General features: G+C 38.7%; 1 long non-coding RNA gene and 1 other non-coding gene across 3 annotated transcripts; one reads left to right on the forward strand and one right to left on the reverse strand.

The window, feature by feature from the left end:
• Window positions 1–27,585: 27,585 nt before the first annotated feature.
• LOC118239597 lies at window positions 27,586–93,494 on the forward strand. 2 transcript variants are annotated; one of them, XR_004772166.1, is made up of 3 exons: window positions 27,586–27,902; window positions 28,200–28,293; window positions 92,563–93,494. It is a non-coding gene; the product is annotated as an uncharacterized LOC118239597 (long non-coding RNA). The 2 variants fall into 2 exon arrangements; XR_004772167.1 differs by lacking the exon at window positions 92,563–93,494 and adding an exon at window positions 68,809–69,023.
• Window positions 93,495–136,781: 43,287 nt separating this feature from the next.
• Window positions 136,782–136,888, reverse strand: LOC113833132. The gene has a single exon (XR_003480686.1). It is a non-coding gene; the product is annotated as a U6 spliceosomal RNA (small nuclear RNA).
• Between the last annotated feature and the right edge of the window lie 7,291 nt (window positions 136,889–144,179).

The raw sequence follows: 144,179 nt of genomic DNA on the forward strand, positions 1-144,179 counted from the left end.
CAGCCAGCAAATAAAATATGTACAAGTAGGCTGGAGGACAATGTACTGCTGAAGGAATAAATATCGTTGTCATTTAATTTTTCGTCGATAATATTAATACATGAAACACTTAAAAATTTTTAGGTTACATGTATATTTCATCTATTTTTAATTTGAAAACAAGTTTGTCAAAATTAATTCATTGGCTAGCAACTAAACTAGTTTGTTTCTCTATCTCCATAATATTTTACTTAGTAATTATTTCTAAAGAAATAACTCTGAGCTGGGCGATAGTTGCACACGCCTTTAATCCCAGTACTCCGGAGGCAGAGGCAGGCGGATCTCTGTGAGTTAGAGGCCAGCCTGGTCTCCAGAGCGAGTGCCAGGATAGGCTCCGAAGCTACACAGAGAAACCCTGTCTCAAAAAACAAAAACAAAAACAAAAACAAAAAAACTCTGAAAGGTAGATTTAATAAATCAGCATATAGAAAATTTAAATGTACATAAAAATAAATGCAACTTTTGTAAGAAAAATGTTTCTAAATAATATTTTCAATGATCCTTTTTAAAAGCTCAGTTTACATCTTTCAACTTGTTCCTGTTTGCTAAATTTGGTTTGCTTAATTGTGTTGTTTTTAACTATTTTTAAGTGGGGCCAGGCATGGTGGAACTTACCAATAATCCTGGCATTTGGGAGTCAGGTGCAGCCACATTTCTGTGAGTTCAAGGCCAAACTATTCAACAGAGAAAATTCTAGGCCAGCCAGAGCTACATAGTGAGACCCTGCCTCAAATTAAATAAACAACGCATATCTTAAAGTAAATAAAAAGCTAGAGAAATGGCTCAGTAGCTGAGAGCAGTGGCTGTTCTTCCAGAGGTCCTGAGTTCAATTCCATGCACCCACATGGCTTCTCACAACGTCTATACCTCTAGTCCAATGAATTGCAATGCCCCCTTGTGGTGTGCAGATGTACATGCAGACAAAGCACCCATATACATAAAGAAATCTTAACTATTTTAAGTGAATTTTTGTACAAGAAAAAGATTTTCTAATCTCACCAGTTACTGTTAACTTTTCTAACCCATATTTTACTAACAAATATGATTTTGTTAAACCCCTGTGCTCTCAGCACATTTTTCTCATATGGGAAGAACTAAATTTTGGACAATTTTGAGATCTTATGTTCATGCAAAAGTAAGAGCTGTGTTCATTTTTTATCCATTTATCTGATAAAATTTTAATTTAGTCAGGACTTATGGTTAGAAAAATTACAAAAACATCAGTGAAGGGGCTGGAGAAATGGATCAATGGTGAAGAGAGCATCCTGCTCTTCCAGGGGATCCTAGTTTGGTTACCAGCACCTACATCAAGCAGTTCACAACCACCTGTAACTCTGACTACAAGGGATACAACAGCTTCTATGGGCCTCCATTGATAGTGGCATGCATTTACACACACACACACACACACACACACACACACACACACACACACACACAGAGTCTTCAAGTCTTTAAAATTTCCAAATTATCAGTCTTCACTTGAATGAAGATCTTATTTTCCTATAGAATGCATCTGATTATTTTTGTTACTGGTTAAAATGTGCTTGTGGTGTGTATTCAGCTTGTACTCCTTGTTGAGCTTGCTGTGTGTTCCGGAGTGTGTGTGTGTGTGTGTGTGTGTGTGTGTGTGTGAGCAGAGTGGAGGGTAAGAAGACCCCTCTATATGACAAAGCAATTGAGATGGGACTCTTCTTCAACAGTATCTTATCTTCCCACAGCAGGAACCTATCTGTGGTCCTGTGGTTTGTGCTGCAGGTTAGAGATAGATAAAAGTAAAAAAAAAAGGAGCAAGGGTCTGTGCTTACAGTCATCATGGGATAATAACTACAGCAGCCTCTGGGCACTGGATAGTGAGCTGTACATGAATCCCCGTGGCTGTTGATGGATGAAGGCTGGGTTCAGATACAAGTACCCTGACAGCTGTGGAGTTCTGGGGGCGAGTGCCCTGCTGCAGAGATGGCACTCACTAAGGGGTCGTCAGAGTCTTGAGGAGAGCCAGCAGCTACAGTAAACTATAGTGATTTAAGTGTAATTTTTCATATATCCAGAAAAAGTTAACATCACTACTTTGAAAAAAATGTCAACATGTAAAAAAAAATGAATTCACTTTTGTCAACCTTAACCTTACAAGTAAATAATGCCTTGATGTTGTGAAAAAAGGGTTCTGCATGGTTGCCTGATATCACTGAGGACTGCTGGAAGCATCAGCTTCACAGTCACCGCCTCATGCAATAAATACTTATGCAGGACATCTAGCCAGAACCTGCCTGTTCAGACTGGAGATGACACCACTCTTTTTATTAATCAGACTGAAGATTATTGTTTCAAAATACCCCATTTTGATCCTTTGCCCCAATGTCCTTGTCTATGCCCATATTTACTATAATGGAATGCTCCTATGGCAATGTTCTGCTATTGCCAAACAATTTCCTTTTTGTTTTTAAAGAATCTCACTGTTTTAAAAAATTCAAGTTGTCAAGTATAACTATGCACCATTGCATTTTATAGAGATAGCTGAATTATTATATAGCAAGAGAAACATGATTATTTATTCTAAAACAGAACTCATCATCTTGAACAAACTGTCTTTGTTGTTAGGTTAATGTCCTAAGTTATTGGTCACTATAGCATTCTAGTTCTGGGTGGATACAACAACTATTGCTAACTATGCTGGATCTGGTATAATTATTTCTACTTTACTAATGTTATTTATTTTAACCTTCATCTACCCTTGGGAAATACCTACTTTTTTGTATATTCACATTTTGTAGGTGAGAAAATGAAAGCCTAGAATACTTAATTATTTTTCCCGGGGATATTTATTTCAGTGATTAATGACTACAGACAAAATTGGATCCAGTTAGACTAACCTAGAATAGGTGCTCTTAACTAACAATCTAATAGACAACATGCCCCTCCCGTGGGGGTGGCAGTCCACACCCTAATCCTTAGCACCTGGGAAATATATTACCTTATTTTTTAATCAATTAGATTAGTGATTTCAAAATATAGGAAATATCCTTAATGGCTCTGGAGGAACCAATGTAGTCACAAGAGCTTTTATAAGAGAACTGTGGGAGGGTGTCAGATGTAGCGACAGTGGAAGCAGAGGTTGGAGTGAGGCAAGGCCATAGTCAGGGGATTTTATCAGCTTTTGTGGATTTTCCTTTCTATCCCTCAGACTTGTGATCCTGCCAACCCATTCTAGAGAAAACAACTAACAGACAAAAGACATTATTCACCCCATATCTGCTTGTTGAGCCAATGGGTTTATTAGGTTTACTTGCAGGAGCATGTGTGACTCCAGCAAATACATCACTAAAATGTGCACTCCAGCATGAACAGTGGTGTACAAAAGCTGGACCACTACAGTTCCCTACATAAATTGCAAGTAGCTACATCAGAGGGGTTTTAGTCCTCTTCCGGCAATTGTCTGCTACTTGTATGGTATTTAGGAGGGGTTTCATGGGTTGTAATTTCCTTGTAAGTCTATAGCCTTCCCCCACCCTCTACTTGGGAATGATTCCATGTGGAGAGAGGTTAAACAACTTCTTGTTTTGTAAATGTGCATAGTTTGTAAATAACTGTGTTTTAACGTGCTATGGAGCACAAGAAGTTATGTCACTCCCATGGTATATTTGCTTTAATATACCTGATTTTTTTTTTTAATTTTAACTTTTTTATTTTAGAAACAATCATATTTTACATATCAATCCCCCATTCCCTCGACCTCCCATGCACCCCACTGACCCCCCAACCCACCCCCACCCACTCCCCAAGGATAGTGAGGCCCTCCACAGGGGCCATCAAAGTCCATCACATCATTTGGGGGAGGGTCTAGGCCCTCTTTCGTGTATCTGGGCTGCAATAGTATCTCTCGATAGGGAATGGGCTCCCAAAGTCCATTTGTGCACTAAGGTTAAACACTGGCTCCACTGTTAGAGCTCCCATAGACTGTCCAGGCCTCCTAGCTGGCACCTACATTCAGAGGGTTTGGTTCCATCCAATGCTGGTTTCCCAACTTTACACTACGGTCTCCATGCTCTCACTAGGTCAGGTGAACTGTTTATGCAGGTTTCTCCAGCCCCATCTTGGGTCCTTTGTTCATCCCTCCTCCCTCTCCACAACTGGATTCCAGGCCTATGGCTCAGTGTTTAGCTGTGGGTGCCTGCTTCTGGAGGCAAATGGATGGAACTTGAAGAAAACATCATGAGTGAGGTAACCCAATCACAGAAAGACATGCAGGAGACTTCATCCAGTAGCTGATCAAAGCATATACCTGACTTTTAAATCAAGACCCTGTGCTTATAATGGAAAAATTAAGTATAAGTCATGTTGTTTTTATATTAGTAGGCCTCGTTTCTGTTGGTATGTGTTATACATAGTGGGAAGGCAAGAGCAGTTATGAACCATGCACTTTAAATTTTAGTCTATAGGGAAAATGGAAGAAGTTATGACTGGATTGTTTCAAATAAGGGTAATTTTAACTATCAAAGGTGAGATGAGCTGGGGTCCAAGAGAAGAGCCAGTAAAGAAGTTGGAAGAATGACATTACCCTGGAAGTTATGGCATTAGCTCAGGGCAGATGTAATATGAACAAAATATCAGACAGTGGCAGTGAAAATGAGAGAATAAAAAGAGCCTAAGCAGTTGTAGCTGAAAATTCTACTAAAGATGTGTGTGCTAGGCCAAAGAGAAACAGCAGTATGTTGTGTCCACACTTGCTGAGTCCGATGACTTTGGCATATGAGGGTTGGGGTGTGAGACCAAGATAATGAAAACAGAGAACACAGAATAGGGTGGGAAGTTGAACCCCTGGGAAAAATCAACTGGGCAGGTGGCAGGTAGCACAGAATGGCAAGTATCTGCTGCAGAAATATAGAGTGAACCCCAAGAGGAGAATGGTTTTCCAATAAGGGTGTGGCCAATATTGCCCACTGACCAGAGGATAGAGAAGATCACAGGACAGCATCATGTCCAGGTGAGCACTGCTGGCTTCAGAGGGAGGAATGGTAGAGATGCACCCGCCCACATTCAATTAGTCCCAACTTGGTTTTCATTGCCATCAAGGTGGCAGCTTTAAATCAGCTACAACAGAAGGATTTTAAGTTGGCAGATGCCACAATGCTATAAATCTAGACTTCTTCTATCTACCACTTCCATCCAGGAGTCAACAAACTTTTACTTGGTAAGAAAGAAGGTGAAGGTTACAGGAGAATCGGGAATCAGGAGGCAAGAGGTACAAAAGGTCCCTGGTATTTGTTCCTGAAGTTAATGGTGAAGGAAAGAATGAAGTTCCACAACACTTAGTGGCACAGTTAGGTTCAACAAACTGTCCCGGGAAATGTTTCAGGCAACACTGTGAAGTTTTGAGGAATCTTCATTTGAATAAATTCTCATGTTTGCAAACCTGCATTAATGTTGTGTGAGATGCTGATCCACTGTTTTATTTCTTTGCTGATCCCCAAATACACACAGCATCTGCATGCATTCATTCTCCTGCATGGAGTTCCCCAAGGCACCAGCCTTTCTCTAGTTGCTTAGTGCCTTTCTGCTCCGTGCACCTTCCCTTTAAGTCATATTTGGTTGTAAGACAAAAAGCAGTGCCTACTCATTTGTATCTCTACTTATTTTTTTTAATTTTCTGCATTTTAAAGTGTATTTTGAATTTTCTATGGAAATAAAATCCAGTTTTGAAGAAAGCCTGAGACAATGCCAAAGGGGAGCTTTGTAAAAGATCAATATTTTCATGACATTCATGGTATGTCCAGAGGCCAAATATAGATTCATGGGATAAAATGACTCACTTAGTACATTCATAGAAGCCAATTTTCATTTTGCATTGCTCTGAGAAACTATCTAGAAGGGAAGAGAAACCTGCTGGCATGCACTTCTTACAAAGCTCCAGAAGATGGCAGCAAAGGATTTGCAGCCAGGTAGACAGCAAGACTTACGACTACTTGGAATTAAAATGATTAAGCTTTTAAAGATTTCAACGTAAAACGCCATATACTTTAAATAATTTCATGATGCTTTTTACAGGATCAGATTTTTCTTCATATTATAAAGTTAAATGCTGTTACATGACAAGAAAACATTTTAAATTCTTTTTGAAGTTTCGCATCGGCAGCTTACCCAAGTTGACTCCCTACTACCCTAAACAAAACTATAATCAGTGTTAATAGTTACAATTATTTTCCATAAATTTTGAAGAATACAAACATTTACATGCTATTCTTAACCTGATCATGCCATTCAAATATCCTTACATGTTAATTAAAATTTTATTTGTACCTTTTTCAATAGTTCTACAATTACATGCATTTCTGGATCATTATTGATTACCCTTGGATAGTTTTGAGAGTTCATGAGAATTTTTAACTAAATAAAAAGTACTTAGTTATAAATTTTGAATAAAATTCTATACACAGAATCAGTGGAGCAATCATTGTCTGCCATTAGACTTATTACCGCAAATGCTTTCCAAACATTTATAATCTTATACATTATTTAGAATACCATAAGAATAGTGTTTATGTAAGTTTACCAATTTGTTAGGTACCTTTATTGTACCTTAATTGATGCAATTTCTTTCCTAAACTTTTATTCTCATTTTTATGCAACTCAATGTTCCCCATCAGAAATAATGCCACGGATATCCATAAATTAAAAGATAGATATCAAATAAAGACCTAAATGTAATACTATTTCCTTCAATTTCTAAAATTAAACACTAAAAGGCAAAGGGAAGAAAGTTGTTGAAATGTGGCTGGAAAAGTCTCATCTGTAGGTAAAGAAACAATATTTTGAATTTACTTTCTTCTGTAACAATTACAAGAATCACTGAATATAGTTCTGTTGAGGAAATTCTCTAGGTCATGGGAACTAAAAATAGCATAAATTAAAGTGCTTCATGTTTAGAACAAGTCATGAAGAATGTTGAGGAACCACCAAATAGTTTATGTTACTTCAAAGACATTAGCTGCCTAATCATCCGTTCAATTTAGATATTTTATACATACGTGCTGTGTAGCCAGCCCTAGAGTAAACTTTGATAAAAGTTTTCTATTATGGGAGCTACTTAGCCTCAGAATGAACTTTTTTGGACCTTCAGTAAATATTTTAAGGTGAGGCTTTTAATCTTTGGATTTGCTCCAGATGTCAACTACACTTTTCTTTGAATAGCTTGTAAGCAATTCACAGTTGGCTACGTTTTTCTGTTACAGGCAGGGTGAAAAGAATGCTCCCTGTAAAACTGTCTGTAGACTTTCCACTCCACTATATGTTGCAGTGTCTACCTTTCCACAAAGATGACTTTACTCTTTGAATATAAGCATTTTCTGTTTACCAAGATGTTTCCTCTGCTAATTGTCAGCCACACTTCACAAACCAAAGTATTTTATGTCTTTTATATCTATTGTGGGTTTTTTGTTTTGTTTTGTTTTGAATCTTGGAATAATGTATCTTGAATTTATAGGAGTCGAATCCAAAGTAGCTATATTTGAAAATGTATGGACAATTCAAAACGATTGTACAGGACTTGATTTCAATACCTAAGTCTAGGAGAAGTTTGGGTCCAGTGTGAAAAAGTGAAATGGCACCATTTCATCTAAAGCTAGGTAACATGTTAATAAAATGATGCTTTGCAACCGCCTTCCAGCATCTGTCTGAAGGTTTGCAGTCAGTGTGGTTTCAATAATTTCTAGACAAAATCAAGAGCATTCAGCTCCTTTTAAAGAGTTATATTAGCGGGTTGAAATAAATAACCTTATTGTATTTTCACTATGCAGGTAAACTAGCATACCATGGCTGTAATGTGATTTGATAGAAGAATCTTTTCAGAAGTAGCATGAAAAAGAATCTGCTTGAGTACATTGGGTGATACAGCATGCCTTCATCACACAGTGCAAGAATCTCATTGCTGGGCAGCTCTACACAGGTTTTTTTTTTTCCTCCACATTTAGCTAAGATGTGTTCCGTCTTCTATATACTGATAGTAGCTCTCTTCTACAGTCCCAGGAAATAAGACTAAGCTTCCTATTGCTTAACAAACCTATCCCTTTTAAAATCTGTCCACATTCTGGCTACGCTTTTCTTAGATGATCTAAGTTAACTCTGTCTCACCAGAGTTGTTTCTAAAGGTGAACAGCATAGCAGAGAATGTCCAATCTGTATAGAGTATATAATCTCTTTGTGAAATCTGCACTCACCCCCTAACATAGCCTGAGCTCAAACCAGCATTACTTTTTCTGTCGGATAGGTTTTGCTACTAGCTTGAGCTGTGAATTTGTAGATTATCCAATTATCATATGATTCAACAGATTTTTTGGAATTAAATGTAATGTGCTTTAATTTGATTTGGGGCATCCACTTCAATCTTTTCATCTTCATCTAGTTTTTTAATTCTATAAATATACTATTTCTTTTTAGTTTGGTATTATCTTGCAATTTAACAGATGTATGTAAGGAAAGAGTTCATGTTAAGTCATTACTCAAAACTAATTATTATATTTAATTCATTGCCACTCATTGGTTTTCTATAGCCAGTATTAATGCAAGACAATCTTGACATTTCTCCTGGTGCAGTGCCTTAACTTTAGAAAGCAGAACCCATTTGTGGGCCATCTTCTTGCTTCTTTGCAAAGAAGCAGCAGCAGCAGCAGGAGTTGGAGGTAGGAGGAGGAGGAGGAGGAGGAGGAGGAAGAAGAGGAGGAAGAAGAGGAGGAGGAGGAGGAAGAGGAGGAAGAAGAGGAGGAGGAGGAGGAGGAGGAGGAATCAGCATTTAGATTTGGTTCTTTTGCCCTTCAGCAGTTATAATGAAACACAGTCATACTACTTATGAGATGAGGTAGTTATTCTTTAAAGATTTGTCTATTTATGTATACTTTTCTGTGTGTGCAGGTGTTGGCAGAGGTCAGAAGAAGAAGGTATTGAATCTTTTAGAACTGTAGCTACAGGTGGTCAGGAGTCACCTCTTACGGTGCTGGGAACTTACCTTGGGTTCTAGGCAAGAACAGTATAAACTGTAATCACCAAGACACATCTCCAGCCCTACGTTTTTGTTTGTTTGTTTGTTTGTTTGTTTGTTTTGGTTGTTGGTTTTCCCTCCTCCTGTTTTTTTTAAAAACATAATCACTATTCTCTTAATATAATAGGAGAATACAACGATGTACAAAGAAACAGTAAATGCACAAGGCATATTAGTTGTATGTACTGCAATAGAAACCAATGAAACATGTGTTTTACTTTATTTGGCAATTAATTATTGCTACCTTTTCCGATTTACCAAAACTTAAGTTCTTTTTCTAAATATTCCTTTCTTATATTAAAAATCTTAAAATTGTATTGAGGTGATTTCTGAGAAGTGGAATCACGAGACTGAAGACAATCCAGTGATAATGAACTGGTGAAAAGCCTGGTGGATTCCTCCTAGGACAGGAAGAATGTGGACACAGAATCAAAAAGGAGAAGGAGAAAGCCCCAAGAGTTTTGAGATAGATTTGGAGAGGTGGCATAAGTGGGTTAAGTTTCATGAAATTTAACCATTCCTTTTTGAGTGCAAAATAATGATTTAATCTAAAATCCTAAGAAGAGCTAAGTTTTTACTAAAGGAGACCCCAACTGATATGTTCATATCTCTTTTTAATGTAAAACAGTCAAGCTGATAATAAAATATTTGCCTTCGATTTATGGTTACACTGTTGTTAAACAGAAACAAGCTACTTATCTAGACAGATTAAGTGTTTTTCATAGGTTTCCAATTCTCATTGAATGAGGTCTTTTGTCACTTTGGGCATTTCCCCCTATAATTACATCCTCCTATGTTTCTATCATACTATGATCGTTGTATTTGTTTCTGTAATATCTCGGCTATATATTTTTGCCTAAAACAATAAGAATTAAGGCTAAATCTTTTCTGATGAGTGCGTTAATGTTTTCTGATGCTTTTAGTATGAATTGTATATACAACAAACCCAAAATGTATTCACTTCTACTTTCTAGAAACTCATAGTAGGGTCAGAAGAAAACAATACACAAAAATTCATAACTACTTCAAACATTAAAGAAGTGAATCAACGGTGAAATAAATATGTATGCTTTTAAAAATGTACACCCTGTGGTTGATCCATGAGTGGGTAGCAAGATCACTGAAGAGTGACAGATAAAAGAGGGGGGCACATGGCCACCTTATTGCAAGGAATATGTATTAGAACATTCTAGAAAGAAAATATCAGGAACAATAAGGTTAGAAATTAGTGTCAGAAGATAAAATTTAAACCAATTAACAATAACATCATCAAGATTTCAATCACACCTAATGAGGCTCATGCCATTCAATGTTTCATTTTTAAATTAAAAGGCAAATGTCGGAAATTTTTCTCAAAGTGACACAAAATCTGACAAATGCTATCTATTCATTCAAAGAATAGGTTCTGAGATTTCAAGGCCATGTTTGTGCTGTAACTCCTTTATTGATGCTAACACTTCGATAATTTTAAATCTTTGTCTCTTATTTTTGGTATTTTCTTTCACAAATTTCTTCTGTAATGTAATGTTCGTTTCATATTTCTGCTTTATATTTTCAATTTAAAATGTATTATTTCATCTGTGATTTATTCTTTATTATTTGTGGGTACAGGCCGTATAAACAGAGGTCAGAAGCCGATGTGGAACAGATTCAGCAGCAAGTACCTTTACCTGCTGAGCCATTTCCTGGCCTTACATCTTCAATGTCAAAGTAAAAATTTATTTATTTTTGTTTGGTATTGCCATCTAATTTTTACCATAGATTGTTTAGCTCTTATAAAACTTTGGATTAGACCTCTATCTGTAAATTCTTGCTTGTTTACTTAGCAATTGAGTTGGCATGTTACACAAAATGAAAATGGTAAGATCAACATCTGGTAACTATTGAGAAAACTAATAAAGATAAACATGTAACACACAGACTGAAATAGACCTAACATAAAGTCATTAGACATCAGCGGCCTTTGAGCATCATGTTGTATGTGATATACCTACAGGATTAATGTTCTGCATTTTATCTTCTACTATATGTCATATTGTTAGAGGAGAAAAAGTTCTCCTTCTGATCAATCAAATACATTTTGACCAGGGTGGAGACCTAACATTCCAGTTGGTCTGGTTGAATCAACTGGCTAGGAGACCACCTTTAGGAAGGTAGGTTTGACTTAAACCATATTGAAGAGTTGGGGGAGTAATTATTCCTTTGATGAAATACTGTACTTTCCTTCTCAGAAGCTCTGTCCCCAGCAGCAGGTTATTGCTCACAGCAATGCATCTCTGCCACTTTGCACCTTTTCCCCCCTTTTTATTTTATACCATTTTTATTTAAATTAGAAAGAAGCCTGTTCCCAATCTCAGCTCCCTCTCCAGCCCCTCCTCCCCTCCCCACCAACCCCCACCCCATCCCCCCTCTACTCCCCAGGGAGGGGTGGGGCCTTCCATGGGGGATTCCCCAAAGTCTGTCATATCATCCTGGGCAGGGCCTAGCCCCCACCCCCCCATGTGTCCAGGCTGAGAGAGCATCCCTCCATGTGGAAAGGGCTCCCAAAGTCCATTCCTACACCAGGGATACATTCTGATCTACTACCGGAGGCCCCATATTGTCAGTGGTTCTGAATCAGTCCCATGCTGGCTTCCCAGTCATCAGTCTGGGGTCCATGAGCTCCCCCTTGTTCAGATCAGCTGTTTCTGTGGGTTTCACCAGCCTGGTCTTGACCCCTTTGCTCTTCACTCCTCCCTCTTTGTAATTGAGTTCCAGTTGTTCAGTTCAGTGTTTTGCTGTGTCTGCCTCTGCTTCCATCAGCCACTGGATGAAGGCTGTGGGATGGCATATAAGGTAGTCATCAATCTCATTATCGGAGGATGGCATTTAACATTGCCTCTCCACTCTTGCTTAGATTGCCAGTTGATGTCATCTCTGGTAATCTCCCTAGTGCCAGATCCCTCCTCAAATCTATAATGGCTCCCTCTATTATGGTATCTCTCATCCTGCTCTCCTCTATTCTTCCCCCGGCTCAACTTTCCTGCTCCCCTGTTTCCTCTTCTCTCCTCTTCTTCCCCCCTCTCTTTCTCCCAGCTCCCACTCCCCTCCCTCCATGCTCCCAATCCACTCATGAGATCCTGTTGCCTTCCCCTTCTCCAGGTTAACATGCATGTCTCTCTTAAGGTATTGCCTGTTTCTCAGCCTCTCTGGTGGTATGGATTGTAGACTGGCCATCCCCTGCTCCATGTCTAAAATCCATATATGAGTGAGTGCATACCATGTCTGTCTTTTTTGTGACTGGCTTACCTCTCACTCAGGATGGTTTCTTCTAGTGCAATCCATTTGCCTGTGAATTTCAAGATTCCATTGTTCTCAGTGGAAAATAAAAACTTTGCACCCTTTTAGAGTGAGAAAGTTATTTCAGAAAAGTAACTTCTCTGCACATTGACTTTTCTCCCAAATCTTGGGCTTCCTTCCACTTTCTCTAAGGCCTCCTACCCTGTCATGTGGCTTCTTGTCTGTCGAGTGTCTAGCCTTCATGTCTACTAAAGTGGCATGACACTTTTCCTTCTTTCCTTCGTTGTCTTCCTCTGGGCAGCTGCCAAGTTTGCAGCTTGCCTGCCCAGGGAATGTTTTCTTTTAAATTCGGATAAAATTGTCCTTGAGCTTCTTTTTGAGCTCATTCTTAAGTTCTCTTATTAATGAGACTAGTCACTCCATTTCCCCTGTATGAACGTTACACATACTCTATGTTCCACATAAATCCCTCCCTGTCTCTGGTGGATAAAACAAACTCATTATTGCCACAGAAATTAGGATCAATTGCTCCAATGCTTGTCCAGTAGCAAGAAGTGTTCATCACGGTCTCTTGCTTGATGGAAACCTTGTTTTATCTCCAGATGAAAGCATTATCCCTTAACAAACAAGACCTTCAGACAAAAGGGGAATCTAACATTTCAGGGGCAAGAAACACATGTGTTAAATAATTCATTAAGAATAGCAGTGAGAGAAGACTGTTCTCCTTTGGTCCTTTGTGGGGCTTGTGTCCCTCTGGAGAAAAAACCACAATGATTGGCACTGCTCCAGTGCTAAACATCTCAAATCACTTTCTTTTCACCAGTTAAGTATTCCTATCTTCACATAAACAAACCTTAAGGTACCTGTTTCTTTCCAGTCACCACAGGTGGTTGATTACTGAGGACAGTCATTGTAAAGTGAGAACCTTTTAAATAAAGGAATAGTAAAAAGTTACATTGAATCTGTTCTGTGAGTCTCTGAGTCTGGGGTGGGGGGATGTGGGTACCTCTGGGGTGCTGTTGGTGTTGTCATCATCAGGGAATCTTTGGTAGTTTTCCACCTCCAGCTCTGTGGCTAATGATTGGTAGTCCTGTAACAACAGCTAACAAGCTGTTTGAGATTTTGTGTAATGTGTCTTTGGAGACACATAGAGAAGAAACTAATGAAGCTGGGTTTGATTAGTAGAGACAGGAAAATGGGGAGAGGGGTCAAGAAGGAAAGAATCCACTTCCATTTGCGATTCTCAGTCCAGTAGAGTTGAGCACAGCTGTGGGGTAAAGCCTCATTCTTGGTGTCCTCTGAAACTTAAGGGAACAAGGTCCTATTGTGGTTGATGTGTACAAAGGAAAATTGTTTTGAGATGGAAAGTAAAAGGCTTGAGGTTGGATAAGTGAATCCAATGAGGGAGACCCTCAAGCTTAGCAGCTGTGGGGAGTTAAAAGAACAACCTTGAAAGGGCAATTTAGGGGGAAGGGGTGAGGGACATTGGTCTGGAGAAGAGACAAGGACCTGATCTTCAATTTTAACTGGGGATGAACAGGGGTTGGCACATAGTCGGTAAAGTTCCATAGAGAGAGCAGGGATGACAGAATAAGGGAGTAAGTAGGTAATCAGGGAGAGGTGAGGATTCGGCTGGGAGACTTGGGGGGTTAGAGCTAGACACCCACACATGAACTCAAAAGGTGAGATGGAAAGAGGTTGCTTAGGGAAAGCCCAGAACCTCAGAGGAGCCAGAGGCAGGAAGCTTACCCAATCGAGGTCAAGTTTCTGTGACATTTTGACAATGGTGCTTTTATGAAGCAGTTAGTTTATTCTGTCTTTCCTGAGGACTGGGGATGGTATGGGATATGGGCTGCAGGTGGGCCTTAACAAAGTGAGACAGGGCTTATGATGAAAGAGCCAGTGTAGATAGGACAGAATTCGTTGAGTGTCAAGTGGGGATGAGGGTTGAAGTGTAAGGATTCCCTGCTGTGGGTGAGCTGAGGCTGGGCCTTGGAAGGCTGCAGGTCTAGCTGCCTCATTAGCTCAGTTATTTTCCTTAGAGATGATGGAATTGTCAGCCAGGTGGGGCTAACAATGTTCAAACCCTGTAACTGGGGGAGATGGGAGGCTTTTAGCACGGCCATAGTTTGACCTGAGTTGGTTATGGATCCTCCTTTTGTTGTAAGTAGTTCACACTCTTTCCAGAAGGCAGGTTGGAACAGGAGAATATGAAAGGCATAAGCCATGGGGGAGAGTTTTTAGTTCAGCCTGTTGATTAATAATGTGGGCAGTGAAGGCCTGTGCCTCAAACACTTCAATATCTGACACTATGGAATAGTCTCCTTTTCAGGCCCCCTCATGTAAAAAGGAGCTGCCATCTGTGTACCTGGTATAAAGGGCCTGAGGCATGTGCCCTCCTGTATGTGTGAGGGATGGGGCTGTAGTTCCTCTAGGGTTTCAATGAAAGAATGAGATGGGGGGGGTAGTTGTTGTTTGGTCAGGGAATAAGATATGAGCTGTTGAGAGATGGGTAGGCAAGATTGGAAAGTAAGTGTGGCATCTGGAGAGAAAAACCTGGGAAGCAGCTGTAGTTTGTAAGCCATTATACATTAAGAGGTGGGACAGGTTGTAGGAGGAGATGATAGTGGTGGGTGACACAAAGGTTAGTTTTGTTTGTTTGTTTGTTTGTGTGTGTGTGTGTGTGTGTGTGTGTGTGTGTGTGAAAGAGGAACTCAGCAGCTGCTAAAGCACATATGCAGGGTGCCCATCCCTGGGTGGTAAAGTCTAATTTTTTTTTATCAGGTACACTACAGGTGCAAAGGAAGGTTCCAGTTGGTGGCCCAGTACCCCACAGGCATAGCCCTCTTTTTCTGTTACTTAGAGGGAGAAGGAACAGGTTAGGTCTGGGAGATGTAGTGCTGGGACTTGTAGGAGGGCCTGTTGGAAATTCTGAAAGGGCTTAGTAATGGGAGTGTGAAGGCGTTCATGTGAGGGGCCAAGGGCCTGCCTCGTATAAGGAGTTGGCAAGGAGGGGAAAAGGAGGGATCCAGTAATGTGAGAAGCCAGCTATCCTTAGGAATGATAAAATCTCTTTAGTAGAGGGTACTGCATGGGACTGGATTAGGTTTTTTCTATCCATGGTAATGTCTTTGTGGGTTGGGGTAACGGTTAGTCCCAAGTAGGTGACCTGAGGAGTGGACAATTGGATCTTAGAAGGTAAGATGTTATAGCCTCAGCTGGACAGGAAATTGAGAAGAGCAGAGGTGTTAGTTTGGCCAATTTGTAGGAACAGACTGCGGAGAAGAGGGTCACAACATACTGTATGAGTTTAGATTTGGGGAGAGACAAAGACAAAGAGAGTAGATCAGAAGCAGACCCTGACCAAATAGGGGTGGGCTGTCCTGGAATCCCCAGTGTAGTATGATCCTAGTGAGCTGAATAGAGGTGGGTGTCAGGTCAGCCCAGGTGAAAGTAAAGATGTTTTGTGACTGGGAGCTGATAGGCATAGAGAAGAAAACGTTCCTGAGGTCAAGGACTGAGAAATGGGAGGTCACTGAGGCTACAGTGGAAAGGAGTGTATAAGGGAGGTACAACAGGGTAGAGCAGGACCACTGCAGAATTAATGACCCAGAAGTCTTGAACCAGGCAGTAGGTCCCATTGGGCTTTATAACAGCAACTGTAGGGGTGTTAAAGAGAGATGTGGAACAAAGTATTTTTTTTCCCTTAGGAGGTAGTGATGGTAAGTTTATGTCCTCGGAGGCTCTGGAGTGAGAGTGGGTACTTGGCTTGGGTAATGTACCAGGTAAGATAATTGGACAATGATGGGGGAATGGTGTCTATTAACACCATTTTGGTTTTGGATATCTCAGACTTAGGGGTCCACCTGGGAGGCTGGAAGAGGAAATGACATGTTGGAATCAGTAGGTTGGGTGGTAAGAAGGAGGAGAGGGTCTGCTTATGAGTCAGGGGTTAGGTAAATGGGGCGCAAAAGAAAAAGAAGTTCCCACTTGGCTAAAATATCCTTCCTGGTGAATTGGGATAGATGGATCGCCGTCCCTGTTATTCAACCAGGAATGAAGAAGATGAACTGCCTTGTAGCTTCATGTTGCCCTGTTTCTTTCTTCCTTTTCTTATTTTCCTTCATAGTTTATAAGAAATTTCCAATGAAGTCATTGCTGAAGTTGATGGAGTGAACAGCAATTGGAGTGAGTGCCATGGAAATTTGAGACACCTAATTGTGTAACTCTGCATTGTTTTCAGGGTTTATGTGAACCTAGCATTGCACAATTGTTTTGATAATAGAGTACTGCTTTGTCTCCCCAATTTAACGGCTTGGCAGCTTCCACAGCAGACAGTAGCACACCAGGGATGCTTTCATAAAGGGATTAGCTATTTTTACAAGTAAACAAGACTAGTATATTATGGGGTTTCTTGTGGAGGATTGAGGGTTTTCAGAGCACTATACAATATGTTCATGGACCACAGGCTTTAGGCAAAGGTACATGGCTTACTGAAGCATGATAAATGGGACGTTGAAACAAGGCTTAAATTTTAAGGAGATAATAATGTCTAAAACTGGTTAGTATCTGAGAATAGATATGTAAAAGCAAATCCTTGGACTTAGGTCTGGGAATCTCAACCTTTGGTGATTCTGTAAATGACACCGGGGGAAGGTTAAAATGCAGTTGCTGACACACTAGGTATGAGGTAGAATCTGGGCTCCCAGGTTTCTAAGAGCCATGAAGTTAACACAAACACCAGTCTTAATCGTGTTTCCTGAGAATGACTCAATACATGTGACCTTGTAGATTATAGATAACAAATACCTGTGTATAGAGCAGGGGTTAAAACAGTCTCTCCAATGGAATGTGAATGAGCAAGCCTGTTCTTGCTCCTCATGGATGACTTGTCCCTGTTGTCCCCCCATTTCTCACGTAGATAACAAGAATATTCTCCCAGAAACTGAAATTGTGTGAGTACAGAGAGAACAATAGCTATGTCCTTTCTTCCTTCTTTACATAAATCACGGCTCGTTCCCACCTACTTTCCAGTCCATGTCATCCTGCCTTTTCTTTTTCTTTCCTCCTCTCCCCTCACACCCTCTTCTTTGTCGAACTCTTTTATAGTGAATGGAATATGAGAGAAGAGAGTAAATAATAAACAAAGACTCATTATACTGCTGAGGACAATTTGACAGGTAGACAAAGCCGGAACCTGGCAGATCCAGTCCATTTCTTCACTTTAAAACTGTACTTTTCAATATTGTTCAGAAATATTTTACCTAGGCATCCTGTTTATATGAAGGCACCTATTTTTGTTACAGGGATCCCACCAGAGATGACCACTCCAATTTCAGCTGGGTGAAACTACACTTGGGTATTTGGGATCCAAGTGTAGGACCCAGTGTTTAGAGTAAGGATTTTGAAAAGTTGAAAACCACACCCTGGTGTCTAATCCAGCAGATGCAGAGGGAGGTTTTGTGCAAACAGGCAGTTGAATAGAAGCTGGGACATCTTGACCTCCGGTTCCTAGAATAGAAATGGGTAATCTTTCACGGGGCTTTGGATCAAGGAGATCAAATTGTAGTTAAACATAAAATGGCCCCAGCAGGGCTGTGATATGGAAGAACTGCTGCCCTGACTTCCCCTGTTATACTTTTAAAATGCTACATTGAATTAATTTTGTTCTCTTAGCTTTTATCAGAACAGCTCAATGTTGCCATTATGTTTTCCAACACACAGGATAGAGACAATGTAGAACAGTAAAAATGGGAGGCAAAAACAAAGCTTCATGGCCCCATTCTTCCATGTTATTTATTTAACTGTGGGGATAGCCCTAACTTAAACACATTCCAGTATCTATGCCTCTTGCTATCCACACCCTTCTTTCCTAAAAGGTGGGATCCATTCCTTTGCTTCTTGATTTGGGGTTCTGCCAATTGGCTTGTTTTACATACTAGGATGTTAGCACATTTGACATGATATATTTGTTGCATTTTCATGGGTTCTGGGGAATTGAACTCAGGTCCTCCTGCTTAGGCAGCAAGTACTTTCCCCACTGAACCATATCCTAGGCCCTAGAGTAATTCTTTAGTAGAACTCTTGCCCATAAAGCTATCTCAGAGTTCGCTTTGGAGGAAATGAACCGACAACTTAACTGGAGGTTGTTTATCATCTTCATATGCCATTTTCCATTGTGATTCAGCTCCTGTGACAGTTGAGCTGCCATCCTTGACACCAATTACAGGTATCTCGAAAGCAGACCTTCTCACTTCCATAAAGATGATGATGAATGAACTGGTCTAATCAGTTGCTTGCTCCTGTTGGGATCAATTTAGATATCAAATTCAAGGACAGCCCATCAGAGTGCAGATTCTTTACTCTTAAGTTAGGTCACAAGTCTTTCTTAATCAACAGTGACCAAGGGGATTGAGAATAAGGATTTTGTAGTAGAACTATATTTGTTTAACTTTTAAGCCAATATAGTAGATATAAAAATGGCCTACCCAATTAGTGAAGCTTCCAGTGGCATTTAGCATATTTCTGCTGCAATTTGGAATATTGGAATTTTTAACAGCTTACAGATATAGGAAGTATTCCAGTTGTTTATACTTTCTTTCATCGCTGAAGTTTTTTTCTTTTAATGGAGAAAAAACCAATGCTTTGTGGTGTTAGGTACCACTGAACCTCTCCACTAAACTATCTTCACTGTAAATGTTGAAAGAAGAAACACATTCCCCTTTTTTGCCATTAGAGAAGGTATTTAAGAATTCAGACAGGGTAAAACTTTTGAAAAATATCATTTCATTAATTACTACATATTTTGAACATTGCACAGTCAAGCAATTCATTATGATGAACAGCTCATGAATATTGTGCAATAAAAGCTTTTAAATCTATCTGACAATATTTCATGATTTCTCTAAAAACACTATAGTTTTGAAATGATATTTCACAGCTATGAAACTTGCTTTTTTATAGCATCTGCAATTTGCCTGAATCTATTCATAAGAGAAACACAAATTACCTTATTATACTGAGAGTTGTTCAAGTATGTCCAATTTGCATTCCCATATTTGAATTTTACATATTCAATTTAAGTTTCCTTTCATTGATCTCTCTAGCTTCCTTAAAAAGATGAAAAATGACATGTATATTTTTGGATGATTCTTAGCTACACTTCCCAGAAAATTTGCCTAATTTGGAAGATTTCATTATCTTTCCTTTTAAACACATATACATCCAGTAGAATGTCTAAAGATTTAACATCCTAAGTATTTTTTTAATCTATTCCAAAGCTTCTTGCTTAAAGAAATAGCTGTATCTATTTTCCTAATACGGGAATGTTTCCCCTATCTTCAGTATAGGGAATAAAGGGCCTATTAATTTAAAGCACTTGTTAGTATTTAGTATTTTATTTGAACATTAATAAAATTCTTGGATAGTCCTTCATAATCCTCTGTAGGCAGCCCTGTGTGAGGAAAACATTTATTTTGATTAATAGGAACTCTTTGAAATACACCATTTACTATAAGAATACAGATAATATAATTGAGAGTACTGGGCTTTCTTTCTATACTTTGAACAAATTACAGTGTGCCATGAGAATGGATCTTCCATATGACTAGAGATGGGTGCAGTCTCTGGAAAACGATGAAGGCTTGATACAAACACTATTACATTGATCCTTCTTAATTGTCACAAATAAAGATTTTCCCTGGAAACTCAACTTTTACTAGGAATTTCCTATCTTGAAGTTTCCTTCTCCAGGGGTGGAAGTGGGCTCTTGTCCACTTTGTGTCTTTTGAGAATGTGATTTTCCACAAACTCTCCTTAGTGTATAGATTTTAATAACTCACTTTAGGATTGTATAAGGACTTGTAGAACCAGCTGAAAAATCTGGCTACATCATAATTCTGTTTCTTTTCTTCGTCACCATTTATGTATTCCAGCCCTGTTATTAAAACAGAGTATAAGCCAGCAGAACACTGGATAGAAGACTGGATAATTCATTACTGATTCAGAGAACCCCTGAGAGCTGCTGTTGTAATCTTCCTCTGACCTTGCTCTTGTATTACCCAGATCAGAGCTCAGCACTGCTGCTGGCCTGCAGCAGGCATTCATTAAGTAGAAGCCTGAACTTGCTTTCATTTCCTGTCTTAATGGTGACTGTTGAGTTAGTTTTTGTTATGATGTTTTATAGACTTTCCTTTTTAATATACCTTCACAATCTGACCATTTCACAACCTCCTCACTTGCACCATGTGGTCTATGCCATTATTATGTTTCTAGATTCTTGCAGCAGCCTAGCTCTCAACATGCTGGTCTATTGGCATCCCCATGCAGACTGATTGCCTCAGTTCCTTGAGCTCTTTGTACTTGGCTTGTTCATCATGTCTTCCATATCTTTAATTATCATTTCTTCCCCAACATATTGTACCCTGTTTGCCAATTTCAGATTCCTAGGGGACACACACTACTTCTGCTGTTTCTTTCTCAGGGACAGATATTGGGGTTCAAACTGAAAATCAGAAAAGCAAAGCAGCCAACTTGTAGCTCTTAACTCTATCAAGACTGAAATGGAGATTCTGTCTTCCCTGTGACTGGAAACTGAATGTCTCCTGTCTTCACCATGGCTGGAGACTAATTCCTAGCTCTGGTACCCAGTTCCTATCTTATGTATCTCTCTATTGCTGGGGTTAAAGGCTTTAACTCTGTTTAGACTGATTCACTCTCCTGTAGCTCAAGGTGGCCTTGAACTCACAGAGATCCACCTGCCTCTGCCTCCTGAGTCCTGGGATTAAAGGTGTGTGGAACCCCTGCCCAGCTTCCATGGCTAACTAGTGTGGCTGGCTTTGCATTCTGATCCCCAGGCAAGCTTTATTAAATCATAAACAATATATCACCACAATGGTAGTCTACATTTCCCCACTAAATTTCAACTTCTTCCAATAGTGCCTTGTTTCTATGCTAGGGTTATGATAATTACTTCTTTTCTCCCATTCAAGACTAGATTTTTAACTCACTGTCCTTTACCTCTAATTGACAGCAATGCCTAGAATACTGTCTGGGCCATAATCAGCTTGGAGTCAGTGCAGACAGAAAAGAAGACAGATGGGCAGCTTCTATATAGCAAGAAGAGACAGAGGATTTTAAGATATGCAAATGGTTTTGTCACTTCGTTTAATTATCTCCTGGAGCTGAATTACAAGTTAGAGTGTAGTGGTTGCACTCAGAATTGTGACATCTCTATCTACTTTGGCATCTCTCCTCAATCACACTCTTCTCTCAAGATTAAGCTTATCGTACACACAGGCTGTGATCAAAGTTATTTATCCAAGTCCCATACCCAATGAGATGGTCTGATAAAGTTGATGAATTATCTTTGTTAAAGAGTAGTGAAAATTAACTAAAAAAATAATATAAAATGGCAAAATAACAAAATGTAGTTCTAATTATTAACCTAGCTTTTGGGGGTTCTGGAAGGATCACACTGTTTTCTTTAATCATAAAAAATTGATTTTATGTAAATTAAATTGCTGCTATAGCTCATATTTCTTTATTACATGTAAAATAATTTTAGATCATAGGAATCTTAATTATGGAAAAAAATTGAATAGGAGAAAATAATTTCCAAATAAGTCTAAGTCTGACAGGAGAGAAACCATTTGGTAGAAATTGTGCAATATTAATGGTATGTATGTGTGGGTGAGCTTGGAAAAAATTTGTCTTGGTGATCTAGGAAGCTGAAATCTACCTGTCTTGTAGGCCAATACCTTTTGGTGGTTGCCAAGTGACAACTTTTGTTCCATATAGGAAAGATAGGTTTGGCAAACTTTTACTGTGTCTTAGGAGGGTTGGTTGTGCAAGGGTCAGAGTTCTTGTTACATTGAGAAAATACATCTGTTGGTAGGACTCAGAAAGGGGAGCTTGAAATTGTCTGAGCACTTTTGTTTCTTCCTGTCCATAAAAATGCATGATAATTCTTCATTAATTTTAAACATAAGATCATTAAATATTCAAAGAAAAATAAGTTACAGCTGGATGTCACCCTGTCTAGGTTACTACAAAGGGATGAAGGAGTGAAGTTTCTATTTCACTTTGTGGAAACATTCTCTCCTGGGTTTCATCATGGAAATGGCCATGGAGACCAATTTTCATCTACCTCTTTTAAGATGACAGCACTTCATCTAAGCAGAAGTTTCAAAGTTGACAAGAAGTCACAGAAAAAACTAAGGAGTTTCCCAGTGGTGTCCAGTGCATGCCTTTAATCCCAGCACTCGAGATGCAGAGGCAGGTCGATCTCTGTGATTTTGAGACCAGCCTTGTCTACAAGAACTAGTTCTAGGACAGCCTCCAAAGCCACAGAGAAACCCGGTCTCAAACCCCCCAACAAAAAACCCAACATATACCATGTTATAATCTTATGTTCTTATATGTTGCTGTGGTTTAGAAAATTGACCTCCAAAGACCAGTGAGTTAAGGGCTTTGTGCAGCTTGGCCCTAGTGGGAGGTGGTGACACTTTTAAGAGGTTCAGCTGCTAGGAATCAGGTCATTAGAGAGCTGCTCTTGAGGGTGTGTCCAAAGGTCTCCCTTTCTTTTTTGTGAGGTGAGCACTGCTTCTCCATATACCTGCTTTCTCAATGCATCACCTTGCCACAGGCCATAGCTAACAGGTTCAACCAATCCCAGTGATGAGAAGAGGAAATAGACACAGGCTCCCATCCTTAATTAAGACTCTATCTGTAATCAATATGACTGGCAAAGGGAAGAAATTGTGTTTTCTTTAGTGGAGTCTCCCTGGATGTATATATGCTGTACCTTGGATCTTAAATGTTTCACAAAGATGTATATTTTAAATACTTGGCCACTATCCTGGTACTATAAGGAATGATGGGCTTAGTAAAGTGTGTTTGGGTCATGGAGAATATGCTCTCAAAGGAAATCATGGACTCCAAGACTCCCCTGCCTGTCATCCACTCCAATATGGATTCTGGGGAGGGCATCTCCATCACAGTGGCTGCACTAACAGCCTGACTAACACAGATGAAGAGACTTTGAATACATTCAACTGCTTCTCATGGGAGACACATCTGAGACACAGCCAAACCACTCTTCTGCTCCAATGACCCCTTCTGCATGCCTATCCTTTTATTCTATATTATTTTAAAGTATCTATTACATTAGCACATTATATTTTTGTAATTTTTTTTGTTTGCTTGTTTGCATTTTCTGTTTTTACAAAAGTATGCAGAGACAGGGTCATTGCTTTCTTTGGGGTTTTACCAGATTTGCTGGTCTGTGGACAAACAGAAGATAATTTTGGCATGAATGAATACACAAGGAAACCTATGGTTTAATTAAGGGATGATTTGAAATAAACAGTTGCAATACTATCATGATTATCATACCCCATTTGTTGTTTTACTTTTACAATGTATTTTTCAATACCAATATAATAGCCAATAATAAAACAAACAAAAGTTTAACAAAACAAAACAACAACCAAAAAACTCTTCAAAATATTTGCCAAGTTCAGACTTTATCTACTTCTTTATTATTCTCCTTTCTTTCTTTCTTTCTTTCTTTCTTTCTTTCTTTCTTTCTTTCTTTCTTTCTTTCTTTCTTTCTTCCCCCCCTCCCCTCTCTCTGTATCTTTCTTTTTTTCCATTGGGCATTTAACTGATGGCTTCACCAACAGATGTAAACACTGGCTGTATAGCTGTTCATCACCTCCTCTTGTCCCTAGTACTCGGGAATATGCAGGTGTGGGAAATATGTTTACCGCATCATTTAATATATAACTGGGGCCTCTATTTCCTCAAAGTTTGGAGTTAACTTTTCGAAGTCAGATGAGTTAATAAGGAAACTAGGCTTGCAGTGAGGGGTAATTTGCATTTCTAGGTGTTATGAATAAACATTGATTGGCCCTTAAAGCATCATTTGCAAAAAATATTATTCATTTCCTTTGCTGGAAAAGGATTCACAGATTTCCAGTTTAATAGTTTTTTAAGCCAAATTAAATTTCATAAAATCATTTGAGAGATGTCTAAAGGAAGATTTGCCTATGTTTACTGGTAAATATATCAATATATTTTATATAACCTTCTACCCCATTTTTACCACTGTATTTTCTCTCTCTACAGCTTGCCTATGAAAATACAGCTGGCTAACAAGATTGGTGATAGAAGCATGCTCCATCTACAGATATGGCTGTTGGAAGCAAATGGCTCTAGACTGTGGTTCTCAACCTGGGGGGGGAGATCCACCTTTTCATAGGGGGTCACCTAAGACGATCTTCAAATCAGGTATTTACATTATGATTCATAACAGTAGCAAAATTACAATTATGAAGTAGCAACAAAGTAATTTTATGGTTGGGGGTCACCACTACATGACGAGCTGCAATGGGATGAAGCTTTAGGAAGGCTGAGAACCAGTGATCTAATAGATGGTTCAACAGTTTTCTGATTGGACTAAACAATTTATTCAGATAGTAAAACCTTTCTAGAACAGGACAGAGGCAGGGATGAGGCTATGTTATATTTCGATAGTAATAAGTATTTCTGGTGTGTTCCTCTGGAGCAGGGCAATTGTCTATTAATCAAAAACTAGGAGACAGGATTTTGAATGTCTTTTTTGTTGTTGCTGTTTGTGGTAGTGGTGGTGGTTTTGTTTGTTTGTTTGTTTTTTTGGACAGAGTCGCTCTATGCAGCCTTGGCTGTCCTGGAACTTACTCTGTAGACCAGGCAGGCCTCGTACTCATAGAGATCTACCTGCCTCTGCCTCCCCAGTGCTGGGATTAGAGGTATACACCCCAAGTGGGGCTTGAGTTTGAATGTCTGAATATAAAGATACAATTGATGTTTCATTGGATTTAAACATGACAAAATGTAGAGATGTGTTGAAATGTCCCATGGGACTCCACAAATACCTATACTTTCTTTTCATATGTGCAGGTTAAAGTACATGCACACAAGTAAATGTGTTCTATCAAAAGCCCATATGAAGATAGTGTGAGCCACTATGTGCTTATTAACTTCAGTAACTCAATCCTGGCTCTATCTGCTGGCGACAACCGTAGGTGTAATCACACCTTTCCTACGAAGAGGTCCGGGAAGCATCTCTCTGTCCTTCATACCATAGCCAACTCCTTCTGGGAGCAAATCCTGACCTGAAGAGCAGAGCAGCAAGGAGGTGCAGAAGTGGGACAGGGATGCTGGGCAAGAGGGTCAGCTGTGAGGCTGGACCACTGTGGTCTAGCATGGCGTTGATACAAATAACCTCCTGGTAGCAGAGCCTTACACTGAAGACTGGGTGCTTTACACTGTAAGTTCCCTCTCTTTCACACTTCCCTCTTCTGTCTCCCTCCTCCTTTCATTTCTTCCAATATATCTCCAACATTAATATGCCAGACAGTGTGTTTCCAGAAGTCTATGAACCCCAGTTTAAACAATACCGGTATATGTATTTTCTGTCATCCAAAATTTAAATGCAATCTCAATTTTATCAGATTGCATTTTCCAGGGATTCCCATGAGTTCTGCTACAACTCTAAAAAGACTTGAAAACAAGTTTCCCCGGCAAAGTAATGTGTCTTAGCACATTTCTGTGCCACACCTTTTATTTCAGCGACCTTGCAAACTGGTGCAATGCCCTAAGAAGACCTCAAGGGGGCAGTATGGCGCAACGCTGCAGCGGTGGAGCGCGAGGGACAGTCAGTCAAACCTCAAGATGATTTTCACTCCTAGTTTTCTTTCTGGCTAATGAGCCATTTCTAGGGGAAAGGTCTCTAAAGGAAAACAGAATTTGTCCTTTGATAATATTTTTTTCTGCCATGTACTAGTGGAAAGAGCGCACACTACTGAGGTTTGGGAGATCATTTAGGATTGAGAACTGAGGATTCTGGATTCACCAGGATTGCTTTGCATAGATGGTATTTTTTGTTGCCAGAACTCTGGAGAGGCAAGAAGAAACCCACTGAGGACCAAGAACTATCTGAAGCCAAGAGCAGAGTCCTGGCTGTCTCACAGCAGACAGCATGTAGAGCTCTGACCCCTTCAGAACATCCCAGACATTTCCAAACCCGTGGCTGGGCTGCCATTATGTAGACATATAATCACAGAATTTTGTTTGAAACTATTATTTTAAAAGAGGTTTTAGAAATGCATAGCCTTAGGGTATGGGCAATTTAATGAGAACATGGTTCCTTACAACAAAGATTTTCATGCCATGAGTTCTTTTTAATAATATAGGTAATTATTTTTTGAAAATTTGTTACATTTACATATCTTGTGATCTTATTACCCACTATCTCCCTCTGACTCTCCCCAAACTGTTTCATTATTTACCTCTTCCCTCCCAACTCCGTGTCCATACCATTATTATTACCATCATCATTGTTGTTATTTATTGCTAATATTTCTTTATTATTTCTAAAGTCATAAGAATCTTAAATGCAGAAGGGTTTGTAGACAGTGATATTTGCATATGTGCTTATTAAAGACACTTTCTATGATATATTCTAGTGCAAGTTATAAGACAGATAAAATTACTTTTCACATATTTAAAAGGAAAAGTTTGAAACATGACTGTCTTTGCAGTTAAAGGAAGTGAGATGAGGGGAGAAGCAATGCCCTCAGAGAGAAGCATCACTTGAAAAGTTTTGAGAAAGATTTAAAGTTGCCTGTCTATAACATAGAGCAAATACAACCAAATTGCTGTCTCCCTGTATCTCAAGACAGTGTTGCTAGTTTGGAAAACCACCAGGTGTTAAGCTCCCAAGTTATTGTGCATGTCACTTGCACTGAATATAAGACCCAAGAAATAATGGGATCTTCATATTAGCTTAAGCTAATTGATGCAAATCAAACACAAATTTATCAAGAAGCTGAAGAAGCTGAGGCTCCAGATTCATTCATTTTCCAGGCTCTGGAAGCTGCTGGGGGTTTTGAGGTGTTTGGGAGGCAAGTTGCAACCAGCAAACACTTTTCCTGTAAGGAATCTTGATAAATTCCTTGGAAATTCATAGGAAAATGGCATTTACCTTCTAAAGTGTCTATAATTTACTTGAATTAAAAAATGTTTTCATTTAAAGGTAAGTACACTGTTGTGGTGTGTGTGTGTGTGTGTGTGTGTGTGTGTGTGTGTGTGTGTGTGTGTGTGTGCCCATGCTGGCCAGATCTCAAGGTCACATTCTTCATCTATCACTTTTTTATTTTTTATTTTTTTATTTTTTGAGACAGGTCTCTCGAAGAACCTGGAGCTTGTCTGTTCAGCTACACTGGGTGGCCAGCATGCTCCACAGAACTGAGATTAATGGTGTACACCATGGAAAGAAATTCAGAAATTTGCATGGAATGGAAGCTAAAATCTTATGCTAGTCTATATCTACCTGGCAGATAGTGGCTGAAAACACATAGACCTAGTTTTTAAATTGATTTCAATATAGAATGACTATAAAGTCCAGGAGTCATGCATTGTAGACTTCAGAATGTGAGGACCTTATTGACAATGTGTGATTGGCAAAAGGGAATGTTTGGGCCTATCCTCTGGCAGTGACTGAAGTCAGGTGAGTACCTGGAACAATTCCAATGCTACTGGTGCTTACCTAGTCCCACACTATTGTAGCAGGAAAAGCATATTATGAAATGACAGTAAATTATGCAATTTAACATGTTTGATTGAAATCAATGTGCAATTATCATTAGAGTTAATGGAGCATATAATGAGGTTATTGTGAATGGGATGGGAAGTTGAGATCCACAGAAAAGTCAAACTCCAAAGTAAGAGATTTCCAAGGTAAATGTCGATGTTCCTTCCTGAAATGAGAGCTGCAACATTTAACTTATAGATTTTTTTTTTTTAGTAAACCAGACAACATGAACCACTCCATGGCTTTTGCTCAGTGTAAAGTCCCATGACACGGCCCATGGAACCACATCAGAGTCTTTCTACTATTTGTAAGTACCACTGTAACTTTTCTTTCATGATTCCACCCAAATCAGCACTGTCCAATAATTGTCTAGAAATTTTTGTCCAAAAACAGTTCTATAAATTCAGGGATTTTTGTTTGAGTTAAGCCTGTAGAAATTATAATTTTCAGTGAGAATGTGATTTCCAAAAAAAGCAGTGCAGGGGGCTTAAGGCAGTACATATCAAGACTGGAAGCTGCTTTTGTATTAGGTATAGAGAGACCTTTGTTTGTTCTTTGAGTTATCTTTTCTCTTATTCTTTTAAAAACTCTCATCAAATTAAGAGATTTAGATTTACAAATTGACGTTGTTTTCATTCTTAATGCTACACACTTTCAACCGGTTAGATGCAAATCATTTTTCTGTTCTTTATTATCACAGCTTAGAATGTGCAAAAACAACAGAAGATAGGCAAGGATAAACAGTTATTAATAACAGACAATAAGTCATAGGATCCCAAAGCAGCAGACACATTCTAAGAAGCACCTTAGTGGCTGCAAAACAGTTGCCCAGAATTTTATTCACAAAGAAGCTACCAAGTGGCTGCAATAAAAGCTGATGTGGTTATATGTTTCGATCACTAGTCATGGGTTTGAAAGGTGACATGATATGGTCTTTGTAGCACAAAGCAGGTGATAGTGCTTGGTCCCTTTACTTTCTAACTTCTTTCATCAGAAGCTACAAATGTGAACATTACCTATAAGGCAGTGACAGCATTTTGTATTTTGAAACTAGAATGTTCTGTTCACAAGACCAATTTATCACATGACACATGCACACACACACACACACACACACACACACACACACACACACACACACACACACACACACACACACTTCATGTAGCCCATTTGAATAGCCTGGGATTTGAAATCCTCTTCCCTCAGCCTCAGGAGTACTACTGTGTCAGGAGTGCACCCCCTCCCAGCTATATGTTATTTGTAAGGTACTTGAAACTGTGAATATTTCTTCAGAGTACAATAATGAGAAGGAAGGATATTACATGTGTTTGGCCATAATGGAATGCCAGGCATAAAGGCAGCTGGATTTCATTCTTTTAAAAGATATGGAAGTAAACTTTTGCTTCCAAACAAACAATAAATTTATTCTTCCTAATCCTCCAGCTAAATAAACTAAAATTTCTGAATGCTTACATAGGAGACAAACAGGGCTGAAAATTAGGGGCAGGTGGAGAAGCTAGGAACCTGTGGGCTCAAGAAAGAGATGAACTCCTTGGGTTTCTGTTTGCCATCTATATCCAGGACCCTGAACTGGAGAAGTCAGCAGACTAAGAGGATAAAAAATGGTGATAATAAGGATGCCTCAATAAAACCACATTCTCCCTAGGAAAAGATCAGCAGAAGAGAAGCCAACCGGGAAGAAAACCTGTCCACAGTAACTACTCTATTCCAGAAAGCAAAACAAACAAAACAAACAAACAAAACAAAACAAAAAAGCATCCCACCTCCATGTCTGCAAGGCCAATGGGGAGCAGATCCTACCATGGTGTCATCACAGTCCTTCTTCATTCTTAGCGTTTTCCCATAGGTAGACACAAAGTGAAAGACATATGAAGTCTCTTCATCTATGTTTTCCCCATTACACGAGTGCCTGTGCTTGTCATAAAACTAAAATTCTAATTTAAAATGTAATGAAAGGGCAGCCAGATGGCTTGCCACAAAGCCTGATAACCTGAATTTGATCCCTTAGTCCCACATAGAAGAAGAGAAGAGGTGACTCCTACAAGATGGCCTTTGACACATACACACAGACACACACACACACACACACACACACACACACACACACACAGAGAGAGAGAGAGAGAGAGAGAGAGAGAGAGAAATCAGTCCCTTTCAAATACCTCAAATCATCCAAAATCTAGTTAATTGGGGATTTGTTTTATTCTCCCAAAAGTAGTGATTGAAGACTAGATTAGAGATAAGAACTTGGAGAGGGACCAACTAGAAAAACAACATAAAATTGTCTTTGCCCTGTATGGAAAAATATTTAAGTATGTATCCTATTAATCACAGTATTTCTCAAGATTAGTGGACTAGTGTGAGTGACCCAGATGTTGCAGAGCCACCACATCCCACAGTGCTAAAAAGAGGTAGTCTATCCCTAGGATAAGGTTGCCCAGGTGACCTTCTGTAACCAGGTCTTAGCACTCATTACAGCACACAAGTAAGTTTAGATCAAGTCTCTCTCCTTTCTTGCAGCTGTAGTAGGAACTGAAAATGGATGCTTAGAATAATTTTATCATAGACAGAGTTTTAACCTTCAAGAAGCATATACAAAACACTTATGCTCAAACATTATAGTCATAATCTCATTTTATAATAAATATGCCAAACATGATCACTATTTAAATAATCACATGTGAGTTAAAAGGAGGGTTTAAAAAGCCTGAAAACTCTTCTGAGATTTAAGATACATGTATAGTTAAGTGCATAATGCAGATATAGTTTATGCTTGAAAAACACCATGTTGATTTGTTGGTTCAATCACTACAGCAACATTTATTATTGAATTATGTGAAACATTCATGGAAATGTACAAACTGGCATATGATACTTTTATAACTCATGCTAAATATATGTTTTGTTGACCAAAACTACACCTAACAATTACTCATACACACAGTTTTTGATTTTACATAATAGCTCAAAGTAGAACATTTATCATCAAGTGTAGGAGGTGTAGGATGCCACTTAGCAGATGATATAGAACAAAATAAATTATCCGTGTACCCCAAGCCCTACAAAAAGCAATATAAAGCTTCAGCATGCTTTTTCTCTTCTCAATTTTCAAATTCAAATGTTTTCCTCTGTTTAAAGTTTGTATTCATGGACAAATATTACATACATTGGTGGGTCTGTTCTTTCTATGTAATATAGTGTAGCAAGTGCACTTCCAATGTCCTTGTCAATCTTCCTACATTGCTCCACAGTTCTGCTTGTTTAGACATATTAAGTCTGCATGAGCTTATAGGAAATACACATAAACTTAATGATCAATGGAGATATCAGTCACTATTAGTTTATGATATGATATATTAAATTTAAAAGATCTTCATAATTTCACAAGATAGTTTTGAATGTTGAGTGCGTAGTATTATGAAATTAGCCATAGAAGAAGGTTTATCCAAAGTCCAAGGCAGGACAACAGATGGTTTTAGTTTGCTTGTTTGGTGAACTGATGAGATTAATGGCTACACCATCCATTCCCAGCCACAGGATCTGTCTCATCACAGGCCCAGAAACAATGCTTGCCAGCCAATAATGGCCAAGAGCCCTTGACTCTGTGATACAAGTTACACTTTTCCACCTTTCAAGCTGATTTTGTGAGCTATTATGTTTCAGTGACAGGACAACCATTATATATGTACACACAAACACACACACACACAAACACACACACACACACACATGCATGTCTGCACTATATAGCCCATTTTAATATTTATTTAATAATATGTAGTATTAAAGATCAGGAAAGTGAGTAAAATAAGCTATTTCTCATTTTTTAAGATAATAACAATCTGGCTAGATAAGTGGCATTTATTTCAAACAAAAATAGGAATAAAAAGAGAATAATAGGACCTTAGCCCCTAGTATACAAAGAGAAGGGGCTGTGGTGATGACATCCAACTATTAGAGACTTTGCATTCTCTCAAGAGCACCAAAGGCTGGTGACCCAGACTGCAGCTATTGGCCTCTGGGGGAGCATTCAAGATTCCAACCAAAACACATTCCAAGGCTCTCCACCGTAATTGTGTACACAAACCTTAAGTCATCCTGCTTTCCCTGAAACACTAGCTATAATCATAAACAAAACACAGACCTGAAACTTTATGCCCTTGTCAGCATGGCTTAGTGAAATGAAATAGTTATCTACATACACTCGGCTGAACCATCTCTGACTGCCTTCAAGAGAATGATAACACCCAGCAGGGCATCCTGGAAAGGTCAGCTGGCTTCCTCCTTCATGCTTGACAAAGTGTGCTGGGACATTATGTGGGGCTGGTGTCTTTCCACAGTGACTTTGAGTCCTTCTGGTTTAGGAGTTGTTCTTTCTTTCTTTCTTTCTTTCTTTCTTTCTTTCTTTCTTTCTTTCTTTCTTTCTTTCTTTCTTTCTTTCTTTTTGGTTTTGTGAGACAGGGTCTGGAGTTGTTCTTGAATGTGTACCATAAACTCTGATAATTATTCTAACTTGGTCAGATTTTGGATTTTATGCTATGACTGTGTTCTACACAAAAGTCTTTGGTGTAGTCAGCAATGATTTACAGTAGTAGTCTGATTTGGGGCCATTTTAAGCTCATAGCAAATTTGAGCAGAAAGTGCAGAAGTATTCTCTATGGCGCCACCTCCATACATGCATAACCTTCTACATTGACAGGATTCCCCCACAAAGCCATAACTTTGTTACAACTGATGAACCTACATGAATACATGTAGGTTCACTTTCACTTGAAGTTCATATCCATATGGGCTGCCCAGTTCTTGTATACACTCTATGGGCTTGTGTAGTTAGATAGCGACAGGAATTCCTTATAATAGTATAACACAGCATAGTTTTACTTGCCCTTAAATTGTTTCATTTTTGTGCATTCGACCCTTTCCCCACTCAGTCCCTGGCAACAACTTCTATTTTTACTGCTTCTACAACTTGACTTGTCTAGAACATCAGAAAATTAGAATTGTTTTTCTGGAATATTTACTATATATATATATATATATATATATATATATATATATATTGAAGTTTCTACTATGTCTTTTTATGTCGTGATAATTTACTTCCTTTAAGTGTTGACTAATATTCCAGGGTCTTGATATACCATAACTTATTTACTTATTTATTTATGGAAATAAATCTTACTTATGCCCAAGTTTGGATGACTATAAATAAAGCTGTGTCGACAAATGAAGGTTTTGTGCAGATACTCAGTAACTTCTAAGTACAGAAGTCCTCAAAATTGTCAAAAATTAACTTAAAACAATGAAGACATTGATCATCTAGTATTTTCACAATCTCCTTTTTTTGAGTGGCTTGGTGAATTAAAGGCCCTGATGTTGGAACCTAGGGCCTTATAATGCTACTCGAGGGCTACACCAGTGAGCTGCATATCCCTCCACTCCAGTATTTTTATTACCCCACATACATTGTATCTTATTGACTTCTTTACTTTTAAACCAGAGAAGAGAACATCACCCTTCTTTCCAGGGTCATGACTGGACACATGGGGGAATCTTATGGGTATTAAAATCAATCCCTTCTTGAAGCAATTTATTTCACAGAAACAGAAAGTGGTCAGTTGTGGCAGGAAGCCCATTCATCATGAAATATGTATGTATGTATATCAAGAATTGTGATAAATACTCAACTTTCTTATACCTTGTGGCTTCCAAAAGAACAGAAAAGTTAGAAGTGCAGAGAACTCATTTGGTTTGGTAATATGGAAAATAAGGCTCAGGGATGCAGGAGATGCCTTTAAAGTTATGCAAGTGTTGATGTATGTAAAGTTGCCCCCTAGTCTTCTCCTCTTGTTTTCTGTGTATATTGTAATACCTTCAGTTTGAAAGTCGTATTCTTACTTTCTGACTTCATTATGGTGTTGACCTTAACCTCCTTCGGTGTGATGACTCCATCTCTCACATGGTTCATATGGGTAAATCACACAGTTACAGGTAGGCAGTTATCAATTCCAGAGATATTGTTAATTTGAAATGATGAGTCACACTGGATGATCTTTGCTGATAGACACAGGGAGTTTCCCAGAGTTCGGATAGGAGAAGGCTGCCCAAGGCTTCTGTGCATGTATGCAAGTCTGCTGCCCCCTGTGGAATTTATAAGCAGTGCAGGTGATGGCAAATTCACAGGCACTCAAATCATCTCCCCTTCACTGTGGATTTTCTATTTTCTATTTCTTTTCCTTTTTTTTTTTTTGTTATTTGAGTAAGAGACTTATTAAAAGCATTATTCACTCCATAAACAGACAAGACAATGTCGAAGTCTCCTTGAAAAAAAAAAAGCTAATGGGACACATTTCTTATACATTTAAAGGAAGGGAGAGTATATATATATATATATATATCACATTACTGATGAGTACTCCATAGTACATGCTTTGTAGTCAAGCTATCTGTGATTCCTGTCTAGTGGGAGGTTGAGGGTGCATAAAGCGTGGTGGGATTTGTTAGCCTGCAGCCCATATCAGTTATGAAGTTGAGGAGAGCAAGAATCTACAGAAAGAAAATTAATGGAATTGCTTTCCAATATGATGTGGCCCTGCTTATATTTTTGTAATCACTTGCCCAGCAGATGGATGTCAAAAGGAGCTCTTAATTGGTCTAAGTAATAAAAACCCAAGGTCAGATATAGAGGAAAATGCTGAGAGATCCTGAGGGGTGAAATTTGAGGTCTCATAAGTCTTTAGCCATTGTCAGTGTGTTATTGCTTCCAGTTTGTGATTGGAAATGTAAGCTCTTAGATGCTGCCCCAACATGTGTTGCCTACTGTCTGTGTCCCACTATCAATGGATTATTATTCCTCTGGAACTGTGTTTTAGTTTGGGTTTTATTGCTGTGAAGAGACATCACGACCATGCAACTCTTATAAAGGAAAACACTGAATTGGGTGTGGCTTAGAGTTCAGAGGTTTAGTCCATTGTCATGGACAGGTAGCATGGCAGCATGCAGGCAGACGTGGTGCTGGGGAGGTAACTGAGAGATCTTCATCTGGATCAGCAGGCAGCAGGAAGAGAGAGACTCTGGGCCTGGCTTGAGCATTTGAGACTTCAAAAGTCTTTGTACTCTATCACAGGGTCAACATTGTTTAAAAGTCTAAAGTTCAAATTTTCTTTTGGGATTCATGCCATCTCTCAACTGTAATCCTAGTTCAGAAGTTTAGTTCATTATTGTCATAGCAGGAAGCATGGCGGCAGACAGGCACACATGATACTGGAGAGGAAGCTGAGAGTTCTACATCTGGATCCATAGGCAGTGGGAAGAGAGAGTGGACTGTCTAGTTTCTGTTTCCTTCCTAAATTCTCTTCCACCACATGATTGAGGTGAAGTGGTTTTCTTTGTAAAAGTTGTATCACAGAAAAACAGAGTATGAGTTATACTCTCACAGTCTAGCAATCTTTATCACAGAGAATAGGTGCAGTGTTGAACACAAACTCACTTAATCGAAATGAGGAAAATGGTGCAGATGAAGGCTCTTCATGTATGAATCTGTGTAACTTTGTCCCTTTATGAATGTTGACCACTGACCTGGAAGATCCTTGTGGAGACATGGTTACAAAATAAATAGAGTAGAAAAAAAATGGGAAAGTAGAATGCATGTAATTCTACTAAGAGAAAAAAGAGTTCAGATATATATTCCATAGTGATTTTGAGGCCATGGCAACAATTGTTTGAATGTAGCCAACAGAGAAATGTTAGGAATACAATACTAACTGACATGTACCTTTGACAATCACATAGTTTAATTTGGAAGGTAATTTTACTTTGAAAATTTCTAATTTTAGAGTGTGTGCATGCATGTATACATGTGCATGTGTATGCATGCGTGGGCATTGTGAAGACTGGAAAATTGCCAGTGTTTTGTTAAATATTCTTCCAAATCAACTATTTTGAATAGATGAACACTCCTGGACCATCCAGGTAGTCAAATGATCTTATGCTTTGTCTGATAAATCACTCAGACCACTCAGGGCTATTGTTGGCCCAGATATATAAAAATAACTCTCAGCCTCCCCCAATCTTTTCTTGCCAACTCACAAATACCCACAGAGATTCAATATTATCCTAGGATGGGGACCAAACATTTTCTCTGAGATTATTTGTACTACTTATAAGGACAAAATTTATTTTTTGATAAATATTCTTGGTTATATTTAGTAACCAACAGGCTCATTCTGTTCTCTGCTGGAATTCTCTCTCTAGAGCTCAGATATCTCTGTTTGGTGGATTCTGAAGTGTAATCCAATATAGCCTTACTACATATGGACTCCATCTTAGGATTAATTATTCACATGACAGATAACATATGTGTAAAAAGTATTATACATACAGTTATTACGAAGGGAAAGGAAAGGCTTTGAGAATAAATTACTAAGGTTTTAGTCTCAGTTTTAGCCACTAATAATTACAGACTCAAATTTAATGTAACAAAAGTGTATATTTTCTTCAAGGACCAAGAAATGATGATACTGGTCCACTAGACGTTGGTTGTCAAGATAACCAAAAATAGTATTATTTATGGTCTTCAAAATTCATATTTCAATATAACTGGAAGTAAAATCTACATTAAAATTAACCATCAGTAATTGGCAGGGCAGTGGTGGTGCTTGCCTTTAATCCTGGCACTAGGGAGGCAGAGGCAGGCAGATCTCTAAGAGTTCGAGGTCAGCCTGTCTGCCGAGCAAGTTCCAGAACAGCCAGGGGCTACACAGAGAAACCCTATCTCAAAAAAACAAACCAAAAAGCAAAGAAAAACCTTGCCATAATTTTCTATTCATTCAACTATTTACTGCTCACTCAATTTGAGGAAATGATTGTTGTAGGCACAAGAGAAACAGTGCAGACATTCAACAAGGAAGATGTAGTCACTGTCCTCTGGAGCTTCCAATCTGGTTCACCTCAGAGGCCACATGGCTACCATTAGCTTATGTGTCTGCTATGACAACCTGTGTTACTGGGTGTTAGACTTTCACATGTTAAGACTTAGTTAGAAGCAGATTGGAGATCGAAGAGTAAAGAGGATCTAGCATAGCAAATCTATTTTACAATTTGTTGAGTGTAGCCATATCAGCATTCTAATCATCATCTGAATTCTAATATAGGTCATAAGAAATTATATAATAATATATATGTATATATATACTTAAATATATTTAATTCCATGTATACTTATCTATATTGAGATATGTAAGAGAGATGATATAAATCCTGTCTTTGAAAACTATATTTTTCAGAAAAGTAAGACATTCAGTCTTTCATATGAAGAAAGAAGTTAAATAGTCTCCAGTCAATTCAGTAATCTCTGAATGATTGTTTTCTGTCTGAATGCTATTACACAGTTTCCAAATGGGTTTTCAAAGTACAGAAGGTAAGGACTTGAGTACAAATATTTAACAAAGCACAGAGAAGTGTAAGGAGCACAGGAAGCCCCAGTGAGAGAAGTCCTAAGGAAATGTGTGTTGTTGGTATGAACACAGCCATGTTGAGAATTCCAAAGCCTTGGGCCCATAGGACATAAGCAAAGCCATTTCCCCATTTGGGCCAGGCTCAAGTGGGATGCCAAAGCTTTCCTTGGGAGTCAGAATGTGAGTGTTTTTGGATGATTGATCAGCATGTGCCAAGACTAGCAAGTACAGCTTCCCTCCCCTGAGACTGTTGCCTGCAAAGCCTTCCTACCCAGATGAGCTGACTTCTCCCCTTGTGCTGTTCCTAATAAACATGGTGGGGATCCTGAGTTGTGAGGGCAGCAGAGACCCACCTGATAGCAGCTTCATTATGCATGTCTATACTTCTTCATTCCCATTACACACCACTCATGGTTCCAGGACTTAAGCTGCATGGTTTGTGCAAGAAACACCATCCTAGACCGAGGCTCTAGAGAACACCAGCATTAAGAGCAGAGAGAGAGAGAGAGAGAGAGAGAGAGAGAGAGAGAGAGAGAGAGAGAGAGAGAGAGAGAGAGAGAGAGAGAATGTGTGTTATGTGTGTTTCTTCCTTCTGTCTCACCTGCCTGCTCTGTCTTCCTTTTCCTCAATGCTTTCACTCTTCTTTATTGCACTTGAGTAGATGAAAAAGCTGTGTCAAAGTTCCACATGTGGCTTCTTACAGCTCTTTTTTATGGCAAAGAGGAAGAGGCTCTGGCCAGGATAATCTATGCTTGCAGATATCCATGGACTTGAAGAAAATGGAAGCCCACAGCAGATAAGGCAATCACATTGGCTATGCTGAAATCATGGCAAACTGACATCACTGGAGAAAGGAGATACTATTATGCTTCTGGTTTTGGTGAAATTGAAGGTGGGGTATCAGTGATGGTAATGACAGCTGTGGCCAACAAGAACGGAAGGATAAAATATGGGGCAAAGATAAGGAAAGGTTTTACGGGGACAATTGCTTAGTCAAGGAGGAATCTGTTCCCTCACTTTCATTATAGGCAAAGCCAATCCTCTTCTCTCCAAAAGACTGTGGACCAACCCTGAACACTCCCATAGGCTCCCATTACAGAAATCCAGTTTTAGGGGCCTTGTGAACTTGTAACCCGGCATCTATAATTGCTGGGTTTCTGTACATACTGTACTTCTTGAGAATACACCAAATCATGTACGTAAATGTGCACTTTAAAGTTAAGACTTATAGATTTCAGCAACTGTACACTCAATTCAGTAAAGTCAAGTTAAAATTGTTGATACTGCTAAAGCAAACAAAACAAAGCAAAAACCTTATGGATGAAAGATTCAAGAGGAGGCTGAGAGACCAACATCAAGGACAAAGTTCTAATGGTTCAATACTAGCCATTTGCTGTTTTCAGAATGCAATTTCTATAGGACTCACTGAACAAAAAGAGATTGCTTAAGACAGCCGTTTGCTGAAACTGTGAATTAGCCCTCAGATACTCTTGTGAAAGCTTTCATGCTGAATGTCCTATCTTTGAGGAGTGGACAGGAGATGCAACTTATATGGAATAAAGAAAAGAAGATGAGATGATCAATCACTTTGAGTCTCTTAGTCATGCTGGGTTTTCACTTTAAGCTGCCATTGAGTATATAATATAAAGTAGTTAGACAACCGGTGAACATTATTTTATGCATTTCATTTATTTATGTAGAGACATGTTCAAAAATGTCTTCATGCTATTGGTTTCATCAGAGATTGTCAAAACCAAGAACAACTGAACACTCAATGGCTTGTAGGTCCGTGGCACAAAGCAAAACATTGTGTCCCTATACCCAACAGACTATGCCAAGTCAGCCAAATCTGCACTAGCTCATTCCTCTCCTCCAGTAGGTAATATGAAGGGTACCAAAAATAGAGGTACAATGCTCAGTATCTTGTGTAAAAACTTTAGAATTATCTTTCTAGATCTCAAATGGCTACTTAGTGATATTAGGATCTACTAGAAGACAGTGGAGTGCATTACAGTACAGCAACCAAAATAAATGGGAGAACATGTAAGCACACAGTGTTTCATCTAAAGTAGTTATTTATATCTAGATACATTTTTCATTACATAAGGAGATAAGAAAACCTAGGGGTATTTTACAAAAGAATTTCATCTAGATAAATGGCACTCAGAAAATATCTTATCTTTGCAACTGAAAATGTCTTGGTTTGTGTGTATGGGTGTTTTGCTGAAAATAACATTAACAGAACTCATTTAAAATTAAAATGTTCATATGCTGCAGCAATGAAAAGTATATAAATATTTTCCTGCATATTGTATGGCAAAAGTATAATTACCACAGAAACAACTCATTTCTATCAAAATAGTCAAAGGAAACAGGTGTGGAATAGATTATATTCCATTTGAAACATCGTTTGCGTTACTGCTGTTAAATAGGTTTATGTGAAACTACACCCTCTGGGGAAAAATGAACTCAGAATGAATCATGCAGCCAAAGGTCATTGATCTAAAAATATAGGTCCTGTGAAACGGATAAACATGTTATGCTCAGTGAAAGCCACCAAGCAGAGGATTTCAGAATCCTTCCAAACCATTTAAGCTTGCCATGCTGTTAATTAATTTATCAGAGATAGGGAAAACAGCCACTCTCCAATGCCCTGGCCTCAGGGAGCAAGGCAGATAAAAGGTGATCCTGCAGAGACAAGGCAGACATCAAAGGGCTTAACCCCTCCCCAGGAGGAGAGGGAGCATATGGGCAGCACAGAGCAGATCCAGGAGCCCTAACCCGGATTTCTTTTAGAAAGCAGATTGAGCAGGGCCTGTGCAAATGCTGCTGATAGAGACAGCAATGCATCTGCCCCGGAACTGACTGATGACAGCAGAACCTAGAATAAATTTAAACCAAGACATTAAAAATACTTTAAAAAGTTACCAGATGTTCTTAGTTTTGGATGATGTTTCAACTTTTTTTTTTTTTTCTGAGCCCTTAGCTAGCCAGTCACTTTCTCTGATACTGTGTGTACATTACCAAGTTTCCAGTAGCTTGATATTAATAATTGCCTTGCCTCCACTGGTATATATTTTTATAGTCCTGCTTTGGTGGGAGAGAAAGGAAAAGGAAGAAAATTTTCTAATTGCCTCTTGACAACATTGTTCATTGGCAAATAAATATACACATAACCAATGGTGAGAGAGTGATATCTGTTTATTTTGGATACATGTTATTTATGCACATAATGCCATTTAAGAATTAAAAATGCAAAACAAGTACACGTAAGGCTGGCTTTTACTATCATCATGTGCAGATATCGATAGTAATAAAGGACTGTTTTTGCTAGAGTGAAACCCTCTCTCCCTGAGCTGACTTCCTCCTGTAGGGGTGTGCGTGGGAATTTGTTCATGATCACAGAGAAAGGGCCCTATGGGGGGATCTCTTTTATTTTGCAGGGATTTTTTGTTATTTTAATTGGAAACAAGATTGTTTTATAGAATGGAATTTAATCATATGGGCATTTTTGTCAAGTGGAAGGAAAATATAGTTTAATTCAAAATTTAACACTAGTCTAGTACAAAATCCTAACTATTTATTATTGAAAAATTTCCTTGTTTTCTTTAGCTAGAGTTCTATTGTCTTCAAGCAGTCTTCCCACAGACTGATATATATATATATATATATATATATATATATATATATATATATATATCATAAATGTTACCTATGACACACGTACTCACCCACAATATAAATGCACACACACACATATCCTGTTTACTTGGTGGAGCTATATTAAGGGAAATGAATGGCTGGATAATTGGGAACTTCACAGATCCAAATTCTTTTGTGGATAGATCTCTGAAAGCTGGTGATGGATGAGATTGTGTTAGAGACTAACAGAAAAATCTAGAGCAACTAGACTATACAGGGAATTTAGTAAAGGAGCAGAGAAAGAGGAATGAAAAAACAAAATTTCAATATGTTGACCTTGATTTAGATATAAAGAACTGGGAGGCTAGTATGGTGTCTATAATTTGATTTATAGTCCAGAAAGAACTCTAGGATGTTAAGTTTATACTGTCATTCTCTCTCTCTCTCTCTCTCTCTCTCTCTCTCTCTCTCTCTCTCTCTCTCTGTGTGTGTGTGTGTGTGTGTGTGTGTATAAAAACTGAATTATGGGAAAGCAAAGATCTCCATGCTGATGTTGAGGAGTACCAACTTAAAGATAAATAGAATAAAAGATAAATGAAAATTTCCAGGAGTAGCCAGAGAATATGAAGGGTAAACAAAGTAGCATGGGAGAAGTCACCACAGATGAAGACGAAGGGGGCTTATACTCCACTGAGAAGTTGGGATGAGAAAGGAAGAAAGTTCATTAGAAACTATATCAGAAAGGTCACTACTGACTTTATCAAGAGACAGAAAGAAGTAGTGAGCTCAAAGCCCATCCGCAATGGATTGGGCAATAAGGAAATAGAAGCAGAAGCCCTAGCACAGACAACCAAGTGGCTAATGAGTGGGAAATAATCACAGAGGGCTGTTAAATCAGGAAAGAAATTGAATTTTTGTTGTTATTGTTGTTTGTCTTTAAGTCAAATGCCTTTACTGGTGATTACACTGTGAAAAGATGAATCTAAGAATGTGGAGGGTAAATGCATATGACAGAATGAGTCTCTAAAGATGTGTGAACAAAGAGTGATATATCAAGTGTGGACAGGAAATGATGCCAATCCTGACAAGTGGGATGAAAGTGGGAAGAATTCATGTTTCTATAGACTACGAAGCAAGGCATTCATGGGATCCTTGATAGCTTCTCTTTGCTTTATTTATTTCCCCAAATCATTCCTGTGACATAGAAAATGAAATGCTTTGCAATAAATAGGAAAGAAAGTGATGGGTTGGTTGGAAGGCAAATACTTTGAGAAAGCGCACTAACAGAGATTGGTGGGATACATTAAGAGTCTGGGCAGGGCTGGGTGCCAGTTTTCAGCAAATGACACCAGAAGGACACACAGACCAAGCTTTGTAGTGGGCATTTTCTTTGGGCCACCAACCAGCTCCCAAATAAAGACACAGAGACTTGTTATTAATTATGAAGGCTTGGCCTTAGTTTAGGCTTATCCCACTAGTTCTGTTAACTCCATGCAACCTGTTTCTATTCATCTACATTTTGCCTTGGGCCTTTTTACCTTTCTTTTTACATGCAAATTTCATTTTTTATTTTTAGCTGAGTAATCGCCTTTTGCATACATAAAGCACATTTTTTTACTTTTTTAAACTTAAATTAGAAACAATCATCTTTTCAAGAAATGATCTTTTTTATTAGTTCAAATTAGAAACAAGCCTGCTTCACATGTCACTCCAGCTCCCTCTCCCACCCTTCCTCCCCCACCAACTCCGCACTCCATTTCCCCTCTGCTCCCCAGGGAGGGTAAGGCCCTCCATGGGGTATCCCCAAAGTCTGTCATATCCTCCTGGGCAGGGCCTAGGCCCTCCCCCATGTGTCCAGGCTGAGAGAGCATCCCTCCACATGGGATGGGTTCCCAAAGTCCTTTTTCACTCCAGGGATAAATACTAATCTACTACTAGAGGCCCCATAAGTGCCGAGGCCTCCTCAATGACATCCATATTCAGGGGTCTGGATCAGTCCCATGCTGGCCTCCGAGACATCAGTAAGCACCCCCACCCTTGTTCAGGGCAGTTGTTTCTGTGGGTTTCACCAGCCAGTCTTGATCTCTTTGTTCATCACTCCTCCCATTCTGCAACTGGGTTCCAGAATCAGTTCAGTGTTTAGCTGTGGGTGTCTGCCTCTGCTTCCATCAGCCACTGGATGAAGGCTCTAGGATGGCATATAAGATAGTAATCAGTATCAGTATAGGGGAAGAACATTTAAGGTAGCTTCTCCACTATTGATTAGTTGGTGTCATCAGTGTAGATCTCTGGAAATCACCCTAGTGCCAGATCTCTCCTCAAACCTAAATTGGCTCCCTCTATTATGGTATCTCTCGTCCTTCTCTCCTTTATTTTTCCTCCGACTGAAACTTCCCATTCCCCCATTTTCTACTCTTCCCCCCTCATCTCCCCCTCTCTTTCTCCCAGCTCCCTCTCCCCTACTCCCATGCTCCCAATTAGCTCAGGAGATCCTGGCCCCTTGTCCTTCCCTGGGGGACCATGCATTCTCTTGAGGTCCTGCTTGTTTCCTAGTTCGTTTGGTGATGTAGATTGTAGGCTGGTAATCCTTTGCTCTATGTCTAAAATCCATATATGAGTGAGTATATGCCATGTTTGTCTTTCTGTGACTGGTTTACCTCACACAGGATGGTTTCTTCTAGTTCCATCAATTTGCCTGAGAATTTCAAGATTCCATTGCTTTTTTTTTTCTGCTGAGTAGTAATCCATTGTGTAAATGTACCACATTTTCTCTATCCATTCTTCAGTTGAGGGGCATCTAGGTTGCTCCAGATTTTGTCTATTACAAATAATGCTGCTATGAACATAGCTGAACAGATGTCCTTGTTGTATTATGAATGTGCATTCTTTGGGTATATGCCTAAGAGAGGAATTGAGACAGACTGATTCCAATTTTCCTGAGAAACATCCATACTGATTTCCAAAGTGGTCATACAAGTTTGCACTCCTACCAGCAATGGAGGAGTGTTCCTTTTCCTTCACATCCTCTCCAGCACAGACTGTCATTGGTGTTTTTGATTTTAGTCATTCTGGCTGGTGTAAAATGGTATCTCAGAGTTGTTTTGAGTTGCATTTCCATGATGGCTAAGGATGTTGAGCACATTCTTATGTGTCTTTCAGCCATTTTAGATTTTTCTGTTGAGAATTCTGTATATAGTTCTGCACCCCACTTTTTCTTTTTCTTTTTTTGGTTTTTCGAGTCAGGGTTTCTCTGTGGCTTTGGAGGTTTCCTGAAACTAGCTCTTGTAGACCAGGCTGGTCTCGAACTCACAAAGATCCACCCGCCTCTGCCTCCTGAGTGCTGGGATTAAAGGCATGCGCCACCACCACCCGGCTTGCACCCCACATTTTTAATTGCAGTTTTTGGTGGTTTGGTTTCTAGCTTCTTGAGTTCTTTGTATACTTTGGAAATCAGCCCTCTGTCAGATGTGGGGTTGGTGAAGATCTTTTCCCATTATGTGGACTGTCGTTTTGTCTTGCTCACTGCATCCTTTGCCTTTCAGAAGCTTCTCAGTTACAGGAGGGCCCTTTTATTAATTGTCAATCTCAATGTCTGTGCTACTGGCGTAATGTTCAGGAAGCAGTCTCCTGTGCAAATTCGTTCAAGGGTATCTCCCACTTTCTCTTCTAGAAGATTCAGTGTGGCTGCATTTATGTTGAGATCTTTGATCCATTTGCACTCCAGTTTTGTGCATGATGACAGGTATGGATCGATCTGCAATCATCTGCATGTCCGAATCCAGTTGTGCCAGCACCATTTGTTGAAGATGCTATCTTTTTTCCATTGTTTAAACTTAGCATCTTTGTCAAAAATAAGGTATTCATAGGTGTGTGGGTTGTGTGTGAGGTTTTATGTGTGGTTTGAGCTTTAGTAATGTTTCTTTTACAAATGTGGGTGCCTTCGCATTTGGGGCATAGATGTTCAGGATTGAGACTTCATCTTGATGGACATTTCCTCTGATGAGTATGAAATGCCCTCCTTCATCTCTTTTGATTGATTTTAGTTTGAAGTCTAATTTGTTAGATACTAGGATTGCTACACTAGCTTGCTTCTTGAGTCCATTTGTTTGGAAAATCTTTTCCCAACCATTTACTCTGAGGTAATGTCTGTCTTTGAAGTACAGGTGTGTTTCTTTGATGCAGCAGAAGGATGGATTCTGTCTTAGTATTGATTCTGTTAGCCTGTATGTTTTTATAGTCAAGTTAGGACTTTTGATACTGAGGTATATTAATGTCCATTGATTATTGGTTCTTGTTTGTTTTGAATTTGTTGTTGGTGGTGTTATTATGTGTAGATTTCCCCATCTTTTTTCTTTTGGTATTTGGTAAAGTGGAATTATCTATTGCCTATGTTTTTGTGAGTGTAGTTATCTCTTTTAGGTTGGAGTTTTCCTTACAGTACTTTGTGTAGGGCTGGATTTGTGGATATGTATTTTTTAAATCTGGTTCTGTAATGGAATACCTTGTTTTCTCCATCTATAGTGATTTAAAGCTTTGCTCAGTACATTAGTCTGGGTTGGCATCCATGTTGCTTTAGTGTTTGTAGGATGTCTATCCAGACCTTCTGGCTTTCAAATTTCCATTGAGAAGTTGGGTGTAATTCTGATTTGTCTGCCTTTAGGTTACTTGGCTCTTTTCCTTTGCTGCTCTTAATATATTTTCTTTATTCTGTAAGTTTGGTGTTTTGATTATTATGTTGCAAGGGGATTTCTTTCTGTGGTCTGTGTGGTGTTCTGTAAGCTTCTTGTACTTTCATAGGCGTATCCTTCTGTAGGTTCGGAAACTTTTCTTCTATGATTTTGATGAATATGTTTTCTGTACCTTTGAGCTGTATTTCTTCACCTTCTTCTATACCTAATATTCTTAGGTTTGGCCTTTTCACGGTGTCCCATATTTCCTGGATATTTTCTGTTTGGGATTTGTTGGACTTGAGATTTTCTTTGATTGATGACTGTATATCCTCTAGTGAGACTTCAACACCTGAGATTCTCTCTTCCATCTCTTTTATTTTATTGGTTATACTTACATCTTTAGTTCCTGATTGTTTATTCAGCCTTTCATTTTCCAGCATCCCCTCATTCTGTGTTTTCTTTACTTTTTCTATTTCAGCTTTCAGCCTTGAGCTTTGTTGATTGTTTCCTTCACTTGTTTGGTTGTTTTTTTCTTGGCTTTTTTTTAGATTCTTTAAGAGATTTATTTATTTCTTGAAATTTTTTGCTTGGTTTTTCTTCTATTTCTTTAAGGGATTTTCTTGTTTTCTCTTTAAGGGTCTTTATCATCTTCATAAATAATTTTTAAGTTCTGTCTTTTCTTCTTCCTCTGTGTTGTGCTTTTCAGATCTTGCTGGTGTAGAGTCCCTAGATTCTGGTGGTGTCGTATTGGTCTTTCTGTTGTTGAATGTGTTTTTATTCTGTCTTCTGCTCATCTCTTCTTCCAGTGGGTGCATGTGGGGTCTCTCTATTTCTTCTTGTCACCCAGTGGTGTATGTGGGCCAAGACTTCAGTGTCTACAACTCTGGATGTTCTGGTCTCTCTTGGTATTCTCCTCACTCAAGCAGAGAGTGGAGGGCAGAGGGTCAACCAAGAGTGAGGTGTTTCAGGACTCAGGGAGGTCCTTCTTATCTGGGATGGTCCACTCTATGCCAGGATCATGCCCAGAAAGATCCAAGGAGGGGGTGATGGCTGGAGTTGGGGCGGGGGCAGAGCTGACACTCACCTCAGCAGAGGGCAGGGCTGAGGGGAAACCAATTAGAGACAATCTTATTTTAAATATCAATCCCAGTTCCCTGTCCCTCCCACACCCTCCCATGCTCCCTACCAACCCCCACCCCATCCCTCTTCTGCTCCATAGAAAGGGAGAAGCCCTCTATAGGGGATCATCAAAGTCTGTCACATCATTTAGGGTAGGGCCTAGGCCCTCTCCTGTTTGTCTAGGCTGAGAAAGTATCCCTCCACAGGGAATGGGCTCCCAGTGTCCATTCGTACACTAGGGATGAATACTGTGACACTATCAGAGGCCCCATAGACTGCCCAGGCCTCCTTACTGACACCCACATGCAGGGGTCTTGGTTCCATCTTATGCTGGTTTCTGAGCTGTCAGTCTGTAGTCCATGAGCGCCCCTTGTTCAGGTTAGCTGTTTCTGGGGGTTTCCTGAGCCTGGTCTTGACCCCTTTGCTCATCACTCCTCCCTCTCTACAACTGGATTCCTGGAATTTAGCTCAGTGATTAGCTGTGGGTCTCTGCTTCTATTTCCATCAGCTACTGGATGAAGGCTCTAGCATGGCAAATAAGGTAATCATCAATCTCATTATCCGGGAAGGGCATTTAAGGTAGTCTGTCTCCTATTGCTTACTTAATTGGGGTCATCCTTGTAGATCTCTGGACATTTCTCTAGTGCCAGATTTCTCTTTAAACCTATAATTGTTTACTCTATTAAAGTATCTCTTTTCTTGCTCTCCTCTATTCTTCCCTTGACTCAATCTTCCTGGTCCCTCATGTCTTCCTCATATCCTCTTCTCCCCTTCTCTTTCTCCTAACTCCCTCTCCCCTCCCCCCATGTTCCCAATTTGCTCAGGAGATCTTGTCCCTTTCCCTTTCTCTGGGGGACCATATATGTCTCTCTTAGGGTCCTCCTTGTTTCCTAGCTTCTCTAGAGGTGTGAATTGTAGGCTGGTAATCCTTTGCTCTATGTCTAATATCCGTATATTAATGAATACATACCATGTTTGTCTTTTTGTGATTGGGTTACCTCACTCAGGATTTCTGTATGTTCTACTTTACTGCTTCCTCCATCTCTGGCTGGCTAAACCCTGATGCCTCCCTGGCATCTTCCTAGAGTCTCTTTTTCTTTCTTCCTTCCTTTATCCTGAGCCTAAATTCCTCCTCCTACTTTCTCCCTCTGCCTGGAAGTTCCACCCATACCTTCCCCCTCCTATTGGCCATTCAGCTTTTTACGACACCACTTGGGTGCCTTAAACAGGCAAGGTAAAACAGCAACATGTCTTTACACAATTAAACAAATGCAACACATCTTTACATAGGTAAACAATTGTTCCACAACAGAGCTCTACTTCCATATGCTTTCTTCTAGTTGTCCTTGACAGTTTAGATAAAGTAGAAGAGTTGTCACTGAGGGAATCAGTCCAGGGTTGAGGCATACAGGCCTGTTGAGGTGAATGAATAAAATAGGGGGGGCACAGAAATATGCAACTTATGACTGTCACTCACTTTGTTGGCTTACTAATTGCTTTCCATTGTGTTATAAGAGGTAATGGGTTATCACAAGGTATAGAAATTCAGTATAGAAATACAAGAATAAGATATGATTCCTATATTGACTCCTGAGCCTCCTGTGATGAATGCTTCATCTCCATCTTTTGATACTACTGGGAAAGTGGGAGCTTTAAGAGGTGAGGCCCAGAGGGAGGAAGTTGGGTTATTTGGAATATTGTGGTGTTAGTCTCTTCAGTCTTTCCTTTTCCATCATGATATAAGTGACATCTTCTGCCACACACTCCCACTGTGGGGGGCTGCCTCTCACCAGGCCCAGAGGCCATGATCAGGTTATCATGCATTGAAAGTGCTGATACTGTGAGTCAGAATCAATCTTTCCTTTTCATGGCTTGGTTATCTCAGGCATTTTGTCACAGTGCCTGAAAACTGACCTACACAGACTCCTTAATGACTGTTTACAGTCTAGGAAGTTTTACTTAAAAGATAAGGCAGTCAGTCACCAATCTGTCTTATTCTACTCTTTGAGGGGGTCTTTAAGTGTTTTGATAAGCTGACATTTGTCTGCCTACCGTGGTGTGCCTCTAAATGCCTTCTAAGTCCAGCTTGATGTGTTGGTTTATAAAAGCAATCTGAATTCTTGAAAGTGGAATGGTGATCATATGTTTCCATTTTTCACATGTTTTATTTAGTCCCACTTTGTTCTGAGGAAAGGACAGGGTGCCAGAGGGAATACATATCCAACTGAAAAAAATTTCTCATGTCTTTCTGGGTGAAATTCCTGCTCATAGAGCAACTTTTTTTTTCTGGCTTAAAACTGTTAGAGTGAAAAAAAATCAAAATTAAAAAAAAGCATAGTGCTGAGGCTAAATTTAACCCAGAAAAGCACTTTACTATCAGAGTGAGTCTATTTTGTTCTCTTAGTAATAATGGGGAGTGACATGTCTTTGCCACTAGCTGATTTTGTGTCTTTGCCTTTTTTGCCAATAGCCACAGGGCTGTATGTTGATCATTATAGGTGGTGACACACAGTGTTGGTACAAGTTTTTCTAACCCCCACTTTGTGGGAATGGGCTGGAATTTGGACATTTTATGTGCTGATAGGTAATTGCCAAGTTGAATATTATGAATTTAGCTGTGAGGTGTTTTGTGCTCATAGTGTATCAACAGTTATATGTATAGGCTTTTTTGCTCTGGGAGATGGTGTTCTAAAAATAACAAATGGCTGTCACTGATAAAAATAATTAAGTAGTCACTTTGCGTCTCTTGCAATGTCAGTAATTAGTCAATTACATTTATATTACTCTTTAATGTGTGCTTGGTGGTCAGCCTTGCTGAGGTCTAAGATAATGCTCATAAATGTGGGGACTCATTATAACTATGCACTATGTGTGCAGTGCTAGGCTGTGGGGCCAGAAATGACCCTAAAGCCTTATTCAAGCATACACCAAATCAAATCCCCTTCCTTTCTCTTTTCCTTCCCTCTTCCCTTCTACTCCAACACTGGAGATGAAACATGGGTCTTCACTCACAATAGCCAAGAACCCTGTCCCTGAGCCCCATCTCCAGACCACTCAACTGTTCTTCTTGAAATGTCCTAAAATATTAATAGTGATTGCAGTGAATTAAGCAAAGAAAACATATCTCCATATCTATCTATCTATCTATCTATCTATCTATCTATCTATCTATCTGTTCATAATCTTTAGAATCAGAAACCAAAATGTTTGTGGTGGTTTGAATGATAATGACTTATAGGCTCATATATTTGAATGCATGATCCCCAGTTTTTTGAATTGTTTGAAAAGGATGAAGACACATGGCCTTGTGGGAGGAAGTATGTCACTGGGGCAGGCTTTGTGCTTTCAAAAAACTTGTGCCATTCCAATTCTTCATCTTTGCCTCCTACTTGAGGACAAGATTCAAATTCTCAGCTGTTCCCCCTGCCATGTTTGAAAGATGGGCATAAACTCTAACTTGCTGAAATTGTAAGCTCTAAGTAAGCTCTTTCTTTTATAAGCCGCCTTGGTCATGGTGTTTTATTGCAGCAATAAATAAGTACCAAGATAGTAGTATTAGCTGGTGAAGCAAGTCGACTGTGGTGGAAGATGTATGGAAGAGCAAAGCTGCTTACATGTGTTCTGGAAGACAGAATTTAATAAAAGGACTAGGGCCCCACTTTGGGGAGCACACCTTCAGTGCTCTGAAGGCCTCCCTGTAGCCTCTACCTCTTAAATGGTTCCAGCACATTCCTGCAGTTTCATTCTGAGGACCACACCTTTAAGATATGGACCCAGAAGGACACTTAGCATCCAAACTATAGATGGTGTCCTACAAATTAATACAGAAATAGTAGAACAGTGTTTGTGTGAGATGGTAGAATATATGTTCCTATAAAGATATGTTTGTGACAGAAACATCTGTCATTAAAAGCAAAATAGCAATAAAAAGGAAATAAATATATTCAATGAAAGTTTTATGTGTCATGGAATCTTTACCAGAAAGGCATCTTAAGACAAAAGAAATTGAATGCAGTCAACTTGAAATTTATTACATCAATATACCATAACTGGGGGTGAGGCCTCCCAAAATTTCACCAGCAGGCAGCACATCCACCACGAAATGTTAGGCTACAGCATTTTAACTATCCACTGCTAACTGTGAAGAGCTTGTCTTTCCTTTTAACCTCTCCATAAACACCATTTCCTTGGAATGTACAGTGGTAGCATGCAGGAGCCTATGGAGCCATTTTCATTCAAACCACCACACATGCACATATGATATATTGTATATATATATATATATATATATATTTATTCCCAAGTATAATCTACTTGGTCCATTTAATGCTATTCATATGTATGTGTTCAGAACTGATTATTTGGTATTAGATAACCAAACCAAGTGGTGTGTTGTACCCTTGGGAACACTATTTCTCCCATTCTCAGTAACAATTAATTGCCTATAGCTCTTTGTGTGAGGCTGAGGCCTTCTGGGATTTTACACATTCACTTTGTCACATCTACTGCTATTGTCCTTGCTGAGCCCATGTTTCAGGCAGCCATGCTGGTGAGACTTTACAAGTGTAGCTTCTGACACCACGGCTTGTAAAAATTTGCTTTCTCTGCATCATGTACATAGAAAAGCCAAAGGGTTTTGTAGAAAAAGTTTTATCAGGTAAAAAGCTGTTGCCACAGAAAAAAAGTCAGATAGGATGAGGTCTGCCATCCCAGTGCTCCTGCAGGGAGATGGGGGTAGAAACAGGAGAGTCCCTGGAAACCAGTGAGCCAACTGGCCTGGCATATGCACTGGGAAAGCAGAAGTGTACCTGCATTCACACACAGGAATACAAAAAGAGAGAGGGAAGGAGGGAGGGAGGAGGGAGGGAGGGAGGGAGGGAGGGAGGGAGGGAGGGAGGGAGGGAGAGATTAGACCAAGGCATAGGTGGAATTCAGTGTCACTGAGAAAATTCATGTGCCAATGTGAATTTTAGCTCTAGAGATGGCTCACAAGCTTGCAGAGGACCTTGCCTTGTTTCCATAACCCACCATGGCTGTAGTGGGCTGTATTATCCAGGTTTGTATAAGTTAAGTTCCATTAAATCTGTACATGAGAAAATTGCTTCATGTTGCTTTTCTCAGAACATATCCTCATAACATATTGACATACCAGTGTATACACACCGGTGTATCTAAAGGGGTTCAGTGGAATTACAAGGGTCCCTGTATGTGAAAGGGTGAATTGAATTCAGAGATGTGAGGACAGAAGCAACAGTCACTAAGAATGACATATGAAGATGCTACCAGGCTAACTTTGAACAAAGAGGGCCGGGCTGCCATGTAGCTGACCTCTAGCCCACTTTAAGATTTCCACAGCAGGATTCTATATGATGCCAGTCTATCTTCTCCCATCACAGCATCCCTTCTGTTCAGATGAGTCCAGTGTTAACATGACGCGTAGGGGGTTCAGATGAAACACATTCTCAGATGGATTTATTATGTTTCCAAAAGCCAGGTTCTACTTTTTCATTAAAATATGGAGGATACAGTTGTAAACAGCTCAGACCTGGGCACACCCAGAAATAAAAACCTTATTTAACATAGTACTTAGGAAGTCACTGTAGAGTTCCCTTAGGGACAATTTAAAACATTCAGTGCAGAAGAGCCCAATTTGTCCACCTGGTGATGCTTTGACTTCATAGCCTCAAAATTCTGAGAGAAGGTAATACCCCCCCCACTCCAATGTCAAAAAGAAAGATGCTAGATGCTATGCTGGAAGCACTTGACCTGAGCTTGTGCAAAGGGTCCCCAAATTTCTATCTCTTGCCATCACCTCTCCCTGTAAGGTCTCTGGTGCTAATTTGGGCTGTACATTCATAGTATCGACTTATGTGTGTGATGGACAGCCAGTCCTTGCTTGGTTTCATCTAGGTAGTCACCCAAGCTAAAATTCACATTGGCACTTGAATTTTCTTTTCTTTTTCTTTTTCTTTTTTCTTTTTCTTTTCTTTTTTTTTTGGTTTTTCAAGACAGGGTTTCTCTGTGTTTTTGGGGGCTGTCCTGGAACTAGCTCTTGTAGACCAGGCTGGTCTCGAACTCACAGAGATCCACCTGCCTCTACCTCCCGAGTGCTGGGATTAAAGGCGTGCTCCACCAACGCCCGGCTTGGCACTTGAATTTTCTCAGTGACACTGAATTCCACCTATGCTTTGGTCTAATCTTTCCCTCCCTCCCTCCTCCCTCCCTCCCCCTCCCTCCCTCCCTCCCTCCCTCCCTCCCTCCCTCCTTTCCTCCCTCTCTTCCTCCTTCTCTCCTTCCCTCTTCCTGTATTCCTGTGTGTGAATGCAGGTACACTTCTGCTTTCCCAGTGCATATGCCAGGCCAGTTGGCTCACTGGTTTCCAGGGACTCTCCTGTTTCTACCCCCATCTCCCTGCAGGAGCACTGGGATGGCAGACCTCATCCTATCTGACTTTTTTTTTCTGTGGCAACAGATTTTTACCTGATAAAACTTTTTTTACAAAACCCTTTGGCTTTCCTATGTACATGATGCAGAGAAAGCAAATTTTAACAAGCCGTGGTGTCAGAAGCTACACTTGTAAGGTCTCACCAGCATGGCTGCCTGAAACATGGGCTCAGCAAGGACAATAGCAGTAGATGTGACAAAGTGAATGTGTAAAATCCCAGAAGGCCTCAGCCTCACACAAAGAGCTATAGGCAATTAATGGTTACTGAGAATGGAAGAAATAGTGTTCCTCAGGGTGCAACACACCACCACGTGGTTATCTAATATTGAATGGTCAGTTCTGAAAACATACGTATGAATAGCATTAAATGGACCAATCACATTATACTTGGAAATAAATATATACACAATATATCATATGTGCATGTGTGGCGGTTTGAATGAAAATGGTTCCCTAGGCTCATAGGGAGTGACACTATAATGAAGTGTGGTCTTGTTGGAGCAGGTGTGGCTTTGTTGGAGAAAGTATGTTACTGGGGGTAGGCTTTGAGGTTTCAAATGCTCAATAAAGGCCCAGTGTGACTCTCTCTCCTTGATGCCTGAGGTTCCAGATATAGAACTCTAAGTTCCTTCTCCAGCCCTATGTCTTTCTGCACACTGCCATACTTCCTGCAATGACAACAATGGACTAAACCTCTGAACTGAAAGCTAGCCTCAATTAAATGTTTTCCTTTGTAAGAGTAGACATGATCATGGTATCTCTTCATAGTAATAAAATATGTAACTAAAGCATTATGTCACAACAAATAATAAAAAGGAGGCCTTGAGTTTGAAAGAAAGCAAGGAAGTATATGGGAGGGTTTGGATGGAGAAAAGGGAAGGGAGAAATGATATAATTATAATCACAAAAATGAAACAAATAAACAAAAACTGAGATCATGAACATATAAAAACTGTTGCAGTATTCAGTTATATTTTTATAACTACTTCTTCTAGGTGAATAGGCTGCCCCCAAAATATAACTATATATTTTAAAACACTAGCTAAATCAAAATGATATATGAAATATTTTACTATCCAGATAATAAATATGGTATGTTATGTTCCCATGCTGAATTTTTGTTTAACGAACAAAGGATCAAGGATTATATACTTTCGAGATCCTATATCTAGCATTTAGATCCCTGTTTATATGAACTCCTTTCTTTGGGAATCTGTCTTTCCGTGAAGTCATCAGTGAAAGATTTAACATTAAAGGGAGAAAACTGAGAACAATATTATGACTGGACCCTCATCAGTTTGTAGCTTATTGACTATTTGGAAATGACATAGTTAGTCTTTAGGCATTTGTACTGGCCAGCCCTTGGAGGTCTGACAGGATACACCCTTAGCTGCAGCTGCTAGGAGTGCTACCTGTGATCATTCACTATGTTCCCTTTTAAAAGGGCCCTGTCCACCTTCCATCCTTTCCTTCCTTCCTTCCTTCCTTCCTTCCTTCCTTCCTTCCTTCCTTCCTTCCTTTCTTTGTTTCCCTCTATCTGTATATATATATATATATATATATATATATATATATATATATATATATATATCTCCCAATGCTCCTGTCCCTGAAGGCTGGTCTCCCCCCTCCCCTTTCTCATATTTATACTCCCCTCCCCTACAAAAAAAATTTCTCTGCTTGAACTCTATCTCATGGTGTCTTTCTCTTTCACACTGCTTTTTTTTTTAAAAAAAAAAAATCAACAGACATCTCTTTGTGTGTGTGTGTGTGTGTGTGTATTTTTCTTTTTATTTAAATTAGAAACAATCTTATTTTATATATCAATCCCAGTTCCCTCTCCCTCCCATACTCCCATACGCCCCGCCCCACTGACACCCATCCCATACCTCTTCTGCTCCATAGAAAGGGTGAGTCTTTCTATAGGGGATCTTCAAAGTCTGTCACATCATTTGAGGCAGGGCCTAGGCCCTACCCAGTGTGTTTAGGTTGAGAGAGTATCCCTCAATGGGGAATGGGCTTCCAATGTCTATTTGTACACTAGGGATAAATGCTGTTCCATTACCAGGAGCCCCATAGACTGCCCAGGCCTCCTGAGACCCACGTGCAGGTGGCCTGGTTCCGTCGTATACTCATTTCCAAGTTGTCAGTCTGGGCTCCATGAGCTCCCCCCTGTTCAGGTCAGCTGTTTCTGTGGGTTTCCCCAGCATGAGCTTGACTCTTTTGCTCATTAATCCTCCTTCTCTACAAGTAGATTCCTGGAATTTGGCTCAGTGCTTAGCTGTGGGTCTCATCAGCTACTGGATGAAGGCTCTAGGATGGCATATAAGGTGGCCATCAATCTCATTATCCGGGAAGGGCATTTAAGGTAGTCTCTCCCCCATTGCTTACTTAGTTGGGGTCATCCTTGTATATCTACGAACACACCCCTAGTGCTAAATTTCTCTTTAAACTTATAATGGCTCCTTCTATTAAGGTATCTCTTTTCTTTCTCTCCTCTAATTTTTCCCTGACTCATTCTTCCTGGTCCCTCATGTCTTCCTCACCTTCTCTTCTTCCCTTCTCTTTTCTCCTAACTCCCTCTCCCCTCCTCCCATGCTCCCAGTGTGCTCAGGAGATCTTGTCCATTTCCCATTCTCCAGGAGACCATGTATGTCTCTCTTAGGACCTTCTTTGTTTCCTAGTTTCTCTGGTGGTGTGTATTGTAGGCTGGTAATTGTTTACTCTATGTCTAATATCTATATATGAGTGAGTACATACTATGTTTGTCTTTTTGTGACTGGGTTACCTCACTCACGATGGTTTCTTCTAGTTCCATCCATTTGCCTTTGAATTTCAAGATTCCATTGTTTTTTTTTCCCACTGAGTACAATACTCCATTGTGTAAATGTACCATATTTTCTTTATCCACTTTTCAGTTGAGGGGCATCTAGGTTGCTTCCAGGTTCTGGCTATTGTAAATATTACTGCTACAAACATAATGAACAGATGTCCTTATTGTATGAATGTGCATCCTTTGGGTATATGCCTAAGAGTGAAATTGCTAGATCTTGAGGTAGACTGATTCCCAATTTCCTGAGGAACTGTCATACTGATTTCCAAAGTGGCTGTACATGTTTGCACTTCCACCATCAGTTGTGGAGGAGTGTTCCCCTTTCTCCATATCCTCTCCAGCATAAACTCTCATTGGTGGTTTTGATTTTAGCCATTCTGACAGGTGTAAGATGGTATCTCAGAGTTGTTTTGATTTGCATTTACCTGTTGGCTAAGGATGTTGAGCACTTTCTTATGTGTCTTTCAGCCATTTTGGATTCCTCTATTGAGAAGTCTCTATTTAGTTTTGTCCCCCACTTTTTAATTTGATTGTTTGGTGTTTTGGTGACTAGCCTCTTGAGTTCATTGTATATTTTGGAAATCAGCCCTCTGCCAGATGTGGGGTTGTAAAAATCTTTTCCCATTCTTTGGGCTGCCATTTTGTCTTGTTGACACTGTCCTTTGCCTTACAGAATCTTCTCAGTTTTAGGAGGTCCCATTTATTAATTGGCAATCTCACTGTGTTATTGGTGATATGTTTAGAATGGGATCTCCTGTACCCATTCATTCAAACGTACCTCCCACTTTCTCTTCTAAGAGTTTCAGTGTGGCTGGATTTATGTTGAAGTCTTTGATCCACTTGGACTTAAGTTTTGTGCATGGCAATAGATATGGATCTTTCTGCAGTCTTCTGCAAGCCAGCATCCAGTTATACAAGCACAATTTGTTGAAGATGCTTTCTTTTTTCCATTGTATAATTTTAGCTTCTTCATCAAAAATCAGGTGTTTGTAGGTTTGTGGCTTAATATCAGGGTTTTCAATTTGATTCCATTTGTCTACCTGTCTATGTTTGTGCCAAAATGGAGCTTTTCTCAGGACTATAGCTCTATAATAGAACTTGAAGTCAGGGATGGTGATGCCTCTGGAAGTTCCTTTATTGTATATGGTTGTTTTGGCTATCCAGGGTCTTCGTTTTTCCTTATAAAGTTGAGAATTGTTTTTTCAAGTTCTGTGAAGAATTGTGTTGGGATTTTGATGGGGATTGCATTGAATCTGTAGGTTGCTTTTTGCAAGATTGCCATTTTTACTATGTTGATCCTACCCATCCAAGAGCATAGGAGATTGGAATCTAGATCACCCATTCAAAGCAGAGTGCTTCACATGAATTCATAACTTTAAGATACCTTAAGTCCTAATTTTTGTCCTCATCAATGCTGTATGTGTTCTCCCCAATGACTTCGTGGGAAATTGTCTCTCTTGCTAGTTTCCCTGTTGTTTTGAAGATGAATGTATTAATCAGAGTTAAATAGAGTTATTATTTTGCGTGTGCATGGGCACATGCGTGTGACCCCTCCCACATACACCTCCATTTGTTGAACCAGCTCAATGACCCACACACAAAAAGGCAAGTCTCTCTAAAAAAATACTACAAGTATTTAAATCTGAGGAAATACTAAATGGGAAATTCAGTGAAAGAAGTCATTTTTAGAATCCATATTTCTATCAATTTGGGATTTAACTTTCTTGTGGGGAAATGAAATCGATGATGAAATAATTCTTGCACAATCTTATATGACAAAGTTTGTAGAACATATCAGTGAACACTTCATACTATCATATGTACAGATAATAGAAAAGCTGAATGCTGCAAGATTTCCAGCTATGGGATATGTATTCATTTTGGTAGAATAGTTTAATAACTTTCTTGAGCTGGGGAATGCAACAGCGTCTTTGTCTTAGTAGAATAGTTAATAACTTTCTTGTTATTTACTATCTAGTTAAATACTGGAATCATTGGTGCTGCTGGCCGTGTTCTGACATATTCTAATTCTATATTCTTTATAGGTGGTAGTATATTTCAAATCATTTATAATCATCTGTGTTAGTCTCTCCTGTAGGGAGCAAACTACAAGCTCTGCAGTAAGCCTAGAATTCAGGTAATCTATGAGCATATGCAAGTGTTGGTTTCTTTGGAAACTAATTTGACAGCTCCTTTTGTTTTTTTCCTAACTAATGAAATCTTTCCCTGAGTTTTTCCCTCCAAAGACTCCTCCCATTATCTTCATTTTAGGAAGTCGATGTCTCTGAGGTTGTTTCATTTTTCCAGCCTACAAGGGGAATAGAGCCCTTGAGCAATGCTCCTGCAGCTGCTCATTTTGGGTAGGAAGCTGGGGTATAAGAAGAGGCTAGTAGGCTCTACGGCAAATGACCCTGAAAGCTAGACACATGGTGTGGCCACCTGGCCCTGTTGCTTGCTAATGGAAAAACAATACCTTAGGCCTAATGAAAGCAAAACCTGCTTTTCAGAAATAGTGTTCTTCAGTTTTTAATTCCAGTTTTAGTTATAAAAATGGGAGTAGTACATATAGAAATGAATATCTTATTATTTTCTCTAAGAGTGCTAAAGCTAGTAGTTCCAAAACACAAATAGTTTGGATTTTGGTGTATTTCTGCACAAATTATCCAGGGAAAATTCTAGACTATTGCCTATGTTTGACACTGGAAAGTAGCGGGTAAAAGAAGGAGAAAAAGAAAGGGAGGAAGAGGGAGGAGAAAAAGAGAAAAAGGTTGAGAGAGACTCATTTATACTTATTTAAGAGTAAATGGTAGAAGGCTGAGGCCAATGTTCAGCCATTAAATAGTTTGCTAAGCAAGCATGAAGACATGAACTGAGAATGGGGACACATAAAATCCCAGTGCCAGTCAGACAGAGAGAGAGTGGTTTCTGGAAATTGCTGACTAGCTTAGCAGAATCCATGTTTCAGCAAAAGACCCAGTGTCAAGAAGTAAGAATGGCAGCTCCTAAGGAATCACACCTAAAGTTGGCCTCTGGCCTACACATGAATTCACAGGCATAGGCATCTGCATACATAAACTCACCCCTGCCTCATTGACATATTTGCTCCAAGCTTATTATATATCCTCCTGTATAAATAATACTACATCCCCAGATAGTTTTTCTTCAAGTAGATGTTGTTAAGAATTTTACCATTTCTTACATGCACTTATGGCACAGTTTAAGCAACCTGATATTGCTTCAAATAATTTTTTTAATTTTTTATTTCAGCATCAAAGTGAGACACTACAATTTTGCATAACCCAGGATTGAATTGCTTGTTGGAAAACAACATTTCATTTTCTAGTAATCTCCAAAAGGGACATTTGATGACATTTTGCTTGACCCCTAATATCTCAGATCATTCCCAAGACTTCGGTACATGGAAAGGTTTTGGTGTTGACATAACACAAACCTGATAAGAGATGGTATCTTTGGAGTTTGGGGTGACTTCATTATAAAGGCTTGGGTGTCATGGCATGTCTGAAAGGGTGTCATGGTTAGGGATCATGTCTTCATGAACCTTTACTACTGCTTTTAGAAACTTAATAAGGTAAAGAACAGAGTGGGTAGAAACAATTCGTCTTTTAAAAGAACATGGAAAATATTTAGCTAATAAACATGGAACAAAACCAACTTTAAGGTACCTTTCAGACATGTGTCATAGGGGTTTGACTGGGATTGAGGGTTGAACCACATTTTAATTATCAATTCTTGACCACATTTGTAAACAAGTGCCATCTGCTCAGGTTGGTTCATTCTTACAAAGGTATTGGCTCAGCTCTCTACAGAGTGGATGCATGAAGAGATGGCTTAATAGATAATTCCTCACCAGACACAACATCATTTCTTGTCTTATCTCCTTTATCATCAAAAACATAGACTGACACTTTAGAGATGGTACAGTGACATGTAGGAAAAAAAACTGGTGTGTTTTTATTGCCCATTTGACATAACTAGTATTACCTGGAAAGAAGTAGCAATAACTGAAGACTTTCCTCTACCAACTTGGTTTATCAGCCTTCATCCAGCAGCTGATGGAAACAGATGCAGACCACAGCCAAACACTGGGCTGAGTTTTGGGGAATCCTGGAGAAAAGGTTGTGGGAGCCTGAGGGGTCAAGGATACCACAAGAAAACTCACAGAATCAAGTAACCTGGACTTACAGGGGCTCACAGAGACTGAACAGACAATCAGGGAGTCTGATCTAGATCTTCTGCACATTTGTTACAGTTGTGTAAAATTTGGTCCTCTTGTGAGACTTCTGACAGTGGGAACAGAACCTATCTGTCTCTGACTCTTTTAGTGGCTTTTGGGACACTACTCTTTATACTGGGTCTCCTTGCCCAGGCTTAATACACAGGGAGGTGCTTCCTCTTACTGCAACTTGATATGCCATGTTTTCATGGGAAACCTGCCCTTTCCTAAACAGAAATGGAGAGGGAGTGGATTGGGGGATGGGAACAGAGGGGGTTAGGTAGGAGGGTCTGGGAAGAGAGGAGGAGAGCAGACAGGATGTAAAGCAAACAAACAAATAAATACATGCATTTGAAAATGAAGGAAACTCAGATTGAGTTTGAAAAAAAATGGTCTATGCACATGTCTGTAGGACATTATCTCTATTGACAATTAATTTGGGAGAGCCCAGCCTACTGTCAGGCAAATTCTTATCCTGACTTCCCTCAATGGTGGATTGCAGCTTGGAAGTGTAAGCCAAATAAACTCTCCCCTTCTCTAAGCTGCATATGGTCAAAGTGTTTTATTAAAGCAATCAAGATCAAATGAGAACAATTGGAAACTGTATTTTAAGTTGAGTTGAGCCTGTTTGTATGTTACCTTTCCATCACTATAATCCACAAATATCTAAGATGATAAATGTATAAAAACAAAAAGCTCACTTTTGACTCATGTCTTAACTAGGCACTCACGATGACTGTATCCTATGGTACAAGATGGCAGAGAAACACTATTCATGTCTCAGTTTGGGAGCAAAAGAGAGTAAAAGGAAGGTAATAGGTCCCTTGTCCCTGTGATGGCTAATCTTGGCTGTCAATTTGACTGTATATAGAACTAAGTAAAAGGAAAACCACAGGGTTCTCTTACAGAGATTTTCTTGACCAGATCATTTGAAGTTGGTGTCATTTTTTGGTGACAGCCCAGAAAAATGACAAAAAAGGAAGCTTTGTTTTTCCTTGCTTACTTTCACTCTTCCTAGCAACATCGAGTTCATCTATTCTATTGTTGCTGCTGTTGTATTCCTTCCTTGATATTTGAATTCTATGAATCTTCAATATCACATTGGGACTTCTGAGCCACCCAGCACCATGGACTGAGCAACTATCAGGTTCCAATCTTTCTGGTCTACCGAGACTGTGTTGTATGTGTCAAAGTGGCAGATCCCCTTTAATATATATTCCTTTTACTGCCTCTGTTCTTATAGAGAATTCTGATTAATACAATGTCTTTGAGATTGGTCCCAAATAACCCAAAGCCTTCCCATCAGGCTTCACCTTTTAAAGATGCCAACACTTCCTATCAGCACCAAACTGGGCCAAATCTTTTAATACAAAGACTTTAGAGGGAACTTCCAGATCCAAAGACAATAAGACTTCACCCTAATCCTCACACTTTGCTGTGGTCTTCCTACAAATGCCCCAGAAAATCATTGTGATCCCTCTCCAAGATGTCTCATCTTCAAACATTCGAGAACACTGGTCCTTTAATTCCTTTCTAAATTCACTCCTATACACTGAGCATCCCTTTTCCCTTCTATCGTTCCTCATAAGAGAATTATCCAGTTGGTGCAGTATCCTTTTGATGGAAAGCCATTCAGCAGGAAGAGCGCTCAACAATAGACGGAAAGTCTTTTATTTAATTGAACACATTAGTTGGCAAAAGCCAAAGTAGAATTTGTTTTTTTAAGAGCTTCTTCATTACTGTCATTTACTTTAAACTTACCAAAAAATGAAATACTTTTTGTCACAAACCTACTTTTAGTCCATTTTCCACACAGCAAGTTTTCATGACCTAAATTTAGGGTGACATATCCAGTCATGCATTTCTTTCTAATTTCACTTCTTTTGTTTCAGTCTATCATTTCAAGCTGTTTGCGCAGTGTTGGCAAATGTGCAGTTTATTTCTTACACTATATTACAGTGAAATCACAAACCCTCCTGTGGATCAGCAGTGGGAGATCATTAGCCTTGATTTCCTTGGCCCTCTGAGGAGACAGTGTGCTGGAGGTGCCAGCAAGTGTCAGGCAACATGAAAAAAAAAAACATGATTTCATTATTGAAATGTTTAGATAAATACTTTTAAGTCCCTTGCCCACTGTCATAATCGAAGCCACTGGTGCCTGTAAATGTAGCAAGAAATTTGAAGGTTTGAGGCCTTTTCTTTTTCACTTTTATGAGATTTCAAAAGAATTATGATTTCTCATTATTTTTTAAGAGTTGGTCTTGTTGGCCTGATGCCAAGAATGGGATTGTATACTGTAGAATCATGTGATGTCTCTGCAAGGCTCTGACTCAGGCCCTAAATTAAGAAGTGGCTCTCAAGGGTAAGCTGTGCTTCTGCATTCAGCTACAAATTAAGAGCCAGGCTTTGCAAAAGCTGCTGGGACTTGACAGCACTCAGGCTACAAACTAAGAGTCAGGCTTTGCAAAAGATGCCTGTGTTTGAAGGACATCTTCAAGGGCAGAAGTGCATAAGACTAAGTGGTCATGGATACATCCACATTGAGAGTTAAACATTGACTGCAGTAAGTTTCTTCTTCACAGGGAAATGTCAAAAGAGAACTAAAGGAAAGAGGAGGCAGGGCAGAAGAAGGAGAGAGGCAGAGGAGGACTGGAGTAGAGGAGGGAAGTGGGAGGCCACAAAAACTACAAAATCCCTCTGGGATACATTCATTTCATTCATTCTTTCTTTCTTTCTTTCTTTCTTTCTTCCTTCCTTCCTTCCTTCCTTCCTTCCTTCTTTCTTTCTTTCTTTCTTTCTTTCTTTCTTTCTTTCTTTCTTTCCTCTTATTTTCTTCCTCTCTCTCTCTCTCTCTCTCTCTCTCTCTCTCTCTCTCTCTCTCTCTTTAGTTCAAAATAAAATGAGAGCATCTCCTGCTTAGCATGTGTTTGCTAATTGCCAACTTTTATCCCTGAGATTTAAGCATTGTCTGCCTCCTGATACTCTGTCCCAGCAGATAACACAAGAAATCAGCTTAGAAGGGCTTATTAGAAAACACTGGCAGCCTGACTGTGAGGACTGAAAGGAAAAACTCAGCTTGAAAACCCAGTTGCATCCTAATCAAGTCCTGTTAGCTGCTTTTATTTTGTTCATGTTTTATTTGGGAGCTGAAGAAATTGAATCTGACCCATGGAAAATTGGAAGGCTGTTTTGTCTGACTGAGAAGGCTACATGATTTTTTCCCCCTGTGAATTAGAAGAGACACTACTTTAATATAAATGCAGTAAGAATAGAATGACAAGGCCATCTCCCTGAAGGGAGGACATGATAAGATCAATGAAAGGAGTGACAGTGATAGCAGCTGTGCATGGAGGTGGGTGCCAGCCGGGGCTTGACAGGACTGTCATGGGAAGAGCTGAGTGTGACTTTCTGACATCGTGTAGGGAATGAAGAGGAGGAAAATCTCCTCCCAGGGCTTTTATTATGCCTGGCGAAAGTCTAGAAATGACAGTCAGTGATTACTGCTGGAATGAAAGATCTCAGACAGGGTAAGAACAAGCTATGAGCTGCATCTCTGCCTCTTCCTTTCATTTCTTGTGTTTCTCAAGATGGGGAGTTAGAGAGAGAGAGAGAGAGAGAGAGAGAGAGAGAGAGAGAGAGAGAGAGAGAGAGAGAGACAGACAGACAGTCAGACAGACATGACAGGTGGGTAATATGAAGGTATAGTGATTGGTGAAATGGAAAATTTTCTGAGTTATCAGCAAAGCTGTGCTAAGTTCCAAGTCTCCTTTACTTTCTCATCACCACAGATCGCTCTTGTCCTACTGTATTTTTCTCTCCATTTTTAAAAGCAGGGCTGGGCATCAGGACATGTGGTCTTATTTGGAGACTGCCAGGTTCATCTGCTCTGTATCAAGAGGAAAGAACTTGCCCTTGATTTCTGCTTTTCCAAAGCATTGATGGGTGACTAATGGGAAGCACAGAGACTATGGTTGCATACAACCAAGGCAGACATGATACTCATCACCACTGACCTCTCTGTGGATGAAAATGATGGTAGGACCCACCAGTAATGTAGATTTGGAGCCTTTCTGGATATTCTCTACCATATGCCTCAGTGACTTCTTGTTCACATCACTCTTCAGCAAAACAAACTTCTAAAGAACCACATTAATAAACTACCAATGCCCAATAAAGCTCTGGGATGAGGGTAAAATTACATTTATACGTCATCAAACTCTGATTACATTTGTATCATTAGGAAGCATAAAAAAGCAAAGGATATTTTAAGACTAATGGATCTCCTTGTTGCCAGGGATGTGGCTGCAGAAGCAGTTTTACAGAAGTGTAGATTGAGTGTGCCCTATGGACATGTATGACTACAAACTGGCCAACTAAGTCCTTCCACTGCTCCCAATAAAATCCAGTGCATTTCTTGCTAAGGAATCTCAGAGTCCTCTGTGGGTAGTGAGTCTTGTCTTGTATTCCATTGCATGGATTATTGATTCAACTGGAATGCAGCATATTGTAGCTTTCTTTTCTTTGCTCTTTAGGGAGCCCACTATCCAGCTCCCAAATAAATACACGAAGACTTATTCTTACTTATGAGTGCCTGGCCTTAGCTTGACTTGTTTCTAGCCAACTTTTCTTAACTTAAATTATTCCATTTACATTTTGCCTCTGGACTTTTGCCTATCTCTAGTCTGTCTCTTTTTCTTTCCTTCTTACTCCATGCTAGCTGTGTGGTTAGGCGGTTAGCCCCTGGCATCCTCTCTACTTCTCCTTTTCTTGCTCCTCCTTCTTCTCTCCTATTTAATCTTTCTGTCTGGCAGCACTGCCTAACCTTCTCCTGCCTAGCTATTGACTGTTCAGCTCTTTACTAGACCAGTCAGATGCTTTAGGCAGGCAAAATAACACAGCTTCAAAGAGATAAATAAATGCAACATAAAAGAACACAACACATCTTTGTATTATTAAAAATATTTCACAGAATAAACAAATACAACACATCTTCAACTAATATTTTACCTCATCATATTCCTTAACTTGTCTGAGTTATCATTATACCATCACTTGATGGACATTTAGGCTGCTTTCATATTCTAGCTACTGTGACTAGAATGTCAGTGAAAATGGATGAGCATCTGTATTTATAGCAGGTATACAGAGACCCATGGATACATTCCCAAGAATGGTATGGTTGGGTCACAGGGTAAATTTATTTCAAGTTTTATGAGGTATCATTGCACCAATTCCCACAGGGGTTAACAGATTTGCACTCCTACCAACCACATATGACAATTCTCCATTTTCCATATCCTAACTATTCTTTGCTGTCCTTTATGTTTTTCTTCTTCTTGGCCATTCTGACTGGGGAAAGATAAAAATCTCAAAATAGTTTTAATTTGCATGTCCCTGGTAGCTAAGGGAGGTTGACACTCCTCCTCCTAACAGTTCTCTGTCCAGTTCCATAACTCACTTCTTAATTGGGTTGCTTGTGGGTTGGGTGTCTAGATTTTTTAAATTATTTTTTATTTGAGACACTAATCATTTGTCAGATACCTAGCTAGCATAGATTTTCTTCCATTCTAGTTGTATCTTCAGTAAATTGCCAGTTTTCTTTGTAGTGAAGGGTCTTTTGACTTTCATGAACTTCTGCTTATTAGCTGTTGGTCCTATTTTATGGGCAGCTGGGGTCCTATTAGGAAAGTCCTTAAATAGTCCTATATCCTAAAGTGTGCTTCCTATTCTTTCTTCTAGAAGTTACAGAGTTTCAAGTCTAACATTGAGATCTTAGATCTATTTGGAAATTGGAATATCCCTACCCAGGGGATAATGCTCTACCAGAATCCATAGGTGTAGGTGGGGTTTTCTGTTCTTCCAGTTGGCTCTGTCCCACTGATCAACTCCCAAATAACCACACAGGGACTTACTATCAATTATATATGCTCAACCAATAGTGTAGGCTTGTTGCTAGCTAGTTCTTACAACTTAAACTAACACATATTTCTTATCTATACTCTACCATGTGGCTGTACCTTTTTTCAAAATGGCATGTTCATCAAATGCTTCCTTTGCATGGAATGGAGACTCAACCCTTCTTCTGGCACACACTTTCTTTTTGTCCACAAGTCCTGCCTAACCTCTACGTGCCTAGGTATCGATCATTTAGCCCTTTATTAAACCAATATGAGTGACAAATTTGGGGGAGGGGGTGTATTATTATTGGTCATGGTAAGAAAAAAGCTAAGAAAAGGAGTTAGATTCAAAGATCTTTTTCTGAAGGAAAAAGGGTGATATAATATAGAAATGTGAGATAAAAGTGTAGATTACTGAATCTACTTTGATCCAAAAAGCAACTATTAATCTTAAATATTTTACATTAGTGTGGATTTTGGTTAATTGATACAAATTTAAACTTATTCTTGTTGTACTCTATGTATGTTTCTATTCTTGTTTGGAGTAGTGGTCTCATGCAGCTCATTTAAAAATATAATGTATAATTAAGAAATACAGGTTAGTAGTTAGTCATCTATAGTAATCAAAATTATAGTGATATTAGGTATGTTTTCAAGGTTGAACAGTTATATTTAGATAGATAGATGGTCTTCACACACTTCAAAAACTTACAGAATATGGCATTCAAGTTTAAGATGTTTAATAGCCTGAGGCTTTTCTGCTCCTGGCAACATCAATTTACTTAAGAAGAGATGACAGTGAGGGAGCAGAAAGGTTGAGTCAGGGGTAGATTAGAAGAAAGGATATGTGATAGGTAGGGCTTTTAGCTGGGGGGTGGTAGGGGAGGAAGGGAGCGAGAAGGGACCTGGGATTTTCATGTACTTCTAACTTGTTTGTAATTAAAAAAAAAAGATGATAGGCATTGAAAAACCTCTGTATGGATCTTGCTTTCTTCGTGAGAAAAGCTAGCCATTTGGGCAAGAAAACTGCTGTTGCTTTATCTGCTGACAGTATGCTGTCCAAACTAAAGAAAGCAGCTTCCAAACTTTTCCAACACAATATAGGGAAAGTCCTTCAAAATTCCCTGCTTCTCAGAAATGTCTGTTAGATATACTAGACCTATAGGCCAAAGATAGATACCTCAATGTTACAGAAGAACTTTGAGTTCAGGCAGCCAGATGTCCCTGTCATTAGATAATTACACCCTTCTAGTGTCTTTGATGGAGTTAAAGACTAAATAATTAGACTTAATTTTTTTCTTAATTATAATAAATTCAGTATAAAACTTTAGATTCAAGGAGATCAGATAGATATTAGAGTGTTTTCTCCAATTTTGCCAAATACAAATCAACTGGATATTATAACTGTAAATTTTATGTGATAGCTGTTTTCATTCTATATAGTCTTAGTATGCCAAAGTTAAAACCTTCCTTTTTAATTAGACAAAATGGAGGAATGTTGTGGAATAATCATTTTGTACACTGTGAAAATTTGTCACTCAGCTTTGATTAATAAAGGGCTAAATGGCCAATAGCTAGGCAGGCAGAGTTTAGGCAGGACTTGTGGACAAAAAGGAAGCATGGTGAAGAAGGGGGGGGAGTAGTCAGTCAGACGCAGAGGAAACAGGAGATGAATATGCTGTGTTGAAAAAAGGTACAGCAATATGATAGGGCATAGATAAAAATATGGGTTAATTTAAGATGTAAGAGCTAGTTAGCAACAAGTCTAAGCTATTGGCTGAATGCTTATAATTGATATGTCTCTGTGAAGTTATTTGGGATCCAACCGGCAGGACAAAGTTAACTGGTGGGAAAAAACAAAACTCTACCTAAACATAGGTTGCCAAATAAGAACTTAGTGTCAGGTATTGTTGACAGAGTGGTTCAAGGACACCTCCCAAACAATATAGACTATTGGTGTTATTATTGGTTGTATACCAGAACTTGGTGGTGTAATCCTATTGCTGAAGATACAACATACTCTGGTTATAGGACAGGAAGTCATGGTGGGTTGGTAATGACCAAGAAGCTTCTCCCTGGATAGTTTTCACAGTACCAGAAGCTCAGGGGGGAAAAACAGTATCATCAGTCTCACTTAGCTGTGTAGCTTACAAGCTACCCTAATAACTCATCTGGCCAGATGGACCAATGTGTACAATAGTGGTATGAATATTACAGGAGTAACTAGTGCTTTCTGAATGGATTTAAGACCCACTCTACATGTCTGGCATGGTATATTTGGCCAGGAAACCATGATTAGGAAGGTCATAGGCCTTAGAATTGTGCTTTCTACTACAATTTTGCTGAATCAACCAGTATAGTACCAAGAAATCCTATAAATTCTTGTCTTCATATAAGTAGATTAACACAGCTCTCAAAACTCATCAGAGAAGTTTCTTTGTGCAGTGATTTTTGGTTACTGGAAAAACTTGCAGCTGGTCAATGCATATTTTCTTCCTTAAAGTATCAGGGACTATCACAGAAGAGAGTGTGGTGAGATTGTTGGAGTCAGAGATTGAGAAGAAACAGCTAAACATGGTCTTCTGGACATGGCAGGACCACTGCACTCATGGACACATGCCAGCTGGGTTTGGCTACACACACCCTGTGTAAGATCAAGTTAATCAATACTCTAGAATGCAAGATGGATGGATTCATGATTCCTATCCCTAGGTGAGAAGCAAGTGACAATTGATGGTTTCTTTAAGGGTGTGGTTCCTGATATGTAGACCATGTACCATCCCATGCATGACCTCACGCCCATTGAGGATATGGGCAGCACAAATTGGACTCAGTGAAGTATGAAAAAAAGAGGACATGAAGTTTTAATGGGGTTGGAGGTGAGAGAAATGGATCTGTGAAGAGTTAGGAGAAGTGTGAAGTGAAAATTTTGAAAATATATTTTATCCATGTGCTAAATTTAAAGAATTAATAAAATATATTTGATGAAAACCAGCAATGAGACCAAGTGATCATCACTGAGAAGAAATTTTGTAATTGTGAGTCAATATACTACTTTTCTATTCATAAGCTGGTTATGGCATTTATCATATTATAACATTTACACAACAGTATAATTCACAGTAGGGTGTAATATCATGGATATTTGCTATAGTAACAAAGAATGGACTACCACCCCTTGCTTTCATGGCTAGCAAGAAAGACCAAAGATGGGAAAGTGTGATGGACACTATGGAATGATGAAGGAAAAGTTTGAGAGAACACTAGTGTTATGAAGCACATGGTGCCTGGCAAGTTGCAGTTAGACATAGATTTGCACATGAGACTCTGTCACAGAAAGAAGGGACATTACAAGCTGTGCTTCACATTCAAGGTACACTGTATTCATGCAAAATGGGAGCATGCCTCTCATCTCAGTGCTTCAGGATTCTTTGCAATGTGAATTTGCATATTTTCCAATAGAGAAATAGAATTTATTTCTGGTCCTCTTGGATCTGGTATGAATTTATCATTTTGAGAACAGCATCACAGAAACACAAGTATGTCAGTTTTGACATGCCTGAAGATTTTGAACTGGCTCACTCGCCTGTGTTTTTGCCAAGCATATCTTCTCAGAGGAGATTCAAGATTGAGACCACACTAAGAATGCTTAGCTAAGATAACAAATGGCACCTTACTAATCTGTAGGTGGCAATAATGAGTAAGACTAGTTACATCTAAGTAAATAGATAACATGGGGACATGACTAAAACTGAAGAGTTCCTCTTCAGTACACTAGAATAAGAGAGATCATATACTCATCTACTTATATCCAAACACCAAAGATCTTAATCCAGACTCATTTTCTGAATAATTGCTTAAAACATTTATTGTATAAGTAATAATAATATAAAATATTATCTATTACTTGTTCACTTAATATTTCTGACAGAGGGGTTTTCTGGGAAGATGGGAGACTCAGGGATATTTATTTATTTATTTATTTATTTTCGAGACAGGGCTTTTCTGTGGCTTTGGAGGCTGTCCTGGGACTAGCTCTTGTAGACCAGGCTGGTTTCGAACTCACAGAGATCCACCTGCCTCTGCCTCCCTAGTGGCTGGGATTAAAGGCATGCGCCACCAACGCCAGACTCTTATTTATTTTTTGAGACAGAGTTTCACATTGTCCCTCAAGTTGGCCTATAATTCATGATGTGTCTTCAGATTTGTGGCAAAATTCTGCCTCAGTTTTCCCCAGTGCTGGAATGCCTGGCTTACTTGACTAATGTTGATATTAGGATGCTGGGAGTCTCATTAGGACTAGAAAATGCAGGTGGTTTGTGAAAATTCATCTTTGTTTCATGGGATGGAGTCTTCTAGAGTAGAGAGGACTGAATTTAGTTCTGGTTGACATATTCCTTTTATTGAAACAAAATTGTCATTCTATAAACATGCAGGTGTCCTGTGTTTCTGAGTAGAAGTGGTTTGCTATCGTTTTTTAGACAGATTCTATCTGCAGTAAGTCAGAAGGAGTCTCTGTTCTAACCTGCATCTGAACTCAAGAAAGAAAACCCTAAAAGGAAAGAAACAGCTGCCAACTATTCTACTTGACAGTTTGACAAGGCTGCGATTATTTTTTCTGGGCTGTGATTTATTTAAAATTTGCAATCCGTTATCTTCTTTCAGTTTCAGGCAGTTTGATTGGTGATTCATATGAAGTCAAATGTTGCTTCCAAAACAAGATATTGTTTTGGAATATCTTGTGGAAGATAAGGAAAGACACAGGGTGAGGCTTTCTGATCTCTGGTCAAGTGCTCCCGCTCAAAGTTATGTGATTAAGGGACCTTTTTTATGAGAAGTTATGTGACTCCTTTTGGAGGCAGTCTGTTGAGGGTTTGCTGGCCTCATGCAAGGAATGATGGGAGAATCAATTCTCTTAAGAACTCTTGGGGGTTTATCAAAGAAACACTAATGTTAATTTCTCCTAAATTGGCCAGATAGCTAACAAGTGACAAAGACTAGAATTTAGACATCTTGGATTTATACCTATATTACATGATACACTTACTATATTATAATAACACAAAGGGACACTGTTGCCATGCACTATATACAAAGTATAAACCATTACAATGACTATGAGAAGAGAGCAAAGGTTATGGATGTCCAAGAGATTAAAGCAAGTTTTAGAATCTTTGCTTATTTAATTCATCTTTTAAATCCCCCTCTCTGAGGAGAAACTACACAATACTATAAAAACGTTCATGGGTGTATTGCTTGTTTTGTTTTTCAGTTTTCTCCTCACAGCACTCTGAACAAATAACAAGTAAAGAGAAAGCTCATTATTAAAACACAACACGCTGACATACAGTCATTTTTTGAATGAAAAGATAACAAAAGGTATTATTAGTGCATTAATATGATTGTTCCCCCAAAGACTGGGTGCCTGTTGAAAATCTGCTTTTAGCCAGAATGGAGTGGAATAAAAAATGATGCAATTAGTACATAGAATCAGTCAAAGAAAGATATTTTTAGAAAAATAAGCCTAAAAATAATACATACAGATTCAGTAATGATCACACTTTTCAAATAGTGCTTGCTCCTTGTAAATGGTAACAATAATACCAAAGGACAGTATTCTCTAAGCAGTCACCTTAACTATTTTATTGCTTCATGTCTTTCAGTATGCTACTGAAAGTGCTGCAAACTGAACCTGAGTCCTTTCAAAGAACAGTAGACGCTCTGAACCACTGAGCTATCTTCCCAGCCCTCTCTAATACATTCTTGCATTTGAATATAATTTAAGGCTCTGAAATTAGATGTTTTCACTTTTGTTCTTTCTTTTTTCCCAGTTTTCCTGAAAATTTCATGACTTCATTTTCTTTGCAGCTGAAGAGACTTTCATTGTATACATCCACGCATTAACTATCCATCCAATAATTGGAGGGCATTTGGATTGCCTCAATTTCCTAACTATCATGAGCTAAGTGGCAATGAACATGGCTGAGAAAGTATCTGTGAATGAAGATATCAATTTCTACAGGCATATGTCAAGTAGTGGTATAATTAGGTCGTATGGACTCCAGGTAAGTCCATGACTCTCTTATTTCAAGAATGAGGAAGCAGAATTCCATTAATTTACCCCCAAACAGTTACTATAAACTTCAGAGATGGTGGGAATTAATAAATTATCTTGATCCTACTTCTCCCCTATTACTTTTATTCCATAATTTTTATTACTATACATGCAATCTTGTGTTGACATATGTAACTTTTTCTTAGAATAGTTTTATTATGCAGGATGAAAAACTTTCAATCAGGAATTTTTGCCCTTTCTGTAATTACCCAAAACATAAGCAAGAGTATAAGCCCTAATCATTGCTGTCCTGATATGGTGCTAGTGTTCTACTATCCACGTGTCTTGAGCTCCTACTCCCACATGGGTCCTTTTTGCTTTCCTAATAAAAACAAGTGACAACAAAGGTTGGTGAGGATACAGGGAAAGGGGAATCCTCATTCATTATTGGTGGGATTGCAAACTGATACACTCACTATGGTAATCACTATGTGGAGTTCTCAGAAAGCTAATAATAGAGTATCCACATGGCCTAGCTATGCCACTGTTTGAAATTTGACATATGACTATAGGAATTGATACTTACTCCACAGACATTTTCTCCGCCATGTGCATTGCCATTTTATCCATAATAGCTAGGAAATGAAGACAATCCAAATATCCTTCAGTTGTTGAATGGGTGGTGAAAAGTGTGTATAGATACAATGGAATTCTCTTCAGCTGCAAAGAAAACTGACCTCAGGAAATTTGCAAGGAAATAAGAAAAAAACAAAAGAGCAAAAATGAAAACATCTAATTTCAGAGCCTTAAATTATATTGAAATACAAAAATATGTTAGAGAGGGCAGGAAAGATAGCTCAGTGGTTAAGAGCTTCTGCAGTTCTTCCAGAGGACTTGAGTTCTGTTTCTAGCACCAACATCAGGAGCTCAAACTGCCTTTAACTCCAGATCTAGGGGAATCTGAAATCCTTCCTGGTCTCCTTGAGCCTCTGCACATATTTGGCATAGAGATCACACATGCACATGGACATGTGGACAAGCATGTGCGCGTGCGCGCGCGCACGCGCGCGCGCATGCGCGCACACACACACACACACACACACACACACACACACACACACACAAATATATATACTTTTTAAAGTAATAAAAGTGTAAAAGACGAGTCTCTTGCACACTATAAGTAGGAAAGTAAAATAATGTGTCCCCTGTGGAAAACAGTACAGAGAATCTCCAGAAAATTGGAAAAACCTATAATCCAGCTGTTTGAACAGAGAGTATTTGTTCAAAGGATTAAAATCAGAACTTTGAAGAGATGTATGCTCTCCTGGGCTATGGCAAAGTTACTCAGAATTACTAAGATTTTCATTTCAAATTCCTATTTCCAAGAAAAGTCTACAAATAATACTTGCTAGGTAAAAGAATAGAGGGAATTAGTGTGTTTAAAGTTGATTTACCAAATTTTATCTAGTTGAATGTTTTGGAAAATTTTACACTGTATCATAAATTAGAAATAAGAACAATGGCAAGTGGAGTTAATTAGAAACTAACTGGCTGTTTAACACACAGCATCGTGCTCAACTATTCTTCACAGTGGTCTTTCTTGTGTTTTACCAAAATGTCTTGGAATAATTTATGAAATAAAAAGTATTTTTTTTTTTTGGTATTTCCAGGACCAGTTATTTGTTAAAAGAAATTACACTTAGATGTGATAACCAAAGTGCATTTCAATGCCTGTGTTTGTTATATTCCATTACTGCAGCTGAGGCTCCCATTTATCTCACAGTTTTAGAGGTTTTTGTTTTATGCCTGTATGGGAGTTGTTGGCTTCAGTCTGTGGCGGTTCCTTTTGGTGGGGTCATGTGATGGACTAAAAGCATGTGGCTGAGATGTAAAGAGGAGAGTGGAGTCCCCTAATCCTTATCAAAGCTATGCCACTAGTGACCTCAGGACCTCCCTTGCCAAGGACAACAGGACACTTAAAATTTCCTAGTTCTTCTGAGGCCTTTTCTTATTGACAGAAAAATCATGTGTTCATCTCAAAAAGGCACAGAGGTTGTTCTTTCTGAAATGAAACATGTGATCATGGCCTATGTACACAGATTCAGGCTAGTCTAACAACCATGTTCCATGTGGCAGTGGTTACAGAAGATGTGACTATTTACACCGCAAAGAAAATAGTAACTCAGAGCATTTATCAAATACATTGGTGGGGACCATGGATAGGGATAGGCAGATTACAGCAAAGTGCAGAAAGCCTCCTATTTGAAGATGATAACCATAGTGTCCTTGGATATTAAATTGGTGGAAACTAGTCATTTGTTATGAAGACACCTTAAAGATCCTTACTTTTTTGAAGTAAAAAAGATGTTAGGCCAGGCAGAGGTGTGTGTTTTGAAAGGATCTAAAAACAGCCCAAGATAAATTGGATCTGATCTGTAACATTCTGACCCTCTGTAACCATGAAGTTCAGTAGTTTGGCCTCAAGGAACTTCTAACACAGCTGAAGCTTTTCTCCTTTTCTTTGTTGTCCCTGGGAACTTAAGTTCACAGTCTCCTAAGACTGGTCTGTTGATGACAGCCCCAGCTTTTATACTTCCTCCTAATTTTGGACTTGTCTTAGCTTTTGTAGCCTGTCCTTGACTTTTTATTAATGGAGTTTCTGAGCTTGCAAGCTCTAGTAATTTTGATCAGTCTTCTGGAATTTTGAGTCATTTAATTTATAAACACTGTATGTTTGGTTATTGTGATTACCCAAGCTTAGCACAGCTTCATGTTTAAGCTATGTCTCCTACATGACCCACCATGTAGCATCTGTACCATGATGAGACAAAACCTTGGATGTCCTTAAACAACCCTTTTACTCAAGGAAACAAATGCTACTTCCCGTTGAGATTCCACGTAGCATCTCTGTAAATAACTCTGGTGACATGGAACTTATTATATCCCCAGCTGGACCATCTCAATTTCTTAAAACTCTGGAACATCTTGAATATTTCTTTCTCTTATTTTTATGTTTATTTTTAGAATAGTTTCCTGAAGACTGGCACAAGGTCAAGCATTCTAGATGATATATAATGATGCTTTTTACATGTTGGTCCCCCAATTAAGTATAAAAGTCATCATCTTGCCAAAGATTTTAAGAGGTGAGGGATAAACCTGGATAATGAAGAACACAGAAAAACTGCAAGACACTTGATGACATAGTACAGTGATTAAGAATCAATTCACCTAACACTACTGTGTCTACTAATGCCATTAATTTTCTAATGAGTATCTAGGAACAAATATGACAATCACTGCTATCAGGCATTGAGATTCATAAACCTACTATATTAGTTTTCCTGTACTTTAAAAGAAATCAGGAAATAAAATTTGATAAAGAAAAATTGGTTTCTTTATGGTTTGGTCAAATGTACACGTGTGTGTGTATGTGTGTGTGTGTGTGTGTGTGTGTGTGTGTTTGTGTGTGTGTGTGTGCTCGCGCACGCGTGCATATGTGCCCAACCTTCTCTCATCCCATGGCCAGGAATCCGTTAACACAATAGAACAAGAAAAAAGCATAATTACTTCACTTGCACTCCATAAAAAGACAAACTCCTAGCATGACAGCCCTTACCTGATTACCTGGCATGTGTCAAGGACTGAGAGCTGAGAATTGCGCACTATCTCAGAGCTTCAGCTCAGCTGGATGTCCACTGTTGACATGACCTAATAATACTGCTGCCCTTTATGTTTGACTGGATGCTGTCATTCTGTACTTTTGTGTAGTTGAAAATATCCTGGCCAGAGAGATGACTTAGATCTAATTATTTTGACAGGAATAAGTTCTGCAGTTTTAACTCTCATTTTCCTAAGCTGTTCCTATGAAGTCATACTCCATCCTCAATGATCTTAAAGTCTGCTAATATCTAACTGTCTACCTAACAGTTCTTCTGCTTTCTCTTCTTTGAAAGTGTCTCTTCCACTCTGAACACACTGAGATACCTCACAGTTCCACCAGGTTCTGCACATAAGTATTGGTATCTCAGGAGGAGGAGAAGCCAGACAAAGTCTATACATAAGGGATAAATTACATATGCACTGACTGACTGTCCTGGTTGTTCACCTAAACAGATGCACGATGAAGAACACACACTGCAGAATTATTTTCTTTCTAATTCCAATCTTTGATTTCATTTTCTTGCAAAATAGTTGATCCATTCACCATTCAGAACAAGACTCACATTTTCTGTTAGTTTTCCAAGCTTGTTCTGAAACTGACAGGTCTAGAATTCTAGGAAGCCCCTTCACTTCACAGGTTATCTCCTTGGGATAGAGATTTTTGATTTGATACTTTAGCATTTCCAGTGCACAATGTAGGAAGAAAGAATAAATACACATTTAAAATATATACATCCCAATTGTGTATACTTCAGGATCTCTACCTACTGGAAATATCTTCAAGACCTCTATAAGAAACTTCTAGTCTCACCTTTCTGGAAAATATTTGTAACCCAACAAGACATTTGCATGCATTCCAATCATCAACTAAACATTGATGTGGAACATTTCTCCCAACACAGCTATACTTTAACTACATTTCAAATCATTTAATCTTGCTGAAGAGAACACCTTCTTTTTTCTTACGGACCGGACATATTCAAGCCTCCTCCCTATCTTCCTTCTCCTTTATTCAGCTATGGTGATAGAATCCAGAGTCTCATGCATACTATGTGCCTTAGTTAGGGTTACTTTTGTTGCAATGAACATCATGACTAATGTAATTTGGAGAGGAAGGGGTTTATTTGGTTTACACTTCCACATCACAGTTTTTCATTAAAGGAAGTCAGGACAGGAAATCAAGCAGTGTAGGAGCCTGGAGTCAGGAGCCAATGCAGCAGTAGTGGGAGGAGTGTTGCTCACTGGCTTGTTCCTCATGGCTTGACCAACCTGCTTTCTTATAGAACCCAGTATTACTAAAGCAGGGGTGGCATCACCCACAATGGTTTAGGTCCTACCCAATCAATCACTTATTTCAAAAGCGTCTTACAGGCTTGCCTTATGGAGGCATTTTCTCAGTTGAGGTTCCCTCCTCTTAGATGACTTTAGTTTGTGTCAAGTTGACATAAAACTACCCAATACACTTTACCCCTATCAACTTGACACACAAACACATCAGCACTAAGCCACAATCTTCCTTTCCTCATTCATCTCTAAGACCTCACATTAAAAAATATAAATAACTTTAAAAGTCCCACAGTCTACAAATTCAAAAACACAAATGTTCAGTTTCTTTAAAATAGCTAATCTCTTTTACAAGAGTTGGCTCCAGGAAATCCTTGCAGAAGTTCTTATACTGCAAGAATTAGATGTAAACATTCAAAGTTATTATATACCTAAAGTTTTCAGCTTCCACATGAGGTAACTTCAGGAGCACATCCTGAGGTGTTAATATGTTCCCCAATGCTGTCCACAGCCAGCTTAGACACTCCTCATTGTGTAGCTGTTCCATGCGTATGCTCTTCTAGAATTCAGCATTGCTGCTAAAGCAACTTTATTTGGACAGTTTTAGTACTCCATCAATAAGCTGTTGTTTTAATAGGGAAAAATGTTCTTAGAAAAGGACTTGCTCAGAAAGGCAAAGTTTAAGCCTCACCTACATAAAAATGTGTACAAAACCCACCTGTTTCTGGGTTACTTTTCATCTATTTTTTTAAGACAAGCCAATTTCAAACAAAACAAAATAAAACCTGAATTTTTATTTTTATACCTATTATATCTACACATAAATGGAATTTTAATTGATTTGGTCTTCATTTATAAGTTGAAAAATTCTTTTAGGAATATAATGACAATTGATTTGTAAAATATCTTGATTATTAAAGCCTGTTATTCCATCTGTCTAATTGTAATGAAACATTTCTGATGGACAGTCGATAATTCAGGTTTTAGTATAATTGCTGGATTGGTAAATTCAGTGGAAAAGACACCTTATTCAGAACTCAGGGGGACCTACATGTTGGGGAGAGATTGAGGCATCACAGCAGCCATGGTGTTAGGCATTAGGGCCATCTAGTACATTTGCATCTATGGAGCACAATGACAATAAAGCCCCAGACCTTCTTCCCAAGGAGTACATCTGTAAGCTAAAGTTTTCATATTGTCAGAGCCCCTTTGTTTCTCTGAAGCCAAAGGCATGAAAGTTCACTCAAGAGCCTAGCACTAAATGCCTAGAAGACAATTTACTAAATATATTTCTTTAGGCATAGAAATTATCTTAATGATTCATAGGGCAATATTTCTTAATAGATTCATAGACTATAAACTTTTTAATGGTATTTAAGAGATAAGGGCTCCAATCTCTTCCTGGGGGGTCTAAAATGGAAAAAATATGAGGGAGGTGCTCAGTGTTTAAGAGACTAAGCTGGAGCAGAGTCATTTTAGCATCCAAAGATTTCTCCCTTCCTTTTACTGAGGTGCTTGGAGGTCACGTAGTCCATGATGTCCATCACCTTGTTGATGTGGCTAAGTTCATTGCCATACCAGGAAATGAACTTGACAGTGTGGTCACTGTGGCCAATGACAGCACCAGCATCAAAGATAGAAGAGTGAGTGTCACTGCTGATGTCACAGCAAACAGCCTCAACCTCAGTATAGCACAGGATACCCTTCAGGTGGACCTCTCATGTCTGTTTTATCACCTTCCTGATATCAATATATTTGGCAGCTTTCTCTAGGAAGCAGATTAGATCTACAATAGGCATGTTGGAAGTAGGAAATCAATAGGCCTTGTCAATGAGCTTCTCCTTGAGCTCTAGAATGATGCTGTCCACAGAGTTGTTAGAGCTAGTGGCTGCAGGACTGATGCTTAGGGTAGCCTCATGGTTGTCACAACACAGTTTCCAAAGAGGGATTACCTACCATCTTCTGGTTGGTGGTGATAGTGTGAGTGGTGGTTACAAATCTTAGACAATTTCAATGTTGTCATAAACGATTTGGCTGGGATGGCTGAACAATTGGTGGTACAAGGGGGAAGACTGACCATCTTAAGTGAGTTGTACCACAAACAGGGGGTATCAGCAAAACAGGCAGAGATAATGACTCTTTCGGCTCCACCTTTAAGTAGGTCCCAGCTTTCTCCTGGTAGCAAAGATACCTGTGGACTCCAAAACATACTCAGCAGTCACCATTTGATGGTGGGACCTCACTCCTAGAAGATGGAGATAGATTTCCTACACTAATGTTAGTTTTCTTGTTCTTAACCTTGACTGTCCTTGAACTTACTGTGGATGGAATCATATTGGAACCTATAGAACACATAGTTGAGATTAATGAGGAGGTCATTGGTGGAAACAATATCAATTTTATACAGTTAAAGGCAGCCCTGGTATCCTGGTGCCTCAAAGGACAAAACCCATTTAGATTTATTTTCATCCTCATGTCTCAGAAACAAGGCTGACACTGAATGAGAAGGTGTAGCTGTCTCTGGAATAGAAGAGAGCCTTTTCTTTGACAGGGTCTTATAATGTAGCTCACTGGCTCACCTGTACTCAGTAAATAAAACATACTGGCCTTCAATATCTGTTCTCCCTGACGCAACCTTTCCATATACCACCACTACATCCAGTGCTGTGTTTTCACGTGTGTGTGTGTGTGTGTGTGTGTGTGTGTGTGTGTGTGTGTGTTGTATGAGTGTGCAGATATAGGGGATATACTTACTCATGACTATTAGTATGCATGTCTGTGCTTATGTATGTGGATGCTTGTCTGTGTATGTGTGTGGAAGCTAAAGGCCAACTTTCTGTATTGCTCTCTATCATATTTTTTATGAGTTTGCCTTTGGGCCAGACTGCCTGGTGAGAAGACCTTCAAGATCTACTAATCTCTACTGCTGAAGTAACAGATATGTCCTAAACTGCCTGGCTTTGACATGAGTACTTAGGATCTGAACTTAGTATTGATGACAGTACAGTAAGCAGTTCGCCATCTCTTTAGTCCCAAGTTTTACTGGTTTTAAAATATGTTTAAATATTAGTTGTGCTGCTTTTACTAGTGAACAGGTTTTTTTTTAATGACACTAAATTCAATTGCTGACTTTTATCAGTAAGAAGATGATCCCAGGTGTTTTTTCTTCTACAACTCACTTACCTAAGGAAGAACATTCATAATGTTTTCAAACTTTCTTTCATACTCATTTCAAGTTAGGTGATTATAGGACTTCATCAAATGGGTATTTATTGTCCATATTTTTATATTTATCATCACAATATAATTAAGAATCTAAGCTTCAGTAAAGATTCCAAATTGATCTCTTCAAACATGTCAATTTATTTTGTTCTTTGAAATTGTATTTTTACTGCTCTATATGTTTACTATCGAATCACTAAAAATTCCAGATAAAAGACTCTCTGCATAGTAACTAAACAAAAATCAAGGTAGGAAGGATTTCTCTAGCTCTTCTGTATTCCCCTTCCATACATATTCAAAATCCTGACTTTCTAATGTAAGAGTGTGGCAGGATTTGAAATCATGTTAATCATTTTCACATTCTCAGTTATAAAAGAAAATCAAATAGCTGAAATTATGCTAAAAATAAATCCTCCAGATTTGCTGGATTGGGCGATGTTGGAGTGTGAACAAATGTTCTCTCTTGGAAAGCTAATCCTGCCTGGCTTTTGGCTTTCCTGGGAGACTGCTCTAATAGGCTCTTAAGATGCATGTTGGATAATTGTTTCCACAACTAGCACAGATTGCTTTTCTCAAAAGAAAAAATGAAAATGAAAGTTCTATCCAATTAAAATAGGACTATTAATAGCTCTCTGTGTGGGAAAGGGAACTTTTCAAAAGCCCATGCAATTCATCACTGAAATGTGGATTTTCTCAGCAGTTGAGAGTTAGGTGAAAAGTTTAAGATGCACAAAGAAACAGAAAAGCATATGATTCGGCTTGTTTTCAAGAGTATGTTTGAGTCTCTGGAAGAGAGGAGTAAGTGCTCCTATCTCCTATCTCAGCTGCTGCATTGCTGCTGTATAAATTCTGGGAAGAAATCCTCCTTCGGTTAATGTTAGGAAGTTCAAATATTACTCAAGTCCTTCTTTTGTAGCCATTAACCATTTTCTATCGCTAAGGACAACAAATAGCTCTTTGCTCTCCATAGCTATTGTCAATCTCAGTAGCACCAGAAAATCTATCCTAAAATAGTTTATTATTATTGATAGTGATGATAGTAGCAAAAGACGATCACCAAGATCAAGACAATGCAACCAATGTCGATATTATCATCATTCAGAGGACAGAAGCTGGAACCCAGCATTTCTAGAAGCCTGTCTTCCTTTTTATTGGCAGATGTTTTACTTAAATAAACATAATCAGGATTTGTGAAGATTCACCTTAGCAGAAGCTAAAGCTCATGAATATTCACTAATCTCCTCCTGTCCCAGTTGTTCCTCCAGCTGCTCTGGAAAATGCATTGATGAAGCACTGGAGGTAGCAGTCTACAGAACTCAGCCCCGTGTGACTCCTGATTTCGTCCAGAGCAGCATACATAGGAGGAAAACATCTATTTGTTATTTATATCATGCACATACCATGAAGCACACGTGAGCATTAGCTTAGTTTATTTCAAAGTCCTATGTGACTCTCCCCAAATGGTTCTGCTTACAGAAAACTAGCACTAATTTCATGTCAGCTACCCTAACTGAAATCTTTGTTTGCACAGGCCTGCATGGTGCCTAGCATCATTTGTTATTGAAGATGAAGCGTTACTGTGAATAGCCTGTAGAGGTGAGAGTGAGCAGTCTGGGACTCCTAGGGCAAGGCATGGAGATCCCACATAAAGAGTAAAAACACTTCTTGCCCTCTTTGCCTCCTACCCCGTCTAACCTGCATTTCTCTGCAGATCATCTCTCCGTGCCCCCTGACCCACACAGCATCAGTACATTTTCTTATTACCAGGTCCCCATGCATTCCTGTTTATGAGATCCATTTCTGTCTAATGCTAACTTCAGTGTTTCTTAGTCAGCGTCCACAATGAATGTTCTTCAGCTGGTTGCATGGACAGTTGTCTGTGCTATTCAAATTGGCGAGCAGGGCACTTGAAGAACAAGGCTTCCATCATTCTGTAGGAAGATGAAGATATGGTAGGAGAGCACACTTCTGCAGTATGCCCCCAGAATAACCCTGTTGACCTGAAAAGTGCCATAAGCACACCTGAAGGCATCTATTAATTTATTCAGGGCTTGCTTTACAATTCAGACACAGCACTTCCAGTGCCTGGAAAACTGTATTATGTGTTGATTTCTAGATATGTGGGCAACATACTGTTTGTTATTTCACTTGGGTATTAGTGAAATACTAATTAGTGAATTGCTGACAGGTAAACCTTTCTTTGAAAGACTAGGTGAAAAATCCCAGATGCTTGGCAGTCATACTTCTGGTATAGCTTTCTTGGTCTTGCTTGTATAAAAGTATCCACAGGGTAGTTTATAATTCCTGAGCAAATTCAAATTAATCCATTTAAAGTATCTAATATGATCTAATAGATCATCTATGAATATGTTTTCTATGTTACCATTATCAAGATCAACCTCTTAACTATAAAGAAAACCTTTAAAGCTACTGTTCTAGAGAACTGCTCTGCTTGGTTGGACTGCTCTCTTTGGAATCACCTGAAACAATTATCCCTGGCTATAGAACAGTGACTCATTTTGATTAATAAGCTTCACACAGAGGTAAAAGCAGATGTGCAATACATTTTTGATTAATTACAGGGCTTCAGGGTATTTGAGTATAAAACCTCAAATGTAAGAGGTCAGCTGGCAAGTGGACTTTAACCAGAACATAAATTTAACAGAAATTCTCTAGGCTCAGAGAAACAGACAGTATGGGTGTATTATGCTTCCTAGTTCTTGTTAGAATGCAATTCCTACTGATACTACTCGGGAATCAGAAGTGATTCACACCTCATCTATAAAATATACATTTTCTCAAGGTATTTGTCTCAGATGGTACCCAATACCTAGAAGATAACTTATTTGTTGAATGAATGTGGACACATAAGAATGTAGTAGAGATGGCATAAATAGTACATAAGCAAATAACAAGGTTCCTACTAAAATTCATCTTCAGGATCACATAAGGTAATAATAGGACATGACATCCTTGGGACTAGAGCTTAGAAGAGATTCCAGTGGTTTACAGACCTTGAGTCAGAGGAGATGGTTTGCTGAGACATGAACTGACTAAAAGCAGGGTTGTCCTGTCTACAGAAAAGCCTTGGTAGACAGTAAATTCACAAGATGGAGTAAAAGGAGGCATCTGTGTTCACATCTACCATGTACCTTGTACTCTGCCCCCAAAGCAGCCATGCTATTTAAGAATATAGTTTTGCATTCATTTACCTATTCCTTGATTTCAAGACCTATATATTCCCCTTTTAAAGCCAGTATTATTTCTGAAGTTTCCTCTAATGTCTTCTGATATATAGACAATTAAAGGACTGATTCAGAAAAAACTACAGATTACACATTTAGTTGTCTCTAGAACGTTAGGCACTATTTAATGTTGTAGTTCAGTGGTTCACTGCAACTCATGTCTGTACTTTTATGTGTCATTGCTTTTGTCACAGTGAATAGGATCTTCAACACTTACTTCTCAGCCAAGATTCCTGGGCTCATGCATTTCAGTTCTTCAACAATTACACCATGTAGAAATGTCTGAGAGGACTGGGAGCTGGAGAAATGCTCGGGTCCTTCCCCACTTCCACAGTCACTGTTCTTGTCTTCCGAGGCCCTTCTTCTTTGTCCTTGAGGATACTCACTGTGGTACTTAGTGAGCTGGGCACATAACCTACTCCATCCAATTCACTAAAGGGTTAGGACAGACTGAGAACACTGTGATTGAAATAGCAAAATCTAAAACACCATGATTCACCTCATGTGCACATTCAGTAATAGTTTCTGGACAATGCTTTCCTACCATTTAAAATAGGAAATATTCATCTGGTCTTGAATTCAAAAAGTTCTGTTCATTTGTATATATTATCTATAAAAAAATGCTAAACAGAGCAAGCAGATAACAGAATTACCAACTGTATTTGAATGTATATCTTAAGGAGAATTCATCTGTGCCATAAAACAATGCACCTGTTGAGCTGAAAATGACTGTGCAAATTATGAACTGTGTATTAAAATATAGAGAATTGTTTCATAAATGGCTCATAAAAATATCACAAAGGAGCAAAGTATCACAAAATAGAACTGTGTTCAACGTTTATCACTGTGGTGAAATGATGGACACAGCCTGATTGCTAAGTAAAGCGGGTTTTATTTTGGCTCATGATTCTGAAGGTCGCTGACCAAGATGACCAGCCGATTGTTTTGTTCCTAGTGAGGATTTTAGGTGGTAATGTAGAAGAGTGTGTGCTAGAACAAGCCATATACATCATGGACCAGAAAAGAGTGAGATAAGTGCCCGAGGCTTCACAATTGCTTTTGGCCTAAGGACCTTCCACCAGGCTCTACCTATTTCTCAAAGATTCCATTACCTCCTAATATTCCCACACTATATACACTATCTCTATCATCTATCTATCTATCTATCTATCTATCTATCTATCTATCTATCCATCTATCTACCTATCTATCACCTATCTACATATTATAAGCCTTTGACTTTGTGGACCATTGTGTTCTCTGCGTTTTAACGAGTTGTAGCCTTCTGTAATGGTTCATCTCTACTGAAAAAGGAGAGCAATGCATAAAATAAAGTCTTTAATTGGATTTGCAGTTTCATAAGGTTAGAGTCATGATGGTGGAGCAGTTGAGGAGTGTTCCCCTTTCTCTACATTCTCTCCAGCATAAACTGTCATTGGTGTTTTTGATTTTAGCCGTTCTGACAGGAGTAAGATGGTATCTCAGAATTGTTTTTATTTGCATTTCCCTGATGGCTAAGGATGTTGAGCACTTTCTTATGTGTCTTTCAGCCATTTTAGATTCTTCTATTGAGAATGCTCTATTTAGTTCTGTACCCCACTTTAATTGGTGTTTTGGTGACTAGCTTCTTGAGTTCTTTTGGAAATCAGTCCTCTGTTAGATGTGGACTGTCATTTTGTCTTTTTGACTGTGTCCTTTGCCTTACAAAAGCTTCTTTGATTCAGGAGGTCCTGTTTATTACTTGTTAGTCTTAGAAGAGATGGTAGGTGATATCCTTGAACGAATTGGTACAGGAGATCACTTCCTGAACATAACACCATTAGCACAGACACTGAGATAGACAATAAGTTATTTTTCTTATTAAAGGAAGTCTCTTTTATTTCTCCATTTTTAAATTTAAATTAGAAACAAGATTGTTTTACATGTCAATCCCAGTTCCCTCTCCTTCCCCTCCTCCCCTGCCTATCCCATACCCTTTCTGCTTCCCAGGGAGGGTGATGCCTTCCATAGGGGGTCTTCAGAGTCTGTCATATCCTTTGGGATAGGGCCTAGGCCCTCCCCTGTATTTCTAGGCTAAGGGAGTAGCCTTCTATATGAAATGGGCTCCCAAATCTATTCCTATGCTAGGGATAAGTACTGATCTACTACAAGAGGCCCCATAGATTTCCAAGGCCTCCACACTGATACCCACATTCATGGATTCTGGAACAGTTCCATGCTGGTTTCCCAGTGATCAGTCAGGGGGGCAAGTGCTCCCCCTTGTTCAGGTCAGCTGTTTCTGTGGGTTTCACCAGCCTGGTCTTGACCACTTTGCTAATCAGTTCTCCTTCTCTGCACTGGATTCCAGTTCATATCAATGTTTAGCTGTGGCTGTCTGCTTCTGCTTCCATCAGCTGCTTGATGAATGCTCTAGGATGGTTTATTAGTTAGTCATCAATCTCATTATCAGGGGAGGGCATTTAAGGTAGCCTCTCCACTGTTGCTTAGATGGTTAGTTGGTGTCATCCTTATAGATCCCTGGAGATTTCCCCACTGCCTGATTTCTCTTTAAACCTATACTGGCTCCCTCTCTGATGGTATCTCTTGTTTTGCTCTCTTCTATTCTTCCCACTACAAAGCTTCCTGCTCCCTTATGTCCTACTCACACCTCCTCTTCTCCCCTTCTCATTCTCCTAGCTCCTTCTCCCCTTTCCTCATGCTCCAATTTGCTCAGGAGATCTTGTCCCTTTCCCCTTCAACAGGAGACCATGTATGTCTCTCTTAGAGTCCTCCTTGTTGCCTAACTTCTCTAGTGGTGTGGATTGTAGGCTGGTAATCGAAGTCTCTCAGAGAGAAGAAAAATAATACTAGGTAGAATTCTGTATCTACACAAGGAAATGGCTAGCTGCAGAAATGGTAACTATGGGCATAAATATAAAACACATTTAAAAATAATTTAAAAAATCATATATCAAGTGATCCATATTGTGTAGAGGTAAAATATATGCTATTATGGAGTAAAGGTTGGCATGAAAAAGTAAGATGCATATATCAGGAGGTCCCCTTTCTAGTGATGCTGTATTGTAATAATATGTAAATGAAGCAAGAATATGGGCTTTAAAGTATTGAAATGCATTCAAAATGAAAACAATAGGACAGTGACAAATAAATAAGAATAGAGAAAGGTTAGAAAGGGTCAAAACATGCAACAAAATACAAGAAATTTACTGTATGATAAACTGTGCATTTTACTTATTTTATATATCTTTATTTTGTAAGCGTGTGTGTGTGTGTGTGTGTGTGTGTGACTTGAGAAGCCTGTGGTGGCCAAAAGAGGGCATTGAATCAGTGGCAGTGGAGTTCAGGTGGTTGTGAGCCACACTATGTAGGTACTAGGAACTGAACTTGGTTGCTTTGCTCTCACCTGCTGAGCCATCTCTCTAGTCCCTATTTTGTAGGCAGATATTTCTGTCCTGTTTTCCAGTTGCTAAATCACAACATGGAGAATTATTATTAATTGTAAAAATCTCAGTCGATAGTTTAAGCTTATCTATAGGTTGGTCTTATAACTTAAATTAACCCATTTCTATTAATCTATGTGCTTCCCTGAGACTCAGTGACACCAGTTTACATCATCTATGTATTGTACATCCTGCTTTCTTGCTTCCTCTTTGTCTCCTCACATCTCTGCCTTTCTTCTTCTCAGAATCCCCTCTGCCTGGAAATCCTACCTAGCTATTGGCTGTTAAGCCATTTTATTAAGCGAGTCAGAGTGACACATCTTCTCACTGTACAAAAAGATTACTCCCCAACAATATTTTTAATCTTGGAACTAGATTTTTACTGTCATAGATGCAGCACTGTTGACTTTCAGGAGTTAAATTTGAGCATATAGATGTATCAGAGCACCATGAGTGTATGTGTGTGTGTGTGTGTGTGTGTGTGTGTTTATTTTGTTTAATATGGAATCCTGAATAAGGAATCATTACTCTTTAGTGAAACTAGTGTTGAAATTTCCACAGTGATTTCATCTGATTCATTTGCATAAGGTACTTTGCTGTCTGGGAAGATGCAGATATTCTGATTCACTGCATGTGTGTGGGGTGGACAGGGTAGACAATAGATTATTTTTAATGATATTCTCATTTTTTCTGAAGCAAGAACCTGTTGAAAATTATTTATTGTAGTCATCATATTCATATCCAGTATCCCCAGAGAGATTTCAAGTTTATCTTAAACTATATCCTGCTTCTCTTTTTGTTAACCTTTGATTTGTTTTTATAAAACTCAGACTATAGAACATTCTTCTCCATGCCATTTTGCAAATGCTAGCTCTGATTTGTCCTTCCCTTACTTCTCCTTTGACAGACCCTTGCTACCAAGGCCACTATGTCTGGTGACATTTCTTTGTTTCCTTTGACTCCTTTAAATCATACACAGAAACAATGATATATGTGAGTTATTATATAGAATTCATTGTACAAAATGATTTTCATACATGTATCACACATATTTTCCCTATATTCACTCTCTTCTCATATAACAATGATATGCCACCAAACTATAGCTGGGATGTTTTCCCTCTCCAAAGAATTCTACTTTTAATTTCATCATGTATATCTCATATATAAGGGAAAACATAGTATGTCTATTTCTGAGTCTTCCTTATTTTGCTTACATGATGCTCTTTAGTTTCATTTTTTTTGAAATTGATATAATTTTGTACTTCTTTATACATGAATAAAACATGTGTGCACATACATTTTCTTTTTTATAAACTTTTTATTCTTGTTTAATATGAATAATGAAAATGCCTGAAGAAATAAAAGAATTTAAACATATTTGCAGTTCATGCTGAGAATTTAAGCACACTTTGAAAGGAAATCTGAGTGACACTGTTTAGGATTCTTCTGTGTATCTATATATTTTAAGAAACATCTACTGTAGTAGGTTTCCATATAACACCTCAAATAGCCCTTAGTGTTAGCTGTCACTCTGTATATTCCCTCCCTTCCCTCCCTCTTTACCTTCTGGGATCTGTTTAATCCTCCTATTCCTGCCTCGTCTTTGGCTCTCCATTATTATGTATTCTATTCCCTCTTCTTTGGGAGACTGTCTCCTCCCTCTCCCCAGTCTCTTATATAACCTCTTTGGTTATCTAGATTTAGCATGTCTATTTAAAGCTTAAAATCTAACATCTACATATAAAAGAATATATACCATGTTTGATTTTTTGGTTTATCACACTCAGGTGAATTATTTTCTAGCTCCATCCATATACCTGAGAATTTCATGATTTCATATTTTGTTGTTTATTTTTGTAACAGCTGAATAGTATTCCATTGTGTAAAGGTACCACATTTTCATTGTCTGTTGATGGACATCTAGCTGTTCACAGTTGATGGTCTTATGAATACAGCAGTAATGAACATGAATGAGCAAGTGTCTCTATAGGAAGATGTAGAGTCCTTTGGGTATATGTCCAAGAGTGGTATGTATAGATCTTGAGGTAGATCTATTTCCAGCTTTCTGAGGAACTGACATACTAATTTAACAGTGATTGTACAGATTTTCACTCCCACTAATAGTGGGTGAATGTTCCCTTTACTCCACATCTTCGCCAGGATGAGATGTTTCTGTTTTACTGATCTTGGTCATTCTGACTGATGTAAGATGAAATCTCAAAGTAGTTTTGAATTTTATTTCATTGATGATTAAGGATTTAAATATTCCTTAGTATTTCTCATGCATTTGTGTTTCATTGAGAACTCTCTGTTTAGTTCTGCACCCCATTTTTAAATTATTTGTTTTCTTGATGTTCAGATTTTGCTTTAACATTTTCATATAATTTAGATATTATCCTTCTGTGCAATGTGTTATTGGTTAAAGACCCTTTCTCATTCTGTAGCCTGATGCTTGGTTGGAATGATGGTGTCCTTTAATATACACAGGAACTTCTCAATTTCATGAGGTCACATTTATGCTTGTTGTTCTTGGTGCCTATGCTATCACTGCCCTGTTCAGAATGTCTTTTCCTATGTGAATGAGTTTGAGACTACTTATCACTTTCTCTTCTATAAGATTCAGTATATCTGGCCTCATGTTGAGGTTGAGTTTTGTGCAGTGTGATAAATGAGAATCTCTTGTATTTTAAATGGAGTCATCCATTTTGACCAGCACTATTTGTAAGATGTTGTATTTTTTCAATGTATATTTCTGGCTTCTTTATCAAAAATCATGTGTCCATAGATATATGGACTATGTCTTGGTCTTCAGCTTGATCTTATTGATCAATATGTCTGCTTTTATGTCAACATCACTCTATTTTTACTACCATATAGTACAACTTGAGATTGGGAATGATGATACTTTAAGCAATTATTTTATCATTCAGGATTGTTTTAGCTATCTAGTCATTTTTTTCATATGAAACTGAATTTTTTTCTTTCAATTTCTATGAAGATTTGTGTGGAATTTTTACATAGATTATGTTTAATCTGTAGATTACTTTTTGTGGGAAAGGCCATTTTCACTATATTATTCCTACTGATCCATAAGCTCTGGAGTTCTTCCATCTTCTGATAGCTTATTCAGTTTCTTTCTTGGATTTCTATAAGTTTTTATTATAGCAGTCTTTCACTCACTTGGTTAGAGATACCTCAAAATATTTTGTTTCCTTGGGGATATTGGGAAAGGTACATTCCCCTGATTTTTTTTCTCATCCATTTTTCATTTGTATATAGGAAGTCTACTGATGTGTGTGTTAATTTTGGATCCGGAAATTTGATGAAAGTGTTTATCAGCTGTAATTACTTCAGATATATTGCTTTTCTGGGTCTACTCTAGTAGGATTATTGTGTTCTGGTAGAAGCATATTGTCTTGACTGTTAATGATTGCATTTGTGCTCTAGTATCTAGGCACCTGGGGTTAGAATGTTCAGGGTGGCTCTAGGTACTGAGAACTAGTCTTGTCTTTGTTGGGAGGAATATTCCATTCCTTTATCTCTGCTGTTCTCTCTATGTTTTAGCAAAGTGTGGTAGCTGTGGATTGCCTGGTATATCAGTGGGTGGCAGAAAGGAATACAGGTGGTCTAGGAATAGAAGTGGTCTAGAAGGCCCTTTCCTGAGAAAGCCTTCATAAAAGAGCTAAGGGGATCCTGTTCACACTTAGAGGTGGTGTCCACAGAGCATTGGAGTGTTGAAAAGAAAGGATCCTGCAAAGTAGGTACAGTGAGGCAAATAACTACCTGGAGAGGCAAGGATGAAAGAACTAGAGAAATCCTGGGTCTGAACCAAAATTTGGAGTCTCCAGTGAATAGAGTTGAGGTGGGAGAAGGGGCACAGGTAAGCAGGTTGATACCACCCTGGGGTGAGAGTGGAGAGATCATAATGGAGAACAGGGAGGATAGTGTGATTCACCTACCTGAGTCCCTGTGGGGTCACCAGAGGTCGAAGGTAGAAGGTATTTCTAGGTATGGGAGTTGACATAAAGAAACAGGAATGGTGGTGTCTGGGTTGGCCAGCCTACCAGTTTTTCCCTCACTGTTACCACCGAGGCAAGTTCTACAGCACAGCCCTGGCTGGGTTACCCAATGCAGCAGGCAGCAAGGAACAGGGGTCGTTCTCCTCTCACACCCTTGTGTCTGCTCACCTGCACTCACACCAGCAAGGCTAGCTCTAGAGAGTTACCCAGAAAGCACCAGGACTCACTATCCCATGTTCTGCAGCCAGTGATGGGCAGAACCGGCTCTCCCACTCTCATGACACACGGGCCAGTTCTCCTGTCCACCATAGGTGACAATAGCTGAGGGAGGAAAGGCATCTTTCTCTTTTCATGCCACCACAGGGCAGATGGGGAAAGGGCAGGATCAGCTCTCCTGCTCTCCTGCTCTCCTACCCTCTGGAGTGGCTCATCTGCCAGGGCTACAATTAGCCCACTCCAACATCCACCCCATGTATGAACTGCTGGAATATGTGAAGGGGCCAGACCTGCAGATTCAGAGCTACCAGACCTCTATGACACAAGGCGACAACAGGATATCTAAGAATAGTCCCAGTGAGGGTTCAGTATTGATAGTGTAGCAGAAACCAGAGGCCTCGATCCAGACTCACTGCAAGGAACACTTACAAGTAAAGATGTATGGACTAAAGGGTATACTGTGTGACTCACTGGGCCACACTACAGCTTCCACACCAAGATTTATATTTTCATTTTTCTTTTTGTTTGATAGTTTTCTTCTTTTTTGTTTGTTTTAGTTTTAAATTTTGTTTTGTTTCAGGGGGAGGTTGCAAGGGCAGAAGTCAGAAGCAAGGGGGCAGGGAGATGAGTGGGTTTGGGATGGGAGATGCAAAATGCTAAAAGATTCAATAAAGAAGTTTTAAAAAAAGATTTCAAGACTCAGAAGAAAAAAAAGGAAGAAACAGGAATAGGTTAGAAGTAGGGTCTACTTCTATAATTTAGCTACTGTGAATAATGCTAGAATAGACATGGATGTATACATAAATTGTGTTGGGCTTATACTGAATACATGCAATGAAATAGTGTAGCTATTTACACTGTATCCACAGAGAGAAAAAAAGAGAGAGCTGGTAGTGGGTCTCAGCCAGACCTTAAGGCTTGCCCCTAGAAACCAACTTCCTTCGTCTAAACTCAGATCCATAAAGTTTCTACCATGTCCCAAAACAGTGCCACCTGCCAGAGACCAATCATTCAAATACAGGGGTCTCTGGCGATGTTTTATTTGAACCAGTGCATTTGACAATGTCAAGCCTTGTGTAATTTAGTTTGCTCAACATCTTTCTTTAACAGGGCAGTGATCTATGATGGGACAGAATGCCAGGTCCTGCGCATGCTTAGGAAGTTTTCTACCCCTGAGTGACACCATTAATTTTTCTTTTAAATCCTACATCCTGAAGAAGAATACAAGAAAATGAGACCCTTGTTGCTGTAGTTTTCAAAAGACTGACATGGTTAATCTTGGAGAGAGAAGACCAAAGAGCCAGGTCTTGAACAATCGGAGCTGCTCAGACTGCTGTTGCAGCTGCTGGAGAGATAAGCACTTTGCAAGTGTGCTTCACCACTTCATTTCCTTATTTTATGAAGGAGGCTTCTGCTTGTGTTTGACCTTGGGATTTCAGGGCTTTTGGCTGGTTTTCTTTGCAGTTCTTTTGCAAAGCTCCTAAGAATTTTAACACAGGAGAAAACTACTTGGAGTGCTCTCTCATATGCCAATCCTGTCATTTGTGCCAATGTGCCCCATTGTGACTCAGGGGATGAGGTGAGACTTTGAATCTTTATTGACACTCTTCTTTGGAAAATTAAGCACATTCCTCCCTCCTGCCTCCCCGTGAGCCTGTGTCATCCTGGGTATTGTCACTTAATTGCTGGGATGCAGAATGAGAACAGTTTTACCCCCTCATCTTCAGCTCATCAGAGAGAAAGTTCTCTAACAAAGCTTTTCATCACTCAAAACTTAAGTTGAGCATGTTCTCAAGGAATGGTGTTTTTTGGTTTTTTGTTTTTTTTTTAAACACACTTACCTAAAATTGATGAATCTTTATTTATTGATAAATAGATTAATGATAAGAGAGGCCTCCTGCTGGGGGCCTCTGCAAAGGTTGCTTTCAAAATGCTGATATAAGCCGGTGTTGGTGGCTCACACCTTTAATCCCAGCACTCGGGACACAGAGGCAGGTGGATCTCTGTGAGGTCGAGGCCAGCCTGGTCTCCAGGGCCAGTGCCAGGATAGGCTCCAAAGCTACACAGAGAAACCCTGTCTCCAAAAACCAAAAAAAAAAAAAATGCTGATATTTGTTAATAAACATTGTGCCTCCTCAGGGAACAGAGGAAACTATTCTCAAACCTTCAAGGATGGTTTTCTTTAAGGTGTTCTGCACATTTAATTTACTTTACATGCATTCTGAGTTCACAAGTACCTGGATGGGAAACCACAGCCTTTCTCCACTGTCCCAGGCAAAGCCACCTCTGTCATCTGCGTCTGAGAGGCACCATCTTCTTCCATAGAGGAAATGCTATTCTTGAGGCAAACCCAGGCTGCTCCTTGAAGCTCTGTCTCTATCAGATAGGCTAAATGTAGTATCCACAGCCAGGAAGACTGAGGTCTAATGGAGTGCCACAAACAGCCTTCTTGTGAGGTCAGATGGTTTTACAACACTCACTGCTTACAGAAAAGAACAGCCTTTTAAGTTCAGTGTGTTTCTAAGAGCTAGGAGGGAGCCTCTTAAGTGGGATTTACTCTATCTCAGTTGGCTAAAGCATGAGAAGGAAAAATACAATTTAAATTTGTGTGCTAGACTAAAAGCACAGAACTTCCATCTGGGAGACCCCATTGCTGCTGTTCACTGACAGTGACCTTGAGGAAGAAGGAAAAGCAAACTGGAATGGTACTGTTGGGTTATTTGATTGCACTTTCTGTGTCAGTCTCTGCAGATGAAATCAGAGTTACAAAGGAAGAACATAAAGTAGCCTTTGTCTAGGACATTCACCTCCTGCAGAAATAATCTTTTGAATTTTGTCTCCCTGGTCAGAATAGCAGACATGTCAGAGATTAGGATCTTCTTTTTGATGCCACAACTAACTCACAGATGTGACCAGGATGTCTCATAAACATGTCCACCACTTACAGAGACCAGGCTCACTGGTCTTACAGAGAAGATAGTATACAGTATTAAAATCTAATGTCTAGAAAAATATCAACATTTGTGTATTAAATATTCTAGCCCCATACTCAAATAGTCAAGAAAACATTATGTTATCTCCTGCAAAGTAATTTTATTCATCCAGCAAAAACAAGGACTGAATAGCAAAGCAGCTATGCTCTTAAAAATAGGTACAAAAGAAACTGCCTTGTAAGAAAGAGATAAGGAACACAAAGGTTATGATTGCCAGAACATAGAGGATGGCAAGCTCTCCAAGACAAGGGAGATGTTAAATAACAGCAATTTTCCCAAATTAGAGGGTCAAACTGCAGAGGGTAAATCATGAAGATAAGGTTTTTTAGAGACTCTCTAGTCTCAGGGTAGAAGAATATAAAAGATGGTCTTGGTTCCAACAGTTTTTGCATGCATGGTGAACATTATTCGTGCTTGATTTTTAATATTCTGACAAAAGCAGATATTTTTCTAATTATCACACCTTTCACCCAGAGTTGAACCAGAGCCAGGATGCACTGACTCATAGATGCCAACTGTAGTTATAACCTCATCGTTTGTTTGATACCATGACACTAGTAGCTTGAAATTAGCCTGAGTAGGTGCATTTACACAAAGCAAACTGGCAATCAAATCAGAAGTCTCTCAGAAGTCAACTACCGAAGCTATTCATGACTCTCAAAACAGTTTCTGTAAACTGTGGTCAAATGAGATAACCGCAATATGTTTATGCCATTTCCCTCAACCCCAGAGCTCATCGTGTTTACCAGTACAATGCTGTCCTGACACCTCAAGCCCTAGCAATCTTTTACTGATTACTATATCTTCCCACATATTCTACCTCTCCTGACTGAAGTTGCATGCAAGGTAAATGATAATGTCTCTTTCTTCTAGACCATTATCCACAGCCCCTACTTCCTCACTCCAGTAGTTCCCATAGTATAATTACAGCAAAAAGAGCTGGTTAAGAAAACTGGTATTAAGCTGAAATTATAGACAGTAGAAACAGAATGGCTGAGGGCTAGTCGGAAGGACCAAGTTGAATTTTCTTCATCTAATAGGTCAATGTGTGTTTGTTAAAACTGTGTGAAACAAGCCAATGCCGTTAACTAGCATCAACATTTTAAGAAACATGGCTTCTGCCGGGCGGTGGTGGTGCAAGCCTTTAATCCCAGCACTTGGGAGGCAGAGGCAGGTGGATCTCTGTGAGTTTGAGACCAGCCTGGTCCACAAGAGCTAGCTCCAGGACAGCCTCCAAAGACACAGAGAAACCCTGTCTCGAAAAAACCATAACCAAAACTAAACAAAAAGCATGCCTTTTTTTTTTTCATGAAAAAACTCACTGTCCAAGAGAAATACACACTTAAAATGGGGTCATTTTTATTATCCTCATTACAGGAAATTGTCAGGGCAAGAATCAAAAGATTAACCAATTGGTAAAATCACACTGAGCCCAACTTAGCTGCAACTAAAAGTTGCCACTTAAAGTTTTTGTAAAATGTCATTTATTTGATTTTATATAAAAGCCTTGTCTGGGTGTATGTGCGGTACCCCAGACATGCCCAGAACCTACAAAATCAGGAGATTGTCAGATCCCACAGAACTGGAGTTACAGATGAGTGTGAGCCACACACGGCTTCTGGGCACTGAACACAGGTCCGTAGTAGAGGCAGCCAGTGATCATAAATGCTGACCCATCTCTCTAGCCCCAAGGTCATCATTTCAACATGAGATGGACAGCAAGACAGTGAGAGCTCTGTATACAAAGTAGCAGTGATTTTGAAAATACAGGAGCATGTTTTCCCTTATAGCCATGTCATTTTCAAATAAACAAATGTCATTTTGAGACAAATGTAAACAAAATTCAAATTAAAAATTCATTGGTGTGTGTGTGGAAAACTGATGATCTCGAAACACAATCTATAATAAATAGTCTTTGGAATTTTCCTTCTGATCATGCTTTTCTATAGCAATACTTTATACCTATATATTACTTTAAAATTTATAGAATACTGTAACCTTTTCAGCCTCATTCAATTTCACTTCCTATAGCATACCATAATGGCCACAGGTATTAAACATAGTATTTTTCATTAACTACAGCCTAGAGAACTGAGGAGTATTGGAGAACTTAGGTAACTGGTCTTGATGTTTCCTTTGTTATTTCGTCACTGCACGACAAAAGAAAAAATAATGGTGTATAGTTTTTGCTTTGATATGTCAATCATGATCTTCATCTTTAAACTAATTTAGCTTCATGCTATGTTAAAATGCAAAATGTAGCTATTATTATTTTAGCAATTTTAAATTTTGAACTTGATAATAGCTACCATTAGGAACTCATTAAGTTGCAGGTGATGTGCTAAGCACTTTAGGTACAAAGCCTACTTTAACACTCTCAAGGACATTATACTCTCTGTCTTGATATAAGTGGAACTATAAAGATTGATTTCAAGATTGGAAGCTTGAGGAGAGCACACATTTTACATGCTGCCTCCTTTGACTTTCTTTCAGGTGCTAACAGAATTTTACTCGCTACTGGCTACTTACTGACCTTACTCAGTCCTGATCAGTGAGAGTTTTTTGTTTATAATAAATCCAAACATAATTCACTTTGTGACCAAATAGCCTGAAAGTAATTTGTATGCTATAGCTACTCTGTTTATACCTTTCTTCATAGATTCCATTGTCTACCATTAACCAAAAACTAAGATAGAAAGCAATGCTTAATCATTGCTAAGCTCATGGGTGCCAGTATCAGACTAGTGGATCATCCATCCTGATTCTTTGCTGGGATGCATTATGTAAGTTATGTGTACTTTTATCCTAACAGTTTTCTCCACTGTAAATTGGGGATAAGATTGTGTCTCCTGCTAATTTTGGTCTGATGCATGTACGAGAGGTGCTTAGAATAGCACATACAAGGTGTTGGTTCTAGTTTACAATTAGCATACTTAGCAGCTGTATGAAAATTGCTAACGTTAAGCTGTTCAGAAGCTTTATTCAAGGACTCAAGTTGTACCCAGAAAAATATTTTAGTTAGAAGCCTAAGCTTCATAGGTCACAGAAAACTGCTGACCCCCTAGATTACTTTTATTTCAGAAGAAAACGCTGCAAAGCATAGAACTTAGCATGCTACCTTAAATGTGACTGTTACTATTCAGTTCACAGAATGTCCAGAAACCATCTTCTCAGTGCCCCCCAAAATAGGGCAAGGTGGGAAACAGTCCTATCTGACAGCTCAAAGAAAGGGGATGGGACACTGTCTCAGTCTCAGTCCCTCTGTCTGTCCCTACCTGGCCTACCTGAGACTCATTCTCAGCACTGCCAGCAAGGGCTTTCGCTTGGGAATCAAATGTAGCGTTTGTATTTGCCACAGTGCCGAGTACACAGAAAACCTGTGTTAGTTCCACTCAGCTAGCTCAAATTAATGAGACTTCGCTGTGCTGGTGAAGGCTCATGAATATTTTAGATGCTATTGTTTTAACTCTTCATCCGACTCCTCACCACTGCTGTTTTCAGCAACAAGGTGCAGGCTGGTCTATTCATCATCATCACCATGCTGTACGGGTTAGGGTGAAGTGTTTCTTATTGGAAAAGTATCCCAAACTTTTAGGAAACAGATTCCCCGAGAGTCAGAGAAATCTGCCTCTCCATGCTCCCCAGAATGCCACACAGGCCGGGTCTTCTCTCTGGTTCTTCTCTCTGGGTTCCATGCACCTTCTTCACAGCTCCATAATGAAGAGGTCTCTGCCTGTGTTGTTCTCCACAGCAGAGCCTGTTTCCTAATTAAAATAGCTTGTGGCCCAATGTGACTGCTCTCTGTATGTGGTTAGCACTGTGGAAGTTGGCCTGCTCCAGAAAGCTGGCTTCCTTGGGAAAGGCCATTGAAGGTGCCGTTGTCACCTTATTTTCTCACTATGCTAATTCTGTCATTTTTGTCATAGAACCCTGTTGGAGTCATTTCTTCGGACTGTTGTAAGTGTAAATAAATCATCCATTTTCAGCCTGACCTTTAGGACGTCTCTCGGCTTCTTGACCACTCCGGCATTTCTCCCACTGTTCCAGGTGAGCCATCAACACAGGGCCCAAGACACCCCTCCTATTATCCCCTCAAATAGCCCCATGCTGTCTTGAAAAAGATGACCATTGCCATTTCTTTATAGAGGTAACACCAGCACCCCCACCCCCAGTCCCACCCCCGGCTATCAGAGACTCATTTCTGGTAGCTTCTCACAGTTTTACGTGTAAGTCATCCAATCACATGATCTGTCAAGACAAGAGGCACATAACCAGGCTGTTTGATGGCAAGCTGAAACCCCTCAGGAGTCTTGAAATAAACAGTTCTATTCCACTGGAAAAGGGGTTGGGCTCACTGCAACATTCTCTCCAGAGAAGCTCTCCCCAGTCTTCACACAGCAGAGATTTTCAGTGTGAGACTCTTGTTACCTTCAGTGCGCACACACCTGCTTTTTTAGAGAACATATTTTGTTGTTGTTGTTGTTTTGTTTGGTTTTTTGAGACAGGCTTTCTCTGTATTGTTTTGAAGCCTGTCCTGGAGCTCGCTCTGTAGAGCAGACTCACCGAGATCCACCTGCTTCTGCCTCCCGGCTCAGAACACATTTTTAATACCTCTGTTCTGTTTGCTCTACAAGGCTGCTGGCCTGCTGTCTTTCTTAGGAATAAGAGACTGATTACTAGCTATAATCTTGAGCCTACTACTTAAATAAATTTGAGTTATTATTTATATTTTAGAGGGTTTAATTCTGTAGATACATGACCTTATGCACATAAGGCATACCTATTTTTTAAATCAGGAAAAGAATATCATTTCAAAAAGTGATGGTTCATCCACAACCTCTTCCAGGGATGATGTTATGATTTTCCCAACAGATTAAATCAACAGATAATAGACTTTTACATTATCTTTAAGAGTGTAATTAAATTTTAGATGAAACTAAATTTGAAATAATGTTTATGATTTTAGTATGAGAGAAGAGATTTCAAAGCAGCTCAATAGGATATTAAAGGCCAGATAAATAATTATCCGTGGTCCTCAATCCTGGGAGCCTTGCCAGATTCTAATTGATTATGCTGCAACCAGGACATCCTGGTGCCTTGGTTGCCTAGCAACCACTTTCATCCCATACTTTTTTTGTTGTTGTTTTTTCTTGTAGAGGTGCAGAATACAATGTCATTTGGAAATGAAGTTGACAGATAAGAAAGTCAATTTCATTACTTCACCCAGAGCTTGTTTGCCAAGGTCACAGTCTCAACTTTAAAGTTAGATGATCCAAATCCAAATATTAACCTTGGAAAAGATAATTAACCTATCTGCATTTGCTCTAAAAGAGAGTATTACATTTGAGAAGCATGTTTGTGTACTAAATGTCCCCCTCTGAGCTGCTGCTCAGGAGGCCAGCTGTTAGATGTCCTTTAAGTATCTGGTAGTGGAGACAAGTTCACTGTATGCCTGTGCTCCAGGAGAGACTGATTCAATTATTTGCTGATAACTCGGTGGAGTGTTCCAGAAGCTCCCAATGGAGGGAGGTAATTGTTGTTGGCCAATTAATTGATTGATTTAGTATTTTAGAAGTGTGCATGTATGAGTTGTTTGTGTGTATGTGTTGTGTGATGTGTGTGTGTGTGTGTGTGTGTGTGAGTGTGTTTGTGTGTGTGTGTGTGTGTAGGAATGTGTGTCTCACAGTGTAGGAGGTCAGAGTGCAACTTTCAGGAATCAGTTCTATCCTTGTACAGTATTTCTGCTGCTATGCTTCAAACTCTGTGCTAGATGGTCAATCAATTCTCTTGTCTTTATCACCCATCTTGCTGTGAGAGGGATGGGATTTCAAATGCATGCCACCGCATCTGGATTTTCACATGGGTTCTGTGGGTGCAATTCAGATTGTCAAGCTGGAAAACAAGTGCTTTTTACCTTTAGCCATCTTAATATCCCTGATTAATTTTTTCTTTCAAATAATTTTAGAGGGCTGGAGAGGTAGTCTAGTCATTAATAACATTTCTTGCTCTTGCAGAGGATCTGAATTCAGTTACCAGTACTCACATGGTAGCTCACCAACATCCATAACTACACTTCTAGGATAGTACACATACATATATGCAGGAAAAACACTTCACACATGTAAAATAAAGCATTTGATATGTAAATAAATGCTAGACTGTTTCTTTTGTGTTCTATTTATTTTGACATGAAATAGGAACTTAAGAGTGAAGATAGTAAGCCTGACTATAGTTCTATGGTCTAGTCTAATACATGTGATGAACACTATAGAATAATCTGGCACAAACAATTGGGCTTGGAATATAAGATGACTTCCATAGATAAATATCTACAGTTCTTGGTCCCCAGATAGTGGTATTTATTGGGAAATTATAGGACATTTAGGATGTAGAGCCTTTCCAGAAGAGGTGAGTCCCTGAAGGTAAGCCTTGGTATTTTGTATTCATGCCCTAATTCTGTTTGATTTCTTCTTCCTGAGTGGAAGCAATGGCCATTTGCCTCAAGGACCTACTACCATACTATACAATCATGATCGACTATGTCCTCTTGAACTATAAGCCAAAATGATTCCATGCTTATGTTGTTTTTGTCAGTTACTTGATTGAATAAACAAGAAAAGAAATGAGAAATGGATACCTGCCAGGGCAAACCTGTGATTAAACCTGGCAATGTATTTCTTAGCAAATTTTAGAACTAGTTTGGAGGGAAAATATGGAAAAGTCTGGAATGTCTGTCTGGAAGAGCCCTTGAATGTTGACAGCTCAGTATACAAGCTTGCTTTTCTGTTGCTGTGACAGAGATCATGACCAAAAGCAACTTGGTAGGGGAAGGTTTATTTTAGCTTACATGCTACAGTCCATCATCAGGTGAAGCCATGAACAACCCAAGAATACCCAAGAACACGTGCCCAGAGGTGGTACTGCCCACAGTGAAATACACACTTCAGCATCAATTATTAATCAAGAAAATGAACTATAGACACACCCACAGGCTAATCTGGTAGAAGAAATGCCTCAACTGAAGTTCCTTCTCCTTAGGTGACTTTAGAATGAGTCAAGCCTTCAAAAACAATCCAGTAATTAACTTCTTGTTGATTTGATACACAAATACATTCCTATAGAACCTTTTCTTTCTTGTTTGTTTGGAAGATCACATGCTAACATCACAGGATAAAATGTAAGTTGAAATGTTCTGAAATCTTTAAAAATGCTATAATTTAAAAGTTCACTATTTCTTTAAAATAATTAGTCTCTTAATGGTGCTCCTTTAAAACCCAAAATAAGTTATATACTTTTAAAAGGAAGAAGCACCTCCCCTGGACTGACCCCTATCAAGGTGAGTGTAACCTCTGCTCCTGTCCTATTCCTATACAACTTCCCATTCACCCCTGATTTCTGTGGGCCTGTACCTGCTTAGAGTGGACCAGTCCAGGCAGGGAGGAGCTCCCTAAGTCTGGAAACACCTCACTCTTCCTTCCCCTTTCTGCCACTGGCCCGACCCTTATGGAGTGAGGAGACTACCAGGAGAGGCAAGACCATCCAGAGCTGCAGACATTGAAGTCTTGGCCCCCACACACCACCAGGTGAAAAGAGGAGATAGAGAGACCCCCCACCTGCATCCACTGGAAAAAGACATGGGAAGAAGAGTGAATAAGAACACACTCAACAACAGAAAGACCAACATGACACCACCAGAACCTAAGGACTCCACACCAGCAAGATCTGAAAAGCCCAACACAGAGGATGAAGAAGAGATGGACCTCAAACATTATCTTAGGAAGACAATAGACACCTTTAAATAGGAAAGAAGAAAATCCCTTAAAGAAATAGAAGAAAAAAAAACAAGCAAAAAATTACCTGAAGTGGAGGAAAAGACAAACCAAAAAATTCAAGAAATAAATAAATCTCTTAAAGAATCTAAAGAAAGCCAAGTAAAAACAATCAAACAGGTGAAGGGAGCATTCAAAACAGTTCAAGGCATGAAAGCTGAAATAGAAACAATAAAGAAAACATAGATTGAGGTGATGCTGGAAATAGAAAGGCTGGATAAACAATCAGGAACTAAAGATGTGAGTATAACCAATAGAATTCATGAGATGGAAGAGAGAATCTCAGGTGTTGAAGACTCTCAGAGGATAAACAGTCATTGACCAAAGAAAATCTCAAGTCCAACAAATCCCTAACACAATATATCCAGGAAATATGGGACACCATGAAAAGACCAAACCTAAGAATAATATGTATAGAAGAGGGTGAAGAAATACAGCTCAAAGGCATAGAAAACATATTCAACAAAATCATAAAAGAAAACTTCCCCAACCTACAGAAGGATATGTCTATGAAAGTACAAGAAGCTTACAGAACACCAAACAGACAGGACCACAAAAAGAAGTCCCCTCGACACATAATAATCAAAACATGAAAGCTACAGAATAAAGAGAAAGTATTAAGAGCAGCAAAGGAAAAAGGCCAAGTAACATATAAAGAGAGACCAATCAGAATCACTCCAGACTTCTCAATGGAAACTTTGAAAGCCAGAAGGTCCTGCATAGATATCCTACAAACACTAAGGGAGCATGCATGCCAACCCAGACTACTGTACCCAGCAAAACTTTCAATCACTATAGATGGAGAATACAAGATAGTCCATGACAAAACCAGACTTAAACAATACATATCCACAAATCCAGCACTACAGAAAGTTCTGGAAGGAAAACTCCAACCCAACGAAGATAACTACACTCACAAAAACATAGGAAATAGACAATCCAATTTTATCAAACACTAAAAGAAACAGGAGGGTGAAATACACACACAATGATACCACCAGCAATAAATCCAAAACAAATAAGAACCAACAATCAATGGACATTAATATCCCTCAGTGTCAATGGTCTTAACCTGCCCATAAAAAGATACAGGCTAACAGAATGGATACGAAGACAGAATCCATCCTTCTGCTGTATACAAGAAACACACCTCAACTTCAAAGACAGACTTTACTTCAGAGTAAAGGGTTGGGAAAAGATTTTCCAATCAAATGGGTCCAAGAAACAAGCTGGTGTAGCAATCCTAATATCTAAAAAATTAGACTTCAAACTAAAATCAATCAAAACAGACGAAGAAGGGCATTGCATACACATCACAGGAAAAGTCCATCAAGATGAAGTCTCAATCCTGAACATCTATGCTCCAAATATGAAGGCACCCATATTTGTAAAAGAAACATTACTAAAGCTCAAACCACATAAAAAAAAACCCACACACTTATAGTAGAAGACTTCAACACCCCGATTTCACCACTAGACAGGACCACTAGGCAGAAACTTAACAAAGAAACAAAGGATCTAACAGAAGTTATGACTCAACTGGGTTTAACAGATATCTATAGAGCATCCCATCCAAACACAAAAGAATATACCTTCTTCTCAGCGGCACATGGCATCTTCTCTAAAATTGACCACATAGTTGGCAACAAAGCAAACCTCCACAGATACAAAAGTATTGAAATAACCCCCTATGTCTTTTCAGATCACCAAGTTTAAAGTTAGAATTCAACAGCAATACAAATTGCAGAAAACCTACAAACTCGTGGAAATTGAATAACACCCAATTGCACCATTCCTGGGTTGAGGAAGAAATAAAAAAGAAATTAAAGACTTCCTAGAATATAATGAGAATGTGGACACAACAAACCCAAACTTATGGGACACTCTGAAAGCAGTGCTAAGAGGAAAATTCATAGCACTAAGTGCCCACATGAAGAAACTGGAGAATTGTCACACTAGAGAATTGACAGAACAACTGAAAGATTTAGAGCAAAATGAAGCTAACTCACTACGGAGGAGTAGATGCCAGGAAATATTCAAACTGAGGGCTGAAATCAATAAAGTAGAAACTAGGAAAACATCACAAATTCAATGAAACAAAGAGTTGGTTCCTCAAGAAGATCAACAAGATAAACAAACCTCTATCCAAACTAACCAAAAGGCAGAGAGAGAGCACGCTAATTAACAAAATCAGAAACGAAAGGGGGGATATAACTACAGACACTGAGGAAATCCAGAGAATCATCAGGTCATACTTGGAAAACCTGTACTCCACAAAATTCAAAAATCTAAAGGAAATGGACAATTTTCTGGATATATATCACTTACCAAAATTAAGTCAAGAACAGATAAGCAGGTTAAACCCACTTATAACCCCTAATGAAATAGAAGTAGTCATCAATAGCCTCCCAAATAAAAAAAGCCCAAGGCCAGATGGCTTCACTGCAGAATTCTACCAGAAATTCAAATAAGAGCTAATACAAGTACTCCTCAAATTGTTCCACACATTGGAAGCAGAAGGGACATTGCTAAACTCTTTTTACAAGGCTACAATCACTTTGATACCCAAGCCACACAAAGATACAACTAAAAAAGAGAAATACAGACCAATATCCCTCATGAACATTGATGCAAAAATACTAGACAAAGTATTGGCAAATCAAATCCAAGAATACATCAGAAAAATCATCCACTATGATCAAGTAGGGTACATCCCAGGGATGCAAGGATGGTTCAACATACGAAAATCTGTCAATGTAATCCACCATATAAACAAACTGAAAAAGAAAAACCACATGAACATCTCACTAGATGCTGAACAAGCCTTTGACAAAATCCAACATACCTTCATGATAAGGATTTTGGAGAGAACAGGAATAACAGGAACACATCTAAACATGATAAAAGCAATATACAGCAAACCAACAGCCAACATCAAACTAAATGGAGAGAAACTCAAAGCAATTCCTCTAAAATCAGGAACAAGACAAGGCCATCCACTCTCTTCACATTTCTTCAATATTGTACTTGAAATTCTAGCTAGAGCAATAAGACAAGAAAAGGGGATCAAAGGGATACAAATTGGAAAGGAAGAAATCAAACTTTCACTATTTGTAGATGATATGATAGTCTACATAAGTAACCTGAAACACTCTACCAGGGAACTCCTACAGCTAATAAACACCTTTAGCAAAGTAGCAGGATACAAAATTATCTAAAAAAAATCAGTAGCCCTACTATATACAGATGATAAATGCAATGAGAAAGAAATCAGAGAAACATCACCCTTCACAATATCCACAAGCAACATAAAATAGCTTGGGGTAACTCTTACCAAAACAGTGAAAGACCTGTACAGTAAAAATTTGAGTCTTTAAAGAAAGACTTTCTTTAAAGAATGAAGCTAAAGAAGATACCAGAAAATGGAAAGATGTCCCATGCTCTTGGATAGGTAGAATCAACATAGTAAAAATTGAAATCTTGCCAAAAGAAATCTACAGATTCAATGCAGTCCCGCATCAAAATCCCAACACAGTTCTTCACAGACCTTGAAAGAACAATATTCAACTTTATTTGGAAAAACAAAAAACCCAGGATAGTCAAAACAACTCTGTACAATAAAGGGTCTTCTGGAGGCATCACGATCCCTGACTTCAAGCTCTATTATAGAGCCATAGTTCTGCAAACAGCTTGGCATTGTCACAAAAATAGACAGATGGAATCGAATTGAAAACCCTGATGTTAACCCACACATGTATGAACACCTGATTTTTGACAAAGAAGCTAAATCTATGCAATGGAAAAAAGAAAGCATCTTCAACAAATGGAGCTGGTGCAACTGGATTCAGACATGCAGGCAAATGCAGATAGATCCAAATCTGTCACCAAGCACAAAGCTTAAGTTCAAATGGATCAAATATCTCAACATAAATCCAGCCACACTGAATCTTCTAGATGAAAAAGTGGGAAATAACCTTGAACGAATTGGCACAGGAGACCTCTTCCTGAACATTACACCAGTAGCACAGACATTGAGATCTGCAATTAACAAATGGAGACTCCTAAAACTTAAGAAGCTTCTTTAAGGCAAAGGACACAGTCAGTAAGACAAATTGACAGCCCAGAGAATGTGAAAAGATCTTCACCAATCCTACATCTGACAGAGGGCTGATTTCCAAAATATACAATGAACACAAGAAGCTAGCCACCAAAACACCAAACAATGAAATTAAAAAGTGGGGTGCAGAACTCAATAGAGAATTCTCATCAGAGGAATCTGAAATGGCTGAAAGACACTTAAGAAAGTGCTCAAAATCCTTGGCCATCAGAGAAATGCAACTCAAAACAACTCTGAGATACCATCTTACACCAGCCAGAATGGCTAAAAAAAACAAAACAAAACAAAAAAAAAAAACACAACAACAAAACAAAACAAAAACAATGGCAATCTATGCTGGAGAGGATGTGGAGAAAAAGGAACACTTCTCCATTGTTGGTGGGAACGCAACTTTGTAAGACCACTTTGGAAATCAGTATGGCAGTTTCTCAGAAAAATGGGAAACAGTCTACCTCAAGATCCATAAATTCATCTCTTGGGCATATACCCAAATAATGCACGTGCATACAACAAGGACATATGTTCAACCATGTTCATAGCAGCATTGCTTGTAATAGCCAGAACCTGGAAGCAATCTAGATGCCCCTCAACTGAAGAATGGATGGAGAAATTGTGGTACATTTATACAATGGAGTACTACTCAGCAGAAAAAAAGCTATGGAATCTTGAAATTCTCAGACAAATTGATGGAACTAGAAGAAACCATCCTGAGTGAGGTTACCCAGTCACAAAAAGACAAACAGGGTATGTACTCACTCATATATGAATTTTAGACATAGAGCAAAGGATTATCAGCCTACAGTCCTCTCCACCAAAGAAACTAGGAAACAAGAAGGACTCTAAGGGGAAAATGCATGGACCCCAGAGAATGGGAAGTGGCAGGATCTCCTGAGCTAATTAGGAGCATGAGGGTAGGAGAGAGGGAGCTGCCAGAATGAGAGGAGGAGAAGAGGGGAGAGGAGGAAGTGGAGTAGCAAAAAATGTTGAGTTTGGGGAAGAATAGTGGAGAGTAGGATGAGAGATACTATACCAGAGGGAGCCATTATAGGTCAGAGGAGAGATCTGGCACTAGGGAGATTTCCAAAGATCTACAAGGATGACACGAACTGACAATCTAGACAATGGTGGAGAGGTTAGCCTAAATGCCCTTCCCCTATGATGAGATTGATGACTACTTTTTATGCCATCCTAGAGCCCTCATCCAGTGGCTGATGGAAGCAGAGACAGACACTCACAGATATACACTGAACTGAACTCTGGAATCTAGTTGCAGAGAGGGAGGAATGAAGATCAAAGGGGTTGGTACCAGGCTGGTGAAACAGAAACAGCTGGCATGAACAAGGGGGAGCAATCGACCCAAGACTACTATCTGGGAGGCCAGTACAGGACTGATCCAGACCCCTGAACATGGATGTCAATGAGGAGGCCTCTGTACTCTAGGGGGCCCCTGGTAGTGCATTAGTGTTTTTCCCTGGTCTAAGAAGGGACTTTGAGAACCCATCCCACGTGAAGGGATGCACTCTTGGCCTGGACACATGGGGAAGGGCCTAGGCCTGGCCTAGGATGATGTGGTGGACTTTGGGGAGCCCCTGTTGAGGGCCCTACCCTGTTTGGGGAGTGGAGGGTGGATGGGGTGGGGGTAGGTCAGGGTGGGAGAGGAGGGTGTGGGTGAGGGGAGGGAGAGGGAGAAGGGATTGTTATGTGAAACAAGTTTGTCCCTAATTTGAACTAATAAAAATAATTACAAAAATATTTAAAAAAAAGGAAGAAGCAGGGCACAGTAACAATGGATTAAAGCAAAACCCAGAATCCAGTAGTGTAAGTCAAATGCTGTTCTTCATGTCTGACATCTGGAATCCCTAATCTTCTAGGCTGCAAAGTGGTTGGACAGTCACATGTCTCCCACTCTGCCATGTGTGTGCCACTCACCCACGCACAACTCATTTAGTAGGCTCAGGTTGCTTATACTCCACACCTGCAGCTGTCCTTGGTGGTCATCCTTCATACCTGGCACTCACATATAATGAAATCTCCACTGAACTAGGGTTATACTTTCACAAACAGCCTCTCCTGGACTCTTTTCAGTGAAAGATGGTGCCAAACCTCATCTGCTTTCTCTGACATTTTATGGCTTCAAAATCAGTCCCATATGGGAAACTATTACACATTTCCAGTCTTGTCTACTATCTTGAGTTGTGGATTTGTTACTTTCTGGATCATAGCTTCTGTGTTAATCTTTAGGAATTAATTCCCAGAAGATTTCATCTCAAATATTCTGGTCAATTAGTAATCACAGCAGTTTCTTTAGCCCCAAATGATTAATACTTATTGACCCAGTAGAGCACTGATTTAATTTTTTAAATTTTATTTTGTTTTGTTTTCTTTTATACTTTGTTCTCTTAGAAATGCTTAAAATTTTAGTCTGTTTGCCACATTGGTTCTAGAACACTGCTAATCACATGTGTCAAATAGTCTCACTTCCAGAAATGTGCTTTTTCCTTCACAGAAACTTTCAATGTGACCTGGGGATCCTGTGCTTTTCTCCTTCCACTCTTAGAACAGAGATTGTAAATTAGTAAGGCTGCCATGTATCATATTTCTAGGAGCCTTCTTGTACTCTCACTGAGCTTGAAGCAAGGATCAAATTATTTGTTGTGCTTGAATGACTTCTTTCCTTACCCCCTGATCAGTCTCCTTGAGGGTAGCAATGAAGGATGCTTTTTTTTTTTTTTTTTTTTATAATGCCAAGGATTCCACTTAGGGCCAGATACTATTGTATTATGTTATTGTAGTTGGTACCTTATTATTGTTGTTTTAAAAAGATAGTAATTTGCAATACATTTTTATTAATAAGTACTAATTGTGTTCAGGAATGAAGTTCAGTGTGGCATTTCTTCGTATGTGTATCAATTCATTGATCAAACTCTATCGGTTCTCTTGTAGGCTTTATCATCTCTAGCAAAAACTGTAGACCTATTAGAGGTCATTTGTCTCTGGCTAATTTTATTTAACATAATTGCCTTTCAGCTTCATTCTTCTTGCTGCAAATGAAGTGATTTCATTCTTGTTTCTGGCTGAATAAAACTCTATTGGATGTATGTGCAAGTTTTCTTTATGTCTTCATCTGTTGATGGATATCTGGTCTTAATTTTGTTTGCTTTATTTTGTCTCTCATTTATGTGTAAGAAGCCCCCTTGCTTCCAGAATATTGTCAGTTTGGCAGGAATTCATCTCCTCTGCTATTGCTAGCTTAAAATCTAGTTCTATGCATACTGAGAACATATTTTAAAGTGGAGGGCTGGGAATAGAACTCGATTTTAAGAGTTATTACTTTGCACAGAACCTACAGTTCTGTGCTTTCAAAGGTTGTAGATGGAGAATTAAGAGTTGAATGTCATCTGTGGCTATAGTGAGTTCATGGTCAGTCTGTTAAATTTAAGACCCTGCCCATAAATAAACAAACAAACAAACAAACAAATAAATAAATAAAACACCACATTTTCTGATTACTATATCTTTATAGTAAATTCTTCCTACGTGCTCATAAAACATATAAATCAAGCACTAGAAAATGAACATTATCTTTCTGCCTATAATGCTTTGTTGGTCTTCCCTGCTTCATTTTTATTTATTTCATTAAAACTTCATTACCTGTGAGAAAAGTCATTTTCAACTATTTTTTGAAATCTCAAAGTGAACAAAATGTCTGAATTCCCAACTTTCATAAGACTTACAGCTTAAAAAGCAAATTTTTCCTAAATTTTCATACAATGACTATGTGTCATTACATTAGGTCAGGGAACTATGGAAGATACAGCAGAAGACTCAACACACTTTAATATCTAGAAAGTCCTCCCTGAGGAACTGGCCCTTAAACAAAGACCTAAAATATCCCATAATGTAGAAGGTAGAGAGGTAGGCAGGAATGTCAAGTCAGGAGTGAAGGACTGGCTTCAGATGAGGAAATAATTATCAGAACATTAGAGTTCAAGGTCAGAAATGATAAACAGAAGTAAGCTACAAGTTTTTTTTTTTTTTTAAACAGGAGCTTACATAGCAATCATGTAATGTTTCTACCACTAATTACTATGAATGAAGTAAGCAACTGAATAACCAGCCGGCTGAACTGAATCTGGTTCTTCCCTGAATTCAGCTCACTTTGTCTTTGAAAAAATATTTGCATTTTCCTGAGGAATCACCAGACTGATTTCCAAAGTGGCTGTACAAGTTGGCACTCCCACCAGCAGTGGAGGAGTGTTCCCCTTTCTCCACATCCTCTCCAGCATCAACTGTCACTGGTGTTTTTGATTTTAGCCATCTGACAGGTGTATCTCAGAGTTGTTCTGAGTTCCATCTCCCTGATGGCTAAAGATGGCTTTGTGCTATAGTTTAGCTAGATGGAAGCCAGACCACAAGGAGGGGAGCTTATGCAAAGCTATCTGTACCAGGAAGGGACTGATTCTTGGAGGTCAGCATAGCATCCATCCATAACATCTTATAATTCAGTCTATGTTGTTTGAACACTGTTACAGTCTAAAGAAAATCCTGAAGAATTTTATAGAACTAGAATCAGATTTCTAACTTCTGAAGATGGAAAGAGAGCAAGAGAGTGTAGAAGTAAGTCCTCAGGATAAATGGCACTTTCAATAGTTCTGGAGCCTGTAAAGAAATGGACAAGTTATGAAGATTTCAAAATATTGATAGGACTTGGGATGCCTTACATATAGACTGTGTGGCTAAGCAGATGATAAATATAATGACAAGGTTTCTGGATACAAAGGGAGTGTAGTGGTGTTTATTGAAAAGAAGATTCATGGGAACCAAACCAAACCAGATGGGAAAAAAATACTGAATTTTCCTTAGTACAGTGAGAATATGCTGTGTACTCTGTTCTGGGAAGAGTGCCAAAAGCAGAGAGTTAGGAGAGCTCTGGGCTGAGAGACTTAGCATTCTGATATAGGTAGAAATGGATGACATAGCAACAGATGAGGTCATCTGGAAAAGAGTATGTGTGAGAGAGAAGAGAGTTCACAATGGTACAGGAAGCACAATAATATTTCAAAGAGAAAACTGAGTTGTGGTGAGATAATGTAATTGCTTGCCTCATTACACTCCATTCCCTAATGTATTGGCAGCCAAGATGTGGAAAATCCCAAATATAACTTTTCATTTTCCTTTCAATTAATTTTTACAACAAAAGTAAATACAGCTCTTTGTTGCTTTTTAACACCATCATGGCTTCCACAATGTTTAAAAAGAAAAGATAACTCCAAAATGTTGAATAAAATAAAAAGAAAGAAAATGAAAATGACAGATAAGTGAAGATTCTTGAAGGAAAAGTGAATAGATGACTACTTTTTATCAAGACAAATAGGCATCATATTTAATTTAAAGGGTATTTGTGCATTTTTAGACTATAATTCCAAGAGGCACACTAATAAGTTCAGGGCTGGTCAAGGGTGGTGACATAAGGACACAACAGTATAGAAGAAAATGTCACTCAACAATGACAACATCATCATAATTCAGTTTCTACTGTTCAGGCTAGTTATGTGGTATTATATACTTAATAGAAAAAGTCAAAACCAAATTATCAAAGAAGAATATGATGAATTTTTTAACTTACATATAGAAAGTTTAGCAACTACAATGTGTCCTGAAAACTTGAAAGGGATGTAGGCTATAAGGCTGATCAGGAACCAATTTGATTCATGAGACTATGACCAGGTAAACTGAAGAACTTGGAAAGTCTATCAAGAGAAAATAGAACCAGAAATTTTAAATTTGATGTTCAGGCATGACATCCTTTATACTACAGATACATACATTTCAACTTACTAGTTTTCTCAGAGTTGTGATGACAGACACAGCATTGGAGAAATGGCATCTTCAGTGACAGTAAAGACACAGCAAAATCAAAGGCTACAAGACAGTTAAAAAGCTTAAAATAGTCTTTTTTGTTCATTTTCAGCATAGCCTGTATAGTTACTGATAGTTGCACCTGTAATGGTACGTAAAAGAGAGAGACTTGCAAACTATTAGAAAAAATGGAATTTCTGTACAACATTCATGTATTATGAGGCATTATTGCATATCACATGAAAATTATTCACTAGCATTAAAAATGGATACTGTACTTGGAGCATGGGGAAGGAGGAGGTTGGTATGAGAAAGAGGAAGGGAAAAGAGGAGGAGATAGGAGAATATGATCAGGAAGATTGATTGGGTGGAAGAATAGATGAAATCAAGAAAAGAGATACCTTAATAGAGGCATAAATTATAGGTTTAAAGAGAAATTGGCACTAGGCAAATGTCCAGGGATCCACAAGGATAATCCCAGCTAACAATCTAAGCAATATTGGAGAGGCTACCTTAAATGCACTTCCCCTATGATGTGATTGATGACTACCTTATAAGCCAACCTAAAGCCTTCATCCAGCAGCTGATGGAAGCAGAGCTAAACAATGACCTGAACTCCTGGAATCCAGTTTCAGAAAGGCAAGAATGATGAGCAAATGGGTTATTACCAGGCTGGAAAACCCACAGAAACAGATGATCTGACCATGTGGGAGCTCACAGACCCCATTCTGAAAACCAAATCAGGCCTTCTTAATGTGTGAACTCTATGGGCCTCTGGCACTGTAACCAGTATTTATTCCTAGCACACGAATGGACTTTGGGAGTTCCTTCCCTGTGGAGGGCTACTCTGTCATTCAAGATACTCTGGGGAGTGCCTAGGCCTTGTCCCCTAGAATGTGACAGACTTTGATGATCCCCCATGAAAGGCCTCACCATCTCTGTGGAGAGGGTGGGGGATGGGATTGGGGTTTGGGGGCATGTGAGTATGGAAGGGAGAAGAAATGGGATTGTTATATAAAATAATATTGTTTCTAATTTAAATAAAAATTCATAAGAAATGGAAAAAATGGATACTGCAAAAACCCTTATCCAGAATTAATTTTGTAAGGACTAACGTGGAGATTTTCAATCTTCCTAATGCTGTGATTCTTCCTATTGAGAAATAAAGTTTCTCATGTTGTGGAGACCTCCAACCTTAAACTTATTTCCTTGATGCTTCATAACTGTAATTTTACTATGTTAAGAATCATACTATAAATATCTGCTCTCTGATGGTCTTAGGTGACCCCTGTGAAAGGCTGCTTTGACCTCCCCACAAGTCAAGAACAACTGGACTAAGGGATTAAATTACCTCCAATTTCAGGGATTCCTTAAAATGTGGGTGCTAACTGTAACATATCATTTAGTTTTCAGAAATAAGATAGCTAAGTAATGGATAGCTTTGAAAAATCTTATGATTTGCATCATGTTACCAAATTGTTGAGTTTATCAGAACAAAATATGTACCAGAACTTCAGAATGACACTAATTTAAGGATTTAATAACTTCAGAGGAGTTAGCTGTTCATGTAAATGAACTAAAGATGAGCCTTCACAGTGAAAACCAACAAATCAAAATTGAATCCTGGTCATAACAGAGTAATGGCAGAAACTGACGTTGTGGCAAACTCAAATGAAGACAATTTTATTCATTTCAATACAATGACTAACCAGAACCTTGCGAACAAGAAAAGGATGTAGTCATACTTTTCTATTTCATGCAAGAATCTGAAAACTGAGTCCAAGATTTCTGATAAAATAACGTTTTAGTAAGTTTATGACATAGTTCCAGGCAAAAGAGTTGCCTGCTAGTTTTCCAATAGGTTGTGCAGAGCTTCAACCTGACCCTGAACACAAGGAGAAGTTGGGTGGTGTCTCTTTCCTAGACTTTCAGACCTCTGACCTGCCCAGAGACAAATGTCTTCATAATCACACATTATTCATGTCATCTTGTTCCTTTTCAGCAACAACTACACTTGTGAGTGGCATTTTCAAGAACGAAGCTCCCTGAGAGAAAATTTAAGCCATGCTATGTGGTGAGCACTAGAGAACTCATTGAGAATTGCAGGCACACATTGAACCTGATGACCATTCAGTATTTTCTCAAATACCCCCACTAGTTTTAGGATGTGCTCTTTTCTTTCACTTTTAGAAACAATGACATTTTATATCTTGGATGCTTTCATTTTCTTTATCAGAGATTGCAAATTTGGGAATCTGCTCTACAATTTTCAAAGGTTCCCTAAACAGGTACTAGAGAATAAGGGTCATATGAAGAACATCTTTGCTTATCTGTGGTGGCAGACAACACAAAACTTATTATACAGACTTTCTTTTCATCAGCTTTTGTTAGCATTTGTGTGTATAATGTGAGGCCCAAGACAATTCTTCATCTTTTGTGGTCCAGAGAACCAAAAGTTTGGTCACATTTGACCTAGAACATGAAGAAGGATCAAAAATACCTCATGGGACTTGAATATTAGTCACAGTATTAGGAAAGCATGACTGATTAGGAATTCAGTCAGCTGAATGTAAAGGTTCCCAGTAGACTAAGTTTCTAGAATCCCCTCAGATCACTTAGGTATCTCAGATTCATTTGTGTGTTTAAGACATGGTCTTCCTACACAGCATCAATGTATCTCAAAGTCACAATCCTTTTTCCTCTTAGCTTCTCTGGTCCTGGGATTAAAGTATGTACCAACACATCTGGTTAGATATGTCACCATGTATAATAAATAAATACCTCATTTAGAGGCTTTTTGGTGGCAGTAAAGTGCAAATAAAGGGAAATTGTGTGATAGTTCATGTTAGTTTTTAGCTTGACTGATTGGGTCTGGGATTGATTAAGAGACATGCCTCTAGTATTTTCTGGAAGAATTGTAGACTGGGAAACCATCAGATGGCCTTTGTTAGACCACCCATCCTGTATCGTGTAAACAATCTGATAAATCCCCTTAGTAACACATATTCCTTTTATCTCTCTGTTCTAGAGAACTCTGACTAATATGCTCTATCATAGTCTATTCCCTTTCGAAGTGCTAAATTAAATAAAAAAAAAAAAAACTTAGGCCTAAGGCTATCTCTGTACTTTGGGTTCCCAGGTAATGTAACCTAATTTAGTACATAAACAAACTTCAGACTAATTTGAGATTTTTTTAAATAGCAGTTAGACCTCAGCCATGTGCAGCACATTCTCACAGACAGCAAATGCCTGGCTGCAACTGCTCAAACTGTCTGAAGTTTTCTTCCTTCTTGCTGTTGTAGGTACTGCCATAGTTCCAAATGGTGCCCTGGGGCCTCTTCTATCTTAGAGTACTCCAGTTAATGGATTGCTATTTGCCCAAATAAATTCTCTTAAGTTTATCTAAAGTTTTTTTTTCCTTTTTTAAAAGTATTTTTTTACAAAAACTCCAGAGTAGTATGCCCAGAAACCAAGATGACAGTTAACAGTGGAAACCATAAACCGTAAAATACAAATTGGGATCCATTTAGTCCTCACATTATGAACTCCTTAAGTGTGATGACTCCTCATGACTACACAGTGCCTGGAACACAGTGTATATGCACGAAATATAAATATGGTGGATGGGTGAGTGGCCTAGATAGTATTGTCAATTTTATTATTACTGAGAGAAGAAAAAAGAAAAAATAATCTAATGGAGGAAGAATTTGTTATATTTTTTAGAGATTTCAGTTCTTGGCTATAATTACTACCCCTGATGAGAAAGAACACCATGACAGCTAGAGCACGAGGAGGAAGGAACTGCTCACTTCATTATAGACAGGCAGAAAGTAGAGAAGGAGGAAGGAACTGTGGTCTAAGTAAGTTCTTCAAAAACACATGCCCAGTGAAGTACTTTCTGTACCACCACCCCCAACAGCAACACTAGTCAAAGACCAAGCCCTCAAACATGACTGTAGGAAATATTCCCTAGCTCAACATAACAATGAAAATTAGCTGGGCATTAAATCCACCCATAAATTTTAATTAATTGTTGTTTACAATATTTGTGTGAAGCCAGAACAAAAGATACTATGAACATGACAATGATGATTGGTTATCCAACTTGTCAGCTTCTTCCATGAACACATTACCCAGTCTCTTCCTCTTAATGCCATCATTTTCTTTGTAAAAATATTAGTATGTTCATTGTTATTTTCAAAGTTATTTATAATAACCAAATATGAGCATTTGTCACTGCTTGTATAAAAGAACTGTCCTCAAGCTTTGCCTGTGCCATTAACTCTTTGACCTCTAATCCCCAGAAGGAGAATCTCATGGTAAATTAGTGTCCTTATCATTTGGAGGAGGCAAATAAAATTATGCAGACTGCTGTAGAAGCCTGCTGTTCACAGAGGTCATTAGCTTCTAAAAATAGGTTTTCCTCCAGTGGAGCCAGGTAGAAACATTTTTTTTTTCTGCCAAATATGTCAGCCTCATTCCAAGTCCCTACCACCAGAATTAACTGAGTATTCATAATAATAATGAAGCTTATTAATATGTAGCTCATTATCAAGTTTCATAACAATAACCTATGTTTTCAACTTGAAATGGCTTATTTCTACTAGAAATAAGTTTTGCTTATTTCTAAAGTAACTGAAGTTGTGGCTGGGGATATGTCTTAGTGGTTAAGAGCGAGTACTGTTCTTCTAGAATACAAATGCAGTCAAGACACAATGGGGGTGGCTCTAAACCATCTGAAACTTCAGGGGTTCTAATGCCCTCTTCTGGCCTCTGTGGGTACCTACACCCACAAACAGACATACATATAGACAGGCAGACACACACACACACACACACACACACACACACACACACACACACACACACAATTAAAAGAATAAAGTAACCCAAGTTAATAAAATACATATAAAATAATAGTAATAAAAACATAAGATGCATATAAATCCAGTCATTCAGGAGAAACAACAGTTTTACTTATTTATAACTGTTTGGGGCCTTTTTAAAATCTCATTTGTTCCCTTGTATTTACATACTTAATATATCCAATAAGAAGTATCATCTATAGTATTGTCCTTTTATTCTTACCATAATATCTCATATATATAATTATTTTATCTTATTTTAGTACCTACATGTGTTTGACATGCATACACAATACACATATCAGAATTTCATATTAATAATCCATATTCTTAATGAGAATGGATGTCCATTTTAAATCTGTATAAATAATGCCATGACAACACCCTCAACTACACTTTTCACAATTTTCTGAAAGCTTCTTGATCCCCCTGCCTCTGCCTTCTTCAGCAAATCCTACCCCAACTGTCTCTGAAGGCTTCTTAAGATATGTAAATGAAGCTTATTAACAAAGATCCTACACCTTTCTGGGCATGTTATTCCACTCTTAGCTTGTCCTGTGAAGTGTTAAACTATGTGCCCCCACCTGTGCTGTGTGAAACAATCATGAGGCTAAAAATGTCATATAATGTGAAAAATGAAATGGATAAAATTATTTGCTAATTTTCATAATGGTCAGTTTCTCAGAATTGTTTTAGAAAAACAGTCATTAGTGCTTAGAAAAGAGTGACAAATTCTCACTTGTTTAATGGATGCATGGTTACAAGGTGGCTTGTCTCAGCAATAAATTGCTTCCAAGGAACTTTAGCTGACTCTTACACAGCAAAACATGGCCAGGAAGTGATGAAACTCACTGGTTGTCTGTTTATTTAACCCACTAGTGAGATGCTCTGAGCCTCCGTTCAATGATCTTCTGCATACCAAAGAAAGCAGGAAAAAGGAAGATTTGCTTAATGTCTTTAAGAATCATAATCTTTTAAGAAACACACACACACACCATCAAAATTATTTGAAAAGTAAGAGTTGAGTGTTTAAAGTTTGTGTAAGTTTTAATAGACTAGATGGGAGGCAAATATTAGGTTTGATTAAATAGAAATTTATGAGAAAAAAATGAAGTTTGAATTGGATGTTGGATAATGGGGAGGAATGGCACCAAAAGAGACATAATAGGATCCAAACAATCAGGAAGTGAAAGTGGGCATAACACAACTCATTTTCACAAGCACACTGGCGTGAAGAGAAATCTTCAATTCAGAAAATATGAGGACATTATGGGGAGCTTTGTGAGGCCTATATACACAAAAATATTGGGTCTAATATAGGAAAACATAACTTTCATTGGACTCATGTGATGAGCTCAGTCAAGCATGTATAGTTCATGCTTACTGGAAACCTATAGAGACCTACACAATCAATAACAGGAGAATTCTTAGGAAAAATCTTTGTGACCATGAAAACAGCAGTTTAGGCTTGATAGTGCATTGGAATCTAACTTGTGTTGTGACTTTGCTGGTAACAACATTCCAGAGAAGGAGAGCTCTGTGGGGAAGTCCCTTCTCTTGCCATGTGTTCTGTGTTAAGGGACTTGGCATCAGAAGTCTTTTAGCTTTCCTCTTCACCAAGGACTTACTACAGCTTCCTTAATCTGCTCATATTGCTCTAAGATCCACATTGGAACATGTAAATTATAAATGATAAAAATGTGTTTCCTATAGTTCTGGAAACTGGGAATCTGAGAGTCAGGCACCAGTATGTATATATACATATATATGATGTATATATGAGTGCACACACACACACACACACACACACACACACACACACACACACACACACACTCAGTATCAATGTCTGGTTTAAGACATAGCATGTCTTGGCTCTACCCCCACATGGCAGAAAAGATAAGGAAAGGACTAGGATGTTTCCTTCAGAGAAAGGGACTAGGATTCTTTGCTAATCTACTCACAGGGGTAGAGCCTTCGTGATTTATTTCTTAAAGAAGACCCACCCTTATTACTATCACATTGCCATTCAACCTCTAATATACAGACTATGCATGACTACATTTAAACCATAGCACTCATGAGAGAAGAAATAAGCCTTACATAGAGTAATATTGGAGCCCCTTGTGGGCTGGGTCTGTTAGACATAACCTGTTACATTCTCTGTGTCATTATGCTGTGGTTTTTATTAACAGGCTTTGTCCTGCAGAAGTGAACTAAAGTCCAGCATTCTGGATGTTAACTGAGTATGCATCTAGTATCCAAGCACTACAACATGTATCCATCCAAGTGGCCACACATCTGAACCATCTTCTCCAATCAGCTTTATCAGGATGAAGTTGCCTATTGACTCCTATGATGGTGGCTTTGGACTCCAGCCTCTTTAAGTGTTCTGAAATAATTAGAATATCTGTTTGTCCCTCCTACAGAAGAACTAGATTAATTTATGAAGCAAAAAGTAAAATATGCTCAGTGAATGTTTCATTCCTTATTGGTTCTGAGAGCTGAACTCTTGAGAATATTTCATCCTAAGGTAAGAGAGTTCTAGTTGGAAGAGACAAGGCTAAAAATGAACAAGGTTACTCACATCTGGGGCTGAGACAATGACGACAGGACAGTTAATGAAGCATCTCTGCACACAGCATCCTAGTCAGGTAGCCAACCCTGGAGGAATGCAGGTGTTTTCATGACTGTGTTCTGTGCTCAGAGCTCACAGACTCAGCAGATCACACAGTACCTGCAGCTGGCAGGAAAGATCCTTATTTCACAGGGTGAAGTGAAATGAACACACACCTTAGTATTCCTATACTGACCTAGTACATTGTTTGTTTCTTTGACATGTGTTTTAATTGCAAATTTTGTTGTTCTTAAGAGGGTCTGAGTTTTGAAATTAAATTATGTGATTACCCTTAAAATATTCAAGACCAGAAAACACTATACAATTCTAATAGTGCTGAGTGTATGCACTGCCAGTAAGGGCTTTGTTAACCAAAACCTGAGCAAATGCAGACACCACAAAACTGATCCAAGAACAGCCTTTCTAGGGCCTGGAGTTGGATCTCGTGGACTTATTACTTCTTGCACTTACAAATCTTATCTTGCTCAGCTGCAATGTAAGTCATCTTTTGATTTCTTTTAAAAAACCCTGAACAGCTCTTCCATCATGAGTCACAAGTTCAAGACAACTGGGAAATTTTGTATTCATAAATCACTTTGTCCCCTAAAAACAGAATACCCTCTTCCATTTATTTTCCTCAGCTACTTCCCTTAGCCACACACCGGCCTCCTTGTTGTCCCTTGAGTCATACCCACTTCCATGCAACCAGGTACCTGTGCCATTTCCCCTTTGGGGTGACTTTCTCTTACACATATATCTTGGCCCTCCACCTTGTTCAGGTCTCTGCTCAAATGTTACCTCCTCGCTGAGCCTTCATCCATACTGCCCCTTCCTTCCATTTGCACTAGCTTGTTCCTCATTACACTTTATATTATCTGCAGTTGGTATCTTTACAGGTATATTTGATTATTGTTTAATTTATCTGTAATCAAGCCCCAAGGAGGCAGGGATTTGTTTTCCTAACCTTATTCTGAACCATAATTAATAATGGTTAATATGTAACACTTAATAAATATATACTCGCTGGACTACAAAGTAACAGATCAATTAAAATAAAATCATTATCACAAATGATTAAAGGAAAAATTGCCAATGGTGTCTTTGGAACATGCTAATTGCATAGAATTTCAAATAGGGTCAATAAAGAATTATTGTTCTCACTCCTATGAAAACACTAAATTTTACATCTTAATGTTCATATTTTAGTTTTTAGCTTTGTGATAACTTGAAAATATTCTCAGTGGTATTGAGAATGCTTTCAGGCACTGGGTCATATACCCCTTTTTGTTAATGTCTTGACTTGAAGGAAAAAATGTGAAATATATATATCTAGAGTTTTTCACCTGATTTTGTACCATAATTTTATCATATATTAAATAAATACTAGGCTATCTCAGAAACTTCTAGAAGACATTGATCTATGTAGTGACTATTTAAAATTGGTCCAATTACAATTATAAAAATAGAGGCCATGATAATATTCCATCATGTCAGAATGATTTGGGAACAATGAACCAGGTTTTGAGTTTAGGTGATCTAAAAAGGCATTCATATTACATTTTAATTAGCACCCTGAACAAGTTGGAAGGTTTCCCAAAGGCTACTATAAATAGTTGTATTAATGATTTTGACATGAAACTGTGCCTACCTAAAGATGACAGGTCTAGAAGTCTTTATAAGATCATGAAACAACATATTAATGATTTTTGAGCTTGTCCTTCAGGAAGGTTGTATCAGTTCAATCATCTTAGCTGTGCTTGCTAAGATGAGCAATACAGTCTCTTATTTTACATGGTATAATTTGTTGAAATGTAACCATCAACCAAATCTAAGGACTGAGGGTTATCACATATATAATGAGCATAGTTTCTACTTACTCATTGATCCTAAAGGCGGTTATTTGGTCTTATATCTTCTTTTTCTGTTAGGCTATCATTGCACACTAGAGATCATTAATAAGGATAAAACTCCCATCCCACTGATAGTTAAGTCTTATCACAAGATGTATCCTTATTCATTTTCTAAATTGATGTTGCCTCTTCTTAGATGGCCCTAATTTGTAGCTTCAGGTCAGTTTCACCCCACTTCTGCTATTTCCTCATAATCCTGGCATCTCCAATATGCTGGGGCTTCCAGTGCAACTGAAGCTCTACCTTCAGTGGTTTTTCTGACCTTTCTTTGGGGGCTCCAATCATACCACACAGTGCCAAGCCTCAGCTACTTTTCATGATCCTTTCTATTCTAGGGAATACACTGCAGCTGAGGCTGCATCTTCACTAATAACAGCTTCTGACCTCTCACAGTGCCAAGCCTCAGCTGCTGTCCATAATCTTGTCATGCCCTCTAGGCTAGCACCATGGGGGAGACTCTTACACAGTACCAAATCTGACTTCCAGTATGAGATTCCGCCTTCTTCTCTCCTTATCTCCTCCAGACCATAGATTCTGTGTGCTAACCCTAAGGACACACTGCCCAGGATATTTCATCTTAGTGGTGATGGTCTCTTCCTCTTTTAAATTAAAACTTTACTATAAATAACTCATATACAGAATAAATCACACAGCAAAAGTGATCAGAGCCAACCTGAAAGTCTATACATCTCAATAAACTCTGTACAGTTTAAATAGCCACTCAGAGTTTATGGAGCATCACACTGAATTTTACACTTGCACTATCAAATTTTTAGGTCCTATTAATAGGCTATTGAATACTTCATATAGGGCCAACTCTCTAGTGTCAGTATCATCTCTCTCTCTCTCTCTCTCTCTCTCTCTCTCTCTCTCTCTCTCTCTCTCTCTCTCTCTCCTTTTAACAAGGTATGTCCTTTTTGGCATACACAGAGAAAATGAAGATAAGCTATGCCTCCAAAATTAAGGAAAAAACTTTTTGTTTGAGTTATACAGGTACATGCCTCTGGTTAACTTTAACTTTTGTTAAGAAAAGGCCTTTGAATACATCCAATTAAATGTTGTTTAAAATAGCACTCAACTGCATTCCCTTAAAAGCACTGGCATTAAATGCTTTACTCAGCATCAGGATAAATCTGTCATCTTAATCTGCCTTTCTCTATCATTAATTATAATGAAGCTATTAGATTAACAATGAAGTTGCTAAATAAGGTGCACTGATTTTACATCTAGAATTAAATGTTAAGGAAAATTATATCTTCCTTCAAGAAAATTATGGAAGAATAAATATAGAATAATAATGTCTGACAATCCCTTTCAGAGAACATCAAAAGAAAGGTGTTAAATGGGAAGAGGACACCAAGGACATCTTCACACACGAGGAGATGCAGTGCATCACAATAGCAAAGTTGAATGCAAAATAATATGGGATGTGAACAATTCTGAATAAAAATACATAATGAGACTTCAAGTTGTCCCTCAGTGTAGGAGTCAGGTATAGCTCAATCCTAAATGAAGTCTATAATTTACTGGAGAATTTTAAATGGAAGAGAGGGGTAAAAAGAGATAGAGAAACAGGAGACAAACAGAGGGAGAAGCAGAGAGCAAGCTAAAATGAAAAACTGACCCCCCATTTGAAACTCCTGAGCTCTTTGAACAAAGAATTTCCAATTTTTGTTTGAATAATAGCTGGTTTCTGGATCAGTTTGTCTTTTAACTTTGGAAATCAGATGGGGCAGGAGAGGCCAACCACCTGAGAAGTGAGATGCTGCCTTTGCTTGATTTGTGAGCACATTTCCAAGATAAGTCAAAGCACAGCCCAAAGGCACATAAAGCAAATAGCCACAGCTGTGTTCCAGTCAAGCTTTGATTACAAAGAAAAGTTCACCAAAGACATCATTTGCTGACTACTGCTCTGAATAGCAGTTAGTTTACATTCAAAGCCTTGTGACTAATTCATACAATTGTTCTTAATAGAATTCATTTGTTTGAGATATTTGAGGTTTTTAAATTTTAAAAATAAATTTTGAAAATATCAGACTAAATGATCTGTAAAGTAATTTAAAAGTGTTTGTTTTAGGCCAGTGTTGGTGGCGCACACCTTTAACCCCAGCACTCGGGAGGCAGAGGCAGGTGGATCTCTGTGAGTTCGAGGCCAGCCTGGTCTCCAGAGCGAGTGCCAGGATAGGCTCCAAAACTACACAGAGAAACCCTGTCTCGAAAAACCAAAAAAAGTGTTTGTTTTAGGCCTTTGATATCAGTTAAATATTTATTTGACAATTACTAGAACTGGCCAGTGTTCCATATGCAAAGGACATGTCAATGAATAAACATCAATGATTTTTGTCCCATGCTACTTTTATACCAGTAGAATGCAAGTGCATATGAAAATCAGTATAACATAACATAACATAATATAACATAATACAATATAACATAAGTTAAATACCATGTTATAAGGTGGAGTAGTTAAGAATAGAATAAATGTAGGAAAGAGTAGATGGTAGCAGGGTGAGCTGGGGTAGAGAAGTGCATTCTGTATTGAAGAGAAGTAAGTAACTGGAAGAGATGAGGGAGACTGATTCCCTGAAGAACATCTCAGTGCAGGAAAGGCTAGCAGAGGCCTGTGCCTGCATTATCTGGGAACAGGAGCTATAACATGGCTGGAATGGAGAGAGGCATTATTATATGATGCTGATAAGGAATTGTATATAAGAGTCAAGGACTACACTTCTGTTTTGAAAGAAATGAGAGTGGTGAGAGAAAGATGGCTCAGCAGTTAAGACCAGCTGCTGCTCTTGAAGAGGACCTGGGTTCGGTCTGCAGCACCTGTAAGTCTAATGCCAGGAGATCTGGTGCCCTCTTCTGGTCTCTGTGGGTACTAAGCACATAGGTGACATACATACAAGGAGGTGAAACCTCACATAAAATAAACTAAGTAAATTTCTCAAAGTAGAAGAAAGAAAGGGGGACTTTCAGGGTTTTAAGCAAAGGGATGTTGCAAATTGTATGATATCAGAGAGATTGTTGATGGCTGAAGATGGATAGTGGCAGTGCCATGGTGCCTGAAGGAAGCAGATAGTATACTGTATCCAGGGGACCTGATCTCTCCTTTGAGGCTTGAAGAGGTCCAAAATAGTTTATTTTCAGAAATAGTCATGCATTTCTCAAATGCTTTAGAAAGAAAAAGCTTCTGTACTTTTATGCGAACAAATGTTGCTGCAGGAAAACAAAATGTTTCTCCTTATCTTTTCCTAAAGTCTTCTGATCAACCACATTGCAGTCTGAGGGTTCCCAGGCACACACATTATTCAAACATGTACCGAGAAATCTATGAGAAATGTATTCTGCAATGGATTCCAACACTCACAGCCCCCAGTTATGCAGCTTTCTTTATTTAATTTGTCCTTACTGGAATATTAAGTAATCAGAGTTCATATCCTTATGAATCGTCTTCCCTGAAGGCCAACTCATTTGTAATAAAAAGCACATTTTAAGTCTTGAAAGAGTCCAGCTGGTTGCTCTTGTGAGACATTTTTATCTGCTCAAGAATATTTCAGATTTCTAAGCCTCACATTTTAGAGAGAAATGTTGGCTGAATTAAAGGTTAACAAAACACAAAGGTGGGTCTATGCGAACATATACTCCATTCTCTGCTGTTTGGACTGTGACCAAATAAACACAGCTCATTACAGGACTGATCAGATGCTGTCCTGGGCAGAGAATGCTTCTCTGATAACACAAAGCTTGCTTAGATGAATGAATAAATGCAAAACACAGCTGAAAAGAAGACTCAGGGAAGAAAATAGTCCTCCATTATTTCCAACAAGCAGTTTAAGATGCAAAGTGAGTCAAACTCAAGCACATCCAATCCATGTAGCCATGCCAACCCTCCCATCATTCATATGAATGATGCACCTGTTTGTAGATGCTGGTACCAGCTAATGTGAGAGCTTCAAAGTTTACCATGTACAACTCGATACATTTTACTTATGAATCTCAATAAATGTACACTAAGAAAGAGCTACATTCATTCAACATACAAAATGTTCACAATCCCAATTTGAAGGGTTTTGATCTTTTACAAAATCATGCTAGGTAGGGAAACCATGAGAAATTTATAGCTTTATGACTAATTCAGTGTGAGATTCTTCTCCCGGTAATTCCTTCTGTGTATTTACCTCCATTCTCACTTTCCTCCTCTGCTCATCTTTGAACACTGCTGTGCTAAATAATACGGTTGAGAGGCATTTTTAATGCTTATTGCCAGCTTGAAAAAGAACACTTCAAGAATCCTACTAAGCTGTATGTTACGGTGAGGTTTTAGAAAATTGGCTATCAAATTTTCTGAAAGCTTCATAGAATTATTATTATTATTATTATTATTATTATTATTATTATTATTATTATTATATGTGTTAAAGAGTGTGTCATGTATGTTCATGTGTATATACAGGTGCACACAACCATGTATGGAGGCTAGGCCAGAATGTCCTGTGTCTTTCTTTATTATTTTCATCTCATTACCTTGAGACAGGTCTTTCGCCGAACCTGGACCTACATTAATTGTAGGCAGGCCCACATGATCTTTCCATTTTCCCACTCCCATAGCTCTGAGGTAGCAGGTGTGCATGTCGACACCTGAGTTTTTACATGGTTGCTAGGGATTTGAACACATGTCTTCATTCTTACAGCAAGTGCATTTACCCACTGATCTCCTCAGTCCTTCAGAGAATTATAAAGACTCCTTGAAAATCCATTTCTATTTTGGTAACATGCTTGGTATCATTAAACACATATCTTCTTGTATGTTTCATGTCAGCTCATTCAGGTACATTCAGGGGATAATGTGTACACTGCGGAAAGCTTCCTTTCTCCTTCTTTGTGAATGCAAGTGGATTTGAACCATCTGTATACTATGGCTTGCTATGTATTAGATCGACTCCAAACAGAAAATGGCACTTTTGCAGCCTTCAGTAAGCACTGTTAAAGCATGGCAATAGGCATATATATTATGGCTATTAGTTTGATGTTTCTGTGGGACTCCTAACCATGGGGCCAAGAGTGTCTTTGACTCATATGCCTTCTCCCAGGACTCTTTTCCCCCTGTTGGGTTGTTTTGTCCAACCTCAGTACGAGGACTTTTGCCTTGTCTTAGTGTATTTTTTAATGTTTGGTTGTTGGCTCTTGGAGGTCTGTTCTTCACTGTAAGGAAATGAAAGGGGAGAGGATCTTGGCCAGGGGCAACTAGAAGGAGTAGAGGGAGGGCAAACTGTGGTCAGGATGTATAATATGAGAGAAGAATATATTTTCCATAAAAATCTATTATTTTGTAAACTTCATATAGATGCATATGCATACACACATAAAATCATATAAAAGGACATAATTGCAGCTATACCACACAGAGGATAATTCTGTTTCCAGAAGCCATAGATGTCAAATTAAAAGCCAGTGCCATATGTGAGATACCATTCTTGGAGCTGTTAGCCCAATAATCAATATAATCTATTAGCATTGCTCTTAGTTTCCCACCAGAACTTGATGGTAAGGCCATTTGCTAAAGACACCACACAGTTTAATCACAGAGCACTAAGAAATTGAACTGCTACTGACCAGGAAGTAAAGTCTTTTACCCAGCTGTGAATCCTGTGAGCTACAACAATGACTAGAGAGTTGCGATATGCCCATGAGTGTAATAGTGACACAAGTGTTGTGGAGATGGTCAACCACTGAACCTACTACTTCTCATTCCCCTGAATGGACATAGACTCAAACTGCTCTCTAAGTTTCTATTTTCACATCCAGAGATGAGTGCAGCTCTCCAATAGTATCAAAGAAGTTTCTTATACAATAGTGGCCCACTAACACAGAAACTCATAATTGGTCAAAGTGCAGAGAACAAGTGTTTGTGGAATGCTCTGCCACAAATGGGATATCTGCACCACAGTCTCTTGGGTCAGGAACCAACACAGGAAAGAAGCAGAAAGATTGTAAGAGTTGGAGATTGCAGAGAGCAATGTTTCTGTGGGACTCCTAGCTTTGGGACCAAGAGTTTCTTTGACTCATTTGCCTAGGACACTTTTCCTCCTGTTGGATTGTTTTGTCTAACCTCAGCATGAGGACTTTTACCTTGTTTTATTGTATTTTTTTATGTTTGGTTGTTGGCTCTTGGAGGCTTCTTTGCTGAAAAGAAATGAAGGGGGAGAGGATCTTGGTGAGGGGCAACTAGAAGGAGTAGAGGGAGGGGAAACAGTGGAACAGTGTCATCTGGACCTGACAGGACTTCTGCACTCACATCAGCTGTGGTTACATGAGCAAGACTTGTTTTTGTTTTGTTTTGTTGCTTGTTTTTTTTTCTTTTTTTAGAGGATCATTTGTTTATTCATTCTACACATTTTAAAGTATTTTTGCTATGTCAGGAAATTCTTGGAGACACAAAAGTAAAGAATGGTGGTCATGGGCTTTGCCCTCATGAAGGCGGAAAGCTAATAAACAACCCCCATAAAGTATGTAGTGCATCTGTGGCAATAACTACTATGGAGATTAGAAAACTGAACATAAGAGAGAAAAGTCTTCATGAAATCCCTCCATCTGCATTTCTCTTTCCCACAAAACACCAAGCTAACAGCCATCATGTACAATACTTGTAAAATATCAAGTCAATCAACATTCTACCATAAATGGGGGTAGCTCATGTATCACTAATCCAAACTATTGATGGTTGATGGCTTCTGGAGGAGGATAGTCAATACAAAGAGTGTGGCCCAGAGGATAGCCCTACACCCATGAATACATGGGCAGGACAAACTTGACTTGAAAATTAATATTAAAAAGAAAAAAGGACAGGATGTTGGGAAGAGCATGCAGATACTGGGTCAGTCTTGTAAGGGTTAAAGGGATATATGACATATGCATATGTGAAATTCTTAATAATCAAAATACAAATATTTTTTAATTATGAAACTGTTGGCTTGGGCTTCTTATTGGATAGCTGTCTTAATTATTAACCCATCTCTATTAAGCTAAGTATTTCCACATGGTCTTATCTTACCGAAGACGGGTCCAGGGACCTGTTACTCCTCTGGTGTCCTACATGTTGACTGACTCTGCCTACCTTTCCCAGAATCCTCTTTTCTCCTAGTCCCATCAATCATCCTGTGTCACTGGCCACAGTGCTTTATTCATCAACCAATAAGAGAAACATATGTACCGAAGACATCCCCATCACAGGACCACAATGGCTAACTGAATGGCAAATCCAAGAAAATAGTAGTTTCCCAGTCTATGAGATGGCTGTCTCAGCTGGTCTTATGAATATGCTGGAAATCAGAAAAAGTAGGTTTCAATGGTTGTACTGACAAGGCAAAGACAAGCAGTCCAAGAAAGTACCCATCCTTTCCCCATTGTCCTTATATAGGCTTCCAACAGATGGTGTATCCCATATTAAAGGTGTGCCTTCCTGCCTCAAGATCCAGATCATAAGTGTGCCCTCCATTTCTGCATTGTAGTTCATTGGAGACATAGTCAAGTTGACAATTGAAAATAGAAAACAAGGTTATTAAGTTAGTTTTCCCACACTGAAAGCCTTTTCTTGGGTAAAATGTTACCACACAATCAGTAATAAACATACATGCACACAATGGAAAAGTTACAGACTATGTTGCAGAGAAGGTGAAAGCCAAATCTGGTTATCTTCTGCTTTCCCTATTTATAACATACATGTGCACACATTCATATATGGATACACATGAACAGACAACCACATATACATACATAACATAGACATACATACTTTTAAACACACACAAAGATATGTAAAAATTAATATTAAAGTGGGAAGTGATAAAGAATGGTACCCAGTGTCCACTTCTGACCTCTAGATGCATACACAGGGTGTGCATCCATATACACATGAATGCACAGTCCCCTCCACACACAATGTGCAATTACTACCTATACAAATTTTCTTCCTTGTTGCTATTACTCAGAGAGTACAGAAAACAACTATTTATATGTTGTTTACATTGTATTTTGTATTATAAGTAATCCAAAGATAATTGAAAATGAATGGGAAGGTATACATAGGTTCTGTGTAAACTGTACTCCATTTTATGTAAGGAATTTATTTGATCATCTGGACATTGGCTATCTGAAGTCACTTAGGAGGAGGATGGAATAAATACTTTGAAGAAGCAGAGAAATGTGTTGCTTTTTAAAGGAACATATTCTGAGAGAATTCCAAAGCAACATTTATTTTAAAATTTAAAACTTTAACAATGATGTCATAAGACTCTATATTTCTCACTATATAATTTGTAAAATACAGATATTATATTAAATATTTAAAGTAAAGAAAGGGAACAAATGTGATAGGCCATACCTGGGCTCCCAAGAACAGAATTCAGTATCATTTTCATTGTATGGGAAGGGAGGCATTGGTTAGGGACTTGTGTGCTTCGTGAAAGGATGCAATCCACTCTAGACAACCCCTACATTAGAGCCTATGATTTCATGCTCCTGTCTCTTTCTACTTCCTATCATTTTTAAGCCCAACCAGAATCTAGAAAGCCCTGAGAGATTGATGCACAGCTCATGGTCAGGTTCCTAAGACATGGTGCAACCTAGAGAAGGGGGGATTTCAGCACATCTTCTAAATTAATTTCACTGTCCTCTTTGATACTGGTAGGGCTAAATGGCCAGAAGGATGTGACTTGATGAAGGTTTTCCTAGTAACCTTGGGCTGACTTTATTTTCATACAAAGGCCTCTTGAGGCTTCTGTAAGAATCACAGCATGTACAATTTGTTTCTGTTACGACTTTCAATCTACATTATTAGTCTTCTGTTGTTAATAGAGTTTTCTTTTAACTTTAGGTAAATTTTTGATGAATTGTCTTAATTTAGTAGAGCTACTTTGACTTTAAGAGAGATCTAGAACATGAGATTGAAGCAAATAGGTATGAATAAGGAAAGGGTAGCTATTAACACTGTCCAAATTTTATCATATTCAGGAAATAGAGTCCAATTGTCATTAAAATTTTAAATTACTTTGAAGAATGTTTTTATTAATCTCAATGAAAAAAACCCTCAATAATGCTTCATAGATGTGATCACAGACCAGCTTAAAATGCACCAGTAGCTCCCAACCTGTGGCCCATATGGTGGTCAAATGACCCTTTCACAGTCATTGTGTAAGACCATCAGAAAACACAGATATTTACATGATGATTCATAAAATTAGCAAAATTATAGCTATGAAGTATTAGCAAAAATAGTGTTCATGGTTAGAAGTCGCCACAACATGAGAAAGAGTTGTAGCGTTAAGAAGATTGAGAACCATTTGTCTAGACATTCCCTCACTGAGACTCCCTTCTTGGGTGATCCTACAAGTTTTTTCAAGGAGACAACCAAAACATATCATCACAGACCTCAGATACTGATCTGTCTGTGTGCAGAGATGAATCTCTAGGCTGGGTGAAATTCAGTGGGGCCAGTTTCTGCTTACAACACCATGTGTGCTTCATTAAGACAGGAGTCAATTTATGATGGAATACGAATTGTTTTCCAAAATGCTGTTTAGTAGCTCATCTGGTAGAGTGTTTGCCTACCTAGACAGACCCTGGGATTGAGCCTTAGCACAATTAGATGTAGTGGCACACACCTGTAATAAATGGCGGCAGTTGGAAGGTGGAGGCTATTGTATCAGAAGTTTAAGGTCATCCTTGGCTACATAGCAATGAGATACTTGATACTTTCTCAGAAGAAACAAAAAGAAAAGAAATCAACCAACCATAGTAATAATAACAACAAGATAATAAAAGTAAAAGTAGCAAGAATCAGCAATGTGCTATTGTGATCCTGTCACTGATGGAGCAGAGACAAGTAAATCCCTGGGGCTCAATGGTTTTTCTTGTTTTGTTTTGTTTTTGAGACAGGGTTTCTCTGTGTAGCTTTGGAGCCTATCCTGGCACTCTCTTTGGAGACCAGGCTGGCCTCGAATTCACAGAGATCTGCCTGCCTCTGCCTCCCGAGTGCTGGATTAAAGGCATGTGCCACCAACGCCCAGCACGCTCAATGTTCTTACCGAAATCATCTTCCATACACTAACTGCAGCCATCATTTTTCTCAAAATAAATATATACATTGTGGTGATATATTATTTATGATTTATTAAAGCTTGAGTGAGGATTCAGAAAGCAAAGTCAGCCTTAAGCTAATCCCAGCAGCCAGAAGTTAGGAGGTGGTGGTAAACCTTTAATCCTAGGACTCCAGATTAAGAGGTAGATGGATCTCTGTGAATCCAAGGCTACCCAAATCTACACAAGATTGACCCAGTCCTAAAGAGAAACAGCTCACACAGAGATGATCTCAGCATGTGGGATCACATGCCTTTAATCCCATCAATAGAGGGTATAAAAAATAGAAGCAGGGTCTTCATTAGTTAACATCAGGTATTCATTCTCCAGCCACATTGAGGATAGGAAGACATTGAAGTCTCAGGATTCTCCAGCCACGCTGAGAAGAGGCAGAAGTCTGAGGTTTGATGGAACCAGGATCTCCATTCAGTCTGAGATACTGGACCTAGTGCCCAGCTACTTTGCTTTTCTGATCTTCAACTTGAAGTTTGAACCCCAGTATCAGTCTCTGGGTCTTTTATTTTTCGTGCAAAAAATATAAATGAAGTTTTTAGAAGGTATTTTAAATTTGAAATTAAATAGTTTCAAGTTTTAAAGAAATATGCATGTCATTATTAAACATATAGCCTGTTCCCTAAAGCTTTTGTTAAATCATTTTATCAGAACACTGATCTCTTTTGCTTTTTGAACAAAAGATGATTGTTTCCACCCAGAGCTAAAAATTTCTTATTGAATTAAAGACACATAAATATAGAATTGACAGTATATTATTAGTGTCATCTCATCAAGTACACCCTTCAGCCTGAACTTTCCATGGCAGATTTTTGGTGCATAATTTTATTGCTTAGGTTTGAACAAATATCAAATGAACTTTCTAAGGTCCATTTTGAAAGAGGAATAGAAAATAAAGTTACACAGACAAATCTTGCATTACACCATAAGAAAAGCAATGAGTTTGTGTTCAATATAACTTTACAATATAATAAATAAAATATAGTCTAATTATTTAGAAATGTTTAAAATGAAATGAAATAAGGAGGGAAAAACTTAAATTTGGAATCAGGCAAAACTACCCTTGCCATTCTAATGCAATTATTTATTTAAAAAAAACAGTTTATTTCTTTCCTTTATTTGTCTTTATAAGTGCTGGTTTTAACTTTATTTTCTTGTAAAGTAATGGAATGAAACTATACCTGTGTCTTAAGCTTAACAGTTATTTCAACTCATAGGCTTCTATTAGATTGAGCTTTCCTTTTGTGTTCTAAAAGCTAAATTATCTTCATATAAATTCTTAGAATGAAATGCAGATGTCCTTTCTGTATATTAGTAAAGATAACACTAAAAGAAACATGTCAAGACTTCATCAGAAAAGGAATTGTCATCTATAAAGAATGCAATGGTGACTTACATTAACTTGCAATATTTTAATCTTTGGGCTAAAGAAAACTATCTAAGGTAAGTAGTTAGCAATTGTTAGTCAAATCCTCATAATCTGTTTTTTGAAGTGAAAAGGTTTTCCGAAGCCACCTTTCAGGACTGGGGTGATTTGAATGAGAATGTCCCCCTAAGGCTTGTATTTGGTTCCCAGTTGGTGACACTGTTTGAGGTGTTTAATAAAACCTTTGAAATTTGGAGCCTCATAAGAGGAAGTAGATCACTAGAGGCCCAGTTTTGAGAATTTTTTGACTAACCCCATTTCTTGTACTAGCAATCTGTTTCCTGTACGTGCTTGAAGTGTGTTCTCCGATTTCTCAGCTTCCTGCTCCTGCTGCCAATCCCCACCACACACACACACACACACACACACACACACACACACTTATATGAACATAAAATTCCTGTGGAACTGAAAGCCAAATTAAACTTTCCTCCTTAAATTGTTTTTGGACAGAATGTGGTGTCCTAGCAACAAAACGTAACTAATAAAATTCCATATATATATATATATATGGAATTTTATTAGTTACAAAAACATATATATATATATATATATATAATGTTTATGATGGAATTATGTAGGTAAAATGAAAGAGCATATATCCTATTTACCTGACAACTTGTTAATGGAAATTCCCTGTACTATTGATGCTCTTGTTATTTTAGGATGGCCTAGAACATTATCACTTCCTTTGCATATTTGAAAGGCACAGTGGCTACCAAATTCTATATTTTAAAATAAACTTTTTTTACAACAATGATGTAAATTGTGCATTTTGTCTCAACAACTCAATAATTAGTGACACTTCTTGTAAAATATCCCAAGACTTTCTTGCTCATCTAGTCTAGAACTCCTTAATGTAAAAATCAATTTCTATATCAATTAAGTTGATATAGAACTATAGATATAGTTCCTCACTGGAGTAACTGGCTCTGACTACAGAGGGATGCAACCTAGAAAACATAAAGACAAAGTGGGCTCTACCTGCCAGTCTAAAGACCTGTACTGGGGCACTTGTTTTAATGGATCAGGCCAGAGAAGACACCCTCATTGTAATGAATAGCCACATCTAAGATATGAACACAAGATACAATGATCTCTTCTGAGAACTGGTTGTCCTCTGTTTTTCCAAGTGCTAGCCTGGGAATAGGGTACACTGGCAGCCATAAATCTTGACCAGCTTGTTGCTATTTGCTCAGTTACTAAAAACTCACACCACTCCAGGAATCGCTGTACATGACTACTTTTCCTGTTTTTGTGTTTGGGATTTTTCCCCTAGCATAGGCATACCCATGCCTCCACTGCAGTGCTTACATAAGGTTGTTTTCCATGCCACCCTTTAAGTGTTATAAGCCAGGATGTGTCACACTGGCAAAGTAAGGCCAGCATCCATTCAGATTTGCTCTGTTGAAGGCTGCATTTAAACTGGTATCCTGAAAAGAACAATATGCAGGCTCTGAATGTGAAAGTCTTTCCACTTGGGAAGCTCTCAGTGGGAACAACATCCCTGGGGCCCTGAGCAGCTTGCAGCCTCTAGAATACTGATAGACAGAGTTGACAGTTTGGGACCATTTGTTTCAGGCATCTGCATCCTTTGACTTTCCACTTAGTCTGTAAGTGAACTAAAAGCAAGCTGAAACATTTCCCTTAAGACAAGGCATAAGCTTTGCAATATTTCATTTATTTACCTGCTCCCACACCCAGGGGTCACTCCAGTTACCTTGACTCTGGTATAAGGTCTCACTCTATAGTCTATGTTGAAACTCTTTAAAACAACAACCACAAAAATCAAATGTATGCTATGTCATTTTTTTTGGTTCTGTGTGTAGATAAGATTCTTCTGTTTTTGAGAATAATAGAGTATTTGGTTTGGGGTACCTGGACATCTTAATTCCCATAATCTCCAATTCTAAATTCCTAACTCATTCATTTTCACTATTTGTTACTCTTGTTCTGGTAACTTGCTAAGTGTAATAGTGTCAACCACCCCATGTCCATTTTACATACATGCTTCCTTGGTACATAGCACTGATATAGAAACATGATGCCCTCTCATTATATTGAGGGTACATATAATACTAACTGCCTTAAGAAATTTTTACGTCATTAGTTATGACTTAAGTCCCAATGTATTACTGAAATTGTTACCTTTTCTCTCAGGAAAGCACTGGTTGAGCAATTGTACTGGGAATTTATCAGGCACACTTTCATGATTTGGTATGGATTGTCTGTGGTTGGATTTTTTTTTTTTTCTGCTCTGGGAGGCCCCGCCACCCAGCTCCCAAATAAATACATGGAAGCTTATTCTTACTTATGAATGCCTGACCTTAGCTTGGCTTATTTCTATCGAGATTTTCTAACTTAAATTAACCCATTTCTCTTCTTCTACATTTTACCTCTGGGCCTTTTACCTTTCTTTATTTTATATATTTTTTTCATGGCTGGCTTGGTGGATGGTCCCTGGCATACCCCTCTCCTCCTTTTCTCATTCCTCTTCCTTTGTTCTTCTTCCTCTATTTATTTTCTTTATATGCCAGCCCCTCCTATCCTCTTTCTCCTGCCTAGCTATTCACAGTTCGGCTTTTTCTTAGACCAATCTAAGTTATATATATATATATATATATATATATATATATATATATATATATAAAAGTAACAGAGCTCCACAGAGTTAACAAATGCAACATAAAAGAATGCCAGATATTTTGCATCATTAAACAATATTCCACAGCATAAACTAATGTACACTATTTTAAACTAATATTCCACAAAAGTAGTCCAATGTGGCTGTCTTTTCACTGGGGAATTTGCTAACCTGGTAGCTGCTCAGTCTGTGAGATTGGTGTCTCAGAAATCCTAATCAGATGCTAAAAGCCTGGAGGATTATGGAAAGCCACTAGTTTTCAGTCGACACAAGAAATCTGAAAAATGTGGGTTTTGATGTCACCATAGTAGATCGTCAACAGGAGATTGATGGGATTGCAAATGGAGCAGGTAAGCTCACCGAGGAGTTATGAAGACAAACAGGCAAAAACACCAACAAGCTTTGGTCTGGTATCTCCTACATAGGAAGGGAAAGCACTTATTGAGGGTGAGCCTTCTAAGTTAAATTAACTGGATCAAGAAAATACCACATAACTGTGCCTACCAAACTGTTTTTGCTGGCTCCAGATCAGATCAATTGACTAGCAAGATTAGCTATCACAATATGTGTGGTGGTTTGAATCCCACCATCTCAGACATTTATATTGGGTCTGCCACTGGTGACATTGTTTGGGTAGATTTATTAGGGGTGGCGGCCTTGCTGGGGGAAGCATGTCACTGGGGACTGGTTTGAGATTTCATAAGTGCTATTCCAGGTCTGCTTTCTCTGCTTCCTTTTGGGGTTCAAGTTGTGAGTTCTGAGCTTGCTATTACAGCTGCCATGTCTTCCATCTATATTCTCTGCCATTGTAGACTCTAACCCCCTGGAACCATAAGCCCAAAACATTCTTTATTCTAAGTGTTGGATTTTTTTATTTTTTAATTTAGAGGCACTCATATTTACATATCATCCTCCCATTCCCTAAAACTATGGAACGCTTCATGAATTTGTGTGTCATCCTTGCACAGGGGCCATGCTAATCTTCTCTGTGTGGTTCCAATTTTAGTATATGTGCTGCTGAAGTGAGCACGATCATGGTGTTTTATCACAGCACTAGAAAAGTAATGCATACAGTATTAAACCATAGGAGTCCCAGTTGAATAAGACATAAGTGTATTTCACAACACATATGTGTGAGAGGAAACAGGAGGCTAGAGATAGGGTTGGTTGTGGAGGAAATCAAGTCTTGAAGCCACTTTAGCTGGGGCTTTCCAGCTGTAATCTTGCAGCCTCAGTGTATGATTGGAAGACTGGAAGGAATTAAGATAGTTTGAATAATGAGGAGGGGGAATTCTTGTTCAAAGCAGAGGACACAGAAGCCACAGAAAAGGTACTAGAATATAAATGAGGCAAAGGGAGCCTCCTGGTCTAATCTGGAGATAAGAATTTTCCTCATGATGGAAGCCTTCTTCTCTTGCCCTCAACTTTGTAGCATTTTCAATCATTTATTTCATTACAAGATATGAACTAGTGCTTTTCTTTTTTTAACTTGGGAAGCTTTACTGGGGGAAGGAAAGTGTGTAGGGGAGGCAGAGAGGGGAGAGATGAGGGAGAAAGAGAGAGACAGAGAGGTAGAGAGAGAGAGAGTGAGGCAAAGGCCTGTCTGCCTTTTCAGAGGAACAGCGGGAAAGAGAGTGAGTTAGTGATTTTCTGGTTACTATTGTTTGTGTGCTGGTTTGAGGGAGCCCATGGAGGCTCTCATGTCTGAATATTTGGTCCCTAGCTGGTGGAACTGTTTGGAAAGGATTAGCAGGTGTGGCCTTCTTAGAAGAGGTGTATCACAACAATTCAAAAGCCCACATTATTTCCAGTTACCTTTCTCTGCCTCCTACTTACATGGCCTCTGACCTTCTGAAACCATAAATAAGCCTTAAAAAATCTTTTTTATAAGTTGCCTTGGTCATGGTGCCTTCTCACAGCAATAGAAAAAAAGACTAATACAGCACAATTAAGTGTTCATAGAAGGTCCATATGTTAAAGACTTGGTTACCAACTGGCAGCAGTACTGGCAAACAATACCTGAAGAACTGTGGTCTAATAGAAGGGAGTCTGGTCACTGCGGTTGTGCCCTGCAAGGAGCTTTTGTATCTTCAGTTCCCATTCTCCTTTGCTTTTTCTTGGACAACATGAGATGAGCATGTTTTCCCACCACTCAGTTCCCACGGTGATATTTGCTTTGCTATATGCTCCAAAGAGCAGATCTTTAACTGTGTCCTAGAACCTCTGAACTGAGCTGTGGTAGGTTGAATCTAATTGGCCCTCACAATATCACAGCGAGTGGCAATATTAGGAGGTATGGCTTTGTTGGAGTGGGTATAAATCTTGTTGAATGAAGTGTGTCACTGTGGGGTCAGGCTTTGAGGTCACTTTTGCTCAAGCTTCCCTCAGTGTGACTCCCAGTGGACTTCATGTTGCCTACAGAATGAAGGATCTCAGCTCCAGTACCATGTCTTCCTATATAACACCATTCTACCCATCATGATAATAGACTGAACCTCTGAAAGTGTAAGCAAATCACCCCAGTTAAATGTTTTCTTTATAAGAGTTGCTGTAGTCATGGTGTCTCTCTCTTCACAGAAATAGAAACACTAAGACATGAGCCAAAGTACTTTTCCTCTTTTATTTCTACTCAGGAAATTGCTTTATTGTCAGCACTAATATAGGCATAGCAAAAGGTACAGCATTTACTTTGGCAAGTCAAGGTGTTTTAAGAAATGAAATACATACAAAATGGAGTGGTCTCTGTCTTCTGCTTTTTGTTTTCTTTTATCAAAAATAGATTATTTTCTCATACATTATATCCTGATTATCATTTCCCCTCCCTCCACTCCTCTCAGTTCCTCCCCACCCCCCTCCCCACTGAATCTACTCCATTTCTTTCTCTCATTAGAAAAGAGCAGGCTTCTGAAAGATAACAATCAAATACTGCAAAGTAAAATAAATAAGGTAAAACAAAAGCTATCATATCAAAGTTTGATACAGCACTCCAATAGGAGGGAAAGAGTCTCAAAAGCAGGTACAAGAGTCAGAGGCCCACTCCTTCAGTCAGAAATCCCATAAAAATACTGAGATAATAGTTGTAATACATACAGAGAGGAGCTGGTGCAGATCTGTGTAGGCCCTATGCTTGCTGCTTCTATCTCTGTGAGCTTGTGTGTACCTTGTTTAGTTGATTCAGAGGGCCTTGTTCTGGTATCCTCCATTTCCCTCTTGGTTTATAATCTTTCTGCCTCTTTCTTCACAGGATTCCCTGAGCTCTGGGTGGGGGATTTGAAGGAGATCTCCAATTTAAATCTCTCTCCCAGCATAATGTCTGGCAGTTGGTCTCTGAATCTGTTCCCGTTTGCTACCCCAGTGAGCCTCTCTGATGATGATGGCATAAGGCACTGATCGATGAGTATAACAGAATATCATTAATAACAATTTCCACCCACATAAGGTCTTGTCTCCATTTCTTCTAACTGAAGCAATTAATTTTGCCAAAGACAAATCTTTTTCGATAGCATATTCAGTAAGTCAGTTTGGAAATTGTGTTATAAAATGTAAGCCATTTATGAAAGATGGATCACTTTGCACTTATTCCGAAACAAAAACTACAAGACACATTGAAGGAAAGGCTTGTGGGGAAGGAAAAGGGCAGACTGGTTCATTGTCATTAAATTCATTCCTAGACTCTGAACTCCTCCATCACTACTGGCATTTCTGTTTGCTGCTTTTGGAGGGTGAATCACCACCACCCCTGCTTAACAAGGCAAGCACTTTCAAAAATATGCTAATGCTGCCTATAATTATTGCTAATGTCCTCAAGCAGGGTAAATTGGACTCTGGTGAAAATTACCTGTTAAAAGGACTCTTAATCTGAAATACAGTTAATCAGGACAGCTATTCCACATTGGGATAGAAAGAACAGGAAACCGGGGGAGGTAGTATGTGATTCAATGGGTTTAGGGGCTTTTATTTAAATCTAAAGATTGCAACGCAAACAATATAAAGCAAACAAAATGATAAACAGCACCATAACTCTTGGGAATGAAGCAACTTTTTTGTTTGTTTGTTTGTTTCAGTAAAAAAATCAGTACATATAAAGAACAAAACTCTAATTCTAAATATAGAAATATAGAAAAGCATAAAACAGTATAGGTATTGCACCAATGCTGTGTCAAAACGAGCCATAGTGGATAGTTGAACCCATAACAGCGCAGACAATGTCATCAAACTAACCCTTGATTTGAGGCAATGCAGCTGTCCCTACAGCTTAAATTCAACAGCTTCCATAATCTTGTAATTCCATTTTAGGTCAGTTTCCTGTCCTTGCTCTAGACAGTGAGTCAGGAGGATCTCTAGTTTGAGGCCAGCCTGGACTACATAATGAGATAGTTGTTCTCAAACCACACGCAATATACCCTTTTCATTGATAAAATGCAACATATATAAAATCAAGCAAACATTTATGAAGGGTTACACTCGTTGGTGCTTTTTTTACTTACTTTGTAAATGTCTAAGCCCTTTGTAAAAGAGAATAAATGACTTCCTTTGAGGTTTGGATAGCAATCTATATCAGAATTCCCAAATTGATGGAACAAAATAGGAAAAAGCTCTTGAAGCCATAAGTTATATTTAGGCATTTGTCACGAAGCCAGATTCCATGAGTTTTGCATTTCTGACCCTTTGCCATCTTCCCACATAATCAACCCTTTAACCCAGACTTGGATTAAAGGGAATAACAGTATTTTTTCCCTTGTCTGTTTAACTTGGCTAAACTTTCAGTAGAAACTCCTCTTTCCCACAGCCTAATTCCAAACAAATTGTCATGTTAACAATACCCTAACTGTGGTTAACTTGGTCACTTTGCCAGTGAACTTGATGAAAGGCCAGTAATTGGGCTCTCCTTCCTTCTTAGGTGAGAAAGTAATTAGGAATTGCAACCTAAGACTTGACTTCTATTCTTACTAGTGAACCTCTAATCCCTCCACACACATACTAGATTGAACAAAATTCTCAGGAAAAAAGAAAAACCACAAGGGAGATATTATCAGAAAAGTTAGAAAACACATTTTGTTCCTTTTCTTCTTTCCTTCAGTAAGTACCAATAAGTAGAAGAATGCTAGGAAATCTTATAGAGATTTCTTTCACAAATCACAGAGAAAACTTTTAATTGTAGGTTTGGAAGGGTGGGGTTTGGACAAATACAATTTACTTTTTCCTTCAAGTCTCAGAAAGAAATAAAAGAATTTAAGACCTCACTGATTATATTTTATGAATCAAGAGTTAAACAGAGAAAGAAATACATCTGTGATACTTTGGTTAGAAAATCAAGAAGACACTTGGTGGAAAAAGCACAGAAAGTAGACCATGGCTATGGAGGACAGATTTAAATCTTGCTTCAGGTTGTTTAGGTCTTGCTGGAGGAATAGTACCCAGGGCATTTTTTAACAGCATCTCAAGAGTCTGGAATATATCCCAGTGGTACACTGTTAGGCTAGTGGATTCAAGGCTCTGGGTTTGGTTCCTAGCACCAGAAAAAATAAAAATTCCTACAATGGGGCATGGGAGGATGAATGACAGATCTGCTGGACACAGCACTGGGCTGCAGCTTCCTAGCTTCTGTCAGCACTATCTATATCAGGGTCAGTGGAAAACTCAGGTGCCATAAAATGTTTGAATGATGTCCACAGTGCAGGAGATGGGCTTTGAGTAGCAGTCTTGCATGATTCTATGTGATTTAGAAATACTACTAACCTAATTGAGAATTTGCTTAATCAGGCATTTCTCAACTTTATTTCAGCCAAGAACATGCGTTTGTCTACTCCTGTTCATATACATCCCCATATATTTATGATTCACAAAAATCACTTTAGTAAACCCCAAGGAAGAAAATATTAAGGTATTTTATGTTTAATACTACTGGTGAAGGGGGCTCTCAAAGACTGAGCCTCTCAGAAGTAAATATGGATTATGTGGAAGTTTAATTGTCATCCTTCAGTGTCCCATGCTAGAGGGGCTTCCTTCCCACTTGTAGATACACAATACCAATTGAGTAAACATGAATTCATCTGATTATTCACCCACACAACTCTCTGCACTTGGAGATTTAATTGGCCTTATGGTTCCAAAGGGATATGGTTCATCATGGCAAGTAAAAACCAAAAGAAAACAAAACATGGCAGGAGGTAGGAAACTGGTTGACCACATTGCATCCACATTTAAGAAGATGAAAGGAAGTGGTTGGGGTAATAGCAAGTAGAATGGGCCTATAAAGGCTCCAGGCCCATGCCTAATGACACATTTTCTTCAGCAAGCCCCATCTCCTAAAGGTTCCACAGCCTTTCCAAACATTGCCACTAACTGGGAACTACAGTTCAAAAGTATAGGCTGTAGGAGACATTTCATATTCAATCTACAGCACCACCCCACAGTCATCTAGAAAGCATACCTCTGGTTGCCCTTCATTGCTTCCATTACTAATTGTGAGCACAAATGCAGGTCCACTTGCTTATCTGCATATTTCCCTTGATGTTAGACCCTGTGGTAAAAAAGAATGCCTTTTCAAGGTATACATCCTTCACTAGTGCTGTTTATTTCTTCTTTTTTTGTTTTATCTTTACTATCTTGAATGTTTTCACTAGGATGAATTCCTGACATCTAAAACCAAGCTAAGTTTTTTCATTTTATTGAAACTTGTATGCAATATGTTTTTTATTATATTCCTTTCTCTACTCAACTCCTTCTAGACAATCCCCACCTCCCTACCTACCCAAATTCATGAGTGTTCTCTTTGTCTCTAAAACCAAAGCAAAACAAAATAATAATATAAATATATATATATAAACAATAACATAAAACTAAAATCAAGGCAGAGAAATGAACAAATAAAAATAAAACCAACAAGATAATAAATACCATTACAAGCCAAAATAAAACATAACAAAACAAACAAAAAGCATACACACAAAACATGGAGTCTGTTTTGTGTTGGCTGACTACTCCTGGGCATGGGGCCTGCTTTACAGTGTGCTTGATCAACCCAGTGTCACTCCCTCCGTTTGGAGAAATCTTACGTTCTTTTTCCCAGGAGAATTAGTTGTAAAAATCTTCTCAGTTAGAGATGAGACATTTCATTTACTTCCTTCTCTATTCTAGGAATCTGTCTGATTTAAACCTGTGCAGATCTTGTGCAGGCTGTTATAGTCTCTGTGAGTTTACATGTGTATCATTTCTGTTGTGTCTAGATGACACTGATTTTTTTAAAATGTGATTTAACACTTTTGGGCCTTATAGTCTTTCTGTCTCCACTTTCACATTTATTCCTAAGCCTCAAAGGGAAGGGTTTGAAAATACACCCCATTTAGGGCTGAGTGCTCCAAAGTCTCTCACTTTCTGCCAATTTTTTCATTTGTGGGCCTCTTTGTTAACTACCATATACAGCAAGAAGAAATTTCTCTCATGAGGGTTGAGTCATACTCTTCTTTATAGGTATAGAAATTTGTCATTAAAGATCATTTTACTACTATGTTCCTTTAGCAGAACAATAACAGTAAGTTTTCCCAGGCACATGGAACAGGTTCCATTTCATTGAGTGATCCTAAAGCCATTAAAAAAAGTGGTTTGTCACTACTATAACATTTGTACCACTATTATGCCATTGTATCTTGCTGTCAGGTTGCCATTGTGTTTTGCAAGGGAGTAATCATCAAACCCAGTATGTTTAACCACAAAACAAAGGGTATTCTCAACTGGTGTCATCCAGAACCCATACCAGCTGACTTTCTAAGAAGCTGAAAATATGGAGTCCATTTTAATTATCAGTTAACTGCTGTTTTAAATCTTGTGTAAGTTTTTCATTTTAGATACCAGTATATTTGATTTGCTGTCCATTAATGACTCAACTGTAGCATGCCTGGGGCTCTGCCATGAGTTTGCCACAGATTAAATTTCAGTGCCAACAATAGTTAGACCAAGGAGGTTGTAAAGAATTTGAGAAAAGACAGTTTAATGCAGAAAGAAATAAAGGAAAGTATAGGGAAGAGAAGGGAAAGAAAGTACAAAAGGAAAGGGGAGGGAAGAGAAGAAAGGCAGAGGGATGGAGGAAGGGGGCAAAGTGATAGGAGCCAGGGGCAAGCATTAGACCATGGGATTTATTAGAGTCTCCATGGGATAAAATGTAAAGCAGAGAGCAGAAGCTAGGACTACTGAGTGACTTCAGGGGACTCCGGGTAAGCAGATGTTCCCCAGTGACGTGGTCCCTGTTCCAAATTCTTGAGGCACAGGACTATTGTCTCCTGGGGTCTGGGATGCAGAATCTGTCTCTAGACAATTAAGTA

The sequence above is a fragment of the Cricetulus griseus genome (assembly GCF_003668045.3).
Source record: "Cricetulus griseus strain 17A/GY chromosome 1 unlocalized genomic scaffold, alternate assembly CriGri-PICRH-1.0 chr1_0, whole genome shotgun sequence".
In the NCBI taxonomy this organism is placed as follows: Eukaryota; Metazoa; Chordata; class Mammalia; order Rodentia; family Cricetidae; genus Cricetulus; species Cricetulus griseus.